The sequence below is a fragment of the Cucumis sativus genome, chromosome 2 (genome assembly GCF_000004075.3).
Source record: "Cucumis sativus cultivar 9930 chromosome 2, Cucumber_9930_V3, whole genome shotgun sequence".
In the NCBI taxonomy this organism is placed as follows: Eukaryota; Viridiplantae; Streptophyta; class Magnoliopsida; order Cucurbitales; family Cucurbitaceae; genus Cucumis; species Cucumis sativus.
In genome coordinates this window covers 12,378,168-12,495,994 of record NC_026656.2, presented here as the reverse complement: position 1 = coordinate 12,495,994, position 117,827 = coordinate 12,378,168, and the positions used below count along the sequence as shown (strand labels likewise).

Sequence of the window (117,827 nt, the reverse complement as noted above, 5' to 3'; positions counted from 1 at the left end):
TGGACCTTAGATTAGAAACCACCATGCCTAACTTTCTTTACCTCTCACCAATTGAAATCACTTCACTTCCATTGGCAGGTTAATATTTTACACGTTTTTATGAGCTTGTCGATGAATCGATATTTCATCATATTGTAAAAAAATTCACAAAACTCATGGTATAACTTAAACTGCCTACCTCATTTAAATGAGTTTTTGAATTCCATGCTCTTAATAATTTTTTCTAGATTCTTACAAGTACTCCCTCGACGTTGCCATTTTATCAATATTTTAAACTTTAAGAGAGTAAAACTCCAAAGTTGTTAATTTTAAAAAGTAAAAACATGGTGAAGTGAGGACATACTTTATTGGAAATTGGATCATAATGTTGTCATTCTAGAAACTTTTGGTCATAAAAAAATATTGGTTCAAATCTTACCTTTGGTTCTTGAAACTTATATTTATATTGTATAAAGAGTTTTGTTTACTATTTTAGTTTTTTTATTATTATAATAAAATTTCATTGATGAATGAATTGTAACGAGTGAATTACAAAATATATAAATGTAATAGATTCATAATTCTCATACATCGTTACATTAACAATATATCTGTAATAATTCTCGTAAAGGTAGTGAATCTCATGTAATTGAGTAACTAACTTTCATTTTTCAATTAGATTGCGTATTTCGATCACATAAGTTTATTACATACGAGTAAACAACAAAACAAAAGTTATCGATTAAGGCTCACTTTTTACTTTACCATTGCTATACTACGTTTTAGTTGTAGTAAGCATGATCTAAATTCACGAATTAATATGTATTTAATAACTACCAAGGTCTATTTTAAATCTAACACTAGGATGGATTGGCTAGAAAAGAAAATGTTTTTCAAAAGTGATTTCCATTCAAATAGTAAAATAAACATCAAAATTTCTTTAAAAGCAGCTAAGGGTGGTTTTATTTATTAGTTAATTACTTAAATATATGTTGATTTAATTTTAGTCCTTTAAAAGCTAATTATTTTTTTTGTTAAAATATGATAGTTTTCATCCAAGAAAAAAGCACTATGTGAATATGTTCAAAATCAACAACAAATTAGCAAGAAGGATTAAATTTAAAATTTATTGTTATAAATATTATCTTTTCAATTGGCCACACGTGAAATATTATGAAATAAGAGATATTGATATTGATAATTACCACATGAATTTTATTTGTGAATGAATATTATCCAAGTGGCTAAATTAATAATGCACATACTTTTGTAATTATCCAAAACTTTATTTTACAATCATTTTATCAAATAATTTATGTAATTAATAATATATAATGGATAGGAAAATTTTCTCAAAGACCATAAAGAGACAAGTTTTTTACTTAATTTTCCTATGGGGGAAATTAGATGTTTGAATAATTAAAGTGGACACCTATACATTGTTATCACTTATATCAATGGGTCCATTTTTGAACTACTTTCTTGAAAATTGACTCTCTTTCAATTCATTCACGAACAAAAATTGATTGTTTTTGTTTTATGATTTTGACAACACTTTTAACTATTTAGACACCTATCATTCTTTTTCAAATCCAAATCATATTTTATGTTGTTTTAGTAGTTCATCATCTTTTGTTTACAATTTAATTTTAAAACTATTGAGTACAATAATGAAGGTGTTGTGTGTTATAGTAAATTGAAATTTTAGAATTTTTCTAAAAGATTAAGTGTTATTTTAACTTTAATAAAAATTATAATTAGAAAAAAAAACTAGGCATAAATAAACACAAGTTTAAGAAACATATAAAATTAAATTAAAAAGTGAAATGAATATTAAACAAATCCAAAATAATAATGAGAAATCTAACATGGGTAGTGTTGCAACCATTCTTAGATTTGAGCATATTATTGTGATTAATCAAATAATTAAAGTTATATTATATTATAACTATTCCAATAATGTGATTTGAGCAAAAAAAGAAAAAAAAGAATTGTAATTTATTCTTGGAATTATAGAGTAATTGATTGCCAAGTTGATGAAGATATCATAAATTGGAAAGACAATAATAGATCTAGAAAATAGATTAAAACAAAAAATAGTGTCAACATCACACTTCTCTACTTTATTATATACACAATTTTTTAAGGAAACAATAAATTTCAAACTTTTAGATAACCATATGCTCATTGCATTATTACTACCTTTATGTGTTATTTAATTGATTCCAAATTCAAATTAATCCAAAGTTCTTAGAAATCAATTCCATTTTTACAAAGATATACAACATTTATTTTAACTATTCTAGTTATTTCTTTATTTCTTTATTTTATTTTCAACTTACTTACAAACTTTTTAAAAATTGTATCAATTTTGGTTACATGAACCTTTGTTTTAGACTTAATTAGTTCGAATAATATTATGTTTAAATATATAATTATTTTGATTAAACTTATAATGCTATAAGTGAATCAATTTAGATCAATTATTAAAATTATATTTTAAAATCATTCATTCACTCAATTCTTACTTTTATGTAGACCGGACTCTGATCAAATTAATAAGTAGATTAATAAAATTGATATAGGATAATTTTTTTAAAATAAGTCTCTTATCATGGAGTCTAAATTGATTTATTTATAAAAGTTTAGGAATTCAATTGATAAAATTGCGACTTCTCACACGATAATGTTTATTCAAACAAAATGTAATAAAAAGTATAAATCAAGCACGTATGAAAATTATGTTTAAGGTTTAAACCGTTACAACTCCAAAATATAAGGGTGTAAATTGATATTTTCTATATATTTTTTGAAAGGAATTAAAAATGATTGTAAATGAACAAAACTTTTGATAAAATGTTTGCAAATATATGAAGATTATGATATTTGAGTGATTCTTATATTTGAAAACATATTTTTTTTTGTAAGATTTTTGTGAGAAGAAAGAAGAACAAAGTGTTTACGGAAACTCCAAAAACAATATTATACATATAGATATATATGTATTTATAGGATTGAAAATTGACAACTATGGACCCAAAACAATGTGTTTGCTTTGTGGATTGAAATTTATATTATTCCAATACTTTTATCTTTAATTGTTTAGAACAAAACCAACAAACAAATCTTCTATTTAAATGATTCCCTTTTGTTTGCATCTCTCTTCTTTTTCAAACATACATTCATTCAAATATCATTTTTCTCAATTCTTTTTATCTTTTACATTGTTTGTTTTATTCTCTAAAATAACTAACATTATCTTAACCTCGGCTATAATTCTTATTATTATAAGTTAGAAGTTTGATTCATTCGCATCTAAGTATATTATTAACTAAGAAAGTAATCATATATGATATTTTTGTTAGAAATATTCTCTTGTTTAACAACTTAGTACTTTTGGTCATTGATGTTCATTTTATGTTATTGTTTTTAGGTTTTTAAGTTTTTTCGATCGAACAATTTTACACTGAGATTTGCATTGGTAGCACATTGTTGAATTTGTCCGTAATTTCATTAGTCCCTAACGAAAATTTGATGTGCCACTTTTATCTTTCTTTTTCTCCACCTCCTTTCATCAATGCCATTGTCACTCGTCGCTATCAATTGTCAACCACCCTCTTTTTCTTATGTAAAAGAGAGTAATGAGAAAGAGAAAAGAAAAATAAAAGAAGAGGAAAGAAGAAAAAGGAAAAACAATGGCCAATATGTTCCCAATTGATACTACTTGGCATTGCCTAGTGGTAACCACAGCTATGAGAAGGAGAAGGTTTAGTGTAAGTGACAGAAAGAGCAAGAATATATAATGCTACCAAATGTATTGCTTAGTGGAATTTAGTGGTTGAGATTTGGTGTACTAATTACATCCATTTTTGCATCTAATTAGTTTATTAAAACGTCTTTTTCAAATTACAAAAAACTTTTGACCAAATTTGTTCCTTTTTATAGTATAAGGTTTACCAATTTTTTCTCTCTTCCAACAATCTCAAAACCCTAATTAAATTCCTCCTCACATTCCATCTATCTCCTCCTTATTTCCTTCACTTAACTGCTCCTTCAATCAGATTCTAAGTTTGAATAATAGCGGGTCAACACTAGAATAGGTAATTTCATGTTTGCGTGAGGAGTTATGGAGGAATTTGAAAGGTAAGTTTAGAAATTAGGATAATTATGCATGTTAATCTCTAAAATTGTTTAGATGCTTTTAAAGTAAAATTCGATCTTTATTTTGGTTGCGAATGTCTCATATTAAATTATGTGGTCCTCATCAAATAATAATATTCAACTTGAAAATTAAGAGATTCAAATTCAACTTAAAACAAACTTTATCGATGAAAAGTATAATATTTTTCTAGTTTTTAATAAATTGGTATTTTGATTAGTACTATTGCTCCAATATCATATTTTAATCATTGATTGATGTTTGATCAAAGACTACAACTATTCTTTTCTTAACCAAAAAAAGAACCTTTTTTATCTTCTTTAGATTTTCTTACTTTAGTTTTAATTTTTCTTGGAATTCAAGTCAAAAAAGAAAAATTTAGACTAAAGTTCAAGTTGATAGGAACTGAAAGAAACAAACAAAAAATATAAAAATCTAAATTTGATCACATTTTCAACTCTGAAAGTTAGGTTTTTGAATGCATATATACCATCTTTTTTAATTATGAGTTAGAGTTATTTGTGCATGACTATGAAAAGAAATTAAAAATTAATATAACTATATATATATATATATTGCAAAAATCAACATTAATGGTTAATGCTAATTACTATAAAAAAAAAGGGAAAATTAAAATATAAAAACGAGAATTATTGTTGCCAAAACTGCAAAATATTTCCACACATATAAGAATTTTACTTTTGATCATGAAATTAATAAATATCTATCTTAACCTTCCATTTACAAAAATTTAAAAATAATTCATACATAAAATATAGTTTAATTAAAAGAAGAAAAGATAGAAAGAAAGGTAATGATAATTACTTACTTCCAATTTGACATCTATCACCCAAAATTAAATAAACAAAGAAAAAGAAGAATTTGGCCAACTTTTATTCTTTCATTTTCCCTTTCATTATTATGACTTTTTGTCTGCTTTTATGTTATCATTATTATATATTTAACATGACCCTATCATCTCCGGTCTATCTTTACAAGATCAAGATAATTAAAAAACATCACAAAAATCAAAATTACTTCTAAATATAATAATATCGACCAAAATATATAAAAAAAAATTATAATTTATTTACGATAAATTATAATAGATCAAAATAGAGTGTGATAGTTTATATTTTGATTTATCGTGATTCATTCTAGAAAGATTACGATATTTTACTTATAAAATTTTCGTTATTTTTAATTTTTTAATTTATTATATTTATTAATGGTATGTGTATTTATCAATTTGTTGGACAATATTGTCTTTCACATTCTTTGTTATTGTAATTATTATTTTGAAATGGAACTTTTTTTTTTTTTTAAAGTTGATTGCATTAATTATATATATGTATAATATTTGGTTCATTGAATGCATTCTTCAAGGTAGAATTAGATGAGAAAATTAGTTTTGAAATAAATTAAATTTTGTATTAATATTATAATCCAAAACACCCAAACACGCAAACATTTTCAATTTAAAATAATGTTTTATAAAGCGTAATCGTAATAAATGACCATTTGAGAAATAATAATTAAGGATATAGCAACATTTAAAAAAAATTGCAAATATTGCAAAATTATTGCTGATAGACTTGTATCACTGATAGACTCGTATAATTTATCGGTAATAGACCAATTTAATGCATTTCAACACTGGAAAATAAACTATGATATACGCAAAGTATATTTACATTTTCTAAAATATTACTGGTGTATATTCTATTTCTATCTAAAGGCACACATGACATCTCGATTAGATGAGATGATTGATTTTTAGCTAGAAATATAGAAGAAAGTAAATGAAATTTGAAATATTATACATTAAACAAATATAAACTAAAATTACTAAATAAATAAGAAAAAAAAAGAAACAAAGTCAAATTTGAGAAAACAATGATGTTAATAAAAAAGATTAATATTTAAAATATTTTTAAATAATGGTGAATATGTTATATTGGTCTAAAACTAAAGTGAAAAGATTCTTTTAAAAATTTCAAAATTTAGTATATTTACTAATAATACATTGTGGATCCATATTTAACGCTATAAATATACCTATATTTTCACTAATTTCTTTTTATAAAAATCAAACCCAACTAATCTAGTATGATATATTATATTTTTAAATCGACTTTATTGATTGAGTTTGTCATATATTTTTTTCCTTCTACTTAAAGAAAGAGAAGTGATATTTCAAAATTTCTAATTATATAATAAAGGTATCTTAGACCACATTTTCCCATCCCATTTGATTAAATGTTTTATTATAAATTTAAAGCGAGATATTTGAATTTCAACCTAATTAAATCAATATAAAATACTTTTAAGATATTGGAAAAATAACCCTAAACCTTATTTATTTGATAAAAGATTCTCTTGGTTTACAATTAATTAAAATAAAGAACAATAAAATGGAGACAATTTCTCAATCAGCCTTAAATCAAGAGGAATTTTGCAGCAGTCAAGCACATGTTGTTTGAATTTAATACTCATTATTACTACAATTATTGCATGTATATGTTATACATACTCTCTCCCAAATTTATATTTTAGAAAAGTTCATTAAAGAGAAAAAAAAAACAGCAACAACGTAACATGTTCGTTGAAGTACATCACATTACAAAACTGCTTTTATGATCAAAATCATTCTCCTTTGTTGTCTTATGAACCAAGCCATTACGATCTCATGGATGTGAATAAATGAGACCGCTTCGTAGTTTAAAGTGAAAGTCTAGACATCTTCAAGGAGAAAGTGTCACTTTAGTTAGATCTTAATCTAATGACGTTGAGATATATATATAACTTTTGTTTCCATTTGAGCTTGATGAACACAACTAAGATGATCATAGATATATCTCCCACCCCATACGTGATGGGAGAGGCAACCATGCATGTATATCATGATTTGACGAAATCCAATTGTGAAGTATGGATTGAAACTTGAAAATCCTCCGATTGATGTTATTTGAAATGCTTTCCAACACCATCGAATCCAATTGCACAAATAGATTTAACAACAGTATTGAAAAGTAAATTTGTTTTGAGTTTTCTAAATATTAAAATATATAATCATCTAATTTAATTATTTCTTAGAATGTCACTTTGAATATACCTCAATCAATTAAGAGATATATCATCGATTTATATAGTTCCTCCTAACGTATGATTTTAAAATTCTAGATAATTAAGTTTGTACCTACTTAGAACTCTTTATTATTTATATATAAAGTCTTTATTGATTCACCAAGTCAAATTGATGACATTCATAGTATTATAAACTTGTTCGACAACTTTTGTAACTATTGTATGATAATGTTAGTGAATGTGACACATTTTGGTAAATATAATATTTCTTTAACCCCTTTTTTTATACACATTAGAAAAATCAAAATAGCATAAGCAAAATGTGAATCAATAACCTTCAAACAAATTTAGATCAACAAATAATATAATTAATACAAATGTTGATCAAATTTTATCTTTTAAAGAAATATACAATGCACGTGTTCAAACAATATACATCACTTTTAATCAATTGGCTTTTCCACCATTAACTTTCCCAAAAGTTAATTGAAAAGATTAGACTAATTGATTATCTAATTTTTGTTTAAAAAAAAGATTATGTAACCTAATTAACTATAATACAACGTGTATATCTCTATCTAGATGAAAATTATTATTATTATCACTTAATCATGATTATGAAAGCTCAAATAGGCTCCACACAATTGTATATAATTATAGAATTAAAAACTTTAAATCATTAGAATTACGTAATTATAGTTTATATATTTATGAGAACCCTTAATGTCATAACACATTAAATTATGATTATTCTATTTGAGAAGATATATTCAATAATAGTTGGTTGATTTTTCTTTCTTTTTTTTTTTTTTAGAATTTCAATCTTGAAATATAGAGATTAAAGAATATTATATATAAATAAAAGTAAAGCCAAGGTTTTATTTATTCAATTGTAACAAAAAGAAAAGGGAAAAAAAACAGCTCATAGTTCCATTAACAAAACACATTTATTTTTTAAAAAGGAAAAAAGTTGAAGAAAAAGATAAAAACGTCACTGATAAGAACACTGCCCTATCTGATTTTTTTAGCCTTAAAAATCATATAACTTATGCTCACATTATTTTTTTTTTGAAAATACAATATAACTTGGACGATTCTGACCACATCTTTTTTTTTTTTTTAATTGTTAAAACATACTTTTCTTTTCATTTTCTTCAAAAAAAATTAAATTGATGATTCGTTTATAAGTTTGATTTCTCTTTTATTTTTATTCTTTGTAATTTTTTTTAAAAAATAATTTTAATCCTTTTTTATTCAACATTTTAACATAAAATTTAGAGATAAAATCAATTTATGAAACTAAACACGTTTGAATGAGATGAACTATAAAGACGTGAAAGTGTGGTTATGAAGGGCTCTCAATCATAAGAACTTCATAAGTTAAGTGTGTTTATTTTGAATCAATTTTACGTTGGATCGTATCTAATGAATTTTCCTAAAATGCATATAAGTAAAAACAAAGCAGGTTGGAAAAACTCATTATTTTAGAAACAATGATGACATATAGTCTAATCACATGAGATGCAGTAGAATATCAGGACCATTAGATTGAATCCTAATTTTAGAGCGTTACATCAAAATAATTAATTTAAAAACATTTTACATTTTAAAAAGTATAGAACCAAATTTAATTTTTACCATTCACATATGCATTGTGAATTTTGAAATGAAATGCTCCAATCCTTTGATGATATGAACATAATTTAGAACCATAATTCAATTATTATTGTCCCATAAATGGATAATTGATTATTTTCACCTTTTACTTTTTAAGAAATAATTTTAAAAAAGACACGTGTCAAAGAACTAAAGGATGTAAGGAAGGGCCACAATTTAAAGGGAAATTCGAATTTGTGGTTTGGTCTTTTAGTTTTGAAAATAATATAATTTTTTAGTTTCCAATTTTTCTAAAAGTACATGTAGTTAATCTCTCAATTTTTCATTTTAGTTGAGGTTTAAAAGGTTATTGAAGTAATTTTTTTAATTATTTTAAATAATTATACAATATTTTAAATTATAAAAATATTTTTAAAATACAATTTTAGAGATGAGTGATGATTTTAAAAATTATTTTTCTAATTTTAAATGTAAAGTAGTAATTTCTAAGGAGAGTTCATAAAAATAGCAAAAATAAAATTATGATAATAGAGTTTATGTCATCTACATTTTTTAAGTTTTAAAAGTAACAAATTTAAAACAAATTACTATTAGATTATTGTTTAATTATAGTCATATTTGTCAAATTTGCAATATACAAAAAAGAGGAGTTATGAACTATTTTTTCTTTTGTCAAATATAATAATAATAATTATTTGATAGACTTTTTTAATTTTTTTTTTAATTGGAGGGACTAAAAGTAAAGTTTTATAACAAAGGCACTTAATATATTTACTCTTACAAATTTTGGAACTAAAAATATACAATTTAAATACAAAATGCAAATATTCTTTCAAGGTTAGAAGTAAACTAACGATTGTTTTTTTTTCTAATATGGTCCATTTTAATATAAATGCATTCTTCCTATTTTTCATTACTTCAAATCTTCCAAGTGTAAAAATTATGTGTCTATCAACCTAAAATAGTAAATGAAAATATTGATATATAATGTATATTTTAAAATAACATTAAATGGCAAAAAAAAAAAACTAAACGAAAATAACAAATAAACTTTTTATGTTTTTTTTAAACAATTTAACATGTTTATTAATTATATTATATTTGTATCAACCACATTTTGTAGTTCTTTTTATAATTTTTTTACGATATAATAAAAATTTTGATATACCATCTATATCAAATCTACAAAAGTACAAAAGTATTGTTGAAAATCAACAACAATTTAATATCATAATACTTTTACTTTACATTTAAGTTTTACTTTTAAGTTGAATTGTCTATTCCTTCTAAAAGTTCTTTGTATTATATCTTTTCTAAAGAACTATATTTGTTTTATACTATTTACGCAATTGTTTCTAAACAAAATTTCATTCGAAGTTCTTTAGGTTAATTGAAAACCAAGGAGAAATATTTAAATATCTAAGGATTAGTACTTAAACTCTTTAATAAGTTTAAGTTATATTAAAATTAACAAACTTATATTTAATTTAACTATATAAAATGATTATAATATATATACACACATAAATCATCGGTAGGTTTGTTGTCTTTATCGTAGTTGAACCAATAGACTAGTAGATGTTACTTTTTAGGGTAAAGTTGTGAGTATCATAGATTAAAAATCTAACTTAATGGCAATACGTTAATTACTACTAAACTAAATTTCCGTTCATTTTAATACAAATCATAAGAATAAAAAAGATAATGTCAACCATTATTGAACTGATGATACCTTTAGCGGTAAGAATGTGACCATTTAAGATAAGAAAATTCTAAAAAATTTACAAGTCCAATTACTCTTAATGCATAAAATTTAACTAAAAGATTAAGACCCTAAATAACCCACATTTTATACCATTTCTTATTCATAGTGACAATCAAAACCCTAAACCAATTTCTTTTTCTCTCTGCTTGTATGGATTCCAAGAAAATTCATACCACTAGGAAAGAGAAAAAAAAAAAAGAAAAGAAAAGAGAAACACAAATTTCAATACTCTTGAAATACATCTGAAGAAGCTATAAGAGGCTGGCTCATATGAAAAGCCATTTGCAAAGGATTAAAAAACCCTCCACCGCCCCCAGGGCCATCGCCGCCGCCGTTGCAGCCGTAAGTATCATCATCAAAAACCCCATCAGAGGGGTTCAAGAAAGCGAGGATCTCATTCAAGGATTGCAAACGGTGAGAGAGTTCGGCGGCCTGAGCTTTGAGAATGGAATTCTCAGCCTCGACGGCGGCGTAGTGCTGTGTGGTGACGGCGAGATTAGCGACGATTTGTTGATTGTCCTTTTTGAGTTGAGTGACCATAGCCATTAAATCGTCTAAATGTTTTTGCTTCCTCATTCTGGATCTCCGGGCCGATTCCCGATTCGAAATCATTCTCTTTCTTTTTCTCTGTTCCATCAACGCCGCTAATTCCCCTTCTTCCATGGATGAAGAAGTTGAAGATGTTCCACTAGAGGAAGCCATCAAGAAGGAAATACCCAGCAAAAAGAAAAAAAGAAGAAAAGAAAAAAAAAACAGAGTAGTAATAAGATCGATTGATTAGTTGTTGAAATTAGTGAATTTGGGTATGTGGGTATTGTTTAAAATGAGGTAAAATCATGAAACATAGTATAAGAAGTAAAGGAAAACAACGGAGAAGGATTGAACGAGGTGATGACGACGGAATGTGGAGTTTATGATCATACAACCAGAAAGGAGGATGTGCTCACTGAGAATTTGATGCATGAATTTCAAACATCAAGAACAGAGTAATGAACATCAAGAAGACCAAAAACAAATTTCAGAATTAGAGAAAAAGAAGGAAAACCCAGATGGAAAAATGGGGAAGAAGAGAAGAAGAGAAAAAAAAACCTCAGAAGAACAAGAAAGATTGAAATGAGAAATGGAGGTTGGGGAAGAAGGGAAGGGGGAAGATTGTATGAAGGGAATGGGGGTTAATTTATAAGAAAATTGAGGGACTAAGGAACAAAATTCTATTATTATTTTATTCATTTATTATAATTATCATATACTTTTAACTTTGGTACATGAATCTTTTTAAATGTTAAATTGAACTCTTAACTTTGGTCTATTTTAGTTTTTATCCTTACAATATGGGGTAATTTGATTTCTTGCATGTCCAATTTTGATTCGGTTTATAAAAAAAAGAAAGAAGTGAGGTTTTTAAATTAAAAAAAAAAAAAGAAATGACCAAGATGATGGTGGAGAAATAATATTTTTCAAGGGAAAAGTTAATAAAAAAATAGAGGAAAGGAAGAGAAATGAATTAAGAAAGAAAGAAAAAAGAAATAGGAATCTAATGTGAGAAAAGTAGAAGGAAAAAGGTGATGGGACATGTGGGCCGTGCGGTTTGGGGAATGGTTAAAAAGCCCTCAGTTTCTTTATAGATACAGCTGTGAACCAATCAAGTATGTGTGTGTATATATATATGTATATGATCAACGACGGTGGGTCGATTGTGAACGGTAAAAATGTTCACTACAGTCAATCGTTAACTGTCATGACAGTTAGACTACTAAGGGTCACGATATTTGATCGTCAAACTTCGTTATGATTGATTTACAACGATCATCGATCGATTATCGACAGTCAAGACGATTAAACACTAATGATCAATAATAAAAATCGATCGATTGTCGTTGCGTGTGATTATCAGAAACTATTTCTCACCTCATGACATTCACTAGATAAAACATAACTTCCAACCCATGTGTTTAGTTTGGAACTTTATAGTAATTTAAATTATAAATTTATCTTTTTCCTTTTACTAAATAATCATTTTTTGTTGTGCTGTTAAACAATTTAGTTTTTTTTTATATATATTTTTTTGTTTCTCTAGATCCTTCTTTGACCGTTCTCAAACTAAAGTCTCCCTCTACTTTTATTATGTGGTTCAATTTCAAAATCAATTGGCTATGGGAAAATAGCTCTAAGATGCAAGTTTCTTGGCTTTTCGATATTATTAATGTTATTAGCCATTAGCATAAACCTTACATTATTTTTCACTCTTTTATATATATTAGATTTATTTAAAATTCATGAAGCAAAGAAACCGACGATCAGAAGATAAAAAATAAAATAGAAGAAAACAAAAGGAGAGAGAGACACTACGTAGTAAAAAGACACAATATTATACAATAATTCTTATTAAAATACAAGTTATCAAAAATAGCAAATTTGACAAAATATTTTTAACTTATAGCAAATTTTTCAATAATAGACATTGGTAGTCATTGTAATAAATGTTGGGGTGGGGATTTGAACCCGCGACTTCTTGTCCACATGAACACAGAGGTATCAGTTGAGCTAAGCTCATGTTGACTAAATATTTTAATTTATTTTGCTATTTTAAAAAATATTTATTTAACTTCAAACAACAAAAATAATAAATAAAGCTTTACAAAAAAAAAAAAATTAGGTAAACATGATTAGAAAATTACAACAATTACGTTTGCTATTGAGATCCATTATGATTGGTTCATTTAAGAGGATTCAAATATTCGACGTCAAATGTGTATTTTAATCAATTGTTTTTTAATTTAACAATAAAAGAGTTATTCAAACTTCTAATCACTTAGTCGAAGGTATAACATATTGTGTATCAGTTGAATTATACTCATATTGATATAATAAAGGACATTGAAGATGGTGCTTTGGTTATATATTGATTAAAAGCTTTCAACGTTTAGAGGTACTATTGTAACTGCATGTTCAATTAACGAGAGAGTACTTTAAACTGTTTTTTAAAATGGAAGCTAAGTGGGTTGAAACTTTTTAAACTTTTTTTTTTTTTTCCATTAACCATTTCTATATGTTTGGTGAAGTTAGCAATTATTTGACATACTTCCATACGAGATTCAATCTTCCATCCTTTGTAATTATTATTACTAAAAAACTTAACATTTCACTTTACACTTCGGAATATAGTTTTTATATCGTCAAATTTTTGGTTTTGAATAATTGAAAGTGTATTTTCTATTATTTAATTATACGTTTGTCAATTCAATTACGTAACCATGTTTAATTGAGAGTGATTCCAAACTATTATTTAATTAAGTTGGTGTAAAAGTTAATTTAAATATTTAAATTTTATAAGTGAGAGTGATGACAACAATGGGAAGAAAGTCTGAAATTCCCACTAAAATCATTTTAATTAACATCTCAATTGATAATGACATGCAAACAAAGATACTTTATTAATTCCTTAAAAATTTTGTGAGGTGACCATTCTCTTATGCTTTCCTAATCGATCAACTTTTAAACATCTAGTTGTAAATTCAATTGACAGATTAATCATTCAAGTTAGATGTTTAATTTCTCCACGTATTTTATTAATAATACGACTTTTTTTTAAAATTAAAGATAAGTATATTTTTTATTTTCTAATATATCACATATTGAACCAATTGCTACTCTTTTAAACTCAATTATTGAATGTCTAATTTGGTAATTACATTATTATTAAAAATTAAAATATATAAAGATTGTTTTCTTAATCTTTGAAAGTTCACATCAAAATTTTGAACGTTATATACACGCACCTTTCAATTGACATATTACTTACACTATTAAAATTGAATTCAAAGTTCAGGTATGAATATGTAAATTTCTTTTAAAAAATAACATTTAAAATATCAACGATATTAAGCAATAAAAAAACATAAATATACGTGGTTCATTATCAATGTGTTCACTATACGTAATACATTCAACACATTCCAATATAACTATTAGTGATAGAAATGTGGATGTGTTGATTTTATAAAAAAATGGATAGAATGTAAATGTTGTTAGATATTTAAAAAAATATATAGTAAGAGAAGTATGATAGGAATACAAATATGAAAATTTAATAGGAAGAGAAATTTAAAAAATAGAAGGGTAAAAGGGTAATTAAAAAAAGGGGACAAAGAACAAGTGGGGGAGGGGACAACCTATTTTTCACCACCAAAGGTACAATACATACTACTTAGGCAGCACTAAGAATCTGTCTATGATTTTCTTCTTTAAATATTAAAATTTTTAAATAATTTATAATAATAGAAACAAAATTATTAATTATAAATATTTGGTTTGCAATATTGCAGATGATATTCTGACAAATCTTTTACTACTTTTTTATTTTATTTTTCTCTTTTGAGAAAAAGAAAGGGAAAGAAAAAACAATAAAATTTGCAGATCTTGTTCTTGTGTTGTTAGGTACTGCCTCTTCATTATGCTCATCTCCCCACCTTTTTAAATTATTACTAACGTCAATTCCCCAAATTACCCTTCTTTTTCTCTTGATTTTTTGTGGGATTTCTATGGTTTACATGTCATTTTGTGTTTGGGGGGAGACTATGGACCATGTGGTTTTGGGTGTTGCTTCCAAGGCTATTTCATTTTGTACTTTTTCCTCTTTTTTTTTCCCTTTGAGATATTCAACAAGTATTGTAACTATCATGGTTATTTATGAAGGATTTTATGCAGCTTCAACACTAGTTGTTTGAGAGTGTTTGTCCAGCCAGAATAGCTGAGTGGACGAGATTGAACTAGAAACAACTAATCAAAAAAAAAAAGAAAAAAGAGAAACAAAACGTCAAATAAGTATTATGTGTTTGTTTCTTCGACTAGAAGCACAAACAATTTGAATGTAGGGTTATTTTAGTCATTTTCTGTAACTCTTGAGTTTAGAAGTGGGACATGAATGAACCGAGAGCTCTAAGAGCATGAAAGTATGATTAAGAAAAACTTTTAAAAAAATTGAAAGTCACTATCTACACCAACAAAATGTAGCTTTTTGTTTTGTGGCTCAATCAAAGAAATTGCAAAGTTAACCGTGCAAAGTATATTTTTTGTTAATTAATTTAAAATACTTAAGTTTGTCCACAATACATATTAATAATTAAAATTTCATAAAAATCAAAACTCAAACATATCTATTACAAACAACCCGAATTTTTTAAAATGTAACAATCCAGCCTCAATCCAATCCGAAAAAGTATAAAAAAAAATTCAACCAAACCCAACACAACCCTTGTAATTTGGGTTCGGTACTCCAAGTTATTTGGGTTGTCGAGTTATTTGAAGAAAAATTACATCAGATGACAAAAAAAATTAGAGAAAATAACTCATATAGCACATTTTTTTATTTTTGCATATTGCAACTATGAAAAATATGACAAGTAATTAATGATATCATACGGTTATCAACTATCAAATGACTATAAGAGAGTTATCCACTTTTAAATTTTTTACTTTTGCTAAATCTAGTGACATCGACCCTATTATTATAATTTTTTTGTTATTTTTGCAAACGTCCCTTATTTGAACCCCTAAATAAGTGTCCAAGAGAAGCAGAAATGACGTCGTTGAGGTTGTCATCAGTGGCTGAATCATGGGTCTATGGCTTTATATTTTTAGATGCTTTTTTATTAAAATAAAATGTGTTTGAGTAGAATCAAATCTCTATTTTAACCTAAGTAATGCCATGTTAAAAAAAAATTACAGAAGACTTTGGCTGGGTTACAAAGTTACAAGTAATGATCCATGTCTAGTATGTTATTAGTATATGTAATCACATATTTGTAATAATTTAGTATTAAAACTCTCAACATCTAATACTTTACTCCACTTACTTTTTAACTTTTTAACAATTTAATCATCATAAAAAAAATTCACTAAACGTAATTGTTAATTTTAATTTTATAACAATTTAAAATTTACAACTCATCAACATTTGACCTAATTTAATCAGTTTAACCATTTATTTGGTAAGAAATTTCATTAAATTTATTAATATCTTTCCTAATAAAAACTAAATTGCTATTCATCATAAAAGAACAAAATTTTGTATAAATCTAAGTACACGTTGAATAAAATAAGACCGCTCTTTGGTAACGGTTTGGTTTTTGAAAAGTAAACCTATAAACATTCTTTTCACCTCTAAATTTCTCTTTCGTTATCTATTATTTACCGGTGGTTAAAAAACAAGTAAAAAAAAAAAAGCTTTTAAAACTTTTTTTTAATTTTACAAATCGGTTAAAAATTCGGAAATATGTTAATCATGATTAAAAAAATGAGAAGAAGTAGATACAAAAAATGAAAAACGAACTAGTTATTCTACAAACCCTAAATGTTAATTTGTTGCTCTTAAAAAAATGAGTTAAAGAAAGAAACCAATATTTGTTTGAGGTTTTTTTTATTTTTGTTATGTGGAACCCAACTATATACATATTTTAATAACATGTATGGGTATATAATTGTGAATGATTAAGACTATATATTTTAAGGCATTGAGATTTGGACTTTTTGTTTGGGCTTCTTTTTTTTGTTAGGTTATGACATTTTTGGTGTTTCTTCTTGTGACAAATTGAAAAAGAAAAAATATTTTGATAATTTTGACAGTTTTTTTTAATGTGATTTTCAGTATTTTGTTGTTGAGATTTTGGATGATTAACTACTCATGTGTGTTTTGTAAAAATAATAATAATAAAGCATATGTTACGACATTTTCTAAATTTGCAAAAGTAGTAAATTTAAAAGTAATGATTATCTGATAGCCCTATGATTATCGTCTAATAGCCTTTTGATAACTTATAATTACCGTATGATAGTCGTCTATTTTTTCATATTCACAATATGCAAAAAATTGGTATTATGAGCTGTTTTTTTTTTCCTAAATATTTTGATCATTTGATACAATTTTTCTTAATTATAAGAGAGGCTTAATAATCTTCCTTTTAGTAATGTGAATTGGTGTGTTTATTGTTTTTAATAAAAAAAGATCATTTTATAATTTTTTTAATAAAAATTCCTCTTTATTTAAAAATGAGATATAATTCATCATTACAAGTGAAGAGAGACTCACAATTGTAAGTATACATTAATAATAATTATTATTATAAATTAGGAATAATTGTGAGTAGGGTCGTGGTGGTTTCAAAAGATACTTTAGACCATACTCAAATGTTGAAGACACAAACTTTATACAATTTAAATCTACATTAAATAAATAACAATTCAAATTATATAACATTTAGCATGAGGTATGTTCTTGAATAATTTAAATTATCATTACGTATTGTAAAGCTCCAAAATTATTTATATTACTACGACAATTGACATGATATTATTCAATTTTAGTCTAAGTTTTCATACATCGTTGTCGTTTTTTTTTTTTTTTTTTTTATGAAATCGACTTCACTTGAAAGTACTCTTCATCTCAAAGATGTTATCGTCATTCTATAAAACAATATATATATATTATCATTTTATGTAAAACGTAGCACACACTTGCACGTGTCTATTAATTAGATAATATAAAATAGAAAATAAAGTTAAAAGGAATCATGATCTCCCATCACCCATGGTGTTTGGGATGGTTGTGGAAATTGGGTCAATTGGCTTTTAGACAAAGAGGTTTTGCATGTGAATGCACAATTCTGAGTGATCTTATTAGGGTTTCTTTATGTAAAAACTAAAAAGAACTTATTATTATTATTATTATTATTGTATATCTTATCTTATCTTTTTTCCTAAAGCCAAACCATAAAAATAAATAAATAAATAAATAAAAGCAAGAATGAAAAGAAAATAGTTAATGTATTTTTTGAAAGAAGAAAAGAAAAAAAAAGAAGTCTACTAGGTAGGAACCAAAGTGGGTATTGTAAGTTCCATCAATGTCAAATCAATAAGCTCTTAAATACAAATTTTCTTTTGGAATCCAATTCATATGCTAAAGTTTTGGGATCTATCATACCCTTGCCTTGCCTTTTCTATTCTATTTTTCTCCACTTTTCCTGGGTGAAAGTGTTGAAGTTTTTTAGTAAAAAATGTCAATTTTAGTCTGCTCAATTTTATTGTAAAGAAGTATTTGATATATAATTTTAATTATTTTTTTCTAATAATAAATTGCCCTATTCTTCTATACATCACCAAAATTAACGATTTGTTAACGAATCACATAAATATTTATAACGATTTCATCATGTTTATATATATAAAAGGGAAGATCGCAAACATTTGGTTGAGATAAATTTTTTATGAATATTTGTTTCATTATTTCATGTGATTTGATGGAGAATTTTGATATTGGAGTTTTCATTTCAGAACTTATGAAAGAACCTTTTGTTTTTGTTTTTAAATTAAATTTGACATAAAAATTATTTTAGTATTATCTTGTTAATTTTTCATTAACTCTTTCACTAAACTATTTGAATATGTAATTAGAAACTTGACATCTGCACACTATAAATCGGATTTTTTTAAGGGTATTTTTTAGGGTAATTGTAATGGTTAGCTATTTAAAAATAATAATTAAGGATATAGCAACATTTAAAAAAAAATTACAAATATAGCAAAACTATCGTTGATAGACTTGTATCGTTGATAGACTCGTTATGGTCTATCAGTGATAGACCAATATTTACAACATGGTCTATCGATGATAGACTTATATCATTGATAGAATTTGACAAATTTTGTTATATTTGCAATATTTTTTAAAATGCTATTATATAGTTAATTATTTTGAATGTAATTGCTAAATTTGCAACTATCTCTTTTTTTTAAAAAAAAAGTTGTACTATAATGTAAATTTTAACGAGTTATTAATGTAAATCTCTCTAACAATTTTTAGAGAAGTTATCCAAATTTATACTTGATCATATAATGTAAATTTTAACGAGTTATTAATGTAATTTTTTGGTAATTACATGAGATATACTTTTTTCTATAATCTTAAATTGAGACATTTATACAATAGAAAGAAAAATATATTTACCAAAACTGAACAAAAACTTTAAAATTAGAATTGATTTTTCCCTCATATGTTTGGTTCAGAACTTTGACTTTGTAGTTTATATTAAAAGTACTTATGAAAGGTTGTATTTTTGTTCTTATATTTGATAATGTTTTTAAAAGTATATCTTTATGTGTTAGTTGTTCATTGACAAATATATTTAAAACTTGAATACATATGCAACTTACTTTAATTTATGCATACAAAAGTCAAATTATCTTTGTAAATATTCATTTGTTAATAATAAACAAATATCTCTATAGTAGTACGGTGTATTGTCTACTTTTAGACAAACATATTCAAAATTTTACTTTTGATTTCACCGAAAAGTCTGTACCATTAAAAATAGTTGTTCTCTTTTATTTAATTTAGATAAAACTTTAATCATATTCCAACGTAAATTAATTAATAAAGATTCGTTTATATATTTGTAATTTGTAAAGTATTATATATCGTCAACTAAAAACAAATAGAATTTGAATCTTCATATCCAAAATATTTCTACTCAAAATATGTTTAATTTGTAAAGGATTTATTGGCCAATAGTTGAAGTCAAAATACCAAATATTCTTTGTTATCCACACAAATACAAATATAAAGTTTTAGGCATAAGGGTATAAAGTCCTTTCTCAAGTGTAAACTTAGAAATATATTAATTACTATATACTTTTGAAAGAAACCACTTTATTAAAATGTGGAATATTTTTTTCCTGAAAAAATATAATTTTCAAACAACCTTTAGTTTTAGTCATTATGATATTCATTAGATTTCATTGGGAATATTTGCTAGCCCTTGTATAATTATGATAGCTAGAGTGCATATCATATCTAATACTAAATAGTTCTAATCAATATCGGTAAAAAGAATATAAGATATGTTGAAGAGAATATAAGATATACGATATGAAGTATGAACCATTCAAGTATTAAATTATTATTTAAATTTTATATAACAATTTTGACATGATTTTAGTTTTTCTTTTTCTTTTTGTTAATGTTATATTCCTTTTGTGACATTTTAAATAGGGAAGGTTACGTTTTTTCATGACGTTGCATAAGGTTTTATTGAAAATTTAATTAAAGTCGTGTATTTTAATTGTTTAAGAAGTTTTAAAGTGTGTTTAAGACTAAGAGCGGAGTAGTGTGGACTATAATAGTTCACTTCTTATTTGGACAACGGTTGATTTTTGTTAAGAATTAGCATTATGAATTATTGAAGACGTAAAAGTAAACAAGGTTAACATGTGGTTTAATTTGGTCCTACACTCGATTATTTTTTCTAGTAAAGAAGACATTTGTTCTTTTCACTATCTTTTTTCTAAAAGAACAAATGAATATAGTTGAGATTAGAAATTTTGAATGGCTGCTCTTAGAGATTGAAATATTATTGCACGTTGCCTTCATAATTAAGAAAATAGAGAAATATCAAATTGTATACATGTAATGCTGTTGACTTTATACAAATATTAATTGGGTGGCTCAACATTAATGTTGGAAGGATAACAAAAAAAAGTAGTTTTCAAAATAAAGGAGGAAACAAAAAGGGTTATGTGAACAAGTTTGTACCTATGCTTTCAACAAAAGTTTAGAATCAACCATTCAAATATCCTATATCGTCTATTTGTAAATTTGAAGGTTTGACAATATCAATATTAATGATCGACTGATATTTCTAAACAAAATATATTATCTTATTTCACACCCTAGCCAGTCAAATATAGGAGTCACCTAGTCATTTTCTTAGATATATAGTTAACAGAATCTTAACAACTTTGATTAAAATACTATTTTTAAAAGTTCAAGAAGTCAAACATTTTCAAGAGTTCAAAGACCAAAATAGAATAAGACAAAAAAGTTTATGAAACAATATAAGATTTAAACCAATTTTAATTTGCAAAATTAGAAAGGTTGAGTGTTAACCTTTTCCATTCTATAGAAACTAAATTTTATCGAACACATTACATAATGTGTTCTTTTGTGTTTGTCTTGTCGATCATATTTCTAAATGTAAACTCATTCCACTTTCTTTTGTTGGTGGACTCACTCACATCATCAAAACTCTGGTTTTTCTTTCGTGAATATTTATACATGTAAAAATTAGTTTATAAAGATGATCATCTTTGATAACACAATAATATTTAGCTTGTCGAGAATTGTACGCACTTTTTTATGCATACTGTGCATTGGCATGGCGAAATATCACACAATCACAAACATAATCACAAAGATAGTATTCTCCAATATTCTCGAGAAAATTTCTTAATCCCAAAGTTAAGATTTTCAAGCATCAAATATGGGTTGTTTCACTTTTGTGGGCTTGTTTGGCAAAGATAGGCCTGAGATATGCATGGGCCCAATTACCCTCCCGATATCGTCAAGGCCCATGATTTTGAATTCAAAGTTTTCCAAGTCAAATTATAAACACTAAACTTTTTTTTTTCTTTACAAATAGTGGTAGTGACGATTTCATCCTAAAATACTCTCAATTAAAATTGAACACTTTATATAAATTAATTGAGATTCAATTTTTACAATTGAGAGTTTAAAAATATAATTACGATTATTCAAACATTTTCTATATATATATATATATATAGACACACACATGTTAGCTATTATCCACTATCTATTATTTGTAGAAAAGAAATATAAGAGGTAACAAAGATGATAGAGATACATAGACCTAGCAAATTTAATCTAAGATTTTCCAAATATAATATATATTCATAATAAATGATTCCATTTTGTGAAAGTCAATTTGATTTGAGATATTTAATTATTATTAATTAAAATCTTCTCAATTTATATCTATTCTTCTAAAAGAAAATTTCAGTACACCTAATTATTAGGTCTTTTGTCCTTTCAATTGGACTATTACTATTATTTATTTATTTATGCTTTTGTATGGTTGGAAGTTTTTTATTAAAATAATAACAACAACAATAATCAAATGTTGACATTCTTAGCCACCTTCAGGTTGTTCACTCCAATGGAAGGTTTGACCTAACCTTTTTCATTTACAACCAAACAAATATATATATATATATATATATATATATATATATATATATATATATATATATATATATACACTATAATTATTATATTAATTTGACTTCAAGTGTTAAATGAATAGGATAGGAAGTAAAAGTTAAAATAGCTATTCTAGCGTTAGTCTCAACTTTCGAACTCTAACTTTTTAGATCGTGGTTATAAGAGAATAAGAATTTATTTTAGATTGTCGTTGTTTTTAAAATAATTATTGGTAGTCGTACTTTTTTTAAGAAAAAGAAGTTGGGGTTCGATAAATTTAAATTTTAAATTAGAAAATGTATTGTTATATTATTTTGGATAAGTTAATGTTTAAATTTGTTATATGAACTAAAGTACGATATTATGTAAATACTTTGGTTTATTTTACTATACTTTAGTGTAATGTAGGAACTTTTTGATACAAACAATTAGGGTAAAATTAATCAATAATGTTAGAATTAAGATTGTGAGGGAGCTGGATTTCGTTTATTGAAGCAGAAAGATGAAAATGAGGACATTTCATGACACTTTCTTCTTTCTTGTCCAATAATGTTAGAATTTCAAAATGTGTTTTTGGTAAAGCAATGGGACGGCTAATCACATGCTCTATGCCTCATGTCTCTACCAACACATACCATTATTACATTATTACAAACACCAAAATCATTGCACACATCTTCCCTAGTTTTGATAATGTCTATTCTTATCCCTATTTTTGGGAAAGTTTTAGCCTAAACTGTGTGTTTTGTATTTATAGTTTAAATACTTCGACCCAATCCAACGATGAGATGATATCAAACCGACCCTAAAAACTGTGTTAATTAAGATTAGTTTGCATAAATATATCAACTAAAATATAGGTTCATTTCATGTTAGTCATAGTATTTTTAATATTAAAAAAAAAAACACTTTGTGCTTTTCAACTGCTGTGTAGAAAACGTTTTATTTATAAAACATCACTCAGAAATCAAATGTTTGAATTTTCACAATACATGTAAACTAAAAAGAAAAGAAAAAAAATAGAAGAAGCTAATTACAAATACAACCTACAAACGTTATTAAATCTTAATCTAATAAGGCAATAACCTACTAATCAAACATACCTATCCCATTCAATTCAACTACCTCTCACCTGAGCATGATTAAATAAATTTTATTATACAATGTAAAATGAAGAATCTAACCTTTAATCTCAAGGTCATTACTTTAATAATTTTTTTTACAACACGGGTAGAGAGAATTGATCAACCTCTAGTATTAAATCTAATAGTACGCCTTTTATATCGCATAAACTAGAACTATGTTATTTTCGTAATTCTACGATAATAAACTATCGTATATATTCTTAAATGAGTTCAAAATTTGTTTGTTCGATAGATTAATTTTAAAAATAAAAAATGAATTTTGAACCGAGAATGATTATTTCCCTTTTCATTGCATTTTTTTTCTTTATTAAAAAAGAAAAAGAAAAGAAGAGTGGAATAGGATGCATGTCTCTTTATATGGATGGCTTGCAAAATGCAACCTTTCATGTGCCTAAACTCTTAAGCTTCCCCTTTCTATAACCTTTCTTTTCTCCACACATAATTAATAAATAACTTATTCCAATGCCATATATATATATATATGATTTATTTATTACAAAAGAAAACCCACTACTTTTCTTTTTAATTATATATGAATGATATAGATATCATTTTCATTTTTATACTTAAATTTATTTAATTTTAATGTTTATACTTGTAATAAAATATATTTATTTTTATTAAAACTATACGTTAAAGTTGTTCAAAAAAAGCTCAATAAATGATAAAATTATCAAGAAAATTAAAGATGAAAGGAAGTTTAATTCAAGAATTTTTTTTGGATAAGTGAGGGTTTAGGGTTATAGGAAGGAATGGATCGAAGCTCAATCCACAAGTTGAACCCGAATGAGATAGGTTAGTTCAAGAACTATTTTTCTTGAGCCGATTGTCCTCTAAATAGACACAAAATCATGATCCTAAAAGAATTAGGTCACATTGACCTATAACTAAGGCATGAAAGCACTTTGAAGAGGTAAGTGAATCGTGAGCTTTGTAATTTCGTAGTTATAATCTTAATTTTGGATTGAATCGAAGTGGACACATAGCATACACCAAATTGAATAGTGGGGATTATCATTTCTCTCTATAAAAAAATTGTTTTTGGTTCAAGACAATTTTTGCACCAACAAAAGATATGATACTATTTAATTTTTTAACAAATATTATCTAACTAATTTATGTAAATATTAATTTTAAGAGACTAATTGAAGATTGATTGAAAATACAATAAATAAAAGATTAGACAATTGAAAAGGTAAGAACTAAAATTAAACAAATTTCAAACTATCTCAACCAAAACTATATTTTAACCTAAATCTATTTATATGATCAAAATTTGATTGAGCGAATGTTGCGTGAATCTGAGTTTGCTACTAAATAATCACAAACCAAGAGCTAATCTTAATGGTAAGTCTAGATAGAATATCGTTGTTTATTATACAAAATTTAACTCTTTGAAATATTTCAAGATATTATTATTTAAGAAACTTTCAAACTAGTATGACGTGGATTTTCTTTTTTGGAAAAATGTGAGGTTTTTATATCTAGAAGATGAACAATAATTAATTAATAAATTAATATAAAGTATTCATTATATTTAATTTTAATCAATTATTAAATATAAATATATAATTTAAAACTAATATCTTTATTATTAATAATTTATATTATCTTAACTATTTAATATAAATTATTATGGTCAATTATCAATATTCTAATTAATTTATATTAATTTAGTTATCTATACTTTATTAAAAATGAGGAAAGTGGAAGAATTTTTACATTTCCTCTGTGTTACCTTTTCTTCTTCTTCTTTATTCTTTTCTTTTTTGTAAATGACTACTCTCCTATTTCATTTTTAAGGTGCAACTTTTCAATTGATATCTATAAAGAAAAGTTAGAACATTAAGGTGCAACCTTAGCATGGGACATAATTCATTAGGTACAAGTGGTTACTAATTAATTCCTTCATTATTTGAAACATCACTTTTTGAGTTTAAGTTTTTAATTAAATAATTATTTTATATACAAATTATTTGAATTGAAATTAATTATTTTGCACATCTAAATTTATATCAAACATTTAAAATCTAGACTTTCACATTCGGATATTTAATTCCTATACCTATAAAATAACATATGCAATCCAAATATATTTAACCTAAAATCCATGAAAGACACGAGGAAAAATAGAAAAATAGAAATTCTATTTATTTTCCTAGAAATCCCCTTTTTACCAAATCTACCTATTGTGAAAATGTCACATGGTTATTCTTTTAACTATAAAGTATCACTTTCATAAAAATGAAAAAAAAGAAAAAAGTAAAAGGTTAGAATAGAACTCATTTAATAATTTGGATAATAAGATTCATTTTACTATAATTTCTTGTAATATTTATATGTGCACTAAAATGAACCAAAATATATCATAATATTACAATTTATCTAATATATGTATTTACGATAGATTGTGATAGATCAATATCGACTATTATATTATATGTACTTATCTAACAAATCTATATAAATAGTCGTTTGTGATGGTGTATGGCAGATAGATTGTGATATATATTTTCAAATTTTGTATCATTTGAAATAATTTGTTAGTTTCTTATTAATTACTTTTGATATTTTATTTAAAATATAACTCATTTTCAAACTTTTAATTTGTTTTTACTTTTAAGTCTCACAATTTAAAAGAATTATAACTAACAAATTGAAAAGAAAAATTAACTTGTCATATAATTTCTTTTTCGAATTAAAATCAACATAATTCAACTCACACAACGTTTATACTATCCATATTATGTTGTATGAACTATATTAAAACATTTTATCACAAATTTGGATAATAACAAAATGATATGAATTCAAATTGTATTATTATTATTATTATAATTATTATAATTATTATTTAGGTAATAAATTAGGTGAAGTGGGTGTAGCTAATTATGTATCATTTTCAATTGTGAAAAAAAGAAACAAAAATAGAGAGATGAATATGAAATAAATGCAATTTATAATTTCCTCTTGTCTTTTTTCATTACTTTATTATTATTGAGAAATTGTTTTCTTTTTAATTAAAAATTTGGGAAACAGCTAACTTAGCTTTGAATAAGTCCTTTTTGGTAACGTGATTTCTAATCAATCTTTAACCATCATACGTTTTTATCCACACAAATCAAATTATATATATCTAATTCCATCTCTATATAATGTCCAATCTAGCTAGGGTTTCAACCTTTAATCATAATAAATTGGTATCTTTACTCCATAACAATAATAACTATGGATCAATAAGAGTTAATTTAGTTCAATTCGTATCCATAACCTCACTAGGGTTTGTGGTTTTAATCTACTACTCCCAATTATTCTATTAAATAATAATAATAACAAAGGAGTTCAAGTGAGGTTAGGTCAATGGTAAAATTTACAAAATCTTTCATTATAAAGGTGGAAAGTTTAATTTATCCACGACACAATTGTTGTACAAAAAAATGGTAATAATTGTGGTGGCATTTAAGCCCTTGGTTGGTTATAATAGTTTGTATGTTATTATAATTTATGTTTTGGGTGCATACTCGTGTTTAAGCTTAGGTAGGAAGTAACGAAAAAGGAAAAAGATGACTACGAAAAACACTAATGATGAGTTATTAATGTAACCTTAATAATACATTTTATATATTTGTTTTATTTAGTCCATCAACTTTTGTGATTTAGAGCGTATCTCTCGAGTGATTAAATCATAATTTTTCTTTAATGATGAGTTAGGATATAGGTTTGATTGTCCATTTTTATTTATAATGCAATGTTATTGTGATAATGTGAAAAAAAAAAAAAGATCGACAACCCTAAGTAACACTTATCTTTGTAGAAGATGTATGAATGAGATAAGACATATCAAAGAAGACATACTAATTTTGAAGAGATAGATACTTCTTGATATACAGTGTCCATCAAGAGCTACAATAGTTAAAAGGCCAAGAACAAATGTCATATGACGACTAAAACAAATGTCTCTTCATTCCGAATGAACACCACGTTTTCTAGAACATTATTATTTTGCAACAAAACTAGCCTTATACCATTCAAAAAGATCTTTGATGATGTTTTCTAGTCTTACAAAATCCACTTACAACCAAGAAGATCGTTCCAAAAAAATATATAAATATAATCCAATGTATGAATGTTTTGTAAAACTTGTAACTCCACCTTCATTGTTTGCTGCCAAAGAAATAAAAAGCTAACCTCGTGATAACGTGTATATTGTGTTATTGAATGATTCAATTGATCTCTAAATACATAGGTTAAATAGTAACAAATGTCTTGCTTTGAGTAGCTACACACTCCCACCAACAATTCTTTTTTTGCTTTGAAATTTGATGTTGAAATGCTAAAAAAAAAGGAATATAATATAAGAAAAGTGTGAAGAAAAAAAAAAGAATTGTAAAGTATAATTATGATTAATTAGAAGAAATAAGAAGAAAAAAAAAAAGAAGTCAAAATGTGTCCAAAAGAATTGTGGATTTGTATTATAAAAAAATAGAAATAAAGAAAAGAGAGAGAAAAGGAAAAAAGAGAAAGCAAAAGGAGGGAGGGGAGGGGGCCGGTGTTGCCTCGGCCTGCGCGGCGGTGCGACCAAATCAATGAATTCAAAGGATTCCCTCCTTCATCAACGCCGCCACGTGCTCTTTCTGGGCCCTCTCCCCCATTTCCCTTCCGCAAAACCAAACATTACCATATAATATCAACCATCTCACCTTTCAATCTCATACCCATACAAACAAGAACAACTGCTAACTTCTAAACCATACTTTATATTTATACTCTATTACTAATATATTTCATGAATATTTATACAGACACATTACAAAAATAAGGAAGTTGTGTTTTAAGATATCTTGAATTAAATATACGAAAACTTAGATATCGACGAATATTCTTTTAATTAAATCCAACTCTACATTCTTGAATATCATGTATTTTATTATTTGTATTTGTATTTGTCATCAATTGTGAATTGTTTTATATTTTATGAATGTTTACAAGAGAATGAGTATATCCATTAAAGTTATTAGAACTCTCTCTCTCTCAATAGAAGTTAAAAAATTACGTTTTAAAATTTAAAATCTAAATGTAAATCAAAATAAATATAACATAATTAGTAAATAGAAAACTTAAAGTATAGAGACTACGAATTCGTGAAATTCTCTCTCTTGTTATTGTCGCCGTTCTTTTCTTTTTTTCCTAATCGGCGCTTTTTTCAAACGTATAAAATGTCAATTAATTAAAATATTAAATATAAAAAAATAGGGTGGGTTTTTATTTGTCTTATTATTTAATTACTGATTCATTACTGGAGCTGGATCCTTCGTCATCTTCTTCCTCTTCTTCTTCCTCTTCCTCTTCCTCTTCTGCCGACGCCATTCTTGCCCATTTCAATTCCCTTTTTCTAACTTCTCCACCACCCTCATCCCAACACCAAACCCTACCCTCTCACATTCTTTTTTCCTTCCTTTATTTTCTCTTTCAAAGGACCCGCTCTTCGGATCTCTTTTTTTTAGGGTTTTCTTTCTTCACCTTAATGCAACAAGTGATTTTGATCCTTTTCGAACCTTCCGTGTTTTCCTTCTGAGCTTTGACATAGATCCATTGGACGGAGATTCTGTTTGCGTTCTTTTTTTTCTTTTTTAATTTTTTTGTTTCTCTCTGCTAGCCGAGAATGTCTGGGCCATTGGATCGATTCGCTAGACCATGTGAGTTTCTTTATAATTGGTTTTATTTTTTCTTCTTTTCATCTCCTGGGTTTTCTTCTCTTTGCAATTTTGGGGGGTTTCTGTTCACGCATTTTGAAACTAAGGATGGGGGTTTTGGTTTTGCTGTTGGGCTGTTTGTGTTTGCTCTTAAATTGAGACTTTTACGCTGAAGAGTGGGTCGAAAGAAAATAGAAGGGTGTTAATTGAGGAAAAAAGATCTTTCTTTGGGGGATGGTTGGGACTGTTTTCTCTTGTATAATTTTTACTTTGGGGTTTTGTTCTTGAACTGAGATAGCTATAGGGATCATCATATCACCTCCTTTCTAAGATCGTCATTATTTCGTTTGAAATCTTTTGTTTTGATTTTGGATCAAAGGTGATTTTATTAGAAAGATGAAATTTTCATGATCGGGTTTGGTTCATTTGGAATTTGACTTTTAAAGTCGCGAACATTTTCTTTATCTAGCTACCTCCATTGTGATTTTGACAAATTTCAGATAGATTACATGACATTCTTTCTTGGCTGTTTAGTTTAGAGGGCTCAATTTGATGTTATTATTTCATTTTCTTTGCGGTTAACTTCAGAGTGTGTATAGTTTCGAGGTGATTTTACCATGCATTTCCCAAATTCTGGAAAGGATCTGGTCATCATCTGCTTGTACCATGCATTTTGATTATCTTGCAAAGATTATGCTGCTTTCCGCCTCTCCCACTATTGTGCTTGTGTAAAAATACATATTAAGGGGGAAGAGAGAGGATACTGATGTTTGTTTTGGTTGTTTGCTTTTTTGTCAATGTTTTAGACAAATGCTTGGTCTTCTATTACTATTATCGAGTCAATCGTTTGTTGGAAAAATTGCTTTCAGGTGTTAGGTTATATAGGAAGGCCATAGTTGGCATTTGAATAGTTAATTGTTCGGAGGTCTTCTTGCTTTCTTGTTTAGTCTTATCGAAGTTTTGGTGTTTCCACACGCTTATACATGCATTCTTGTAAATGGTAGGCTTTGAAGGGTTTTCTGGTAGTGATGAAAGAAAAGAAAGGAAATCTGACTTTGAAAATTCGGAGGATGAAAGGAGGACAAGAATTGGGTCTATAAAGAAGAAAGCTCTAAATGCATCTTCCAAATTTAAACATTCCCTCAAGAAGAAGAGCAGCAGGAGAAAAAGTGATGGTCGGGTCAGTTCTGTTTCTATTGAGGATGTTAGGGATGTTGAAGAGCTGCAGGCTGTCGATGCATTTCGTCAAGCACTAATAATGGATGAATTACTGCCAGAAAAACATGATGATTATCACATGATGTTGAGGTGTGTAACCTTTCTCTTGTCCTAGCTCCTTTCTATTTCTTCTTTCATTTTATCTCTAATTTTTGGTTAATGAAAAAAAAGTTTGTTACCACTTTGAATTGCTTGGGGTTTGATTTTATTGATATTGGATTGTGTATAATAGTTCAATAACAGAAGTAGAAATCATTTGTCTTCCTGAAAGAAAGATTGATATAGTTCAATTTGACGATCTAGCCTGATTGAATCTGCTTTCTTCTAGCATAAGACAGCTTCAATCATGCTAGATTATTGGCATCTTTCATATGCAGCTGAGGCTTTCTACACATCTTTCATCATCGTGTTGTGCCACAATTTCTATCAGTTGGCCATTTTCCACACCTGCTGTAAAAGGTTTCATGGGCGCCTATATAATGCCTGATTCGAGCACGGGTCTTACATCTCCTGCTCTGCAGTGAAGTCTGTAGTTTCTTTAATCATATGATTACTTCTGTTTTTTTTTCCAGACAGAAAAGTATCATCCTCTCTGTTTCTCTCTTCAATCATTTGTTTGTTTTTTGGCCTGTGGTTATAGTAAAAATCAGATTAAATATCTATTTTTGGAAGCAACTTTACGCCAAAATTTGTGTAGTTTGTATGATTAATTTTTTTGGAAAGGAAGGAATAGTAGGTTCTTCGAAGATAAATACCCAAATTACATCAAATTCTTGTGTAATTACTTTTAATGATTATTACTAATTGGAAGACTCTCCTATATTAGCTCTTTGGGGAGGCATCTTCCCAACTCTTGCCCTTAGGTTTTTCCTTTTGCTTCTTTTGAATATAGACAACCGTTTCTTATAAAAAAAATCATTGTTGAGGAGAGTTATTTTAATTATATTTGTGCCCTGTCTCACTTAGGCTTGTAAGAGCCTACAAGCCTTGTAGTTAATATCATCCATGAAGCTTTTGTGCCTTCACAAAGCATTGTTCCAACTTCACTATACCCTGACTTCATGAAGTTCAATTCCTCTAACAAGATACGGAATTCTAGCATATTGTTTCTAGATGATATGATTGTAACCTCCCAATTACCTGTTCAGGTTTTTAAAAGCTCGGAAATTTGACATTGAAAAAGCTAAGCATATGTGGGCTGATATGCTTCAGTGGAGGAAGGAGTTTGGCGTTGACACAATAGGTGAAGTAAGTACAGGTTAAACCTTTTCTCAAGGAATAATTAAATCTATGTGAAAAATATTTATCCTTAATATGCTAGCAATTTCCCCCAGGAATTTGAATTCAAAGAGAAAAATGAAGTTCTGAGGTACTATCCTCATGGCTATCATGGGGTGGATAAAGAAGGTAGACCTGTTTACATTGAAAGGTTGGGGAAAGTGGATCCAAACAAACTTATGCAAGTGACGACTATGGATCGATATATAAAGTACCACGTACAGGAGTTTGAGAAAAGTTTTGCTATCAAGTTTCCTGCTTGTTCAATTGCTGCAAAGAGGCACATAGATTCAAGTACCACAATCTTAGATGTCCAAGGCGTGGTATGTTGGTTATAGATGTTTTTTCTATTATTCGATTAGTTCATGATCGAGCCATTCAAATTATTTTTAGCTTGCAACTTTTTGTTTCTTATTTAGGGTCTCAAGAACTTCACGAAGTCTGCTAGGGAACTCGTCATGCGGCTACAGAAAGTTGATGGTGACAATTACCCAGAAGTAAGCAACATCACATTTTTGTAATTACAACATAAGAAACTTATGTATAATATTTTCAATCTCAATACATACTTTTTTGAGGTATGATAGATGGAGCTTTAAATTTAGTAGCATGTGTTTCTTTCTCTACGATCTGTTGAATATTCCAGCATTGCTGCATTACTCTTGGAAAGCACATTGAACTAATAGATAAGAGAGATAATAAATTTTGAATTAATATCATCTTTCTTCAATGTCTTTATGCATATATATGCTAATATATTTTGACCTTTAACTTCCTTTTTTTTCGTAAGAGACTTCTCTTATTCATATCTTTACCTAAATATTGCCTCATGTAACTCAAAGAGCTCAAAGTAACTAGACATGTTGAACTTTTGAAGGGGTAAAAAATACAAAATGGTCATGTTGTCAACATTAGACAACATATCTTTACGTACCCCTCTTTACTCAATCCAAAGAAGTTGTATACTTTTTTGTTTGCTCTTTCTTGGGTTTATAATCCCAGTTCTTTCCTTTTTGCACATTCTTATTCTGATCTTTATCATGTAATCAGATATTATCTTTGATGATATCAGGTTGTTATACTTTTTCTATGTTTTTTTGTTTGTATGTTGAGTTCAATATAATTAATGTAGGTTCACATATGATATTTATTTACTATTGTACAGACTCTCAGCCAAATGTACATTATCAATGCTGGTCCTGGATTTCGGATGCTATGGAACACAGTGAAGTCTTTCCTTGACCCTCGAACAACATCTAAAATCCATGTATGTAGTAAATTTCCTTCTTCTATTCTATTGTTGTTATTCTAGAATTCATTTATGTTGTTAGATTCTGACATCTGTTTTTCACTATTTAAATTCATGATAGGTTCTCGGGAACAAGTACCAAAACAAATTACTTGAAATAATTGATTCCAGGTACTAGGGGATGATTGATTTTCCAGATACCATCTATATTATGTCATTATCTTTTTTCCCTTTTGTAAATGAAACACTTCGTTCACTTACTAAGTGCATGCATTTTGCAGTGAGTTGCCGGAATTTCTAGGGGGAAGTTGTACATGTGCAGATATGGGGGGATGCCTTCGTTCAGACAAGGGGCCATGGAGAAACCCAGAAATTTTGAAGGTTGATTGTGCCATTCTAACCTTTGATCTTTTATCATGAGTTTCAATTTAGGCTATGGTTGTTGAATGTGTGTTTTTGGCAGATGATTCTTAATGGTGAAGCACGACGTGCCAGACAGGTTGTTAAAGTTCTAAATAGTGAAGGAAAGGTTGTTGCGTATGCTAAGCCACATTACCCAATGGTAACCTTCTATTTTTAGAAACCAATCTGTTATGGGGCTATCCCTATTCCTCATTCCTAATTTCCACAACAAAGCATTAAAAATTGCTCTTTGTTTTAATGTTTTATAAAAGGTGAAAGGCAGTGATACATCAACGGCTGAGTCCGGATCTGAAGCTGAAGACATCGCTTCTCCTAAAGCAATGAAGAGCTATTCTCATCTTCGGCTGACTCCTGTTCGAGAAGAAGTAAGTTTTCACTTATTAATAAATGTATGTGGTTGCTATGGATTACATGTTGTTTGAGTTGTTTGGAAGCTTGCTGTACCTTCTCATAGAAAAAAGAGTTTCACTTCTAGTTTATGTGACAATATCTTGAATTATAAGATGGGCTATCAGACTTGAGGTTTTATTGTAAAAAATTTTGTGGTCGAAGAATTTCTTAACGTTATTCTTTGGCCATTGCAGGCAAGAGTTGGTGGGAAAGGAGGTTTTGCCGCTAACTTTTCTGGGTATGATGAATATGTTCCCATGGTCGACAAAGCTGTTGATTCTGGATGGAAAAAGCAAGTTTCACTCCAACGACCTAGTTCCTCCAAAGGTTAGCAACTCCAACCCAATCAGTCACAACTTCTGTGAACATATCAGCCGATAATTTGGGACATATCTTAAGATATCGATCAAATCATGTCGACGTGGTCAGTTCGTTAAAAGCAATGCTGATTGTTGAATGTTTATAGTTCCCAATGAATTTAAAGTTTATTTATTGTAGGGGCTCCACTGCCAAACACTGAAAAAGCACCCGAAGCACTTCATTCTCGAATGTTGGTAGTATTTATGGGATTCTTCATAGCCATTTTTGCTCTTCTCCGTTCACTGGCATTCCAGATAAGTGGGAAGAAATTGTCTATTGGTAGTCAAAACACTGCAGAATTATCATCCGCCGATAAAACAGCCACTGAGGAGAATCGCCCCCCTACGCCAATTGCTAAATTTACAGAAGCAGAACTCCTCTCTAATTTGATGAAGAGGCTGGGTGAGCTGGAGGAGAAGGTCGACACGCTCCAATCAAAACCATCTGAAATGCCATATGAGAAAGAGGAACTGTTGAATGCTGCTGTCTGCCGTGTTGATGCCTTGGAAGCAGAGCTGATTGCTACCAAGAAGGTATAACTGCTCTACTCTTCATCTTTTCAAAATTTGAAAGCCTTGACTTTCAAAATGTGAATGTTTGACTTATCCTTGTTTTAGTCACTTCTTCATAAATTATTGCTCCATACGACTGTTGTATCATATCGACGTGTAGCTTAAGTCTCACTATTTTACCGAGCAGGCTTTGCATGAAGCATTGATGAGGCAAGAAGAACTACTAGCTTACATCGATAGCCAAGAGGAAGCAAAGTTGCGGGTAAGCTAATATATTTGATATTTTTGCTCACTCTCCCTCCATGGTTTAACATTGAATCCTAGTTTTCTGATTGATGTATGTTCCTTTCCTTTATTAGAAAAAGAAATTTTGCTGGTAATATGCGCCCTGGTCTCGGTCTCGGTCTCGGACTTGGGAGAAAGAGAGAGAGGAGGATTCGCTAAGCACAGCTGGCTCTCGTGTAACGGCCATGACTCGGAGTTGAGAGAAGTCTGGTGGTGGCCGTCGATGTGACTGACTTTTATATTTGAATGATGTGATTATGTCTCCGATGAGGAGGAAAAACGCATGGGAATAGTTTGTGTGAAGAAATTACAATGTGAAGCTTTTGAATATATAAATGTTTATGGAGTAAGATTTTTATGTGTTTTTCTCACCTTCATCCAAATGAATTGGAATGGAATGCCACACCCATTTCTCAAACTTCAAGATATTATAAAATTCTATACATAAGCCCATAATATTTATAAATATAGCTAAATATCATACTTCAACTAAATCAATTTTTTAAAAACAATAAATAAAATAACAATGAAGTATATTGAACTTTGACTAGTATAATTTTAAAAATAACAAAATAAATTTAAATATTTATAAGATAGCAAAATTTTAAATTAAAGAGAAATTATAAATACACCAAAAGAAAAAATACACCTCAATGTATCATAAAATACGTCTAGCATATGGATTGAGACAATGTGACTATCAAAATCTTGAAATCAAAAATAGTGATTTCTTTGAAAAATCTTGAAATCAAAAATAGTGATTTCTTCAGTTCTTTTATAAAATATCAATTTACCTTGAGTTCTTTATAAAATATCAATTTACCATTTAGTTTTTAATTAAAAATTAAAACCTAAATTATTAATAGTTGATTAATAATTCAAATATAGAAGTCACACACCATTTCATTTTATTAGAGAGTTGACGGAATCTTAATGGTAGAGACCAAAATCTACCATTTTTTAAAGTTCAAAGACGAAAACAGATCTTTTAAAAGTTAGATCAAAATAGAACAATACACATAGTTTAGAGTCCAAAATAGAATTTACACCCAAAATTTAAGTAGATAACTTTAGATTATTACCTATAGTATATAAAGATATATTAAAGTTAACTTAGCATTTGCTACCCGTACATCTTTAAAAAAGATGCATATATAAGTTATTGCATAAGAAAATTTAAATGTAACTTCAATCTTATTTTTATGTACTAGTGACCTCTTTTAGCATTCAAATTTAGGAATGGAAAAATACAATTTTTTTAAAAAAATCAATCTATCTATATATATATGTTAATGATTTAAATATATAACTACACCTCATAACCATTACATAATGTTTCTCTCCCTTGGCCCTTTGATATAGTGTATAGATATATAGATATAGATAAAATATTATTATTTTAATTTTTTTAAAGTAAAGACATAAAAAAGAGTAAAAATGTGATTTCTTTTTATGAAATCAAGATATGTATTGTTAAAGAAGAAAATTTTGAATGAATAAAAGTAGGGGAGATAGGTGTATGATTTTTGTTTCAAAAATATTTTAGATTTAGATAGTATATATTTTTTTTTCTTGAAAAATCAATTTAGAATTACATGGTATGTATTTTTTTAAAAAGACTTTTTTGACAAAATAAACAAATATGAGCTGAAAAATAGTAGCAAGAAGTAGATAAAAAGTAAGGTAGGAAAAAAAAAAGAGAAATAAATGTACCTTAAAAACAATTGAAAGTAATTTGTAAGCCTTAAAATGTTATTATCTTACTTTAATATATGAATCAACATCTATTTACAACAAAATTGAAAAACAAAACAAAAAAGAATTGTCATCGATGGGTGAAATTACATTATTATTTTTATTACACAATGCTTGAAGTTTGTTTTAGAAAGGAGAGGTTTTGAAAATTCAAAATTAATTGATGGAAGATGAAGTCTCTAACATTTTAGAAAACTAAATACTTAATTTAGTGTTTTTTTCAAAAATAGAAAATTTGGAAGTATTGAGTGTTTTTAGTTTATTTGATAATTTTGAAACTAGGGGTAATTGTTTTTTATGAAATAAAATAAATATAAATGAAAGAGGTAGAGAAACCCTAATATATATATATACACATAATCACACCCTTTCATCTTCTCACTTTTATTCCAACCTTCTCCTTCTTCAATCTTCATGGCCTTCTCTCCATTATTCTTCCTCTTCATGGATAAATTATATATATATATATATATATATATTTTGAGCTAACCTCGAGATAGTTTTGGTTGTGAAAATTTGAAAATGCAACCGTGTATCTCATTTTCACCATTTTTCAAAACAAAATCTAAAAAAAGAAGATTACTTCCAGTGTTGTTGCATATCAAACATTTAAAACTTTTTTTTTGAAAACTTAAAAATGAAAATGAATCACAAACCAAACGAGACGAAAGTTTTGTATATGTCATTTAATTCTATTATGATCATTCTCATCCATACTTTTTATATTTGTATGTAATATATAGATATATTAGATATATTTGAAATTTTGAAAACAAAATTCATCCTGGGTACGAGGAAGTGGGGGATAGAGATATAGATATAGATAGATATATCATTTTCATGAGTTCAACAGATGTAAGGAATAGTAGATAGAGATTATGAAAGATGATAAGTGACTGAGCAACTAAGCTATACGCTGATATTAACATCATCATATATGTAACTTCTTATAAGTCCGAAAGCAACAAAAAGATTAAAAACTTAATATACAAAAACACATTGATTAATGTGTGATAATACCAAGTAATCAATGTCTCAAATACATTCCAAAGATACAGCCAACTGGGGGGAGAGAGAGAGAGAAATAGAGATGGAGAGAGAGAGAGAGAGAGAAAGAGGAGGGAGAAACCCTTTCTCTCTCTCTCTCTCTCTCTTTATATTATATCTTCCTTTCCTTTTTTTTTTTTTATTATCTTTTTTTTTTGGAGTTATTTCTCCAAGCTCCTATTATGTATTTAACACCAATAATAATAATAATAATCACATTCACCAGCGGAATGGGTTCTGCAAAATAAATAGAAACACACACACAAATTAGAAACATTTTTTTTAAAAAATCATGAAGTTTTTGAAAAGAGATAGATTATATTAGATAGGATTTGATTATTACCACCATCTTCTTCTTCTTCTTCTTCTTTTCGATGTAGTCGGTCAGCTCTGCCTCTCGAGAAAGAGATTCTTCGAGTGCCTGTACAACAATTTCAAAAAAGGGTCTTAATGTATATCAACTTAAGTTTTGGATTTACTAATATTTCAGCATGATATCGTCGTCATTGAATAAAAGATTACGTGTTTATGATAACATATATATATATATATATATATATATATATATATCTAGTTAGTTTTTAGTTTATCGAAAATTTAACTTAAGTTTATCGTAAAACATGATATCTTGTATTCAAAGTAACATCAATTTGTCTATGTTCTTTAAAACGTTTTTGAATTTAGCGGTAATTTAACAAAAGGAAATGAAAGAGGGAGGAGGGTTGGTTAATTTTCACCTTCTTGGTTGCTTCTAATTCTTGTTCCAAAGTTTCGACTTTGCCCAAAGCAATGTTGAGCATTTCTTCCTTATCGGCTGGCATGGCGGCGGGCTTCATGTTCAGGACATTAACTCTCTCTTCGAGTTCAGCCATGCGTTTCATCATCGTCATGTAGTCGCTCAAAGGCACAGCGGCGGGGGGCGGTAGTGCCGGATGTTTTGCCATCGAACCGTCGTAGTAGACGGTGCTGCTATAGATGGCTGCCTCAGTGAGCTTCTTTGGCATGGTTCTAGTCAGCCGGACCATAGTCACTATTCCCATTACCAAAGCCATTATTCCTCCAACTATTTGGTTGCTGAACCCTTCTGGGACTTTGTAGTTTTCATGCACTGCGAATGGGTCTGTTTAACACCAAACAACATCACAAAAACTCACACGAAATATTCGTTTACATTCACGATCATGTTCGTGTTTCAATAGTCGTTCCAGCTATATTTAAACCATCAGCTCATATAGTTATGCTAGCAAATTATTCTTATTGTGATTTCTAATAAAGTCACATGAACAAATTAGACCATTTTCGTATTCTTCTTTTAATACGATTATATCACATTGTTCCTAATTGTTTCATGAATGATTTATGTAATTTGACAGATACATTCAACTACATTTATATGCTCGATGTCAAGCTTTTCTTAATGTAATGGTGCTCACTACAGGAGAATAATGTAATCGGTTTTTGAAAAAATCATTGTGCTACAAATTGTGTTTTATATTTAGACTCCATTACGACCATGATTCTTGTTTCTTGTATTTATATTGACCGTTTGTATGTAGCGTGTCCACTGAAGAAAACGAGAAACGAGAAAAGAGATACGAGTAGGGTTATATTATATACCTTTGGAGAAAGTGTATTTCTCTGTTGAAAGTGCCCAATTTGAATCAACAGCTTTATCCACTACAGGAATGAACTTCTCATATTGATACTCACAACCACCAAGCTTTTGAGACATACGTATCTGAAATATACAATCAACATAAAGAAGTTTTCATTTTTTTATGAAATGAGAGTTTTTTCAAATTCTTCTAAGAACTTACTTCTTCCAAAACAGGGGTCAGTTTTGCTTGCTTTGGTGACATGCAAGATTCTGTTGCTGCTGCTGCTGCCGCCGTGGCATCGGGAGCTGCTTCTGAGTTGAATGAACCACTTCTCTGCAAAAAAAAAAAAAAAAAAGAAAAAATTGATTGAAAACATAAAGAAAATGAAAAGATTGAAACAAAATTAAAGGATTCAAAGAAGAAGAAGAGGAAGAAGTTGTATTTGCCTTGGTGCTTGTTGTGTTGTCATCTTCAGAAATGGTTCTCTCTTCAACATTGGACAATGACCTTCTTCTGCATCTTCCTTCGCCATTTTGAACCATCTGTGTAATTATTTCATCATTTAGTCCTTGCCTCTAATTAAAAAGTTTCGGCAAATTGTAAAACCACCGTTGAAGTATATGTTGATAGTCATAATTACTCCCTCAAACTTTACATACAATTGTTCGGTTTTTATGATGAAAAGTTTGAAGGTTTAGTTACATCTATAACATCATACTGTAAGGGCTGTTTTTGCAGTTTTCCTAAAGAAACTTTAACGAATATATTTAGTTAATTTCTTTTATAAGTTATCTTAAACGTGGCTGACAATTTGTGGTGTTGAATTTACGAGAGAAACTGTAGAAGTACTTTGAATGATTACCTTGACGATTTCTGGGTCTTTCCAGGGTCCCTTGTCAGATCTCATGCAACCACCCTGGTCGGCACAAGTGCAAGAACCTCCAAGGAACTCTGGAAGTTCACTAATGACAAACAAAAACAAAACAAAACAAAACTCTTAGTTCTGTCAGTCCATTAACGAGTAAATAAATGTTTTCTTTATTTAATTTGACCAAAAAAGAAAAGAAAAGAAAAGAAAACCCACCTGGCATCGATGATCTCAAGCAACTTGCTCTGATACTTATTGCCAAGAACATTAATTTTGGCTGTGGTTTTTGGGTCAAGGAATGATTTCACAGTGTTCCATAGAAGTCTGAATCCAGATCCAGCATTGATGATGAACATTCGTTTCAAAGTCTTTAATTATATCAAAAACAAAATTTCTAATTAGTAAATCAGCCTTGTCAAAAGGGTATATAAGCAAATTTAGTCCAACTAAGTTGTAAAAGTTCAAAACTTTTTCAAAAGGGTACCTCTGGGTAGTTGTCACCATCAATCTTCTGTAGCCTCTGGATGAGTTCCCTAGCAGATTTGTTGAAGTGTTTGAGTCCCTACAAAGAAAAAATTCCACAGTCAATCGTTAAAGCTTTTCTAGAAAAAACAAGAAACAGAAAGGTTGTCGAACATTTGACCACATACCACTCCTTGGACATCCAAGATGGTTGTGCTTTGATCGATGTGCTTCTTTGCAGCTATGGAGCAAGCAGGGAACTTCAAAGCAAAAGTCCTCTCAAACTCTCTGACATGATAATTGACATATCTATCCATGGTTGTGACTTCCAAGAGCTTGGTGGAATCAACTTGTCCAAGTCTTTCGATGTACACCGGTCGTCCATCTTTGTCAACTCCGTGGTGCCCTTGTGGATAGTACTTCAACACTTCGTCTACCTCCTTGAATTCAAACTCCTGTAATCATTACAAAAAGATAAATATAATGTTTACCCCAATCCATCTACTTAGAAACTTCAAATTGGAGATAAAATTGAGTATGAATTGTTAACTAACCTCCATTACTGTGTCAGATCCAAAGTCTTTCCTCCATTGAAGCATGTCAGACCACATCTGCTTAGACTTATCAACGTCGAACTTTCTAGCTCTCAAGAACCTGAGCATCATGTGATGGTCATCGTGTTTTGAAGGCAGGAGTTCTTCCAATATCAGAGCTTGGCGAAAGGCATCTACTGCCTGTAATTCCTCAGCATCGATGTCGTCTTCAATAGAAATCGACATCACTCTGCTGCTGTTTCTCCTACCTCTCTTCTTCATCGAATGCCTGAACTTGTTCGAGGCATTGATTGCTCTCTGCTTAAGAGACGCAAGCCTTGTCTTCCTCTCTTCCTCGGACATCTCAGCTTCATTGGCACCTACGACGAAGAAAAAAAAGAACAAACGCACGCCTTAGAAACTCATAGTAAAACTACAATACATATAACAAAACTACATTACTTTGTTTCTCTTATTTCTTTTTTGCTTTGGCCTTGATATGGTCCATATCAAACATACCTTTGTTCGGTCGGTCAAGAGAGCCGGACGACATGGTGTCACTCATGGTTTTCTATCCTAAACGAGGTAGCTCTCGGTCGAGACAAGGATCAAAAGGGTGGGAGAATCCAGCACGTTTGTATGGCTATATAACTCCAAAAAATAGAGCCCTCTCTCTTTGTGTGCCTACACCTTTCATGTCAAACACATTAATCCCACATTATAAATCTCAAACACAAACACACAAATAAATACACATATAGTTTACAATGACAAGAAAGAAGATGGTGCAAACAAAAGATCAGGAAGCAAAAGAAGAAGGGATCAGGAGCAGAGAAAATACCTTTTTGACAAAATTGCATAAGGGAGAGAGAGGAAGATAAAAAGAAGAAATGTTTACTCAAAATAGGCCTTCAAAAAGAGACAGCTAAGATTGGGAGAATCAAGAGAGATTTTTGGTTCATCAACCATTGACAAAGTCTATAGCAGCAAAAATAAACAAAAACTTCCCATTTTTACATCCTCTGTCTGTTGAACCCAATGACTAAACCTAAGCCAATCCACTCATTATTAACTAACTTACCCAACAGCTTTCCAAAAAGAAAAGAGAAAACGTTATATGTTTATGTTTTTCTTAGTTTTAACTTAAGAAAGTCAATTGGTTTCAATGTCATCATGGTGCTCCATAAATTCAGCCATGAGCTGTGAATCCATCAAGAGAGAGAGAAAAAGATGGAAGATTTGTATTAAACAATTGAAATAAAGAAAACCCTTCATTGTTTAAATGTATGATTGTTTTTAAAAAAAGTTTCTTTTGATATGATTGTGGAAGGCAACAACAACACAACACATGATTGATGATTAGTTCAAACAGCCCCAATTTTTTTAGAGACATTTGTTTATGACAACCATCCCATGATTATTTTTGTGTCCAAGTATGATTGTGCATGTGTTCTGTTTGCTTTTTTTTTTTTTTTTTTTGGGTTTAGGGTTAGATTTTTAGGTAGGTATAACAATTATTGGTTTAATTACAAAAATATATCTCACTAGATTTGTAAAAATCAGAAGACATCAATGATATTCCTCACAACTTCATTCATAGAATGAGATCTTGTGAACTCTATGAATCAACTACCCTCTCAGTTAACAATAAAGAATAACAAATATGTCTCTCTTCTTACACTTATCAATTTTCATCTTATTCTAACGAAATAAAACTTGCTAAGCTCATGTCAAAATCTGACCAAGGAGAGGTATCTCATTTGTTACTTTTACGTGTTTCAACTTAAATTTATCATTTGTAGAAGAGTTTGACTACGGTTTCTAATGCCAAAGATGAAGAACTATAGAATGAAAGATGACTTAAATCTTAGATGCTTCCTTTTTTACACAAGTTAGAATTATATCATTTTTAAGTACCTATAATAAACAAAAAAGTTGAGTAAACTATTTTTTTTGATAATTTTAGACCATCTGAAGGTAAACATTTGAATATATAATATTTAAAAAATATATATAATATATCAATAAGTTAAATTATACTCATATTTACACTAAATAATTTAAATACACATGATAAAAACAAAATTTGATGATCATAAAAATAGAAATTATACAAAAATTTTCTTTTTAATCTTTGAATTTTTGGGTTGAGACGTCGACGAGAGTACTTGCCTCCAATAGGATAAGGAATCTTTGCTTTGTTTAGATGCTAAATGAGAGACGAGGATAAAGAGTATTCTCTATCTCTGTTTTCACTTGTCATTCATCGACTTAAATTTTTTTGGGTGAGTTTAGACATATATAATTTTAAGAAAAATTAATGTCAACTAGGAAGGATAACACAAGACCTCTCGAACTACTAAATCTTAATTAAAGTTGATGGGTTAAGACAAATTTTAGTTTTATGTCATTCAACACATTTATAGACTAATTTCGTTGTGTTTACCTCATAAACGTACTATGGTGGTGGTTGTAATTATATTATATTATGTTTTATTTTAGACTTAATTTAGGTGAATTTATTTAATTTTAATAAATCTAATTGAGATCGAGTTAGTTGTGAGGATGAAAATTAATTTTCTAGCTCATAACACCTAGATCTTAAATATGTTATTTAGTACATGAAAAAGAATCTTTATATTATTGCAGTATACAAAGCGTTATTACAACCACTACTTTAAATCATGCTTAAATCATGATTCATGAGGCAACCAATAATGTTCTAATATGCAGATAATAAAACATATAATGACGAAATCATTACTATTCAACAACTTTTTTCGAAAGACGTCTTAGAAGGTTTATTGAAGAAGGTGTACCTACTAAAGTATTGAGAATTAACAAAGAACATTTGAATGTGACGACTTTAGTCGATAAAAAGTTTGTTGAGTTTGTTGCATATACAAGTTAGTGATATATATAAAGTTATCAAACGATGTTTTCATGAGAGGAGTAAACATATGTTTCACTATTTTTTCTTTGACTATGAGTTTATCTCACATGGTTGTATGTATGTGTGTGCGTGTGCACACATGTCATAGATTAATTACATACCTCAAGTATCTTTTAATTTGTGTTGCCTTTGTACTTTTCATATCTTATATATAAAAATCTATAAAGAGTGGTAATTAGAGCGCTTGAGATATGCAATCGAACACATAGTATACATTCCTTCTCTACTTTGTCTTCTCCCTACTTTGTTCTTTTCTTGTTTTTGTAACAATTGGATGATTTTTATTTTTAGATTTATAATACTTTTGATGGTACGAAATTATTGTTTTACCTTTTTAAAAATTAACATCCTTAATTGGATATGTAATTTTTGTACGAACTATCCATTTTTAAAGTTCTAAATGATCGATTTTGGCCATTTTTTCCTCTTTGTGAGGCGAATTACAAAACAACCAAAATTTATGTTCGAGGAGAAAAGATCCCATTTCCGCTTCTTGATTATTGTTCTTCCATCTCTCTCCCACTTTCCCTCTCGATTTGCTTATTCTACGGTTAGAAATCTTTCCAATCTTCAATTCTTCCTCTTGCTCTCGCTTTCGGTTCTTGTAGGCTTTCTTTACTTCTAAAAAAAACAATGATGAGCTTGTTGGTTGTACTAACTTGCTCCATTCTCTTTCAATCAGTTCAAAAGTTTCAATGAAGAATAAGCAAAGTTGGGGAAGAAGAAGAGACTATATGATGCAGTTTTTCGTTCTCTCGAAGCCTCACAATCAGCTCTAATATATGGCGGCCACCAAGAATCGATAAGAACAAGAACAAGAACAAGAAGAAAAAAATATAAGCGTAGAAGAAGGAAAAAAAAAAAAGGCCACCTTGAAGAAAGAATTCCCATAGGGTGTTTGCAAAAGCCATGTTCAACCGAAGTCGTAAATTAGATTAAAAAAATTTGTAAATCTAGAAGAGAAGACCATCGCACATGCATTTTAGTCGATTGAGTAATTTCACTCGGGGATGAAACAAAAAAAAGGTAAAAAAACACACATTTTGAAAAGGTAAGTCCGATTTCATTTTGATTTTCCATTTTATTTCCTTCCACGCCATGAGATTTTTATGGACAAGATTGTTATAGAATGCCAACTAAGAGTTTTCGATGATGGCGAGTTGTGGCGTCTAGTATACCTAACACGCACAACTACTTTCTCCAAACACATCCAGTTTAGTATCAAGTTTTAATTTATGGTTTTTCACTTGAAAAAAGTATAAAGCCTTCAATTATATTTTTGTGGGTTATTTGTGTTTTAAAGATTTAAGAAATCACTAATTACTTTCTTGTAATTTTCAATTAAAAGATTAATTGTTTCCAACTTCTTCTTCTATGGAAATTGGTAGAATGATTTTTAAGAATAATAAAAAACAAACAAACTATTTATACATTTTTTGAAAAAAAATACTATGGACAAAAACTTACGATACTTGATTTTATCGAAAACGGTAAATATTTTGTTTACCTTGTCATTTTTTACAACTTTTTTTTTTAAATTTTAACGTCCAATAGAATTAAGGGGATCGGAGATGTTATCATAATAGTTGGTGGCCGAATAAATTAAATTACATTATTTAGGTTTTTCTCAATTTCTCAATTTCATCTTTTAACAAAAATTACTTTTCATTTGTGAATAAATTGAAGACTCGACAAAGATGCTTCACACATATTAATTAATTAAAGATAGTAGAATAAATATTCTATCTATCTATTCTACTTTAACTTTTAAGATTCTTGTATTAGAGAAACATTTGTATAGACACTCTCAAAAAATTTAGAGTGAGTTACTAGCCAACACTATATAATTTTTCAGATGAAGTTATATTTGTTTTCTCGAGCAATGAATAATTGCATAGGTAGAAGCCTCATTTACATATATCTCGTGCCTTCAAAACTCATACTATTTTACAAATTCTACTATGTAAGAAAGGGAAAAGCTGTGCATGAAAAAAAACTCCAATTTTTAGTATATTGTACAAAGAGGAATTTTTTTTTTTTAACCTAACTCTACTCAATCAACTATGAAAAAGTATAGAAGACTAGAAAATCAATAACAATAAAAAAAAGCGAACCATGAGAACTTACCATTAGAGAGAAACTTGAAGATACCAACAATTTTAGAGAATGACATAATGAACTTGAAGTGATTGTGAAAGAAAAAGACACAAAGTGAAATAGAAGACATGAATCCGAGCTCAAGAAAACTAACCGTTAGGTTTTTAAAGGGTAAAAACAAACACCTCATTTATCCAATTGTCCTAAAACCTCCTTAAATTGAAAATTAATCTCAAAGCTCCACTCGGAAGTGTTGAAGCATTTCAACCATTAGGAAGTTAGATATTAATTGAGTCAAGCTCTGGTTTATATCTCAAACATTTCTTTATGCAACAAGACATGTCGTTTTAGTAGGCTCACACCTCTCAAACCCTTTAATTTTATTCTATTTTTGAAAAGACAAGTCATCCAAAATAATAATATTTAAGAAAATTATTTTAAATAACGAATGTTTTGTCATATTTGTAATATTAATTTTTATAATTAAGTTTTAAAAAATCCCAACTTTGATTGGAGAAGATTTCTACCTTTTAAGAGTGGGTGTTGATGTTGATGTTGACCATTGTGTGTTGTTTTAGAGTCATTCAAGCGTGCGAAATTCAAGTCATCCTTCCACTAACCTAAATTTTAATGCTTACAAAATCACTCTCAACAGTGATCCACTGAGAAAAATTCTTAGCAATGGCCGCCACAAACCTCTACTCTCCTTCTCCTTCACCTTCCCTTTCCAGCACCCTCAAACACTCTCTCAACTCTAACCCTTTTCACCGTATTGCATTTCTTCCTCACAAACCCTTTCTCAAAGCTCCCCTTTCCCTAAAAGCTGTTCTTTCTCAAAACCCTTCTAAAACCCAGACCCAATTTCAGCATTGTTTCTCCAAATCCTCAGATGGGTTTCTTTATTGCGAGGGAATTAAGGTGCAGGACATCATGGAATCTGTTGATAAACGCCCTTTCTATCTTTACAGCAAACCCCAGATAACTAGAAATGTTGAAGCTTATAAAGAAGCTTTGGAAGGGCTGAATTCGATCATTGGTTATGCGATTAAGGCTAATAATAATTTGAAAGTGCTGGAGCATTTGAGGAAGTTGGGTTGTGGAGCTGTGCTTGTTAGTGGAAATGAGCTTCGTTTGGCTCTTCATGCTGGTTTTGACCCCACCAGGTGAAAAACTTCCCTTGTCTTGAATTTTTTTTTTATTCATATTCAATTTGAGCTTATGGCCCATGCTTTTCAATTTTCTTGAACTGATTTTATTTTGATGATTGGTTAACAGATGTATTTTTAATGGGAATGGTAAACTTTTGGAGGATTTGGTTCTAGCTGCGGAACAAGGTGTTTTTGTCAATGTGGATAGTGAGTTTGACTTGGATAATATTGTAGCTGCTGCAAGAATTGCTAGAAAGAAAGTTAATGTTTTACTTCGTATTAATCCGGATGTGGATCCTCAGGTATGAGTTAATAACTATTTATTTTAGACGTGTGTTGCTGCTTTACCCTTCAACTTGTCATATCATCTGAAAAGTTCATGAAGTGGGTTATCTTGCAATGCACAAATCTAATGGAAGGAGAAAGTTGATTTCAATAAATCTAAGCAAGCATTCTACAATAAAAAAAAAGAAAAAAACATGCTGAGATTTCTCGTGAAGAGTGTAACTCTCACTTCGTTTTGGATTAGGTATCCAAGCAGATATAGGCTAAACCTACTGAGAGAAGGGGGTTAATATCTCATACCCTTCATCAATGAAAGTGCTACCTCAGCTCCCATACTCAACAAATTTTCCCCTGCTATGTTTAAACAATTGTATTAGAAAATTGGTCCTGCTACTTGTCTCTTAACTCCTTGCTTTTCCTGTATGTGTACGTACAGCAGAGAGGCCCAGTGTTGTCATTTATCAAGTTTAGTCTTCTAACTCAACTTTACTATTTGGATCAACAAAAGCGTATTTCGTTGGTTGATTCACTCTAGGTGCAAGTGCAAGCAAGTTGGTCCAAACATCATACTTGTTGGATTGAAAAAAGATTTAATATGGTGTAGTAGGTATATGCACAAAATGAGCCAAAAAACCTATTGCTGAAGTTAACCTTAAACCTAAAAACTTATATCATATCAGCAATTCCAGTCAACGCTTCCTCAAACAACTATCTGTCCTTTCACTCTGACCATTCTCTTTATGAGATTAAAAAATAGGATGTTGGTTCCATGTTAAGTTTTTATGGTTTTTCTTTGGTCTTATATTACCAAAGACATTTTAGTACTGCATCTTTTTAGTGAAAATTATGCCATGCGGTTAGAAAGGCCACCTTATCTTGTCTTTTCCTCACTCTCAGTACCCAATGGTTTTCTAATTGATGATTTTCTTAATCTCTATTGTTTAAAAGGTTGGCTATTCACTTTTCACATTATACAACGGTAGTTTCATTTAGTTTTGTTATCTAACCTTGAAAAATAAAACTAATAGGAAGATACCTTTTCTGCTATTTGTGTTTATAATTTGTAGTAAGTTAATTTTTAATTTTTATCATTCCATAATTTGATGGTTAGGTATTATGTTTACTTAGGTACATCCTTACGTTGCCACGGGTAATAAAAATTCCAAATTTGGTATTAGAAATGAAAAGTTGCAATGGTTTCTGGATGCTGTTAAGGCACATCCTGATGAACTTAAGCTTGTTGGGGCCCATTGCCATCTTGGTTCCACCATCACCAAGGTACGCTATCAACTATTATGTTCCAACTTCCCAAGTTAGTATAGCCCAAAATTCTTACATTATGAAATAAAATTGTATTGAACTTGTATATGATGTGACTGGAGATTTTTCAACAATTACTGATCTGGTTCCTATTGTTTGGAGAAATAACTTAGTCTCTATTATTTGATAAAATCCTCATGAATAATCCCGAATAAAGACTATTTATGAGGTTTGTCAACCGATAAGGATGAAGTTCTGACTCTTAAAACTATGGAGAATAAATTGTAACTTTCTCCAAATCATAGGGATCAAATTTGTAATTTAACCAACTTTTTAATGTCTATACTGTTCCATAATTGTGTTAGTTTATGAGATGTTTTAATTGTTTGTGGTTGTCATTTTATGAAGTTAATTATGTTATCATCTCTTGTCATGTACTTTTATCCTAGATTATGCTTTCGCTTGTTCGCTTTTGTTTGTAACTTTGTTCTTTTCTTGTACCATTTGTCTTTCTTTATTTATTGTTCATTTTCTATGAATGACCAGATTTTTATTGAGGAAACTGATATCATTTGTCTTTATGATAGGTGGACATATTCAGAGATGCTGCAGTATTAATGGTCAACTACATTGACGAGATCAGAGATCAAGGTTTTGAAGTTGATTACCTAAACATTGGAGGTGGACTTGGGATAGATTACTATCATGCTGGAGCCATTCTTCCTACTCCCAGAGATCTCATTAATACGGTATATCTCTTTTTCCTTATAATTCATTGCTCTTGGGTTGAGAATAAATAAATTTTCTTGGGGCCATAACTTGCCTGTTGAGGATGGTTATGTTATATGAATGGATTTATTTGCTTTTTCAAATAAAGGTTTTTGAAAATGATTAATTGTGGCTGCCAATGCAGGTACGAGAGCTGGTGCTTTCACGAAATCTTAATCTAATCATTGAGCCTGGGAGATCAGTAATTGCCAATACTTGCTGTTTGGTGAATCGAGTGACGGGAGTCAAAACTAATGGGACTAAAAATTTTATTGTAATCGATGGAAGCATGGCTGAACTCATCCGCCCTAGTCTTTATGATGCTTATCAAGTAAGTGTTCCAGTAGATGATCGTATGTTGTTGTAGATATATTCTTCAGGCTTGGAGATGAACGAAGTCTTTTGTACGATCATGTATATTAACCTTTCCAATAGGCTCTTCACTTTCTGATCAGTATAACTCCTTTCTAAGGGTGTGCTCCAATAGAGTCTGGCCTGCAATGTTGGACATTCTGGCTGTTAAATACATCATTAAGTACTTGTTTGTGGAGGTAATTAGATCAATTTGGTGTTTGATGCAGCACATAGAGTTGGTTGCTCCTACGCCACCTGATTCTGAGATCTCAACTTTTGACGTGGTTGGCCCTGTCTGTGAGTCTGCAGATTTCTTAGGGAAGCAAAGGGAACTCCCAACTCCGCCCAAGGTAGTTTCTTATCCTGTTAGGGATTTTTGATGACCATGGTGTACTTCAGTGATATCACAAGAAAATTTAAGAACGTGATTAAATTTTGATGTAGCCTATTGTAACCTGAGGGAGTAATCATCCAAGAATCAAGATCTTGAATCTATTATTAAAATGATAATAATTGTTTGATACAAAAGGGAAGACTCCCGTTTATAGAGTTTTGTTTATAGAGTTTTATTACAATTAGGAGTAAAAAAGGAATTAAGTTAGAATATTATCCAACTGCCCAATTAACCAATTAACCCATTCTTCTTCTGTCAAATTTACTTTGCAGGGGGCTGGCTTGGTTGTCCACGATGCTGGTGCTTACTGCATGAGTATGGCATCTACTTACAATCTCAAGATGCGTCCTCCAGAGTACTGGGTAATTCACTCCTTCCTCGTTCCATCTGTCACCCTAGCAAATCTTAGCTATCTCTTCTTTTGTCACATTGGAAGAAAATGCAAGTTCATTTTGATTGCTCTCTGCAAGTCACTGATCTGTTGAGGTTATCTGATCATGTATGAAACTGATTCTTTGAATTTAGGTTGAAGAAGATGGATCGGTGTCCAAAATCAGGCATGGTGAGACATTTGATGATCACCTTCGGTTCTTCGAGAATCTTTGATCGGAAATTTGACACCATTCCTATTGTCAGGGAATATATCTGGTACGGTCATTTTCCCCATGTATGTGTGAGTGTTCCAACTGATTAATGTTGAGTAGAGTTAGACAGTTTCTTGAACTTGTGTAAACTCAGAAAGCAAATAAATATGATCACCCTTATCTATTGTTGTGTGTTAAAATGAAAAAGAGACATAAGAACTTAATATCTAATTTATGGTGGCATAGCTGTCTCATTAAGGCAAAGGGTAACATAAAGCAGATATGAAGTGGAAAATTGGAGTTTTACTCAAAAGTGGAGGGGAATGTGTTTCTCTAATGGCAAATAAAGAAACACAAATGAAAAGTTGCCTTCAGGTTTGTAGCCTTTAAGTTATTTCATTCGTGGATGAAATGTTTATTATTCAAAATAAAGTTTGTCACCTTAATTGGACCTTTAAGCTTATTTAATGTACATTATTATTATTAATATTTGTTTTGGATTAGGATTAAAAGGGATAAAACAAAAATATATCTTAATTAGAAGGCTGCTTCTATTGGCTTTTAATAAGGTCAATCCACCTTTTGAAAGGCAATATATATTTGGTTTAGATTTAAAATCAAATCAAATTTAATATGCTTATTGGTTATCTTTCAATATTATATTTCTAATACTCTTTCTTAACTTTAACCAAAATTTGAATAAAGTTAAAAGCTAGAAGGCAATACACTCAAACTTACTTGCTTTATTTTTAAGGCATCAATGATAGAGACTTTCATGTAAACTTGGGCACTCAATCAATGCTTATAAAGATATTCTTCTTCTTTTTTTCAACTTTTTTTTATTTTATCAATTTAGATAAAAGTTGTCAATATCGCTAAAGATTAATTGAAGTGCATATAACAAAATGTTTCGAGCTTGTAAGTTGTTTCGAAAAGTTGTGGATATAAAAGAATAAAGGTACCACTAATGTTTAGAGTTTATTTTCGAGAGAAGAATTCAAAGGAGACATATTTCTATGGTTTTCAATGGTATATCATTTAATTGATTTGAAGGTTACCACGTGTGTTTGTTGAAGTTTAGATGATTAAACTAAAAATTTATCGATCAATATGTTTATGGAAAATTAGATGTTCATAATGTAAATTTTAAATATCAATTTGTTTGTGTTTAAATAAAATCACAAACTCCATATGTTTGGAACTTTTTTTTTAGTGTTCGGACCAATTCATACATTTTTATTTTTGAAACTCTTGGATTTAACATTTATGGTTCAAATTAATTTGGAGTCTATTGGGGAGTTGCATGTAAAAATTAAAATTAGGTTCATCACATTTGAATATAATTTTGAATCGTGTTTTTATTGATATAAAAATAATTTTAATGGCATGAAAATGACATTCCTAATTTTAATAATCACTAAATTGTTTTTGAACAATCAAAAATAGATTTTGAATATGACAAATGTCATATTAACAATGTTGAAATCACAATTTAGTTCGACTTTAAATTCTACATCAAGTATAAAAAAATATTATTTTTAACGTTATATTTTACATATGAATTTTTAGTACAACAAAGCTAAAAGTGGGGCGTTCAATTTTTTGAATTATTGTATCAATTATTTATGAACTAAACTCACTTTTTAGAATTACATTTTAAATATGTTAATGATATTTTTTAGACTAAATAATAGTGAGATTAAGTTAGTCTGTCAATTTGCTTAACCCCACGAGTAAAACTATGAACTAAGACTAAATTAAGCTTAGTCAAACATTAATTAAAAGTTTGAACTAGGATTTAAATTGACAAAGTATCTTAAGTTTGAATTTTACCATTTTGTTAACTTCTATCTAGCTCGAATTTAGTCACTTGATGGAGAGGAGAACATGTAATTATTAGCTCTATAGTTAAATACAATAAAATGTTGTAACTTTTATGTTCAATTCAATTTTCATATATTTAACTATTAGTTTGGAAGAAAGTGTATGGATATATGATTGTACAAACATCTACAAATTGACGATTAGACTAAGAATCATTGCTTTAGAAATTGTTTAGAATTTCAAATAAAAAGTGAGAACTTCTCGTTCTCACTCAAGTTATTCAAATCAACAAAAGAAGAACTTTTCTTCTTATTCGTTACTCGTGGTTGCAAGTATCTGATCACGATCAAGTTTATAAAGAAGTTGGGTTACAATTTTGATAAGTTTGAAGATAGTTGTAAAAGATTTACGAGAATTTAGAGATAATAATGCAAAGTTAGAAGGTAGAAACATTTATTAAAACAAATGGAAAGGTTTTGATATGTGAGAATATCTTTTGCAAGAAAAGATTATTCAAATGATACAATCCATAAGAAAAAGAAAAAGAAAAAGAAGAAGAAAAAAAGTGGATTCCTTTTGAGGTTTCTGTTGAAAATAGATGAAGAAGAGAAATGGTTAGGTAAAGAATAGAAAGAAAGTAGAACACAGAAGTTCACTCAGTTCTCGAATATTTCAATTTGGATCATAGACGGCGATAATCCGCAGCAAGAAACGCGTCTTTGGATTTTCCTCTGTTTTCTTCTTCAAAATCTTCTTTCCCACATTTACCCTCTTCCATTACAGACCAAAAAAAAGATAAAAAGCCACCAAAAGATCGAAACCAGATAAACAAAAGAAGCGGTTTTTCCATCTAAAAAACTCCCTACCAGCTGGATTTCCCACTCCTCTTCCCTTTTCAGAAATGCCCATTTCCTAAAATCCCTTCACAATCCATTAACATTCACCCCCATTTCCTCTCCTAAACCTAACCCTCTTCCAGTCGAAGGTCAGCCTAAGTTTATCTTAGGCTTTTTCGAGTTGAATATTTTCATCCCCCGTTTAACTTCGGTGGGTTGTGTTTCATTTTCTTTCTCCCCCTTCTTTTTCTTTCTGATTTTGTTGCCTCATTTTGAAATTTCATTGTTTGGGAATGGGGACCGAGCTTTTTTTTGGTTTCTGTTCTTGTTTTTGTTATCTGGGTTTGAGGTTAAATCTTCTTTCTTTAATTGGGTGATCGTCCATTGTTCTTATTCTTCGTGCATTTTGTTGATTGGATTTGCATTTCAACTGTGAGTAGTTTATTGCATGTCCCCTTTTCAATAGTTTGTTTGTTTGTTTTATTGTGTCTGTATTTTTCAGCCTCTTGTTCGTCTCTTTATGACATTATCCATTATCTTTAATGGCAAGGGAATATGAGTTGTAAGGATTGTGTTTCTTAATTGATTTTTCTCTGCAGTTTGTTAGGTAGGGAAGAATCTGGAGGTAAAGTGAAGGAAAAAAGAAGAATGCATTACAATGCAACAATTGTTTTAACACTTTTTCTTCTGTTCTTTACTTTCTAATTTTTTTAATGAATTCTATTCATGTAAAACTATGGATATGGAAGTGGGTTTCATTTTTTAAGTGTTTTTCATTTGTTTGGTAGAATAATTAAGATGAATATATTAGGCAATATGTTCAGTTCTTTTGAATAAAAAGATAGATCAATTGGAAAAGTAAGCCCTAGACGGAATGACAACTTTACCTAAATCCTCCTCCTTTGAATGGTGAACTCCATTTTTTTTCTTTCTAATTTAACATCCTTTTGCCTAAAATTAGATTAAACATTATAGAAGTAATTTGTTTTGATCTCTTTTAATTAAATAAACATTCAGAACATGCGTCAACGTTTTGTTTGGGAAAAGATGAATTAGGAAATTGATTTATTTTCTTCTTTGGTTGTTTTGGTTTTAATTCTTCACCTCCAATAATGTGAAGCAACAATTTCATTTTGTTTCAGAATTTTCTGGATTTGATTTGCAAGTTTTATTCTTTGTCCTCTGGCATCTGTGTATGGAGAGTTATAAATCTTCATCCACATTAATTTGAGCCAAGAAGTTTTTAAAGTTTATTACAAGTTTAAGATATTTTTACGAAATTGAAGTGTTTGTGATTTCAAAGAAAGAGTATTGAATGTTTAATCATTGGATCATGTTTCAAATAATTTATTTCCGTAGTTTTTCGGTTTTATTGAATTTCAGGTTCTACCACACTTCCGTGGAAGTTGGGTGTGTGGGGGAAAATCATTGAAGTCACCACTATCTAGGTTTGGTCAAGTTTTTAGTTCTAATATGGCCGCTGATCCTTTGACAAGTTCTAACGGCATTGCTAATGTCAATTCACCACCTGATCCACGAAGGACTTATCAAGTTGTTGTAGCTGCTACTGAAAATTTGGGTATCGGTAAGGGTGGGAAATTACCATGGAGGCTGCCTTCTGATATCAAGTTTTTTAAAAACATAACCATAACAACATCAGATCCTGGGAAAAGGAATGCAGTTCTAATGGGTCGTAAAACATGGGAGAGTCTTCCTGCTGAGCATCGACCACTACCTGGTCGCCTGAATGTTGTTCTGACTCGTTCTGGAAGTTTTGACATTGCGACTGTTGAAAATGTTATAATATGCGGTAGTATAACGTCTGCTTTGGAATTATTAGCAGCTTCTCCTTACTGTTTGTCAATAGAGAAAGTGTTTGTTATAGGTGGTGGTGAAATATTAAGGTTTGCACTTGTTTTCCTGACCTCTCTTAGTGTACTATTAGTTGTTTCTTTCAACTGATTGTGTTCTTGATGCAGGGAAGCTATGAATGCCCCTGAATGTGATGCTGTCCACATTACTGAAATTGAGACAAATGTTGAATGTGACACCTTCATACCAGCTGTTGATAAGTCGATATTTCAACCATGGTACTCATCTTTTCCTGTGGTTGAAAAAAACTTGCGATATTCGTTTAATAGTTATGTTCGTGTGAGGAGCTCAGCTGAACCCCCCATTGATCAGAACAATGGTTTGGTCTCCCATAACAAGCCTGATTTTTCTAACTTTGAAGCTAAGTTCTCTTTCCTACCTAAGGAGATTTTTGAGAGGCATGAGGAGTATTTGTACCTAAAACTTGTTCAAGAAATCATCTCAGATGGTATTCCTAAGGATGATAGAACTGGAACAGGTACTTTGTCAAAATTTGGTTGCCAGGTAACGTTATCTTATTATTTAGAATATCTATTTAACTATTTTTTATGCCAGCTGCTCTATTTTAAATGCTAATGTGTGTACAAGTTTCTGTGTTGTTCCTGGTATCTGTACAGATGCGGTACAACTTGCGCAAAACTTTTCCACTGCTTACAACTAAGGCATGTGCTGGTTCCCTGTTTTGATTTATTTTGTAGCTGTATTATGATATCAACACTCCCTTTTCTTGTTTTATTTCCCTTATTCAGTTTCTAATAATCTGGCGCATCATTTATGGGCATGGTTCTGTTGTTGACATATATCCTCTTACCGTTTGATCCTTCAGAAAGTATTTTGGCGAGGGGTGGTTGAAGAACTTCTTTGGTTCATTAGTGGTTCAACCAATGCGAAGGTAAGAATTAAGATGCTATGCTATCTCTATCACTAGCACTTTTAAGCTTTACTTTACTAGTTGGTGGCATTGTATTCCACCCCCCCTCCTCCATGTTGTTTCAACTATCATCTTTTTGAGTCAGAATTTCCAAGGCTTCAAAGATAAGGAAGGTTTAGGAAATGGGAACTAAGTGATCAGGGTGTTTTCCTTGTTTGGCTTAGTGACGCTGGTATTTTCGTACATATCTTCTGGCCTGTTATGATTTTAGCTGGTACAAGAATCACTCTATTGAGTACCAGGATACCATTTTCTTTAGGGGACTTATTTTCCTAAAATTTTCATATTAGGAGAACTTTATTTGTTAACAAATGTAGATATGCCCTTGTCTCCTTGTTTCTCTCTTGCATGGTCTTCCGCTTCAAGCATACATGGACCCTCAAGTTTTTGGTGTGCTTTGTTTTAAAGTCTTTTTTCGCTTACTTGTTGAATCTACCTTCTTCATCGTCCTTTTCTTTGCCAAGTTCTGGAAGGTCAAAATCTTGAAGAAGTTTTGGCACTTACCTTTTTGTTGGTTGATTGCACATGGAACTTCAACACCAGATTGCTATGTTCTTTATAATCAAGCTAGAATACATTCAAATTTTATGGAGATAGCACCTGATGACAAAGATATAGGATAGGTTTTAGAAAATTTGTAATCTTAGTGTGGCTCTTAGGAAGAGATGCTACTTTATGACGGTGAAGGCACTCATTTTACTTTATGATGGGGAAGTCACTCTTTCACTACTTCATTCACTGAGGTTGAAGAAAAGTTATTAGGCAGATTGCTTTTTGATAATCGCTTTTGGAGAAGCAGATTCAAGTTCCCTATTTTAAGTACACCCTTGTAGATTCTATAGCCTAGTTTTTTTTTTTTTTTTTGTGGTTTATTCTGGCATTCTTTATTTGCAACCATTAAAGCTTTTTTTTCTTTTTTTCCCTTTGAATTTATGACTTCTTTTTGGGGGTCCGTTTTTGGTTGCCTAAACATATTTTCGTTCATTTAATGGTACGTGGCTTTCCATTAAAAAAAGGAAATAAAGATAGATATTTCCTGTTACTGAGAGAACACGAACACATTCCTATCCTATCATTTCTGAATTGTTCTATATTTTCTTTATTTAAAACGATTTCATTGATGGTATTTTTTGGGGTGTGATTTAACGCTCTGCAAGGACAAATGATTGTAGCCCTTGTACTGTAATGGTCACTTATTGCAATTACTTTTTAGTGGCTTTTGCTTCTTGTTTTGGCTTATGTGTTTGGCCTTATTTCCTATAACCTGCAAGCGGTACTTTTGGACGAAAGAAAAACACTCTTGCATCCTAGGAATAACATTTGCAAGTATACATCATTATTAAGAATAAATAAAGAGTATGAAGGAGTTTAAATGGATGCCTCATTAAGTGGCTGCATGGGAACTTTTTTTCCTGGACAAGTTGATCTGCATTATATCCTAAAGTTTGGCATTATCAACAGGTTCTTCAGGAGAAAGGCATTCATATATGGGATGGCAACGCATCCAGAGATTACCTCGATAGGCAATTGCTTATACATTTAAAATTTTGACCTTTTAAATAAGAAACTAGTGAAACTTGAGTTTTCTGATATATAGTTTAAGCTATAATTTTGTTTTCTTTTCCCTTCCTTTTTCTTTTTTGGAAATTGTAGTATTGGTCTAAGAGAAAGGGAGGAAGGCGACTTGGGACCTGTATATGGGTTCCAGTGGCGACACTTCGGTGCTAGGTTCGTGGATTTTTCTGATGATTGATCCCTTTGAAATTCGTTTTTTTATTTTTTTTGCAGGATTTAAGCTTTAATGCTTTCCACATTTCTTCTACAGGTATACGGACATGCATGCTGACTATACTGGTCAAGGATTTGATCAGTTGCTAGATGTTATTAACAAGATAAAAAATAATCCTGATGACCGGAGGATCATTCTTTCTGCATGGAATCCATCTGATCTCCAACTGATGGCACTTCCTCCTTGCCACATGTTCTCTCAGGTTGGACTCAAATGCATGGTGTCCTATGTTCCCACAACTCATTTCCTTAATATTGTTTATTGATCGCTTTTTGCAGTTTTACGTTGCAAATGGGGAGTTATCATGTCAAATGTATCAGCGTTCTGCTGACATGGGCCTTGGTGTTCCATTTAATATTGCATCATACGCTCTTCTGACTTGCATGATTGCTCATGTTTGTGGTATGCTACTCCATATTAACTAGTAGTTTGATTTCTACTATAGGGATGGCCAAGCATTTAAATTATAATTACCTCGTTGCATTGCTGTCGAACTTTTTCCCTTTTAAATTATGGTACAAAGAAGACAGTTTGGATGGCCAGTATGCGAGGTTTCTTTTTAATGTTATGGGCTGAGTGCAATAAACGTCTGTTTAGATACGCTCTTTAAATCTGCGATAGCTTCCTGGACTTGGTTTTGTCTACAGCTTTATATTCGTACAAAACTAGCACTCTTTTACGAATTTTAATTTTTCTTATTTATTTTCCTGTTGAAAATCTCTTTTGCAATCTTTTAGGTCTTCCCTTTATGTTTCCTAAACATACAAAAAAAAAGGAAACTATTTTTCTAAATTATTTCGGAGTTGACCAGGAATTTTAAAGATGCAATTATTTGTATACCTGTTTGTGGCAATCTAGTAAAGTTGTGAACTGAGATTTTTTCTCCTCAATATAAGGTTCCTTAAACATTATGAACCATAGTAATTTGGTTTTTGCTCCCCTACAGCTATACTTTTACTTGCTTTAAAAAATCAATCTTTTCTATGTGCAGGTCTTGCTCGAGGCGACTTCATTCATGTGATTGGAGATGCTCATGTTTACCGTACTCATGTGAGGCCATTGCAGGAACAACTTCAGAAACTTCCCAAACCGTTCCCCGTAAGTAGGAGAGCTATAATTACATGGTTCTTCCATGCTATCGCTTGCTAACCTCCCATTTTTGATATTACATCTTACCTTATTGTAGATTTTGAAGATAAATCCCGAGAAGAAGGATATTGATTCTTTTGTGGCAGATGATTTTGAACTAACTGGTTATGACCCTCATGTGAAGATAGCAATGAAAATGGCAGTATAGAACTTGATCTAACTGTCCAGCAAACAAAGGAGACTCAGTTCGTTTTATCACAATCTCCAAATTTTGAGGTAAGTACATTAAGATTTCCATGAAAAGTGTTCTTTGAATTGATCATATCAGGTAGAGTAGTAGGTGAAGAACACGGATTCCGTGATACTAAAGTGGTTTAGCGATATTTCAGGTACAAGCATCAGAGCCTAATTTGGTTGATAGGGTCTGCAAATAAAAAGTGCTAATTGGATATACTTTATACTTTATCATGTGTAGTGAGAATCCTTTAGTCCTTATGGTTGGGTCTAAAGTGATTTAGTTCGGTTTTGTATTTGCTATAGCTTTCTCTCATTGGAAAATGGAATGGTTTCACACACTTAAATGCACGGTCATGACTATTACAATACCGTGCTACATACAAATATAATGTAATCTCGACCGATCATTCTCGAACTTCATCTGGTTTTGAAAGGATGGTGAATTTGATAGACCTGTATGCTTTCTCATTTCTAGTTCTCGCTACTTTAAAAAATTTAGTTGACCTGCCTTTGCTTGATTAAACATCTTGGATGTCTCATGTTAGAGAAACAATGGAGTTGGGAGACCTTTCCCATGTTATGTTTACTGTTATCCTATGGGATCAGAGCCTAGTGTCTCGGAGTTCATACGGCAATGCAGTCGTGAAGGTGATTAGGAAAGGAGAATCTGCTAGAGTGGAGTTGGATATTTTTCTTTCCCTTTCCAAGCGAATATGAACTAAATTGTAGTGGCATCTGAGTCCATTAATTGGGGTTCTTGTTTGGAGGAGACAGGAATTTGGAATTGGATGCCTCTATTCCAAGGACTGGTTGGTTGCCTTGATTTGAATAATGAAAGATGAGATAGCACAAGATTTTGAGTGAGTGTTGTGTTTGATGGAATTATTATTGTTAGTATTATTCTTCAATTTCTTTTTCCCTTTATCCAATTAACAGCTCATTTGAATCAATTCCCTTTCCATTAATACCATTATCTTTCACATTCAATGAAAACTTGAGACCCCTCTTCTAAGCTCTTATCCAATTATCTCATTCCTTTGGTTTTAATTCTCCTCAAAATACCATTTAGGTCATAAATATGGTTTCTGTTTCTTGGAGATAAATCTTGTTTAGAGTCACAAGTTGGAGAGGGGATTCGAATCTCTGTCTCCCACGAAGCAACCTACAAAATTAATTTTTAGGTAGGTGGCTACTATAGATTGAACTCATGATTTCTTAGTTAGATATTGTTTCTTAGTTAGATATTGAAACTATGTATCAATGGTAGCTTTGATTTAGATTTGATTTAGATTGGTTTTTGGTTATATATGATATAAATTGTTCAATTTTGGATCCGAATTAAAACTAATGCTTTAGTCATATGATATAAATTGTTCAATTTTGGATCCGAATTAAAACTAATGCTTTAGTAAAAATTAAAATTTTAACTGGTTTCCTCTTGTTTTGTTATTTTGGTGTGGTTATATTGTCCATCTATTGTTAGTGATCTCGGCTCAGTGAGTCCTTTCTTGCACCAATTGAGGTATATTTATGTTAGTTTATATTATAGCTGTTGGAAACCATTTTGTCAAGCTTTTATATATTTGATTACAGACGACCTTTCCTTTTTAGCTCTCTCAAGAGTTTTGAAGAGTATGTGAGTTTAATACTTAAATTTTTTAGGATAGATTCATCTAGTTCTTCTCAAAATGTAGTTTTTTAGCCTCTATACCAACTTCTTATTATTTTAAATTAGGAAAATAATTACTCAGAACCTATTTTTGAAATTCACTTTTTCATATAATTGAAAAAAAAAAAAAATCTAAGCCCTTTAAAGCTGGAATTGAACCTCCTGTGGTAAAAAGGATATATTTCAAACACATCTATTTTCTAAAATTCGAAAATAGAAAATACAATTTGATTGTATACTCAATTGATTTAGACATATATTTAGTAATGTTAAATGTTTGGCAAAATTTCCAAATTTGTCTCCTAAACTATGGATTTGAGTAGTAGAACATGAAAGAAAAATAGGATGTGTGGTCTAATGAAAAGTGTACCAAATATATTCTCTTTTTCATTATAAATTTTGATTTGAGAATCCTCAAATCTCATTAGAATTTGATTCAAACCCTTGTTTAGTGGATGATGATACATGTTATATATGTCATACAATGCTTTTATTTCTTTTCTGATATTTTAATCTCCTAAGTATAAAGAGATGCTCTACCCTATCTAATCCATAAACCACATTCTCTTGTTGATATTTGTAACAACTAGTAATCATACTATTATATATATTTTTTTCATAAATATCGATCGACAATTTAGTGATATTTCCATCAACTTAAAACCTTGACATTTTGTTGTCACCAACATCTTAAACTACTTTTGTAACAGCCATAAATAATTTGGAATATTTCATAGAGAATTTTTTCTTTATCAACATGGTTAAACCGACATAAAACATGTATCATCAACCAAGAAGTTTGAAGTTCAAATTCTTCATCCTACGTATTATTGTTGGACTCAAAATATTAATAGTAATAATAATAACGAATAATAAAGCATTTCCCTTTTAGTTGTCAAAATATAGTGGAAGAATGACTTTAGTTAGTCCATAATAACTTCTCCTTTTTTCTTTTAATGATATACCTGAATATTGAAGAAAATATCGGGGTCTTCATTTTATTGAATTTGTTGATGGATGTGTTCTTGAAAAAAAATTAGAAACAAAGAATTAGAAAATATAAATATTTATGGTAGACCCTAAATGAACATATGACTAATCTCTGATGTAAATATCAAACTCATATAAGGATAGACAATTTATACCGTATATATGCAAGTGTTAAACATACAAATTTTAAGTACGTTAGAAGATCAAGATATCAGAATTGATTGATTTTATTGCTATAAACTTGATTCTGGTTACGATCATTTTGGATTTTAGTTTCTATTTATAAAATTTATGTTTTTCACAAATATTTCTAATTTCCAACTTTGTTGAAACAAAAGTTTGAAGATCTTACCCAAATTGTATTAGAAAAAAACTTTTAAAATAGGAATATGAGACAATTTAAATAATGATAATGAGAAGAATAATAAAAAGTTAAAACAAAATTTGAAAGTTGAGTTGAGATGAGAGTATATAATAGTATAAATGTAAATGTTGGGATGTGCCACAAAGCCTTATAAGACTATGGAATAATAAACCTATATATCTTAAACCATTGGTCTATATTGTCACAATGCACTATCATTTTTAGGGAATAATTGTGACAAAAAGCTATTAAGATCTACATATTTCATTTATCATATAGTAGTGAAACATAATTATAAATAAAACTTTGTTTTAAAAGATATGATAAAATGAATTTGAGAACCTTGTTAAAATTACATAAATCTATGCTTCATTGAAATTTACCATTGTTTTTTAAAAGGGGTGGGAAGATTTAAAACTTCCATATTCAAGAATGCCAACAAATATAATTTTATTATTATATCAACTAATATATCAAATTAGAAATTTTGTTAATTAATTAAAATTAAGTTATGTAAAGTAATATTTGAAAACTAGAAAATACAAAGACATATATAATAATATATATATAGAATTAGATTATTAAAATTGACTAAGGAATTGTATTCTTGCCAAAAACAATAATAGTCTACAATAATATCTATTCAATTCCAATAAATTGTTCCATTCAAGTTTTCCTTCATTCATTGATCAAATATATATTAAAAAAAAAATCTAACATTCCTTTTAACTATTTTGGAATATTTTAAAATTACCTACGAATTAGAAATTCAATAAAATTTTCTATTGAAAATAATTACTATTCAAAATAGATGTGTCAAGATTTGGAACGATGTAATGTCGCTAAGTTCCAATTTTTTATTCAACATCGCTTTCATTCATAGTTGCTCTATGAAACATTTTTCAACTTCTATGAAACATATAAACAATTTAAAGCCATAAGGTGAGTCCAACCCAAGAGAAACGGAGAGACAACGTAGAAAAGCACATATCCCAAAAGAGAAAAGTCAAAATTTTACGTTTCGATCTGACCAGTTGAGCTAGTAAATATATGCAATAGAAAAATATAAGATGATGCTCGGTTTAATACCCTACAATATCAAATGCTACAACTACCCTAACATCATTAGAGTCATCACATAACCAAAGTAGCTTGTCACATCAAAGTCGATATAGTCGATAGTTACATTCAACGATTTAAAAAGGAAAGAATACGTAATCTCATAAGTAGAGTTCAGTTAAACACATAGATTAACTTAAAGAAGAAGATGAGAGAAATTTGTTGAGGCGGACCATAATATTAAAAAAGTTGATAGGGTTAATTGAATTGAAGTCTAACTAAAAAATAAAAAGTGGTTTGAATGTGTTTTTATATAACTTTCATCCAAATATATGTTTTTGAAAATAAAACTGTATACATTACATACATTAAAAGTTGTTACAACTTTTTTCATCTTCTTCAACCCGTAGCCCTAATTTTCTTGGCGGATTTACCACAACTTAGAGCTTTTTGATTTACATAGTTTTCCTAAAATTCACTCAACTCTTCCTCCCTTTGCAACCTCTGCTGCCGCGCTATGAACGCCTCCACCGTCTGCCGGAACTCTTCGTTGCTCATTCCATCTTCCAGATACGACCTATTTCTTCTTCCTTCCTTCAATTCCACCATTTTCTTGCATTTCTCCGTCTCCGATCGCTGCATTTCACGATCCACCTTCTCCCGCGGTACAACCTCCATTCTCTCCGATTTACTCCTCTCATATCGCCTTGTTTCCTTAGGATTATTCACGATCTTCTCGACAGATATCGAAGCTTTTCTGCGGCTTTCGTCGATATGCTTGATTTCAGTGCGTGGAGATTTCTGATTATTCTTCTCGCTGTTTTTTATGAACTCCTCGTAAAGATCCGCAACTAAACTCTTCTTGCTCGGATCCTTGGCAGAGAACTGTCCAGACTTAGCGAAAAGAGTGATGACTATAGCGTTTCCGATCAAAAACACGAAACGAGGACTGATTAATGTCACGGACAAGCATCGGAAATACTCGGTAGAATTTTTCAAAGCAGTCGGCAAATGACTGGAAAATCTCGAGATCACGATGAGAATCAAACACAATTCGATGAATCGAAACAGATTAGCGATTTTCCTAAACTGTCGATACTTAAGAATCGCGTTCGCTTTCTCTGTTCTTATATCGTAGAAATTGACGGACTCCATTTCGAAGAAAGAAAAAAAGAAAGAAAAAAACCACAAAATTGATATCGTAAAATTCAAATCAAAGTTACTGATAAACAAACTCCTCCTCCGAATTTTTCGACTCAACCGTGAAGATCATCTCCGGTGGAAGAAAACACGAGGGTGCTGCAAAGAAATTCTTAATCGGAATCATGGAAACAGAGAGAAAAATCAACAAGAAAAAACAAAGTAATCTTAATTTTCACTTTTTTTTTCCTTTAATTTTCTTTCCAATTGAGAATGTTAGTTATATTGTTTTGAATACTTTTAGTTTGATTGGTATTTATAGTTACACTAAATTGAAACCTTTTCTTTTTAATTCAAATATTCCATTTACTTTTTTTTAAAAAAAAAGAAAATCTTTAAAAAATTTGCAATTTGAAGCTCTTTTTTTTTTTTTCTCTTTTGTCTAGAAGACTATATTACAATTATTTGTTGAAAATTATTAATAAGATAGAATATGTCCCATAGCCTTAAAAGTAGGTAACATAGTCCTTAGAAATATATATTGTAAAAAGAAAAAATGTTTTTACAATGTACAACAACATAATATTAGGATATAATAAAATAGAATATTATTCGTTGTACTATTTGATTTTGTAGTTGTACTACTAACTATATCATTGTGATTCACAAAATGTCTATAGTTATTACATGACCTAAAGTTCATCTCTCGTATTAAAGTGCACAAGGTTAATCTCGACTTAGTTCAAGGTTTTTAGTAGTACTCATCATACCATTGGATACATATCGTTTTACTAATATGTTTGGTATGCTAACTCTATAAGTTATAACAGTTGTAAACTATTCTAGTTTGTGTTTAAACACCATAACAAAGAGGGAAAGAGAAGAGAAACAAAAAATAGCAAATACTATATCAAATAGTGAACATAATAATAAAGATTTGAAATAGTAATATCATAGTTAATTTTTTTTACATCGACTATTATAATTGGAACTTCAAACATAGCCTAAGTTGTAGTAGCTCACTCAACCCACTTGTGTTGGGCTCAAAAACTCCTTAGATGATGCAATATAAATAGTGACAATTGCAAACATAACAATTAGATTCAAAGTAAGAAAAAATTTCATAAATATAACAAAACACTAAAATATTTAACAAATGTGTAACAAAGTCAAAAGTCAAATATGTTTAATAGTATGGAAATTCATCTCAAAACCAATTAAAAATGAGAGTAGGTCATCTACGTTATATGGACTGAGTTTCATTGGATTTTCCAATGTGAGATTCTTAACATCTCCAGCAAAATATAAAATATCTTGAAAAAATTGTTGGGATCTCAATATCAAAAAATCTTGAAATTTTTTATTTTTGAATCTATTTGATAGCCTAATCAAAAAAATCATTTAGATTTGGGATTTAGACTTGGTATTTAGATTTGGGTAGGGAAATCTAACCGTGTATTTAGATTTGGGCAGGAAAATCTAATAGTGTAGCCAAATCTAAATAATCTAAATATAAACGATCGAATAGCCAAATCTGAACGGTCTTACTACAAGATATGCCCCTGAGTGCTAATCACATATTGACAAAGACATTTTTGGTACTTTTTATCGTGGGTCTGTGACATTTTTCTGTTTTCGAAATTGTTTTTTACTGTATAAATATTTTGCCACTTTGTTATATTTTAAAAAAAAAACATTTCAAAGTATTACCATATGTAGTAACATTTAAAAAAATTACAAATATAACAAAATCTGTGAAAGTCTATCATTGATGGACTATATTACAAAATATTTGTATATCATTGATAGATTATAGAAGTTTATTTTTTATAAAACTTTGTTGTACACTCGATTATTGTTCTTAAAATTGCTACTCATTATACTTACCTTTATAAACAACCACTCAAGCGGTTAATGTAACATGTGAGAATTGTCCATCTCAACTTTCTCTTTTTCTTTTTTTCTTTTTTGCTTTTTTTGATAAAAATGAAAATGATAAGGTTAGTTGAATTATACCAAATAACTAAAATGAGTATAACTGACATTAATCTCAATCTACTTATTGTGGAAAGAAAATGTATTAATAATTTTGTGAAATATAATTCAAAAGTAATTTATGAAATTGGTGATTAGACAGACAGATATTAGTGGGGAAATGCCAAGTGGACAACCGGTGAAGCACTTGAAAAAAAATGGAATTCGAATGGAAATGCCACATCGACTTTCTTACTCTTTAAGAAAATACTACGTGGCACTTTCTATTTCAATCAAATTTTTTCGAAATTTGTTTTAAGGGCCATTAAACTCAACTTACTTTTTATGTCCCATCAGTCCCACCACTAATATGGTGACAGCTTTCTCTCCATCAGTCGTGGTTGCCACGTGTCAATTTCTCACCACTCCACTATTTTCGATAACATACAAAATTGATCTCTTCTTTAACTAAACCATACTCCACACAACATAACTCATTACTCTTTTTAGATTTTTAGATAAGATATTATCTTACGTTTCTATATCCCATTTCCTGTATTAAAAAAAATAATGTTTCGGTTCACGTTCAAGTTAAAAGGAGTCTATATTTTAGATTTGAAGGTGAGTAGCCAATAAGACTACACATTAAATGTATGTTATTGCAGTAGTTTTACTATACTCACTTTTATACTTCAAATAAAAAATGTTGCTGGAATAATTTTAGGATTTTTGACTTATAATATACTTAAATCTAAAAAAAATAACTTAGGGTTCGTTATTTCTTGAATCCAAGCTGACCATGAAATTCTTTAGTTAAGGGTATGAGTTTTGCAAGTTGCAACTACAATTAGGTTGCCCTCAACCTCAACACTTGGTCGAGGTTGAAGCTAATTTGTTAAAATATATAGCAACGGCAATAACTAGTCTAGAAGAGTCCCAAAGTATCCATAATATATGTCATTTGTGTGTAAATTAGATTTCTCTAAAATTATGTTAGAAAGATGTAAATAAATATTAATGTATATATATATATATAAAAATATCCTAAAATTTATTTAGGTCAAGGAATTCTAAAGAATTTCTTTAGGTAAGGATGAAACTAAAAATATCTACGATAGTTAGAATTTAAGAGAAATCATTAACTTAGGCTTCAAGGATCTCACATATATAAATAGTGATTAAATAGTGATTGTGTCTTTCATTTCTGACAAGAAAATCAAGTAAAGCAAAGAGAAAGGAAGAGATCGGAAAGAGAGTTAGTAAGAAACTTTGAGGGAAAGTGACTGAGTGTTCTCTCCAAAATTATCTTTCATTTGTAAATTGTGTGAAAAAACTTTCTCTCTCTTCCTCTTGTGTCAATTTCTTCGACATAATTTGATTTTGGCCTATAGCACAAATATTTCTTTCACGCAAGTGCTATTGGTCGGGTTGTACAATGTTGTGGCGTTGGACTTGAGTTTTGTATGTTCTCTTGCAATTTTAGTCTACTTGTCTATAGACTTAACAAACCTCAATTTTATCTTTCATTGTCTTTTGTTTAATTATGATGTAATATGAACAAAGATAATAAGAAAAAAATTTGTGACTAACATACTATTAGAGCTATTTTCCAAACTATCCTCAAATAATTGAGATGTTTTTAAATTTAATATGTATTATTGGTATAAGTTGAGACAAAGATTCAACTATGTATAATAGAATTATTTTTAACTAATTGAATCGCTGTAGCCAAATTTAAATTATTAAAAATAGAATATAAATTTGAATCCACAATTTACATAAACTTTATTGATTTTGATTACTTGAACTTTTTAATTTGAGTAAATTATACTCCTAATTAATTTTATGAAACTATTAATAAAAAATTTACCATAATAGATCTATTCATTTAAATTTGCAAATAATATGCAAACCACTTAAAATTCTAAAAGTTAAACTATAGATACCATTTTTAACACTAACCCAACTTAATTTAAGTAGTTAAAATGTTTGAATAAAAAGAATAATAAAAAAGAAAAAAAAGAAAGTAGTAATTGCAAAATTAAACTCATTGAGTATGATTATTTGTAATTATTAAAATTAGCTCAATTAACATGAAGTTGTAAATTAAATACTTTCAAGAATGTGTATATAGTTAGACAAATATAATAAGACAACTCTAAATTAACTTTTCTCAACCCTTTTAAAGCTCAAATTTTAAAAATATATATAAATAAAAGGGTTTTTTTTATGGTAACCTTCACACTTCAAAACTCTTTAAAACCATTCTATTCAAACACACAATACATACTTTATATCTTTTCTCTTTTTCTTTATATATTCTTTTAATTTGATATGACATAATTGGATTTTTTCAGTTTGGAGTAATTTTATATTTTAGATTATATATATATATATATGTAAAAGGATATCAATATAACATAGTATAGTAAAATTAGTTAATTATTGTACCAATATATATATATATATATATATATATATATATATATATATATATATATATATATATATATATATAAAATGGGAGAATATTTAACGAGGGGACATTAAAAAAAATTAAAATATCTACAAACTATAACAAAATTTAAGATTCTATGATAGAAACCGATAGATTTTTATCCTTGTCTGTCAATACCACTAATATAAGTATACTAATCTATATCGATATTTATTATTAATAGAATCTGAATGTGCTATTTTTTACAATTTTCCTTTAAAGACAAGTTGAAATAATTAATAACACGAGTAAATTAGCTTATGTTCGTAATTGTTGTAGCTTTTAAAACAAATGTTGTCATATTTATCTTAAATTGAAATACATGTATTAAAACTTTGATTTGATTATTTTGGATGCATTAATTTGTGAAATTTTTCTTTTTTTAGAATTGTTACTGTAACTTTATTTGAAGTCGGTAATAAATATCATAGATATTTTGTATTTTATATTTTAATTGAATAAGATTTTAGTTATTAATAATTTAATCTGTTGTAGATAAATTTACATATATAAAATTAGAAAAAATAAATAAATAATAACCTAACCCTGAATTTCAAGAGTTGAGTTGGAGGTTTTAGTTGAATCTTTTGGATTGTCAATCCAACTAACTCGAATTTTTTGGGTTCACCTCCAACGAAGCTGATCAATTCAATTCAATCCATGTACACCCTACTCAATTATCTTCACGAAATTGTGAGACATTTGAAATTCTTATTTTTTTTCTACAAAAATAAATATTTAAGGATAAAAAATCCATAATTAAAGTAGAATATATTTTAATTTTTTTATTAAAATTATAAAAAAGTAAATGAAGACAAAAACATGTATCTTGTTAAATGATTGGATAATTTATAATATATGCTTTTCTTTTCTTTTCTTTTCTTTTCTTTTTTTTGTTTACCCTCCATGGCAAGGTTCCCTAGGGCTCCACTAAACAATAGTTAATATTATCTTTTTTTTTATAATATTTTTTTAAAAAAATTGTTATAAATTAAAAAAAAATTAAAACTGTTTATAAAACAAAGCAATCAAATAAATGACAGTAAATAAATGATTTTTGTATAGTGTGGAAATAGTTTGAAGTTATTTAATATATTTAAAAATAGCTTGACAATAAAACTTAGGAAAAATGGAATATATTTGATAATTGATCCAATTGAGGGTGGGGTTATGCCTTTTTTTGGTTGCTTGCAAAGGCTTTACACATCAAAGTAAAGTAAATGAGATATATGTCTTCTCTTTTGATCTCTCCTCTCATATGATCTAATCAGATATACTAATTCATTCTTTTTAATATATATATGCACAATTACCTAATAATTTTTTTAAAAAATAAGTAAAATTTTAAATTCTATCCATCTCTTATATTTTATAAATATTTTGATATGTTATGCTATTTTGAAAAAATGCTGTGTTAATTAATTTAATTTAAAAGAGTTATAATCAATTAAGTTTTTTATTATCTTTCAATGGTTATTGAAATTAAGTTATAAATTTCAATTCATAATTAAATTGATTACTAGACATCAACTAAAAGTTGAAAGCCGCCCTTTAGTGAAAAGTTGAACATAAAAGTCTCAATTTTGAAACTTAGGCATCAAACAAAACTTTAAATCAATCAAGTTTACAATTTTTATTATTCAAATTAACTTATAAATTTTCAATTCACAATTATTTAAAATTGACTAATAAATAATCCTGTAAAAATTAAAATCCATTAATTAGTGATTTTAAAATGAATTGAAACAGAATCTAAAATTTCAAATGCAAAACTCTTAATTATTTATAATATAGAAACCAAATTTAAAAAAAAAAAAAAAAAAAAAAAAAAACTTTAAATTTTTGTTAAATATTTTTACCATTTTTAAAATTTTGCTTAACTTTTTTTTAATAATCTCGAACACACCAAAAAAAAAAAAGCATATAGTATTTTGATAAATCAATTTGAGGCACCCAGATGACCATTATAATTTGATATAGATTAAAATTCTATAACTTCAAAAACTATATGGTTAAATCTAAACTTATTTCTTTATAGTTTGTTCACTTTGCTGTATAGCAAATATTGAACTATTTTTAATAAAATTTTCAAGCTGATTTAATTTAGTTTATTATATAACTTTTTTTTTTCTTTTTCAAATTTTACTCATTTTCTTGTTGATCTTTCTAATTCTCTTCATCATTTTGAAATAAACACTTAAATTTTTAATCAAATTTCAAATAAAAAATGATTACTACTTGGTTTTTAAAACTTAACTTTGTTTTGAAAACACTCCAAACCATGTCGAACAATTATTAATTAATGAAGAGGACATCTAAAAAGTCACTTTGTTACATTTCATGTCGAACAATTATCGAGTAGATGATTGAGTATGGATGCTTTTTGTACATCTGTTTTGAATTTCCTTCTCCTTGCTATTGTTTTCGCCCTATATTTCTTCAACAAGTAAGGATAAGTAAGTGCTTGTATTTTAACGTTTTTAATCCTTTTATATATAAAAGGACATGTGCATTTTGTGCGATATTTTATTTTCAAGCACTGATACATTAAACTATAAGCTTATACAACAAATCATAAATTAGAAAGTTTTTTCAATCCTAAACGATCGAAACATACATTGAAATTTGCTCTGATACTCTTCAAAGATGTGCAAATGTGTAAACACCGATAGCATACGACTTTAATGTTAATCATTAATCGTCTTTTGTGAATGTTACCTTCAAAAAAACATTTGTCCATACATGTTAGAAAAAAGAAGAAGAAAATCATTACTGGCAACTTCTCTTATGTTTTTATTATAATTTATGTTATATTTTTGTCCTTCGTCCTTGTGTTAATTCCGTTGAGAGTAGTTTTGAAACTTCTATTCTCATAGCTATCATCATTAATGAATGTAGCCAAAAACTAGCATGCATGATGTTATGTTCGTACTTTTTCTTTTTAACAATTTTTGGTTAATGATGATGTAAAGTCTATCCCATATGATTCACAAATATGCAAGTAATGACAATATGATTTTTATTGACATAAAATCTTGTGTATAGTTTAAAATATAAAGACAAAAAAAATACTGATGTTTAGGATTCTGTAAAGATTGTTTAGCCTTTTTCATAAACATTGCAAGACATTCAACCATAGCTACCTCCATTTGATTGAAAACTGGGAGCAAAAATGGAAAGTATATGAATACTTGAAAAAGAGAACGTTCAAAAGTATGAAAACTAGTTTCATATTCATAATCACCTTCCAAAAAGTCAACAAACATAATTAGCCTTTTGAGGTAGAAGGGTTAAATTGAACTATTCTTTCTGTAAGTATAAATTGAGGGAGGAGAGACAAGAATCATATATCTCTCAGTCCTCTGATGAGTCAAGCTCTTATCGACGTTAAATTGAGCTAGCATGGATGAATTTTGATGTTATGAGTCTATCAATACACAAATTACTATGCATGATGAGATAGAACAACAAACTTATTTCCCTAACATCCAAATGCAATTAAACTATACGATGAACGAAAACTAAAAAAGATTGAAGTCTCGTACCTTTTGATTCAAGTTGAAGCGATAAGAAAAGTAAAGATCTCTAACCCAAAGTGGAAGCCAAGAAAGAATAGACAACAAACCACTCAAATGCCCAGAAACAATTTGCTTTGGTGGTTTCTTCCTCAACACTTTGTTCACAACATCTCTTGCAAAGATCCCTGCATCAGTTGAGTTCCCACTCTGTGATGCATTTGCCCTTTCTTCTATACTTTTTTTATATTTCTTGTAAAGTTTCCATTCTTGACTTTTCACATTCTCAACTGTAGCACTCCCAAAATTCGACCTTATTGCCCCAGGCATCACCAACACTACGTCAATCCCAAACGGCCTCAGCTCGAGCCGCAGCACGTGCGACATAGCATGGACAGTTGCTTTACTAGCACAATACGACCCTGCCCACGGTGTTGGTACATTTCCTACAACGCTACCAACATTTACAATGACTCCGCTGCCGCGAGATGCCATATGGGGTACAACTTGCTGCACCATTCTCAGCTGGCCAAGCGTGTTGACTTCCCAAGTCTTCCTTACAGCCTCCAACGGAAGCTCGGCAAGCGGACCACTGCTACCAATCCCTGCATTGTTTACCAAGATATCAATACGCCCGTGCTTTGAAATTATGGTCTGTACGGCTTTTTCTACACTTTCATCAGATGTAACATCGAGTTCAAGTGTTTGGATTGTGGAGAAACTTTCGTTGAAGAGTTGGTGGGCACGGTGAGGGACGTCAGTGGCGAAGACAATGCAGCCATGTTCGGCAAATGCCTTGCAATATTCGTAGCCAATGCCGCCTTTGGCGCATCCAGTGACTAGAACTACGATTGTATTGTCCATAAATTTGAGAGTTTGTGATGATGAAGGTCGCTGTTTGATGCTGTGTTTTTGTAAAAGTGGATGCTAAGGATATGCCTTGCTTGTAGTATATGCTTTGACACAAACAAGATTGGACGGCAAATCCAAGAACTACATTCCAACATTTAAAGATAAGGTGAAGTCCTTAAACCCATCCCAATCACACCAAGAAGAAGTACTTTTTTTTTCTAATGCAATAATTGTGATGATATGATACTTGCATTGATTACTAAATATTTATTGTGTACATCCATGCATTATTATAATATATATTTGTATAAAGGTAGTAATAATCCCTACTACAAAAAATGTCTTTCTTGACGTCTGTTGTTTTTCTTTTCTAAAAACGTCAAAAAAAAATTATGAAAAAATGGGATAGGTCAACTTTCAGATTTCTTGACGTTTATTAAACGTCAAGTAATATGTATTTTTTTTTTACGTTTTAAAAACGTCAAAAAAAATTTATTAAATTCTTGACATTTTTTAAACATAAAAAATACATATTTTTACTTGACATTTTAAAAACGTCAAAAAGTATCTTAAGAATTTTTATAAAAAGCCGGAGAAGAGTTATTTTTCGAATTTCTTGATGTTTTTTAGACGTCAAGTAAGATCACTTGAAGTATAATTAATTTAATTGGAGAGAAATTTTAATTTTAACATTCATATCTCACTTGTTATTATTAATTAATGAATGATAATAAAATGTTCTCAAGTGTAAAAATTAAAGCGTGATAAAATTTATAATTAATTAGAGGGAAGTTAATGTAAAGTTAACCTCATAAATAATTCATTTATTAATAACCATAGGTTGGTTATGTGTAAATTTTCACAATTTTTACATTAACGTAATTTTAATTTTTCTACTATGTATGAAAACTATATATAATCAGAACCAATATTGAATTTCATTACTTTTTGAATCTGAAAATAGAACCAATATTAAGGTAAGCTTTCCAACTATATATGCTAATTTCCATGAAAATAGAAGCAATATTTGTGGAATGAAGGATGCACAATAGACTTTATATAGAGTGAAATTAAGAAAAGCAAGTAATTAGTCTGTAGGGCTATTTTGGTTTATCTTAAATTTTATGTTGAAGTGTTATTTAATTTGAAATTAATGGAGTGTATGTATGTGTTATTGCAAATTTAATTAAGAAGGTGGTTTTTGGTGAGAAAAGAGAAAAATAATTAATGAGGAGAGAAAATGGGTTAAATATGTGTATTTATTTGTTTGGAAAGAAGGAAAAGGGAAAAGTTAAGTTGGAAAAGTTAAGGGTTAATTAAATTGAATACTTTTATGTAAGGAAAAGTTAAGGTTATTAGTTTAATTTTGATTGTGTTTATGATACGTAAATTGTGGTTAATTTGGCATCAACGATTTTGCAAAGGCATTTTAATTCTTGTTTAGGTAAGGAACTTCTATGGATGAACCTTCGAATTAAGATTTAATTGTGTTAAATGGATTGACGGAATTATGCATTGATAGGCTTATATGAGAGTTAAATTGTGTTGATTTAACTATGTGATTGAATATGAAGTATGAAGATGTTGGATAATGTTTTCTTGAATTATGTATATTATTGGATAAAGTTTGACTGTTATATGCTATTTGGACGGATGGTAGTTGTTAGCTTTGGCTATTAGGTTAGTATACTCTACATGTACGATGTCTCTCGGTATCATCACTTTTCAACTGTTATTGATAATTGATTAACTACTAAGTATATTTTTAGGTTCACTTTATAACTAATGTATGTTCTTGCGGGATCACAAGCCTTATATGACTTAAGGTACCTCCTTTCTCTATGTTTGACTTAGAGCAAGTTGGCAAGCTACGAGAAAAACCCATGACATTTCATATGGGGACTCTACGTTCTTGCTTCCCCTATTTCCATGTTCTCCATGATTTGACTACTATATGTTTCTTTTTTCTTTTTGTTAAAGATAGTTGATGAACCACACTTACATTATACTTTCTTTAATACTAAATAGGAATTTTTGCAAGTTGGAAAATGTTGTTTGTTTTAAGCAATGACAAATTTAGATCGTTACACAAAATTTGCCATATTTTTAATTATTTAAAGTTTTTGCCTATATTTGTAGGAGCCCAAACTAAAATGGTATAATTGCCCTCTTCATGTGTATGGCCGTGGCCCATCAATTATTCTAAAAAGTCCATTGTTGAAGGCCAGCCCTAAATGTAGGCCCATTCCAAAATGGGCCCAAACAATCAAATTTATTTCAACCTTTGGCATGTTTACTCGTTTTTTAGTCATTTTATTTTAAAGCTAATGTACTTTCAAATTTTAGATTTACCCCAACCAAAGTAAAAATAGACTAAAAAATAAAAAAACATGGATGAAATCTAAAATTTTGCTATATTTTCTATATATTTTCAACAGTTTTATCATTTACAATAATGATTCAATCATAAAAGAAGTTTCATCATTGTTTATTTAAAATATTAATCATTACGGTTGATTTTAGGTTGAGCTTTAAATAGAGTAAATACTTTTAAGCATTTAGTGAGTGGAGTGAGCCATTATAAGTCACATTCGTTTTACGCTTCAATTACTATAACTTGTGCTTCAAACTATTATGACCTACATTTAATTATGATATCACTACTTCAAATTTTTTTTTTTTTTTCGATGTTCTTATTTGTTACCGTGTTTGACTACGTCATACTCATCATCCATTTCTCTCTTTGTTACCGTGTTTACTTAGACTAAAATAGTCCTCCACCCTAATTAAAAACAAATTTGGTAAATGATTATAACTTCACAAACTATAATAACCAACTCAGTGTCTCAAACATCCCCATAAATAATCCAAATTATTTTCTGTTTGGACTTACTAGAGCGTTTTTTTTTATCAAAAAATCAATTTCATTTTATCTCTTTTCATAAAAATTAATGTTTAAAATAAACTTCAAAAGTTTTCTAAAAAAACTATTTTGAGTAGTCACTAAACAATCCAATTTTCTCAAAATTAAACACTTAAACTTCAAAACTAACCAATCTTTTCATGTTCAGTTTTCTTTTTCATTTTGCCGGGTCAAATAGAAATTAACTTTACAGGAAGAATAGGAACTATATATACACATATACACAATAAAAATGGTCAAAAATAGAAAATTTGAATGTAATAAATTTTAAGAAAAATTATAATAAAAAAGAAAATTACATTTAACGAAATAGGAAAGTTGTAAAAAATATTTACGTTTTCATAAAAAAATGAATTGTAATGAATTTTCTCTTTTTATTAAGGTAAATATTTTTTGAAAAACCCTCCACACAACCTATTTTCATCATTTAATAGAAAATATAATGTCTAAAATATATAGAATAAAACTCAACCTATAATCAACAAAAGAATATTGCAATGTATTAACATATCAACAAAGGTTTGTTTAGAGCATACCACATAATTTAATCAAAAGCGTATTGACATAATATTGAAACTATAGTGTGTATTATGTTTTTCATGGACATGACATTTTTCTAATGCCTATGAGTCCAACATCAACACAAAATATAATTTAAAGTTTTCAAGTTATACATGGTTGAATTGTTTAAAACGTTCCTAGAAATATTGATAATAGACATTTTAGCATACATATATATATATATATGTTGGTATTGTCACGTAGCAATAGGTTTTAAAGGATGTGTTGGACCATGCAACACAAAAACTCATAATTTTGGAAAAAATTGAATAAAATAGATGTGGTAAATAAAGTATGATATTTTTGGTTATATTATTATTTAAAAAAATGAGATTTAAAATAGAAATAATATATCCTTTCCCATATTATTAAATATTTTAAAATGGTTAGTTGGGTGGAAAAGAGTTTTGATGACACACAATCAAAGCAATCACGTGAATTATTGTCCGTAGTGTCATGTTTGAGACTTTATTTGTAAACATATTATTAAATCATATTCCTCTTCAAATCTTCCTATCGCCAAAAACGGAAACTGTTATATTTTTTTTACACATAAATGTTAACCGTCTCTTTTCTTACACGTGGACGGCCCCTATTTCAAGATAACACTGGGAACCACTTTCCAATCATTGCCTAAACAAAAACCCACCAAAACGCTGCGTTTCTACCACACTTTCCTCAACTTCATTTCATTTCTTCTTTATCATTTTTCTCATTGCTTAATGTAACGTTTCTACAATCGTTTGCCAATCCTTTTCACATTTTTCTTCCTCACTCACCTTATTATATTACATTTTCTTTCTTTTCATGCTCTCTTTACAACTACAACAATTATTCAAACTAAACCAATTCTTAATTAAGATGCCTAATTTTCAACATGTTATATTCAATCAAAATATGATTGTATATTCTTTGTTTTTTAAATATAAAATATATGAGACTAAAAACTCCCACCAAATAAGAAGAAAAATAAACAAGACAAAGAAAAGCAAATTTTCTAAGCATTTCTCATTTCTTATTATTACTTTTTTAGATGCATAATTAACCTTTGTAGTATATATAAAATCATAAAATCCAACCAACTTTTTCATTCTAATTTTCTCTTTTCAATTAGTTTTCTTCACATTCCAATAATTTGTATCTTAACTTTGTTTTTTAATTTAAAATTAATTATTGTTTATTATCTCATTTCTCTTGCTATTCACACTCTTTCTCATATTAACTCTTGTGTATATGTTTGAATTCTTGCATAGGTATAAATATTTCATTCTTATTCACAACAAAATGATAATTAGGATGAAAAAGAAATCAAATCATGTTTTTCAATTCTCTTCTAATTTTTCTTTTTTTGTGGTCTATTTTTTATATACGGTTTAGGGTTTATACTAATTCGAAATTAATTATTGTAATTATTCATTTTCTTTTATTTATAATCATCTACAATTTATAATAAATATTTGGATATAAAACATTTAGACGTGAATATGAAAAGAATATATATATAAATTTTGTTGAAAGGAATGTTTCAATTTATTTATAAAGTTAGGTTAAAACTATAATTTTTTTTTTTTTGAGTTTTTACGTGTGGGTATATATAATAAATGCATTAGTGTGTGTATATATAATATTCATCTTTTAAAATTTACTGCCAACAAGTCTCCATGCAAAATTTTAAAACAATAACAAAATTACTTATATATTATCCTTTGAATTTTTTTCAAATTAGGTCTGCAATGTTATGTCTCACTTCTAAGTTGTATCATTCACTTTAAATCGCATTATATCAATCATTATATTTCTTTGTAAATGTCACGTTGTAAATTAGAGATATTTTTTAGTTTTAACATAAGCACTATTACAAAGCACGGTCTCTTCAACGTTTTTTAACAGTAAAAAATTATTATTTTTGATGATTTTAATACCGTCATTGAAACTAGCATCAAGAAAGTCGAAAGAAAAAGAGAGATAGAGATAGATGGTATTGGACATGTCATCTCAACCTTTTCAATTAAAACCAAAATTGATTTCAATATAGTGTTTGATTAGGTTTGTTATTTTACATTTGCTACACCAAAAGTATGTAATAGCCTAATCTTTTTATATAGTTCACTTTTAATATAATCTCTATATGTTTAATTATTTGCTTGAAAGTGTGACAAATGCTTTCATCTCACATTAAGTTGATATGTCAAAGGGAAAAAAACAACTAAATTAAATGTTGTTTTCATCTAAGTTTACATAGAATTACTACTACTTCCACACAATTTATGGATACATGTGTCTTTTACAGTTTGGAAATAAGTAATGATAAGTTCAATATTTTAAATTAAAGGAAGTGTATCTATAGGATGAAGAAGGGTAGACAAAAGAAATAATAATAAGAGTTAAAAGAAGCTTTACATTAATATATCGTACATAACTTTACATATTAAAGTTCTATTTTAAAATTTTCTTTTATCTTTTCTTTCTTGTTTTTTAGAAAACAAACTTCATCTTTTCTTCTACACGTGGAAATATATAGAATATTAATTCTTTGAAGGTAACATAGGTGATATGGCCATCAAGAATTAACTTATCAAGCACTCTTACATACGTGAAGAGGAGATTTCCATTTTAAATTTTTCTCTTCAATTTGTACTTAAAAAAAGAAAGGATGGAATTGAATTTCATAAAATAAATTAAGATATGAAAATATAGTTATTGTATAATATGGAATAAAATATTATATATAGCTAATTTTGTTCCTAATAGACACGAATTTAGTAAATTTCATTCTTAGAAAATGAATTACAAAAGAAATAATTAATTATTGCTTTACTATTGAAGATTGAAGTATTAAATCTCCTAATTTAATTTGAAAATTCATAGAAAAAGAAAAAGAATAAAGCCCATTTTCAACTTAAATTTAGCAAAAATGGTCTAAAATTTAAAAAAAAAAAATGTCAATAGAGAATGAACCAATAATAAATAAAAATCAATCAGTAGTTTGTATGAGATTAGTTTGAATCCTTTATTTTACAAAATGGATTGATTTAGTCTGGTAGTTAATTGAGTCCAAAGGTATGAAAACCAAACTTACTATACCCCTACCATACCTTACCCTTTCTAAATTTTATGTATTAATTAAGAGTTTTACTCTATCCATCAATTTCCATATTCTATTTTATCTCTGAAATAATTTTGAATTTGTACACAAATACATGGGTCCAAGTAGAATGCGGCGTACAAATAGCGGATGATCTGTTGCAAATTGAGTTTTGTACCAAAATAATCTTCTTCTTTTTTCTTTTAATAATTATGAAGAAGGTGATGAAGAACAAAGAACAAGCATTTGCTGACATGAATGAATGAAGCTTTCCCACTTTCTTGTTTTTTCCTATAAAAATCAATCCTCGTGAATGAAAACGCCTTACATTCACATGCCCATAACCCACCGCCTTGTTCGTCATCACTCACATTTTTCACTCTTTTTTCCCCTTTCTCTCTGCTTTTGATCCGTCTCCTCTTTCTGAGTTTTCCATTTATTCTCCTTTCCCTTTCTCAATTTTCTTATTTTCATCATTTTATTATCTGGGTCTCTCTCATTTTACTGTCTTTCAGAATTTTCAGGTGATTTCTTCCATTTTTTAGCTACCTTTTTACTTTTTTTCTTTCCTTTGTGTGATCTGTACTCTATTTGGTTGCTTGGATTGTGGCTTTTGCTTTTTCTATTGGGATTTGAGCTGGGGGGAATGCTATTTGATTGTAATTTGTGACATTTTCTAATGCATTGTTTATTCGAGAGAGTTAACTGATTTTTTGGATTTGGTATTGCTAGTGAGATATGGCTGCGATGGATTCCTGCTTTGTGTCTTTGAAATCCGATACCCAATTGATGAAGGGTAATTGGGGAGGTTTTGATCGTTGTGAGAATAGATTTTTTGGTGAGAAAGTTAGAGGAGGTTTTAGTGAAAATGTTTGGATTAGGAGTTTGAAATCTGAGAAGAAAGCTTTGAAGCTTACCCCAAATGTTACTTATGCTGTGGCTACGCCTAATGTTTCAAAGCAGCCTATGGTGAGTTCACTGCATTTGTGGATGGCCAAATGGCCATGTTTGATTTATATCTTTGGAAGTTTTGATGAAAACCCCATCATGATTTTTCTTCATTTTTCATTTCTTTGAATTGGATTTGATTTTGCAGACCATTCAAGTTCCAACAGTTCCTAAAGTAAAAGCGAATCCCAAAAATGTTGCTTCAATCATATTGGGAGGGGGTGCTGGGACTCACCTGTTTCCCCTTACTAAAAGATCAGCAACACCCGCTGTAAGGAATTTGTCTGTGTGTATATATATATTTGATTGTGGAACTTTACAAGGGTCAGCGGCTTAGTTTAGATCGTTTTCCAATCAGTTCTCTGTTTTTTACACCAAAGAAAATGTAATTTTGTTCTCACTGATGTTAATGTATTTCTTAGAATATATGAATCTGTTTTTTTTTTCTTTCCAAATCATGTATTGAAGGAAGGTTTTCCTAATATCTTTGTCATTTTTTTTTTATGGTGTGTCATATAGTCCAGATTATTTGCCATCGGGTCTTGTATGTTTTGCCAGATTTACCTATCAAATATTTGCTTGCATTGCATGGGTAGGTTCCAGTTGGAGGATGCTATAGGCTTATAGATATTCCAATGAGCAACTGCATCAACAGTGGGATCAACAAAATATTTGTGCTTACACAGTTCAACTCTGCTTCTTTGAATCGTCATATCGCACGGACATACTTTGGAAATGGTGTCACTTTTGGAGAAGGATTTGTGGAGGTATGGTATGGCAATGTGTAGGAAGCTATTGAAAAATGCTTGAATCGATAATTGAAGAACTTAATGATAAAAAGCATGGAATAAAAAAGACAACTTAGAGATAGAGTCAATTTTTTTTTCCTAACTTGACTGTTTTATTTTGGAAAATGAGAGTGTATAATTGTGATTATTTTCAGTAGTTAGTTATTCCAGATCTCTAGATTATAATATGACCTTGAGCTTACTCTCGATAAACAGGTTCTTGCAGCTACACAAACATCTGGGGAATCTGGTATGTACTGGTTCCAAGGAACTGCAGATGCTGTGAGACAATTTATTTGGGTATTTGAGGTATAAAACAACTTTATTTTCTTTTTGTTCTGTTTGAAACTTCACCATGTTGATATTATGAAGTTGATTTTCGTATTATTTCTTGTAGGATGCCAAGCACAGAAATGTTGAGAACATTCTAATTTTGGCAGGGGATCACATGTACAGAATGGACTATATGGACTTTGTTCAGGTAATGAATTTCTTTTTGAAGCCCCATTCTGATAAAGATAATAGTTCATATTCTATATTTCAAAATCTAATTGTATGCTATCATTGGACACAGAATCACATTGATCGCAAAGCTGATATTTCAATCTCGTGTGCAGCTGTGGATGACAGGTTTTATCAATGTTCCTTTTACCTTATAATTCTTCGTTTAAAATTGTTTTGGTTGTAGGTAAATAGTAAATGATTTGATAAGCGCAATTGTTTGTCTAAGTTAACTTCAAAACCTTATTTTGTATGCTTAAAGAACAACGAAATTGAAATGCTTCTAGATCATAGGAATTTATTTATTTGTTCTTTAGGATTTTAGAGTCAAAGTCTCATATCCTTTTAATCCACTTTGCAGCCGCGCATCAGACTACGGATTGGTGAAATTAGATAGTAGAGGTCGAATTATCCAGTTTTCTGAAAAGCCAGAGGGTGCCAATTTGAATGCAATGGTAAAAACTGCAGAAAACATAGAATGGTTACTTTTTCCACTTTGTGAATGAACTATATTGGCTTAAGTCGTGAAAGCCATTAAAGCCATCATTCTTGGCTGAAATTGGTTCATGTTTACTGAACCTTCTCTTCAATCATTGTTTCTCAAATTACATTCCTAATTTAAGCATCAAAATTTTATCTTGTAATTTGAGTCTTGTTCAAGTGATATAATCATCCCAATTGTTTGGTATTCTGCAGCGAGTGGATACAACTCCATTTGGTCTGTCTCGGGAGGAGTCATTGAAGTCTCCTTACATTGCATCAATGGGAGTTTATGTTTTCAAAACAGAGGTTTTACTAAACCTTTTGAAGTGGAGATATCCTACATCTAATGACTTCGGCTCTGAAATCATTCCTGCAGCTATAAAGGAATACAATGTCCAAGTAAGATGATTTTCTATCAACTCCTTAATGCTTTATTAATTAAATTTGTCAAGGTAATAATTGTGTCGACCTACTCTGTTCTTGAATCTTTAACTGGTAAAATTTTATATTTGTGTGATTACGTAATGGTTCTTGATACAAAATGCTGCATAAATTATGTTCGCCTACAATCAATTTTGTGTGCTAGAGGCCTTTGTTTTTCGCTGTAACTAGTAAAAGATAACTCCTATTTTGACTTCCATTTCTCTTCTATCATAGCCTATCTCAATCCCTCATATTTTCAACTTCATTTGAGACATTGTTTTCACATTGATGTATAATGTGTGCGTTTAACTTTTGTTTCTTTCTTCTTCCTTGTTTTCTTATTCTGAAGGCATTTATGTTTAGAGATTATTGGGAGGACATTGGAACAATAAAGACTTTCTATGATGCAAACATGGCCCTCACGGAAGAGGTACGTTACATTTCTTGGACTCAAATTTTTTTCGTTCTGATTTTCCTTTATAGTTGTATAATCTGTCCATATAGTTTATTACTTGACTTTGCAATCGTTATCTTAAGAATCTGAACTGTGGAATTAACTGAAGGTCAAAGTCCTCTGCTTCAAGCAATGCATTCTCTGCTGAAAGGATTCATTTTCTAGAACTTACCTGGCATTGCCAATTGCTTCATTTCAGTTGGTATTGATTATCAATTTTTCATTTTCTTGCAGTTTCCTAAGTTTGAATTTTATGACCCCAAGACACCGTTCTACACGTCTCCCCGGTTCTTACCGCCGACCAAGATCGACAGATGTCAGGTATATGAATAAAACCAATCTGATTCTAAGCTTGTTTTTAGGAATCTGCTCTTAAGCTTCGTTTGAGTTCTGCAGATTGTCGATGCAATAATCTCACATGGATGCTTTTTGAGAGATTGTAGTGTCCAACATTCAATAGTCGGTGAACGGTCAAGATTAGACTACGGTGTTGAACTTAAGGTGAAAGCGAAGAACTCATAGTTTAAGACAGGTTGTTGGACAAACACTTGGATTTGTAACCGTCGTTGCTATCTTCTTTTACACAGGATACAATAATGATGGGTGCAGACAATTACCAAACCGAACTTGAAATTACAGGTCTGCTAGCAGAGGGAAAAGTCCCTGTAGGGATTGGACGAAACTCGAAAATCAAGTAAGTAGACTCGAACCTTGAGAGAAACTTGTTAAACATAGAACTGCGTGAGAATTTTCCAATCCAACAATATTGAGTTATCATTATGGGTGTGGTTTGTTGCAGGAAATGTATAATTGATAAGAATGCAAAAATCGGAAAGGATGTTATCATTATGAACAAAGATGTAAGTATATCTCAGCCCATCCTTAACAATAGACATTCAGTCTTGAAAACCTCATTAGTCTCTTTCCATTAATCTGTTTCTCTATCAATTTCCAGGGCGTCCAAGAAGCAGCTAGGCCTGAACAGGGATTCTACATTCGGTCGGGAATCACCATTATAATGGAAAAGGCAACAGTCGGAGATGGCACCGTTATATGAACAGAACTCAGAATCCTAAATCTTGGTTTTGAAGACATGGTAGAGGAGGGAGGAAAATGGTGTGAAGTTGGTTTTCATGAGACTGCCTAAACTGTGGCAGCTGAAGAATCAGCAATTGTAGCTGAGAAAAAGGAGAAAGGATTTGAGTATGGAGATTGAGTTTAAAGCTTCTTTTCAGAATCTTTAGAGATAGCTTTTAAGAGGTTTGATGAAGTGGAAGTTCCACATGGGGAAGAGATTCTAAATCTTTAGTGTAATTCTGTTCAATAAGAATTGGCTACACACAGCCAGATTAGTAAGGTTATGTTATGTACATAGGAATTGTTATGTTGCTGTATTATCCATAATCATTTACTTCTATAAGTTGATTGGTATTTGGTGCACTTCCAAGTTTCAAGAGTTGGGAGAGTGTTCAAATTGTAATCAACATCAAGATCTTTGATTAATGGCATCTGAATTCATATATTTCACATTTTGTTATTATAATGGGATTCACTTTTTTTACCTGATACTTTTGTCAACATGTGCAAAGATATAATTTAGTGCAAATACAAATATGAAAATTTCGATGAAACAATATTGAAGAATGATCGCCGAACACATTAGTTAGTAAACTTCTAAGTGTTTTAAATAATCTATTTTGTTCTCCAACTTTCAAATGTTTAGCTTTAGGTCCTTGTTTTATATTACCATAATTTGTCATCAATTTTAACTAAGAAAATCAACTTGTGTAAAATGAACTTGATTTATATTGATTTTACTAATCTCCAATGTTTGATTATTTGATTATTTGATTCTTATTTCTTTTTGTCTTTTTAGGATAGGTGAAACATCCATAATCAAAATTGGTCCAATCATGATGAATTTTCATTTGTATGCCAATCGTAATAGATTTCATTCACAAAATGAATTAAATTATTTTAAGTGTGTTTTGAGTAGCTAGCTTACAATTGCAATTTGATATTCATCGACCTCTTTTACCCTAACACTTGTAATGAGTTAAAACATATGTGATTATTCAGACGCCTACTATATTTAGATTGATATAATTGGTATCCATAATGTTTGCATTAGTATCATCTCACCAATAAACAGTATATGGTCATTTATATATACACCCATACCAATTTTCAAACACAACAAAAGGAAAAACAAAAAAAAAAACAAAAAACAAAAAAGTATGAGCAATAACTGATGATGTGCACTCTCTTCTGCAATCAATTTACAATTTTTTTTTTTTGAGGTCAACATCCATTCATCTCAATTTTTGTATTACCATTAACACGTGGCCTTGGTTCTAAATTTCATATATAATATATAATACACTTTTGTCAGCAATGTCATGTTCGTAAAAAGAGAATCTATAATACGTGGCAATTATAGATGCACTTTTAGATGGACACGTGGACAAAAGATGCGGCGGCTCCACGCTTTCCCTCTTAGTTTTAACTCATATAAAACCAACAAATGGGAGAAGAAGAAGATCACAGAAATGGCTGAATCAAATCAAACGCAATGCATCGCTATGGATTCCGCCACCGCATTACAACAATATCTTGATCACATCCCCGTCAGTTCCATCTCCGGCATCAAGTCCTCCGTCGGTAACCCTCCATTTCTTCTTTTCCTTCTCCTTATGCACACTGCCTGTTTGTTTTTTATGTTTCATCGACCATATTTTTCCTCACAGTTTTGGAAGTCAAGACTGGGGACTTCGTTAAGGATGCAATACGAATAATGTTTCAGAAGAATGTGGCTTCTGCGCTCATCGCCGATGTCTCCACCGACGGTTTCCCTGATCGGTTTATTGGCTTTGTTCATCTCTCAAGCTTGCTTCTATGGTGTATTCAGGTACTTCCAATAACTTTTGTCTTCATATATCTTCCATGGCTGAATTCTGATGATTCAGGAGATTCGAAAATTGGAGAATGAAATTGAGTGTATTGAGTCCGAGGACACTAAAGAGACTGTTTGTGGGATTTTGGGGTTTCTTGAACAGAATCCACACATTGGCCAAACCAAGGTTTTTCTTCTTCCTCATTGTGCGTGTCCTGTGAACGTTCACTATAGATGTTAAGAAGGTTGATTACTTTTGATGGGTTTTCGTTGTACTTAGGTGGGTGAGTTGGGAAAGACATTCTTGTGGGATCCTTATTTTCCTGTTGGGATGAGGGATACACTTTTCCATGTTCTTCTTATGCTTTCAAAGCATCGGTTACAAGCTGTTCCTGTGGTTGAGCTTTCCAATTCTCACGTTATTGGTTTCATTACACAGGTACTTACTACTGGTTTTAAAAACTCCTTTGATTACTTTTTGACTGATCTTATGGGGCAACACCGGTAACATTTAGGTCCTAAGGAAACTTGTAGGATTGCATGTTTAGACTACTTGCCATTGAGGTGTACGTGTCATGTAGGATTAGGATTACATGAGGTTCAGGCAACTGAGCTTCTCTATTTCAAACGGTTCATAAGATGTAGAAAATCATGCTGATACCAAACTGGAACTTGCAGTACAGTTTGAAAGAGTAAAGTCGTTTCCGGTTAATGGAGTATTTGTAATCGTTTGCTCTTCTATTATAGAGTGCAGTAATTCATTTGCTTCTGGAATCAAGTGGATTGGAGTGGTTCGATGGCATCGCGGACAAAGTTATATCAGACTTTCGGTAGGGGACATACTATGAACGGCAGAGAATTGTCTATAAGCAGTTGAATAACATAGTCGTTTCCTTTCTTGGATATTGTCAATTCAGGTTTGATAATGAAGAGCATGTTCTCCATGTCTATGGTGACCAAAACATTATAGAAGCTTTTCATATACTATGGAATAAACAAATTGGTGCAGTTGCTGTAACGGATAGAGGAAGTAAGACGCTTATTGGTTGTTTGAGGAAAAGTGACGCATATCTTCTCTTGGAGAAGGAAGATTTATTTCAGAACAGAAAGTAAAAGTTCCTTTCAAGCCCATACCAGATGCTTGATCTGAATTACTCTGAATGATACCGATCAGTTTAACTTCATTTTTCAACAATAATATATAGCAAGTACTTAAATTTACAAATGCAATTGCTGATTTTAAATGATGACCTCCCCTGCAGAAGGATAACAGTGAAGGAGTTCATTCATATGGAACCAAATAAAGGACGAGTGGACGCTAAAATAACAGTCGAAGGGAGCCAAGGGGCACTTACCTTGTCCGGTGCGCGTTCTCTAATTAATGGCAAACTTCCAAATATGCACACCCCAGTGACGAACAAGAGAGATGACACACTGAAGCAAGTAATGAAAACTATGGTAGAGACAAATAGCAGTTTCAGCTTTCTTGTCAATAATTTGCAGCAAGCAACGGGGATACTTACTTTGCGAGATATGATAACTCAGTTTGCTCCTCCCTGTATGAATTCAACCATTCAAGGAGGTAGTTTTTTTGAATCTGCTCTGGAACAAACTGGGTGTCAGGTTAGAAATGGTACCATAATTTGTAACAAAACATTTTAGTATATGGTGTTGAGTTTAATTATATGAGAAACATAGATGTATCACAGAACTAATTATAGGGAAAAAACAAATTGATAAGTTGAGGTGAGTTGGTTCATCTTCATAGTCGGTTTTACCAAGTTTGTTCAAACTCCACCAATTTCCATTCTATATGAAGATTCACAGCTTCGAACTACTGAATGGTTCCTCCAGTCACTTTTGTTTTGTTTTTTTTTTTCTTTTCTATAGGAGGTTCCTCCAGTCACTTCAACCATATATTTTAGTTGTTTATATCTTCCCTGAAAAAGTAGGCACGTTGATAAAACCATATGCAAAAAGTGGCACCATATATTGAGTATCTGCACTTTCAATGGTTCCACGCAGAATACAAATCACTTAAAACTATAGAATTGTATACAACGAGCCTGCTTGTTTCTTTACTGCAAATAGGTGGATACCTTGGGTTCCCTTTTAGTCCCAGGACGAGCAATCCTCTGAGTGCAAAATCACATAAAAAGAGCCAACAACAACATTCCTCTGGCTCCATTCAGGTAGTGGTATGAAGTGTAACGAGCTTATCCATAAGCTTAATTTAGCCCTTAGGTTCAACGCGGACAACTGGAGGTTGATGATAATTTAGCATGACACTAAAGCAGCATTTGTGGTCTCTCTAGCAGTTCAAACTTGAGTTGATAATGGCCAGGCAATTTCATAGAAGTAATCTGATTCCAAAATATCAACAGTGTCAGAAACCTGAGAGACTTGGGGATGTCAAATTCCCTCGTTATTCCAAACTAAAGAAGATCCTCTTCTGATGAACTCACATGGCGGAAGCCCAGTCACCGTCTTGCCCATCAATGCCATAGCAGCTATGCTGGGAAACGCCTGATCTAATGTTGGTTTTGAATCCTGTGATTTGCGAACCACTGTGGTTTCAAGATTTCTTGCACAAGGCGCAGGTCTATCATGACATAATCGACGAATCCAAGGACTGGAGAGTATCATTTCTCGATTAGTGGATCTGCTATCCTTGACTATAGTTGTTGCCTGAGCGATTGTCAATTGTTCTTGTCCCAATTGTTCTTGTCCACGGAGAGGACCCCTAGAGCGGTCAGAGCTGGTTGAGCTGCATTTCATTTTACTGAAGAGTCGATTGGCTTTATCACATGAAGAGTCTTCTTCCTTTTTTGTACTCTTTGTATCATGAACAGACTCTGAGGCACATGGCCTAAGACGTTTAACCCACTCGTTGTCTTTCTCTCGTTTAGAACAGTCCTCTGGAGGGGCATTGGAGTTTGAAAATCTTGGCTGCTCAGCATTTGGAAGGAGGTGTTCTACATCCAAAGTTTGGGTTTTGGAGGTACTTGACTCCTCATTGTCCATCAAGCTCGCAGAAGTTGAACGATTGGGTGGCCTTTCATTTATATCAAGTAATCTTTTCTTTGGAAGCCGATCTTCAATTTGTTTTCTATCTGAACTAGCTGCACTCACAGAGAGCAATGGTGATTTTGAACTCCTCAATCCCTGCAAATCACAAATCTCTATTAGTTCATTATAAAAGCTTGTGATGCTTGAAGTTCAATGTCTATGCCTGGTATTTACAATATACATGACAAGGCCAGATGAGCTAACCATCCAACCGACATTTGTATTTACATCAGTATTCAAGCAAAAATATTTTCTATGGGATTAATCCAGTTGGATGTTTGGGATGCATGAAAGATAATAAACTAACTTGTATATATCATGGGAAGAAAAAGATGCAAGAAAAGAGGAGGAAATAAAAGGAAAAGTAAAAACGTAAAATCAAATAACAAAATTGAATAAGCTAAAAGGAAAGCATTCTACCTTATTTGCTTGTGATGTATCCAAACCTGCAATAGAAGGTGCAAATCCATAAGTTAGAAGAAAACGGAGATCAACAACAAATAGTATTCGTGTGAAACGATACTTTTTCCTTCTCTTTGTTATTTTTAACTTTCAACAAAAGTGGAACGATCAAAGGACGGAAGTTAGAAAAATACCCCTCAAATGGTTCCCTTGGTATTCATCCATGTCCATAATATCAGTTTCAGATGATGATTGATTACTCAAAGAAGTCGCGCTTCTCATGTTACCGAAATTTTCATTTTCTCCATAGAGGGTGCTAGAAGGTTGTAACAATTCATTATTATTCTGATCGTGTCTGCCAGAATTAGTGGATGAACTAAGGTGTGCACATGTTTTTTCTTTGAGATTGGTAGATGCCACTACCTCTCTAAACTCCTGACCTTCAAATAAGTCAACATCAGTCTTTTTAGTGATCATAAAACGGTGAGTTGTCTGACAAAACTTTGGAGGACCCTTGAGCGCCTGTCCAACAGAGTCCACGGTGGAACATATTCTCATAGTTTCCACGTCATGGACAGAAAATGGGAGTCTCTGCATTGAGTAACCTCCATGGTATAAGTATTCTGGTAAGGTCGTGCCTGCACGGTTGCTCTGGCTTTGGAAAGGTAAGGTGTCAGAACTACTTTTCCTAGTATCACACTGTATGGGGAATGGATTTGGTTGGTCAAGATTGCTTGACGATGGATTATGCAGTAAAAACGTTCTCATGTGCTGCCTTGACAGTGCATTTGTAGCTTCTGTTGAATCCAGAAGTTGGTTGATTTTTGTCTCTTGTACAAAAAGAGTAGAGTAAGTGTGGAAATTACTATTTCCAACCTGTGTTTTGGATGACAAATACGAACTTGGTTCCTTGTTGATGCTTTGTTCACATGTAGTGAATGGAAATCTATTATTCATACCATATGGTATAAAACTGGAAGCTGATCCCATAGCCCCATCTTCAATAAGTGGTGAAACGTTTAAAGCATTGTTGGTAAGAAGTTCATTGGAATTCTCATGTTGCTGTCGAGGCGCTTTAATGTCTTTGGACTTCATCTTTTCCTTATTAGGATTACCTCTTTCAGGAACTACTGCGAGCAGTGATAGTGATCGACTCTTTCCATCCAGAGATGAAGTATCGTGCCCAGAGCCAGAACAAGTGTGAAATTTCAAATCTCCACCTTGACTAGCCGTAGCCTGTTCAATATTCATAGCCAGTTTACCCCCTCTATGCTGAGAAACATTGAGCATAGGCAAGGACTCGGAATCTAACCTTTCTTTCCTCCTTTTCTTAGATCTCCCGGTTAAACTCTCATGGCTGAGATTATCTGCACTTACTCCTGCTACTTTTCCAGACCCAATGTCAAGCTTTCCGGTTATAGTAACTGGCACTGAACCATCTAGCAAAGGGCGCTTCTTAGCTTGAGAACTTTCTTCACAAGACTCGTCACTGGTTGATAAATTATTGCAAACTCCATTTGCTGATTTGCAGCCTGAACGTGACCAGTGAGCCAACCAAACTGAATGGTAGGGTCGAGTCGACGCTCCATTCCCTTCTTGGTATGACTTTGTGATATGATCAGACATGGTAACTAGATAGTCCTTCACTGTTGGCACCTGAAGAGTGTCCAAGGCGGAACTTATAAGAAAAAATAATCAGAATAACTGCTGATGCATCCTTCAGCCAACAAATTAAGTGACAAACCAGATAAAATCCCCCCCATACCCAAGCAATTATTGTCAAATTCCACAGCGCAGTTTACGGTAAAGGAAAATCAAAACAAATTCATAGTTGTAAGTAATTCTCCCAAAAGCAACATCGTAGCAAACGGACGACTTGGCTAGAAAGAAGGAGACAAAATTTGAGCTACAGATCAAAGGAAGAGATTTCAGAGACGAAACAGAAACAAAGTGCATTAGAGATATAATGACCCATCTATCTAAAACCTCCAACGGGATCACTACTACTACTACATACATGATTAACTAAATCCAAAATCAACTAAAAAAACGGTTTTAGTACTAAAATATAGTAAGTAAAAGAAAAGAAACAAAAAAGAATGGGGAAAAACATTTTTATATTCGAACCAAAACAAATTTTCTACTCGGGATCCCTGAAGAGAAATGTCAAAATGGGTTCCAAACTTTAAACAAAAACAGTAGAAGAGTTCTATAGACATAGGCTAATTTAAAAATGACACCATTAGTACGCACCATCAACATACCAAATCATCATGCACAGTTTTTTTCTTTACCTGGAAGATGTTAGGGAGAAAATATGGCTATTTAAAAGTACTTAGCAAGTAATTCCACCACAATCACATGGAAACACGGGTTAAAAACTTCCATAAATGGGAATGTATCTGTTCTCCTAAATGTACGTCATTTTCATAAACATCACTTCAAAGTACATAATTTGCATATGCACTGTGTTATGTATCAGATTTAGTAACAAGATTTGTTATTGTTTCTGTTGAGCTTCTTTTAGCATTATGGCAAATACAATATTATATCTAACACTCCCTCTCTATCATCTTAGATCGTTAATTCAATCCAAAAGCTTAAACTAATGGGTGAAGGAACATTTAATATAATATCTGACAGCTTCTAATATGGGTTATTGTGTACAATACCATATCTTGTAATACTAAGTTAAGAAAAAAATAAGATTTACTTTCACTATTTTGTGAAAGATTACACATTCACATGCATTAATTTCATACAGGGGAATGTATGTATTACATGCACGAAGCCTAAGCACAATTTCATGTAACTTAGACCTGTTGGACTAGAATCAATCTGAAGTCGTCAAAATTGTTAGAAGGACATGAGAACATATATTTCAAAATTTGTATCCTCACGCAACAAGTAGTGTATGAGGCCTTACATGAATTCACATAATCTCTAATCAAACAAAACATGATTATCATCCATAAATTTGATAATAAATTACATAAAGGACCATTCTCAATCAACAGCGATCTCCGTCAACAATTTACTTGGCAAAGCCGAAACATAATCAAACAAATTTCACAATCCATTCTACCAATAGTGTCAATGGAGTACCAAAAATTTCCAAGAAGTAACTTGGTATAATTTAGAAGTCCCCACGATCTGGAATCCAATTACACACGAGAACTTTAACCAAAGTTATTCTAAAACTCAAACATCAAACACTGTTAGCTTACCTCAGTTGATTTCCAACAACAAAACAAATCCTCCTTTAACTTTCAACCATCTCAAATCAATCCTAAATCATAAACTTAAACTGATACCCACATCTAAGACCCAATAACATTTTGTAGATTACACAAAAGAATGCTCAAATAGTTTACCGGAGCTATCTTTTACTCTGAAACTCTCCCCAAACCTCATCCAAACAATAAAAACATAAACACAACAAAATTGTAAAGACTAGACCCAAAACCACAGCATGGAAAGGGATCGAGGTCTCGATACTCACCGCAAATTTACTAATTGAACCTTAACTCGAACTGGACAGCATACTAACACAATTCAAAACTTCAGAACTCGAATCTTAAGCCGAAGTAGCATGTGTAAATAAAAGGAGTCAAACGAACTGCAGGTAACAAGAAAATAGCGCGAAGAAGGCTGTAACGCCACAACACGAGCTGGACATGGAAGATCTGATGCTGCCTTGGTTGTTCCGGCGACGGGAACAACAAAGCGGCGACCAGCGCGAGGAAAGAGAGAGATCGAACCCGAAGGACGGAGGAGGAGGAGGAGAATTGGGCGGTGGTCTGATGTGTGGTGACGGCGTTTGGTGTGAGAAGAAATGGAGAAAGAAGCTGTAAGAGAGAGAAAGAGAGGGGGGGAGGAGAGCTGGAAGATAAGGAAGAGAGACGGTACGGAGAAGGCGGGCGGCAGATGATTTCATAAAAAAAAAAATAATAATAATAAAATATTGTTTTTCTTTCTAACCTTTTAAGTAGTAAAAATGATTGGATTTTCATTTATTAAATGTCTTCATTAACCCTTCAAAACCAACAAGTTTGGAACTCTCTTAAATAATGATAAAAAAAAAAATCCTTTTGAACTCTTTTGGTAAAGTAAATTGTGGATTAAAATTAGAAAAAACTAAAAATACAAAAGAAGTAGGGGTGGGGGTGGGGGTGGGGGTTAAAAGTAAATTCAACCTTTTTATGTTGTGAGAAGAATCTAAAGCCCCTAATATTTATTTTGTTTTGGTTATGCATTTATGTTTAAAAAGTTAAGTTTATTAGGGAGGGAAAGCCACATGGCTTAAGCCGCGCCGTAGAAAGTGGGCCCCACCTATCCCGCACTTTTCCAATTGTTCACTCTCTTTCCCTTTTCTTTTTTTTTCCATTTTTTGTATTTCTTTTCTTCCTATTTTCTTTTTCGTTTGTTGTTTTCCACGTTTCATTTTCATACCTATAAATATTTATACAAAAACGAGCAAAAAGAAAAATATTCACTACCTTATAGTAAAATTTCTTATCCATTTATATTCTTTCTTTTTTAAATATCATTTTAGTCCATATATATTTTTAATTTTATTTAATTTAGTATATGTATTTTTAAACTAAATTTTAGATGCAGTGTAAGGATAATAATTTAAATTAAATATTTAAAATTACAAGGACTAAAACTAAACTCTTTTTAAAATACAAACGATGGAATGGGTGTATAAGACAATAGGGTAATATTTGTTTGAAAATTAGAAAATCATTTTGATTCATTTTCCCTCTACTTCAATGTCGGATTTCAACAAATAAATAAATATGTACGTAATATCATATTATATTATAGAAATTAAAAAGTATAAAATAAAAATTGTGGTTAAATATTAACCGCGAGATAATGACTCAATGAATCATTTTATGGAAAGCTTATTTATTTTGTTAAGTATGATGACCAACTCAAAGGACATAGACTCAACCATACTAAGGTTAACCATGGAGCTCAATGAAGTCGTCCCTTCTAAACAAGTTATAACTAAATGTATATTACGAAACTTTCTCTTTACATAAATAAAAGCTCGAAAAATTGAAGGTGCGTTGAATATATACTTTGAATTCTCTATTACTAAGGTACAACTGTTGGTGTATTGATGATCAAACATCATATTAAAACGTTATTATAAGACGATTGTTTGATTTCTCGAGATATTGTAAATTTATAATCGACACCAGATTTTGGTATCGACAAAATCAATTTATATGCCAACTCTATTGAATTTTTAAAAAAAAATTAAAATAAACTATGAAGGTCAACAAAAAAAAGATACAAAAATCTTTGGTTGCATTTCTAAATTATATACTTTTTTCTTTTGAAAAAAAAAAAGTTAGAACCTAATATTCTATATATTAAAAAAAAACAATAGATTTATTAATAAAATAACTTAATGATTAAATTACAAAAGGACAACAACAAACTTTTTAGATTCAAATACCAAATGCCATACTACTTTTTCATGGAACAAATGTTCTCCATAACTCTTTTTCAAATGATTCTATTTAAAATCAATTCAAATTTATTTAAAATAACAAAATTTTCAAATATATTATCATAATAACAAAAGGGAAAGATATTTTAATAAATTGATATTTTCATAATTTTCGTAAAAGTCGATGTATAAATAAACAATAAAATGATAGATTTTGAGTTATTCGCTTATGAGATTTTAAAATTTTAATTAATACAGTTATAGGTCTCTACTAATGTGAACTAATGTTCTTAAACTATAATAAAATAGATGGCATGGAAATTGATACATTTGTTAAAGTTCTCTCGACGTTTAGAAGCTAAGTTCACCGTAGGAAAATCCATTTGCTTGGAGCTCCAAAGATCTCACGCATGTAAATAGGAGATGTTGTTGCATTTGTAAAGCAAGTGAGTGCATGCATCAAAAGAAAAAAGTTCATTTTCTCTAGGAAGAATCCATCTTTATTCTTAATAAAAAATTGTTTATTCGAAGATATTATTTCTCTTTCTTTTTTGTCAATTTTATCAACGGTACCTACTTACTTGTGATGTTATATTCGACTTTATTATCTGTGTTAGATTCACCTATTTTTCAAGGAACCAATGACTTAAATGATTTTGCATCATGATCGTGTTAAATTTGCAATAAATAACAATACAAATATGAATTAAGAAAATCGTAATACTACTATTGTACCTATTACACAATTTTGATATATCATTAAATAATTTATGACATAATTTATATATATAAATATATGGAGAGGCAAAATCAAAATATCTAGGAGGATGAGGAGAAAATATCTTTTGGAAGACCAACTTAGGAGTTATGAAGGCAAGATTCATGATTCGGTGCATTGGCGGTGGGCAGTTTTTTTTTTTTTTAATTTGTCATTCCAAAGCTTTGAACAAAAACACCTTTCCATCGATTCTCTTTAAAATATGTTCCTTTTCTTTTATATATAATAATAATTGTAATCCATTGCTCATCCTAAAATTGGAGAAATTCTATATGTAAATTTTAAATTTTTAAGACTTCTGTATTAATTAATTGTAAGGGTAAAAAAAATTGTTTAACAAAATGGTGTATAATGATGTGTGATTTGTTATATTTGGGTTAGAGAAATTTGAGAGTGATTTTGATAGTATAAATAAGTTTATTAGTATTGGTTTCTTTTTTCCTTTCAAATATCTAATCTCTTCAATATGTAACGTTACGTCATTAGAAATTTAGATTTTATTGATATTTGAAATCAAGAAAAAAAAATTAGGTCAAGGGTGTACCGCACACACTTAATTATTCATTAAACCAAATTGGCCACAACCATTTGTTTCATACATAGCTAAGGTCGAGGTTGACCTTCAAGACCTTAACAAGTGACTTGTCTAGTGCAAGGTTTATTTGAACATTTTGATTAGATATTTTAGTTTTAGATTTGGTCTATTTTACCTTCGAGTTAAGACGGTAGTGAATTTTGTATGAATTTTAAGTCTAACTCTACGTGTAATATTAAGTCTCATCTCAAGTTAGGGTTTGTTCGTATCGATTGACCTGAGTTACGTTGAAAGAAAAAAATCTTAATAATAGAATATAGTTGAAAGTATTTTTTTGTTTAATTAAATCTTTTAAAAATGTTTTTTTTATTTATGAATATAATTTTCAAAAACCACTTTCCATACTCTAAAACCATTTAAGAAGTTATATTCAACCCCTTTTAATCATTCACGGTGAACTAGAGATAAGATTTGTTTAAAGTAATTGGAATGAATAATACCTCTGTTAATAATTAACTATGTATAGTAAAAAATAGAAAGAATGGTAAATATAAAAAAACTTAATTTGATTTAAATTTTGTTATATCTACAAATTTAACACCATAGAAGCCTAATTGAAGTATAGATAGAAGAAGAAATAAAATTTCATTAGTCTTTTGTAGGAAGGGGGTGGAGATGAAATTGGTGTTGATAGCCATTTCTTAGTTATATTTGGAAGGGGACAGAAATCAAACTATTTTTCAATTCATCAAGTACTATTTTGATTAAATGAGATTAATTATAAGTGGTATTGAAGATTTTCATTGTTCTAATTTATTTTTCTTTCAAGTCTTTGTTATTTATTTTCTACCTAGAGTCAAATTTTTGTTATTTGTTTCCTACATATGTAAATGCCTTAAGAAACCTAATAAACTTGTAATTAATATGTGAAATAAAGTAACTTAGCTCAATTAATTAATAACTTAGTATAAGCCTATATGGTCTTCCTTTGTCTTACATTTTATATTCAATGTTATTTTAAATACAATTAACCAATTAATACCAATTTATTGTTATTTTTTTATAAAAAAAAAAGAACATTGTTGTTAATTATTAGCATTTTTACTGAAATTTTGAAAAAATATTCATATATTATACTTCATATATGAAAAATATCATTAATATAACAAAATTTCAATGGACAATTGTAAGCTTAGATAGGCGTCTATTACTCATTAGTAGATATCTATCTACGTTCTACAAACGATACAAAGAAACATTTTGCCAAAATTCACATTAAAAACTAAATTTAATATTTATTAGAAATACAAAATACATAAATGGTATTCTTAATCAAACATTAATTATGACAAAATATTTATTTCTTATTTGTCTTGTCGTACTGGACTCGAAGAGACATTTATCACATAGATATCATAGTTTATCACTAATAAAAGTAAAATTTGTTATATTTGTAAATTATTTCCATAGTTTATAATATATTTTCAATACATACATTCGAACACACATAAATAATTTAAGAAAAATTACTTTTTTGCTTTCCAAGTTTTGAAATATACAAGTGTTTTCTCTCTAAATTTTAAAAAGCCACATTTTTACTCTTTAAATTTATAAGTATAAATTCAATTGGTTCCAAAATTTTAAAATATATTTTTTTAATCCTAAAATTTTAAAAATAAGTTTAAAAGTCTCTTAAACAACTTTATATTTTTATTTTAAATTAGCAAAATAAAGCTATTTTTTCTAAGTTTAAATATCATAAAATTATTTTTTAAAAGTCACAAAAAAATACTTATAAAATCTTTTAAATATATCTTTAAAATTTAAAAAATATATATATTTTTAATAAGTGAATAACCAGATGAGTTCATCTTATAAATCTATGAATTAAATTAAAAGTTTACATTTATAAAATTTACTAAAAGAAAGAGAAAAAAAGAAGGGTAAATGTACAATATTCTATTCAAAGGTAAGTGGGTGATAAATAAAGTCCAAGATTGGAGGGGTGGGCCAGGAAGAACGAGCCATGGTTGCAGGAGTGTCGGTCCACAGCGGGGCTCAGAACATGATTATTTATGCTTTGATGCGACGTTTGTACTAAAAGCCTACACTGGACCCAGCCTCAGCTACCTTTGCTTAGCCACGCCAGCCGTCCCAGCCAACAATCAAAAGCCATTTCTATGTGAGGTCCAAAACACAACAACGCTCTTCCTATTTTGTTTTATTCCAAAATTAAAACTCTACTCTCACTAGTTCTTCTCTAACACCTTTTCTTTTTTTTTTCATCTTTTTTTTTTTTAATTACCACTAATTAATTACTATTACTTCCCATGTTTGTTGATTATAGTTTCTCCTCGTGACATTAATTTGAATACAATAACTTCAACCCAAGATCTTTCTCAACCATATGTTATAATATCATTTTCAATCGTCAACTCAATCTAAAAGCTCAAAATGATAGATACAGTTACATGAAGATAAATCTGATATAATATTTTACTTTTATTTACTTGAATTTAATCAATAGACATCATTGCAACATAAAGTGAATATAGTACAAAATGAGGTTAAAAAAAGAGTAAATCTTGAAACATAAGGGACATTTGGATACCAATTATTATAGTAAATGATTATTATAGTGTGTGAATTGATAATACCATCTATTCATACTATTTTAGTATAAAAAGAAAATAGAAAGCATTATAACAAATAAGGATAATTTCAAATAACATTACTCTAGTTAATTGTATGTTTTAAATAGGTGGAAACATCAAAATCCTTAAACATGGAGCAATTATAATATGTAGACTATTGCACCATCAAGTTTGGTTTAAAAAATCCAAGTTGAGAACCAAATTAAAATAAAACTCAATTCTTATTTTTAAGTTGTAGTATTTTGAAACTTATGAACTAAAATGAAATCAAAACTATAACTTAAACACAAAAGGTGTAACATTTTGAAACATAGAAATTGTTCACATAAGATTTTGATGAAGAAAAATTAATTCGTGGAAATAAATTTGATCTTATTAATTTGTGGTAGTGTTGTAATATCACGATATGCTTTTTTTTTTAATGTTGACTTTGACCTAAGCATTGGCAATTGAATTTGTTGTTAGATTAAGAGATATTAGTTTTCATTTTGCAGATGAAAAAGAAATTAGACAATCATTTTGTTGAAGAAGAGTGAGATAGGACTATCAATTAGTTGGAGAATAGATACTCAATTTGTTAAAGAAGCAATAAACACAATTTAGCCACAGAAACTAAAGGTTGAAATTCTCATATTTCAAGGTTGAAATTCTCGTATTTCTAGATGATTAGCTTTCTTTATTTATGTAGTTTAAGAAGGTGGTATGTGAGCTTGGGTTTGGTTGACATTAGATTCCAACTTTTTTTTTTGCCTAAACTTAATTTAATATGTTTTTAATCGACCTTTATTTAAATTTGACCTAATTTATTTTAGTAAATTCAAGCTGACATAACTTTAGGTTCAATTTTCACGTAGCATAATTTGATTGAAAGGACCGACGTTACATATGAATCAATACTGAGACAACACTTTGATTCGTCAACTTTTTATATCTTTTAATTTAATTTATAGACACATACAAATTTGTAAATAGACTCACATTTATTAATTACTAGTTTAGATGAATGATGTAAGACCCAAATTTATTAGTCAAACATATACCAAATAAAAACCATACCCAACATTTAGGGGCTAGAAAAGTATCTTTCCAATTGATTTTTAGTATTATTTACCCTTATTTTTCTGTTAGAAAAGAATTTAATTACTTTATTTCACTGCACGATGATTACATTTAGATGATGAAATTAAGTATATTTCTTCTGTCAAACAATGATTACTTACGAACATACATTTCCATATTGTAATGTCTTAGTTTTTCTTTAATTATAAAGGTGAACTATTTTCTAAAAAAGGGATTTGCTATGCAATAATTTCGTGATTTGATATTTATAGGTACATATTGATCAAATGCACCCAATTTTTTCTTTCAAGTGGGGGTGTGTATCTATTTAATATGAGGCTAAGATAACAATTAATTATTTATGTGTGTGAAAAAAATATCTTCTAAAATAGTCTAATTGAAATTTTTAAATAAATATGGAGATAAATTTGAAAGTTGTTATGGGTTATTTTGGGGACAAAAACAATGAAAAAGATGGCAAAAAAGACCAAGACAAGATCAAAAATGACCATGGATAATGGGAGTTGGGACCAAAGTTTCTCTCGTCATAGAAATCGAGGAGCCTAACTTTTCTAAACCCTCGATCCAAGAATTTTAAATTATTGGATTTCAAAAGGGAACATGTGAAAGATTTAGGTCAACCTCTTCTATAAATACATTTCATATGAGGTAATTTAAATTCTACTTCCGAACTTCCTAGTCATTAGGTTGGAAGCCAAAAAACTCGATTGGACCTTCGACCTAGCTTTGAAGACCAAAACAAGATCATAACGACCCAAGGGAAGAAGAGTTGGACCCTTCACCCTCAACTTTGTAGTGTTAGAAGCCCAATTGACCCACCGGCACATGAGTTGGGCCTTCTACCTGACTCCTCGCCCTCGACTTCAGGTAAGAGGAGCCTAACTTTCACATGCCTCTCAATCCAAGAATTATAGATAGGATATGGTCAAGTTATTAGATAACTAAATTTGGTAAGAGAACAAAATATATTTATAAGATTAACCTCTTCTAAAACTAAGCTTCATATGATATAACTTATACCATGCTCTTAAATTCCTTAGTCTCTAACTTTCATACATCATTTCATTCTCTGAACTTAAGCATCACAACATTTATGAGAAACATCACACCTAATGTGTACGTTCTATTTTGTATATCACAACATTATCTTGTTTAAATATGTCACGTAACAGTTAACACCGTTTTTCTAGTTTGAATTTTAGTAACATATTTTAGAAGATTGAGTAGATAAGCACCCGAGATTCATTTTAAAAAAAAAGGGTTCAGTCATCAAACTAACTATTGGATGATAATGATCATTGATTTAAGTTGAAGGAAATTAAATGTATGATAGGCATGTGGTCAACGAATGTGGATATGTTTAAGTTAAATAGATACTTCATTTAATGCATAAAGTATTAGAAGACAATAATAAGAGATATAAGGAGGCAAATTAGACTGCCACGTGTCAAAAGATGGTGAGACCACGCAGCTTGATCATAGACCAAAGGGATGGAGTTTTGGCTCATATTCATCCACGTCATACATTTATAAGCCTCTTTTTTTGTATGTCTTTTTCAAACAGTATAGATTATTGGTTTAATAAGAATATATTCTATTATCAAACACATGTAGTTTGATAACGATTTTTACTTTTATTTTTCTGGTTTTCAATTCTTTTATACTTTCTAATGAAAACAAAATAAGATTATATATCAAATTGTCTAATTATATATAGTCCAAATAGGTAAACAAGTTCGAGAGAAAAAATAATACGAATGGATGTAAAGGTGGGACATACGTCGTTTACGATTGTGGGAGTGATTTTAAATCGAATAGTAGAAATGACATAAAATAGAAAGAGAATTAAGCAACGTGAACAATAAATAAATAATGTTTGAGATAGAAATAAATGACATTCGATTTAGGGGAAATTGGTAACTCATGTCAAGACCCTAATTGAATTAAAGTACTTAATTGAAACCTAGCAAAATAGTTAATACATGGATGTCTCATATATGCCTCGACCTAAAACATCATCTTGGGACCAAAATGAACATAGGATAAGATGCTTGACCGTGACTAGAGTTGATGTTGACATAGTCAAATGTAAAACATAACACGTCTCTCAACCTTATAAGTTGAAGGATCAGTCTAAAGCGACTCTTGAGCTTTATCGCAAGAAAAAACCCTAGGTCAAATACTTCTGCAAATACATGATATTATAACTTTTGAAGAGGTAACATGAATTCTATTATGGCTATCGCTTCCATACTCCTACTCTCTAACCTAAATATAGAATGTGTATGACAAACACCATATAATTGTACAATTTTTTTTACTATGGAAGTCACATTTTTCCTAGTTAAGTCGGTTGAAAATCAAACTCCTTTTTCATAGGTAAATAGCATCAATAACTACTTTTCCCTCCACTTCTCTTTTTTTTTTCTTTTCTCAAAAAGGTTTATTGAATGGAAAATATGTCACTTGAATTAAGGCATTATACAAAATGCTACATTTGACAATGTAAATATAATTTCCCCAACTACAAATATTCAAATAAAAGGTCCTATATCTAAGGTAGTTGAGAATATTATTCTATAAGTGGAGTTGAATTGAGGCATTATACAAAAATACCACATTTGACAATTGAGTGGGGAGAGAGTGGACATACCTTAAATGATTGCAATATACTCAATAATGTTTTCCTTTATGCTATAAAGAGATACATTTTCATTAAAAAAAATGTTAACAAAAATGAAACTTTCTCGAATCACAAAATCTTTAGAAGATAAACGAAAAAAGTTTCAGAATTTTTCAACGCATAAACGCGCGTCGGAATCGAAGTCAGGTAAAATGAGTCTGAAGTGCATTTCCAGACGCACAAGATTAAGTGTCGAAAGATTCTATATTTTTTTAAAAAAATACCTTCCATCATTAAAAAGAAGGTATAATGCATCCAATGAAGAACCTTAAAAAAAAAAATCAGTATTTCAGAATGAGTGTTATTTTCAAATTTATTCAAAGTTGAAAATGCAAAAACTGAACACCATTCATACAAATATTTTCTTAAAGTATACCATGTAAGCTAAAATATAACCGACTAAGTCAAAGATGAACATTTAACATCGTGACTAGCAGGAACCAAAATGCAGATTAATTGTAAAATAAAAATATATAAATTAATTAAATTTTTACCCCTAAACTTGCTGCCTACATTATTGTTTCCTACCAACCTAAACTTTTAGTTACGTCTTCAATTACTACCTCAATTCACAAATCTATTAAGCCCAACCAATCAATACAACCACTTTCCTCATAAAAGTAGAGGAGATCAACTTAGAGTTATGATCTATAAAAATTAGGGGTAGTTGCAAATTTAGCAATTAGATTCAAAATAATTAAGTATATAACAACATTTTAAAAAATTTGCAAATATAGCAAAATTTGTCAAATTCTATCATTGATATAAGTCTATCAACGATAGACCATGTTGCAAATATTGGTCTATCAATGATAGACCATACGAAGTGTATCAGCGATACAAGTCTATCAGTGATAGTTTTACTATATTTGCAATTTTTTTTAAAATTTTGCTATATCCTTAATTATTATTGCTGAAATGGTTATCCATTCCAATTTTCCTAAAAATTAAAATACACCTCCAAACCATCCATGAAAGGTGAAGACGCACAAAAATCCAAAAAAGAATATGACACCAAAGAAACAACCACAATTTATTAGACTTCATCCACGAAATTTAAGAAAAGTAAAATAATATATTAACATAACCAAATTCTTTTATAAAAAAATTGATCATAATGTATGTTTTTTTTTTTATTTGTTTAGCTCTAACTATTTTGTCATGAGGCAAAACATAGTTAAATTGGCATATGATATACATGTTAATAAACAATCAAACGATACGTGATCTGAATATGATAGGCCCCATCTTTATACTTTTTTTTTTATAAGAACAAAAAATATAACATTACTAGGACTTCTATTATTGATATGTGGGACTAGAATCCTTGAATTCCAAACAAATGATCCAATCGATGTTCATACATATTTGTACGTTTTTGTTATATGAAGTTAAATTGGATCCTCTTTTCATATCAAATTATTTGAGAAGCAACATTTTTCCTCGTAATATCTTACTTGAAAATGTAGTAATTAAATTGTGTCCACATAATATCTTGCTACGAGGGATTATTTTTTTTCCCCTTATATGTGTTTAATTTGAAACATAAATTTTCCTTGGGTTGAATAAAGTTGAAGGATCATAGTTGTTATTAATTTGCACATGTACATGCCCATGTGGGGTTCTACCTTTTTGCCAATCATTTCTTTTTAAGAAAGCATATGACTTCATATTTTATTTTATAAATTTAATCATTATTTCTTTTTAAGGTTTTTTTTTAAGAAAAAAAAGCAAGGATGTAAAATTTTAAAAAAATGTTAGATCATTCCATTGAAGGAGCAAAGACAAAAAGATCGTTAAAATCTCGAAAAGTTGATCTAAAACTTTGTTAATTGAGATATATTCGTGTTGATAACAATTGATCATTGTTTGTATTAAGAACAAATTTAAAAACTATGGGAAAAATGTTTTTTTTTTAATTGGTTTTTAGTTTTGGGTTTAATTTTCATTTGATTCATAGATATTAAAATGTATGAGTTTTGTTTGGATTGAATCTTAGGTTTAAAGATTTACACTTTTTAAAATATCGAGTTCTCACTTATTAATAATTGTTTTTCGATCCTTGACGTTGAACTTTATTAATTAATTTTTTTAAAAATTACAAAATTATAATTAACTAGTTTCACTTAATTTTCTTTGCTATTAAAATTACTTTTAAAGTTTCACATTATTGTAAACTAATTAAGACCAAAATCAGTATAGAGTAGAAGGGTAAAATACTGACAAAAACTAAATTCAAGATTGAAAAGTATAAATATAAAACTTTGAAATTGGGTCACTGGAATGAAATTAAATTTATAAATGAAGCAAAATTTGTAACATTCTAAAACTTAGAACAAACTAAAAAATTTAAATAAAAAGAACTTCTAAATGATAACAAAATATTATAATCTATTTAGTTAAATCAATTTTGAATATTTTGTAAATATTATTATAAGTATTTTGTAAATAATTTTTGTTTTTTTTTTATTTAAAAATAACACAAAAAAAAAATAAATTAAAAGGAAGTTTTGACAAGTGTAGGTCATGGACTTAAATATATGCGAAAAGAATAGTAACAAAAAGTCCTTGAGTAAAGTTGTTTGCATAGATACCCTTATTTAGGATTCCTTTTTCTATGTCGTCCTCATCTACCTACTTTTTAATATTTTGCTCCTAATAAATGACATTCTAAAATTAAATAAAAATAAATAATTAATAGACAATAAATTTTACAATATTTATGAAAAATGTAAAACATGCCAATTTAAAATTTAACATTTAAAAATTGAAAGTTAAAACTAACTATGTTGAACGTAAAACTCTTATAATAGTGTGAAGCAAATGAGATAGCTTCCAAAAATACTGTGAAGCAAATTAAGATTTAGTGACTTAATATGAGAAATGCCATTTTATATTTATATGTGTTTGTGATGTTTTGAATTTTAAAATTGTATGAAAACAAATAATTTTGATCAAGTAGACACAAGATCTCTCCATTCTCACAAATTTTAATAGCTTTGAAGAAATCACCCCTCCATACAACTTTGCAACTTTCACACTTCAGCTGGTTCTTCGTTCATGATTGATATATAAAACCCGTCACTAAAAGCACCACCAACAACAAAATTATCTAACTTTGGAAGATCAATCATATGCTAAAACTTTCTTCTTTAATATCTACTCAAAACATTATAGTTTTCTCGTCTTCGTGTTGGTAAATCCAATAGAGTACTTTGTTAAAATAATACGTCTCCATTCATTACTTTTTCCTAAAGTTAAATTTTCAAGGCCACAAATTTTTTTCTCTAAGAAAATTCTTGCTAACTTAATACTCATTTGATTTAGAATTGAACCCTAATCCAAATCAGAATTACAAACATTCTTCATATTCGAAATGTATAACATACTCGCTTGTCATCAGATTTATTATAGTAGTAACATACAATATACTATAATACTTTTTCCCCTGGATAATACATAACAACCCATTGCATGAATTTGTGATTCAAATATGGAAACAATTAGAAAAAAAATAAATGTAAATGAAGACAAAAGATTCATGCCTTGAGAGAATTTACGATGAAAGTTGGCACAATCCATATGAAGTTGACGAGACCGCCACGTGATGAACAAAGTAGAAGAAGAAATTCTATAATTTAATATTAAACGATTCCAAGCTTTACAAACTAGTCTTTTAATAAATTGATTAAAACACAAAATTATAGATTTCTTTCCGATATATTAGATTTCAAAATTTTAAATATTTCTTAAAAGTTTAGATTATTTAATTTTTTTTTAATTTTTTAATCAGCAAATAACATAAAAAAAGTTATATTCTTAGCATGCTTTTTTTTAATCAACAAATAATACCCTTTAATTTTGGATTTTTTGAAGGATCTTTTACTAACAAACTAAATTAATTCTAAAAATTTTACATTATTATTATAATTATTTTACCTATCAAACTCGAACTACTTGATTCAAATTTTTAAAAAAAATTAAAGTAAGAATTTGTGATGAGAGATTTCACACAGCGGAATCAAGAATGTCATTCTCTATACCCATTTCCACTCTCCATTTCATTTCTCATGTCCATTCCCACAAATTTTGCTCGAGGAGTTCATTTCATTACCCATTAGAGGAATCGAATTTCAAAATTTTAAAATAATATTGTATAGTGTATTAATCAAAACACTTTACAATATTATTTAAAATATATACGGGTATTATTTAAAACATACATATGCACTCACTAAAAATGGATGTAATATAATTATATCACGTGTATATTGTTCCATTTATAAACCGAAATCAGTTTATGACATGGTAAGAATTTATCAAATTAACTTTCAATATATGAAAAGCAAGACAAAATGGATGTAATGCAATGATTATAAATCAGAATTTAGTAAAGTAGGTGGTATATACGACAAACAATGCAAACAGAAAAAAAGTACGTGACATATATATTTCATTCACCGTCTTAATCGAAAAACTTCAGTGAAAAAACATTGATTGCGAATACGAAACAAATCAAAATAGTATATTAAAAGTAAAATTGTTGGAGAAAATTTTGATTCCAATCTTACCATAATTGAATTAATTATATATCATATTTACATATGATATCTAATAAATGATCATTTATATTTTGTGTATTTTCTTTTCTCTAATATTAATATTAAATATTTATGTAAATATGTAATCTATTAGAACTTTTGTGAAAATTAGGGAGATCTCAGCTATTCTAGTCAATAAACAGGCCCAAAATCTATCTATTAAAGAAGCCCAGTAACGTTTAAATGGGCCTGAGCCCGCTATGGCCGCAAGAGGGTTAGTATATGATATGGTATATTCTTCCAAGTTGATATCGTTACATGCAGTTGAAGAATTTTAAAATCACGGACCAATTATCTTCCGCTCGTTAATGGGTGACCCAATCTTTCAATGGTGTTCTTCTTCATCTTCAATTCCGTCACTGTTAACGTGTTAAGCCAATTTGTTTATTGCCTTCTCCATCGTTCTCTTAATTGGGTGTGGAACAAATCAACAAAGAATATTATTGTTAATTTAGAACAAATTAATATTGCAAAAATCAGAGTCCCACAAAACTCGTAGATCTGCTCGTTTTTCGCTTCCTTACCTTTCGAATCTCCATTTTTTCGTATTCGTTGAGCTTTCAAAGCTTCCTCCAAGGTAAGAGACTCGTTCCCTTTTTTTTGCTTTTTCCTCATGATTCGTTTCTTTCCCCTTTTCCAATGTTGATTTTTTTTATGTTGGGTTTAATTAGATTTGTAAATCCTGCCTTTATCTGAGGATGAATTTCACTTTCTTAGCTTTTCTGGATGTTTTTCCGTTTCTTCTCTTGTTTGTATTGTTTTTCAATTAAGGGATGCTATTTTGTTTCCTGTGATTGTTGATTTGTGGGTTGTGTTAGTTTTTGGATCTAATTACTAAAAAAACGTTTTTGTGTAGAACCCTAACGATAGTTTGATTAATAGGGGAGAATGGTGTTTGTTGCTATGTTTTGATTAAATGAACTAGGCCTTGGAAAGTGTTCATCGCATGCAATTTGGTGGAAACCCCTTGCCCTTGAAGGTTTTTGCTTCCAGGATCCCGAACATTCAATGTATTGGGGATCTTTTTATAACATAATTTTTTTAGGGATAATCAATATGCATATTTTTTGTGAATGTTATGCAAAATGTGCAAGAAGTTGAATAACTTGTATGGATTGGGTTATATGCAGATAGTGAAGCTTTTAATTCTCAATGGACGGGATAGGAGGTGAAGCTGCCTCAGCGGCAGGACCTTTGAGCCAGTGGCAGCATGATGTTTCAAGGCTTTATCAATATTATCTGGATAAGATTACTCCACATGCTGTCTACAGATGGATTGGAACCCTTTTTATAGTGGCAATTTATGCTTTGAGGGTCTTCTATGTGCAAGGGTTCTACATTGTTTCTTATGGTCTGGGTATTTATATACTCAATTTATTGATTGGATTCTTATCCCCCTTGGTTGACCCAGAGATGGAAGTTTCAGATGGGCCTTTGCTGCCTACTAAAGGTTCAGATGAATTCAGGCCATTCATTCGCCGACTTCCAGAATTTAAGTTCTGGTAACTATGGAATTTCATTCGTGAGCTTTTACATCGTTTGCCTTTTTATATTTGGTTGGTAAACTTTGAAGTTTGCATTTTCTGTTGTTTCTCAATTACAAATCTGATTCAGTACCCTGTTTGTCTATTATGTCTAATTCTGGTACTGAAAACTTGTCTAAGCTTGGTTGGCTTTGGAGGGGAAAATGGTAGGCAGCGGTGAGAGAGGGAACTTATATTGAGGTGTGCATAATTGGGTTATGTTATTTTGTGCAAAATCCTTTGTGCATCAAGTAACTTGTTTCTTTTTGTCTTGTTCATTGTGATCGCTACTCTTTCCTGTAAAAAAAAGACGTGACCGCTACTCTTTGGTGCTTCATGATGGGCTTTGCTCGTTATGCATATAGCAACATTGAGATCCTGAATCCACATGGTCAGCCTTTTTTCCATATGCGACCAGTGAATTTACATAGTTGTTGATATCTCAATAATTAGGATAATATGTAATGGAACAGGAAGAGGCAGTTTCCTGCGGCTCAGTTATTTAAGCAAGACAGGGAAAGATACAAGTGTTGTTTGGAAGAAGAATGTATATTATTGGTTTTCATTGAAATTTTGGATGGTTATAGAGGAACCTGGTCTCATTTAGTCTTACTATGTAGTGTAGGTTAATACTTTCTTTTTTCCTTTTATCCTTTTTCCCTTTTAGCTTCATTTCCTATCTTCTTTCTATGTTTATTTCTTGCTGTACAATGGTTCTAAATATTAACCTCTTTGTTAGGTAATCATCTCAAATGTGTGTGTGTGTGTGTAAAATAACCACCTATAGAATACCACCTAAGAATTGTTTTGAAAAGCCTTCAAAATCGAAGCCACAAAGAAACATGATATTTAAGAAGGGATAAAATCTTGCTAGGGACCCTCTCCACACCTCTAAATTCTATTCTTCCGCTCACTCCACACTGCCTACAAGATAGCAGACACACTCGGAAGCCATAGAAAGTGGCATTTCTCCCCATGGGGCAAGTTAAGAAGGGAATTCTTGAGCAACGCTCCAACATCTGTGTGCCTTGCAACCATAATGCAAAAAGTTTGAAACAAAGAATCACAAACCAAGCTGACTAACTCACAACGACAAAGAATGTGCTCTGCTCTTCCTCAGCCTTGACAAAGAATGCAATAGAAAGGACCCATGAAGGAAGGCAACTTCCTCTTAAGTCGATCCATCATGTTAGCCTAGCCAAGAACTCCTCAAAAGGATCAGGTTCCAGATCCTCACATCTCTTCTCCCAAGTCTAGAAGGGTGACCCTAAAGTAAAGAAAGAAGAGCAGCCACCACCACCATTTCTCACGACAGAACCTGAAAGGAAAGGAAAAGGAAAAGGAAAAGGATCTCGCAGTCTCCCTAGAAAATCATCAACAAAATTGTTTTTTGGTAGCTAACAAGAGATACGGCTGAGGGAACAAAGAACAAAGAGGCCTCTCCTCCACTCAATGGTCTTCCCAAAAATAGGTATCTTTCCCTCTCCCCCACCACACAACGAACAAAATGAATAAATGAAGGGGGCTCTTTCAAAATAATCTTCCACAAGTTTCGATGATATCCATTTAACCCCCTTAGGCAGCCAATCAAAATAGTGGGGGTCGTGTTTACTAACCCTAATTCTTAAATTCCCAACTCTCCCTCCCCAACTGGTCTCTCAATGACCTCCCATCCTCCCATCTAATCAAATGCAACCCCTTCTGTTTTCCTTCTTTTCTATTGAAAATCACACATCAACTTCTCCAAGCTTTGACAAACCTTGCACGAGCTCTAAAAAGGGAGCAAAAAATAGATAGGGGCACTCAACACCGATCTAATTAAAGTAAGGTGTACACACTGCTTTGGAAAAGAAGTCCTGTTTCCTAGAGGCTAACTGACTTTGCACATTATCCACCATCGGATCCCAAATGCCATCGAACTTGGTTTACAACCAAGGGGCAAACCAAGGTAGGAAGAAGGTAGATTACCAACCTCACCCCCACCATCTTCGCCCACAATAATCTTCTCCTCTGTCACTATTGAGGCTCATAATGCTGAACTTGTCCACCTGTTAATCCTCAACCCAAACATCTTTTCAAAGAAGCCAAATATGGTTCAAGATCAAAAACAATTCCTCCTTGCCAGAGTAGGAAAAAGCATATCATCAGTGAATTGAATATGAGAGAGGGCTACCTTATCATCCCTTACTTCAAAGGGCTCAGGGTTCTTGCCAACCACACTTTTTTGCCAAGAATTTTACAGAGAACGTCACCACTAAAAAGAACAAAAAGGGGGATAAAGGGTTTCCCTGCCTGAGACCTCTTGACCACCACTTTACTTTTAGGACTCCCATTACCGAGAAAAAAGTAACTCATATTTCTTAGACAACCGCACATCGATGTCCTCCACTTTTACCCAAAACTCTTCTTCTCCAAATCATTATCAATAAATCCCAATCCACTTAATTGTAAGCTTTTTTCATAGTCAATCTTAAAAAGCACACTTTTGTTTCTAGCTCTATAATTTTCAATCAATTCATTAGCAATAAGGACTTGATCCAGATGTCTTGCCCAGAGGCATAATGGCGTTAACGCGTTTACAAGATAATATCTATTCCTTTTTGCACCTTAAGGGAGAGGCCTTCCTCTAAGTTTCTTCTAGTTTATACCGACGAACAGAAAGATTTCCTTGATTCTCTAAACTTTCTCCCTTTCTTGCATTAATTTTTTCTTTTGGAAGACCTCTGCCATCCCCTTCAGATCATGGAAGGGTGTGGAACATGTGTTACTGCTTTTTAAAATAATTTCTTATTGTGGAATTTTGTAAACTTCAGAAATATTTATTATTTGCCTCGTGGTTGATTAATGGATACTGTTAAGACACAGTTTTACTTGTGTGTTTATGGTAGTTCTCTTCTGTTATTAGATTTTTTGAATCTTCAATTGATTACTACTTTTGCACTCTTCGGAATCGACCTTCTTGCCTGACCCCATAACACATTTCCTTTTTGGAAGTTATTAAGTGTTTGTTTATTTCTCATAGAAAATGAAAATTTGTATTTGTAGGTACTCTTTTACAAAGGCCTTTTGCATTGCCTTTGTTATGACCTTCTTCTCCATATTTGATGTTCCCGTCTTCTGGCCTATTTTACTTTGTTACTGGATTGTCCTTTTTGTCCTGACAATGAGGCGTCAGATTTCTCATATGATCAAGTACAAATACCTACCGTTTAGTTTTGGGAAGCAGGTGACCTATCAAGTACTTCTTATCCATTACACTGTTGTTAAGAGTTTGTTATTCTTGCTTTTGATAAATCTTTCGTGTTGTGGAAACATTGTTTTAAGTTTTAATATTTTGCAGAAGCATGGTGGCAAGAAACCTTCTGCAAGTAGCGTTGTCACCAGCGATGATTGATCTGTGGCTTATTATTTACAGCAATTAGTACAAGTACTGAATTGAGGGAGAAATTTAGAGACTCGAATGTTCACAGTAGCAGAAAATTTTTTCCATTAAAATTACTTGTAGTTAAGATTGCATATGGATTTAATCATTGAATTGATGATGCACAGGACATGGTTATGCCAATTCCTTTATGATTAACTGAAGGACTGCTGTTGTAGAAACTCAGTTTAATACACGTTGTAATCCTGTCCGATCGCAGAGCGTCATTTGAATTTTTTGTTTGCTTCTGATTCTCATCTTCCCACCCTTTCTTTTTCTGGCCCCTGCAGTTTTCTTGTAGAATATCCCAATCACATGTGGGTTGGAACTCTGTGTCTATTGATGATGATATTGAGAGTATTCCGTCTCCTAAGCCATTATACAAAGAGAATGCATCATAAAGAAAAGATATAACAATTTTTTGGTGAGAATTATTGGAGGTTTGGATTCTGTTAAAGAATGGGTTAACATGCATTTCTAAAACTAATGCTAACATATTTTCTGATTAGAAAGCTAAACCCGTCAAAGTCTTAGAGACTAAAGTCATTGTCGATAGTTTATAACATATCCTAGCTACTTGGGATGATGGTTTGAATCTTGGAAGGAGTTAGAATTAAATTCAATTGAACAATCTTTGAGTCATATAATTTCTAACTTATTTGAAGTTTTATTTTCTTATAAATGTTATATGTTACTCATTTTTCTAAAGTGATTTTTTCATCTAGCTCTTATTCCTTTTGAAGAGAGTTGTTTCATTCCTCGTTATCTCTTGTCCTAAGAGGGATCGATGAAAAAAAAATCAAATTAAAAACCAAACTAGAAAAAAGAAAACTTGTGCATGCGATTTAACATAAATTTGGACATCTGGATGAGTCATGTGTGTCAATTAGCATATGAGTGACATGGGTTGGACCACGTTACTAATACGTTCTTGAAAAATTAGAGTAAAGATTGTGTTGGTTTATTTAACTTTTGAAAATATTTATGCAACGTTAAAATATGAAATTTTTGATAGAAATATCAATAAAATGTCAATTTCGACTTGCATTTTTTTAATAAAATTAAGAATAGTTGCAAATTTAGCAATTAAATTCAAATTAATTAAGTATATAACACAATTTTAAAAAATTTGTAAATATAGCAAAATTTGTTAAATTCTATCAATGATATATCATGTTGCAAATATTGGTCTATCAGCGATACAAGTCTAACAGTGATAATTTTGCTATATTTGTAATTTTTTTAAAATATTGCTATATCCTTAATTATTATTGCTAAAATAGTCAACCATTCCAGTTTCTCAAAAAATTATAGAAAACTAAAAGAAAAGTTTATAAATGAACTTTGATCACGAAAACCATCTTTTGTGCATTTGTATTTGGTAGATTCTCTAGGTAGGAAATATCCATTCATTACTTATGTTTAAATTTGGAAATATTAATATGTCGACAAAGATTTAGAAATACGAGTGTATTATGATATGATGTATGAGTGACCTACATAAAAAGTTGATGTACTTTATTTCTATAGCATATTTTTTCATCCAATTCAAACAATAGTTTTATATTCACTAAACTAATCGTAATGACTCGACATTTTAGATCTAAGCTAAAGTCATTATTTAAAATAAATAACATTTTCAAACTTTAAAATCAAAGGAAAATATTAAATATTACGTAAAAACAAACAATCTAAAAATAAGAGTTTGCCAAACCAAGTAAAAAAACTACTTCCAAAAATAAACCTTACATATTAAGTCAAATAAATAAATTAACACAATTTCAGTCAAACTCTCACTTAAGCCTATCGATGGATTTTAATTATGACAATGCAAGTCATAATTCATATAGTATAATTTAATCTTTATTCCAAGATCGGATAGTACAAATCTACTACCTTAGCTTAGCGAACAATTATTTGTTGCAAAATAAAATCTCAAATGAACCAACCTAAACTTAAATAAAATTAAATTAATGATTTTGTCAATCCAAGTCAATCCAAGAAATTTTAATATTCAATAACAATCGGTTTGATTACATTTTGCATTAACATGAATTGTCTAATTAGAAATATTATAAATCATTCATGAAATATAATAAGTCAAGTCATGTAATCAAATGAAGTTTATGAAGGTTTTAGTTAAACAATATTAAAATTGGTCTAATATGTTTCAAAATAAACATAGCCAAAAGGGTCATACAAAATCGAAATACATTTAGCCATAGTTATGGTTGTTTTTCTATAATATGCATAGAATGTATTTTAATATGTCTTTATCAAAAGAGTTTAAATAAAATTGAGTTTTTTTTTAAGCACTTTTTTTCTTAAGTCAATCCAAATAAGTTCCAAGTCTTCTAGTTAAATTGACCAATAAAAAAATAAAAAATAATATTAAACTAAAAATTAAATTGTATGTGTGATATATATTTACAATTTCTACTATATTACCAATATATTAATTACTTGATTGATAATTGACATCATTATAGATAAGTTATCAATTTTCACCATAAAAATATAACAAAATAAATAAAATATCATAAAATGAAGGATAGACTAATTTTAAACAAAAAAAACAAAGGGAAAAGAGAATTAAAAAAATGACATAATAATTATTAGTATTAAAAAAATGATTTTTTTAAAAAATAGGTGATTTGAGGTGAAGTCATATACTCCGTACACGACTTCCATGTAGTGGACCCCACATATTCTATTTTTTCTTTATTTTTATATTTATACTACACTGGCCCCATATTTTTTTTATTTTCTCATTATTTATATACGTGGGTCCCACACACTTCACTTTTTCTCATTATTTATATATACATACTCACATAATAATATATATATTAAACATTCAAATTCTAAAAATATCTTTCTTTATTAAATTAATTAATTTTTTATTTTTTCTTTATATATATTTAAATATCACAATCTTCCATCTTCAATTTTTCTTATTAAATTCATTTTTCTACTTTAATTTAAATTTTTCTTAATCAAAATTACACATATCTTCTTTTCCAATTTTTAATTTTTTTAAACAAACTCATATATTAACAAATATGTTATTAAAAATATATTAAACAAATAAAAATAGAAGTAATAATAATCATATATATATATATATATATATTTAATATCTCAATCTCCAATTTTTCTTATTAATTCATCTTTTATAATTTAATTTAATTATTTCTTAACCAAAATTATATATATCTTTTTCTAATTTTCTGTTTAAAAAAACACATATATTAACCAAATATGTTATTAAAAAATATATTAAACAAATAAAATAATAATAGTAATAGAAATAAGTTGAAATGTACTCTAAAAATAATAATAACAATAAATTTGCAATTGAAAATTATCGGTTAAGTTTTTAAATTTAATTTGTACTCGAACAAATTCTTGTTTTTTTCCTTTTGCCATAAACATAAATTTCTTTTTATTCAATTATCAATTGAGTGACTTCAAGTGTTATTATTATTATTATTATTAGTAATTTTAATTTATCTCAATTATTATTATTACTCTTTTAATTTGTTTAATATATTTTTAATAACATGTTTCGTTAATATATGAGATTTTTTAAAAAAATTGAAAATTGGAAAAAAAAAATATGTATAATTTTGATTAAGAAAGAATTAAATTAAATTAGAAAAATGAACTTAATAAGAAAATTTGAAGATTGTGATATTTAAATATATATAAAGAAAAAATAAAAAATAAAATAATTTAATAAATAAAGATATTTTTAGAATTTGAATGTATAATATATATATATTATTATGTGAGTATGTATATATAAATAATGAGAAAAAGTGAAGTGTGTGGGACCCACGTATATAAATAATGAGAAAATAAAAAAATATGGGGCCCAGTGTAATATAAATATAAACATAAGGAAAAAATAGAATATGTGGGATCCACTACATGAAAGTCGTGTACATCATTTTTAAAAATAGTTTTGCATCCACCCTATTTTTTATATATGTTTCAAATTTTACATTATTTTTAGAAAAAATCCTTAAAAAAACTCTAAAATAAAGTAGAAGAATGAAAAAAAATGCATATTTAAAAAGAATATTATTGTAATTAAATTAAACACTTATTTAGGATGACTAAGAAGAAAAGTTTTCAAAAATTCATTTTTATTAGTTTTCAAGGTTTGCGGCAATGGTTGCTAGAGTTAGTGGTAGGAAGTTTGTCGACGGAGTTGTCAGAAATGACACCTAATGGTCGGCCGACAGTGGTCACCAGAGGTGATGTTTGGAGTTTTGACAATTTTTTTATTCAAACTCGTGAGAAAGAGTGTATAAAGTCTTGGTGAAGACCGTCGTTGATCAATAGTGAAAACTGTCAACGGTTGTCAATTTTTAAGACGATTGGTTGGTCGTCGATCATATCGTGACAACCGGTCGCCAAGGATCATGGCTATTGGTCATTGACCATCACTATGACCATATGTTAATAGGCACGACTTCGATAATTAATGACAACGATTGGTCGTTGTCGATCAGGATGTTCACCCGACGACAGTAACGTCCAAAGTTGTAGATCACCAACGATCAAGATGATTGGTCATTAGCGATCAATAAT

General features: G+C 29.8%; 11 protein-coding genes and 2 long non-coding RNA genes across 21 annotated transcripts; 8 read left to right on the top strand and 5 right to left on the bottom strand.

Annotated features, from left to right (window-relative positions):
- Window positions 1–10,559: 10,559 nt before the first annotated feature.
- On the bottom strand, window positions 10,560–11,773 carry LOC105434407 (bZIP transcription factor 11). The gene has a single exon (XM_011650939.2). The coding sequence runs from the start codon at window positions 11,307–11,309 to the stop codon at window positions 10,830–10,832; it is 480 nt and encodes a 159-aa protein (XP_011649241.1). The 5' UTR covers window positions 11,310–11,773; the 3' UTR covers window positions 10,560–10,829.
- Window positions 11,774–29,077: 17,304 nt separating this feature from the next.
- Window positions 29,078–35,583, top strand: LOC101208172 (phosphatidylinositol/phosphatidylcholine transfer protein SFH8). The gene is made up of 14 exons (XM_004148783.2): window positions 29,078–29,500; window positions 30,502–30,805; window positions 31,864–31,963; window positions 32,050–32,316; window positions 32,413–32,490; window positions 33,159–33,260; window positions 33,364–33,413; window positions 33,524–33,623; window positions 33,706–33,804; window positions 33,917–34,030; window positions 34,250–34,382; window positions 34,554–34,948; window positions 35,115–35,189; window positions 35,287–35,583. The coding sequence occupies exons 1-14, from the start codon at window positions 29,467–29,469 to the stop codon at window positions 35,305–35,307; spliced, it is 1,872 nt and encodes a 623-aa protein (XP_004148831.1). The 5' UTR covers window positions 29,078–29,466; the 3' UTR covers window positions 35,308–35,583.
- A 2,277-nt stretch (window positions 35,584–37,860) lies between these two features.
- Window positions 37,861–42,689, bottom strand: LOC101214906 (phosphatidylinositol/phosphatidylcholine transfer protein SFH3). The gene is made up of 13 exons (XM_011650937.2): window positions 42,317–42,689; window positions 41,995–42,165; window positions 41,497–41,855; window positions 41,131–41,397; window positions 40,965–41,042; window positions 40,697–40,848; window positions 40,475–40,574; window positions 40,059–40,154; window positions 39,832–39,945; window positions 39,632–39,752; window positions 38,752–39,134; window positions 38,358–38,435; window positions 37,861–38,251 (listed from the first exon to the last, which is right to left on the bottom strand). The coding sequence occupies exons 2-13, from the start codon at window positions 42,038–42,040 to the stop codon at window positions 38,234–38,236; spliced, it is 1,812 nt and encodes a 603-aa protein (XP_011649239.1). The 5' UTR covers window positions 42,041–42,165; window positions 42,317–42,689; the 3' UTR covers window positions 37,861–38,233.
- Window positions 42,690–44,477: 1,788 nt separating this feature from the next.
- On the top strand, window positions 44,478–45,505 carry LOC116402200. Its single transcript, XR_004214652.1, has 2 exons — window positions 44,478–44,978; window positions 45,111–45,505. It is a non-coding gene; the product is annotated as an uncharacterized LOC116402200 (long non-coding RNA).
- Window positions 45,506–47,112: 1,607 nt separating this feature from the next.
- LOC101208417 (diaminopimelate decarboxylase 2, chloroplastic) lies at window positions 47,113–51,561 on the top strand. Its single transcript, XM_004148784.3, has 8 exons — window positions 47,113–47,688; window positions 47,801–47,975; window positions 49,087–49,236; window positions 49,806–49,967; window positions 50,132–50,317; window positions 50,568–50,690; window positions 51,007–51,096; window positions 51,260–51,561. Exons 1-8 carry the CDS (start codon window positions 47,207–47,209, stop codon window positions 51,338–51,340), a joined length of 1,449 nt encoding a protein of 482 aa, XP_004148832.1. The 5' UTR covers window positions 47,113–47,206; the 3' UTR covers window positions 51,341–51,561.
- A 2,139-nt stretch (window positions 51,562–53,700) lies between these two features.
- LOC101208660 (bifunctional dihydrofolate reductase-thymidylate synthase) lies at window positions 53,701–60,748 on the top strand. 2 transcript variants are annotated; one of them, XM_004148785.3, is made up of 12 exons: window positions 53,701–54,189; window positions 55,362–55,882; window positions 55,958–56,354; window positions 56,468–56,512; window positions 56,677–56,742; window positions 58,243–58,304; window positions 58,435–58,509; window positions 58,607–58,772; window positions 58,849–58,972; window positions 59,562–59,668; window positions 59,757–59,935; window positions 60,049–60,748. In XM_004148785.3, exons 2-11 carry the CDS (start codon window positions 55,452–55,454, stop codon window positions 59,865–59,867), a joined length of 1,584 nt encoding a protein of 527 aa, XP_004148833.1. In that variant the 5' UTR covers window positions 53,701–54,189; window positions 55,362–55,451; the 3' UTR covers window positions 59,868–59,935; window positions 60,049–60,748. The 2 variants fall into 2 exon arrangements, with proteins under 2 accessions (XP_004148833.1, XP_011649237.1); XM_011650935.2 differs by lacking the exon at window positions 53,701–54,189 and adding an exon at window positions 54,388–54,410.
- Window positions 60,749–64,257: 3,509 nt separating this feature from the next.
- On the bottom strand, window positions 64,258–65,414 carry LOC105434603. Its single transcript, XM_011650934.2, has one exon. The coding sequence runs from the start codon at window positions 65,131–65,133 to the stop codon at window positions 64,447–64,449; it is 687 nt and encodes a 228-aa protein (XP_011649236.1). The 5' UTR covers window positions 65,134–65,414; the 3' UTR covers window positions 64,258–64,446.
- Window positions 65,415–71,871: 6,457 nt separating this feature from the next.
- LOC101215143 (short-chain dehydrogenase ptmH) lies at window positions 71,872–74,156 on the bottom strand. 3 transcript variants are annotated; one of them, XR_004214379.1, is made up of 3 exons: window positions 73,135–74,153; window positions 72,207–72,307; window positions 71,961–72,026 (listed from the first exon to the last, which is right to left on the bottom strand). XR_004214379.1 is itself a non-coding variant. In XM_031880698.1 (2 exons), the coding sequence occupies exons 1-2, from the start codon at window positions 73,966–73,968 to the stop codon at window positions 71,928–71,930; spliced, it is 933 nt and encodes a 310-aa protein (XP_031736558.1). In that variant the 5' UTR covers window positions 73,969–74,156; the 3' UTR covers window positions 71,872–71,927. The 3 variants fall into 3 exon arrangements, 2 of the variants coding, with proteins under 2 accessions (XP_031736558.1, XP_004148859.2); XM_031880698.1 differs by lacking the exon at window positions 72,207–72,307 and having other exon boundaries at window positions 71,872–72,026; window positions 73,135–74,156; XM_004148811.3 differs by having other exon boundaries at window positions 71,926–72,307.
- A 6,524-nt stretch (window positions 74,157–80,680) lies between these two features.
- On the top strand, window positions 80,681–85,662 carry LOC101208904 (glucose-1-phosphate adenylyltransferase large subunit 1). Of its 2 annotated transcripts, XM_011650933.2 has the most exons (15): window positions 80,681–81,049; window positions 81,258–81,494; window positions 81,622–81,744; window positions 82,070–82,240; window positions 82,478–82,570; window positions 82,659–82,742; window positions 82,836–82,891; window positions 83,124–83,217; window positions 83,459–83,644; window positions 84,018–84,098; window positions 84,357–84,443; window positions 84,519–84,623; window positions 84,710–84,816; window positions 84,922–84,982; window positions 85,078–85,662. In XM_011650933.2, the coding sequence occupies exons 2-15, from the start codon at window positions 81,264–81,266 to the stop codon at window positions 85,177–85,179; spliced, it is 1,581 nt and encodes a 526-aa protein (XP_011649235.1). In that variant the 5' UTR covers window positions 80,681–81,049; window positions 81,258–81,263; the 3' UTR covers window positions 85,180–85,662. The 2 variants fall into 2 exon arrangements, with proteins under 2 accessions (XP_011649235.1, XP_031737223.1); XM_031881363.1 differs by lacking the exon at window positions 80,681–81,049 and having other exon boundaries at window positions 81,056–81,494.
- A 576-nt stretch (window positions 85,663–86,238) lies between these two features.
- On the top strand, window positions 86,239–88,852 carry LOC101215388 (SNF1-related protein kinase regulatory subunit gamma-1). The gene is made up of 7 exons (XM_031881522.1): window positions 86,239–86,783; window positions 86,870–87,030; window positions 87,089–87,202; window positions 87,296–87,454; window positions 87,763–87,845; window positions 87,933–88,124; window positions 88,278–88,852. The coding sequence occupies exons 1-7, from the start codon at window positions 86,522–86,524 to the stop codon at window positions 88,675–88,677; spliced, it is 1,371 nt and encodes a 456-aa protein (XP_031737382.1). The 5' UTR covers window positions 86,239–86,521; the 3' UTR covers window positions 88,678–88,852.
- Window positions 88,167–94,402, bottom strand: LOC101215624. Of its 2 annotated transcripts, none has more exons than XM_031881521.1 (6): window positions 93,989–94,402; window positions 90,681–92,164; window positions 90,505–90,530; window positions 88,539–90,180; window positions 88,371–88,449; window positions 88,167–88,271 (listed from the first exon to the last, which is right to left on the bottom strand). In XM_031881521.1, the coding sequence occupies exons 2-4, from the start codon at window positions 92,110–92,112 to the stop codon at window positions 89,428–89,430; spliced, it is 2,211 nt and encodes a 736-aa protein (XP_031737381.1). In that variant the 5' UTR covers window positions 92,113–92,164; window positions 93,989–94,402; the 3' UTR covers window positions 88,167–88,271; window positions 88,371–88,449; window positions 88,539–89,427. The 2 variants fall into 2 exon arrangements, with proteins under 2 accessions (XP_031737381.1, XP_011649234.1); XM_011650932.2 differs by having other exon boundaries at window positions 90,681–92,142; window positions 93,989–94,401.
- Window positions 94,403–108,556: 14,154 nt separating this feature from the next.
- Window positions 108,557–113,588, top strand: LOC101209147 (protein RER1A). Of its 4 annotated transcripts, none has more exons than XM_031881343.1 (4): window positions 108,557–108,861; window positions 109,415–109,786; window positions 112,853–113,033; window positions 113,151–113,588. In XM_031881343.1, exons 2-4 carry the CDS (start codon window positions 109,437–109,439, stop codon window positions 113,199–113,201), a joined length of 582 nt encoding a protein of 193 aa, XP_031737203.1. In that variant the 5' UTR covers window positions 108,557–108,861; window positions 109,415–109,436; the 3' UTR covers window positions 113,202–113,588. The 4 variants fall into 4 exon arrangements, with proteins under 4 accessions (XP_031737203.1, XP_004148836.1, XP_031737202.1 ...); XM_004148788.3 differs by having other exon boundaries at window positions 113,148–113,588; XM_031881342.1 differs by having other exon boundaries at window positions 112,853–113,045.
- Window positions 109,793–111,131, top strand: LOC116402168. The gene is made up of 2 exons (XR_004214610.1): window positions 109,793–110,198; window positions 110,281–111,131. It is a non-coding gene; the product is annotated as an uncharacterized LOC116402168 (long non-coding RNA).
- Window positions 113,589–117,827: the final 4,239 nt, after the last annotated feature.

Bases quoted from the DNA above. Each gene is read 5' to 3' on its own strand.
- LOC101214906 (XM_011650937.2), bottom strand. From the start codon at position 42,040: ATGAGTGACACCATGTCGTCCGGCTCTCTTGACCGACCGAACAAAG. The intron at 39,135-39,631 runs GTATATAATATA...GGTGTTAAACAG, and splicing joins GAAATACACTTTCTCCAAAG to ACCCATTCGCAGTGCATGAA. The intron at 38,436-38,751 runs GTGAAAATTAAC...ATTGTTGTACAG, and splicing joins AATTAGAAGCAACCAAGAAG to GCACTCGAAGAATCTCTTTC.
- LOC105434603 (XM_011650934.2), bottom strand. From the start codon at position 65,133: ATGGAGTCCGTCAATTTCTACGATATAAGAACAGAGAAAGCGAACGCG.
- LOC101209147 (XM_031881341.1), top strand. From the start codon at position 109,437: ATGGACGGGATAGGAGGTGAAGCTGCCTCAGCGGCAGGACCTTTGAGC. The intron at 109,787-112,852 runs GTAACTATGGAA...TTGTATTTGTAG, and splicing joins CTTCCAGAATTTAAGTTCTG to GTACTCTTTTACAAAGGCCT. The intron at 113,046-113,147 runs GTACTTCTTATC...AATATTTTGCAG, and splicing joins GGAAGCAGGTGACCTATCAA to AAGCATGGTGGCAAGAAACC.
- LOC101208172 (XM_004148783.2), top strand. From the start codon at position 29,467: ATGTCTGGGCCATTGGATCGATTCGCTAGACCAT. The intron at 33,261-33,363 runs GTATGTAGTAAA...AATTCATGATAG, and splicing joins GAACAACATCTAAAATCCAT to GTTCTCGGGAACAAGTACCA. The intron at 34,383-34,553 runs GTTAGCAACTCC...TATTTATTGTAG, and splicing joins ACGACCTAGTTCCTCCAAAG to GGGCTCCACTGCCAAACACT.
- LOC105434407 (XM_011650939.2), bottom strand. From the start codon at position 11,309: ATGGCTTCCTCTAGTGGAACATCTTCAACTTCTTCATCCATGGAAGAA.
- LOC101208660 (XM_004148785.3), top strand. From the start codon at position 55,452: ATGGCCGCTGATCCTTTGACAAGTTCTAACGGCATTGCTAATGTCAAT. The intron at 58,510-58,606 runs GTTCGTGGATTT...TTTCTTCTACAG, and splicing joins TGGCGACACTTCGGTGCTAG to GTATACGGACATGCATGCTG. The intron at 58,773-58,848 runs GTTGGACTCAAA...CGCTTTTTGCAG, and splicing joins CTTGCCACATGTTCTCTCAG to TTTTACGTTGCAAATGGGGA.
- LOC101215624 (XM_031881521.1), bottom strand. From the start codon at position 92,112: ATGTCTGATCATATCACAAAGTCATACCAAGAAGGGAATGGAGCGTCG. The intron at 90,531-90,680 runs GTATTTTTCTAA...CTTCTATTGCAG, and splicing joins CCAAGGGAACCATTTGAGGG to GTTTGGATACATCACAAGCA. The intron at 90,181-90,504 runs GTAGAATGCTTT...TGTGATTTGCAG, and splicing joins ATACATCACAAGCAAATAAG to GGATTGAGGAGTTCAAAATC.
- LOC101215388 (XM_031881522.1), top strand. From the start codon at position 86,522: ATGTTCGTAAAAAGAGAATCTATAATACGTGGCAATTATAGATGCACT. The intron at 87,031-87,088 runs GTACTTCCAATA...CTGATGATTCAG, and splicing joins TGCTTCTATGGTGTATTCAG to GAGATTCGAAAATTGGAGAA. The intron at 87,203-87,295 runs GTTTTTCTTCTT...CGTTGTACTTAG, and splicing joins CACACATTGGCCAAACCAAG to GTGGGTGAGTTGGGAAAGAC.
- LOC101208904 (XM_011650933.2), top strand. From the start codon at position 81,264: ATGGCTGCGATGGATTCCTGCTTTGTGTCTTTGAAATCCGATACCCAA. The intron at 82,571-82,658 runs GTATAAAACAAC...TATTTCTTGTAG, and splicing joins AATTTATTTGGGTATTTGAG to GATGCCAAGCACAGAAATGT. The intron at 82,743-82,835 runs GTAATGAATTTC...CATTGGACACAG, and splicing joins ACTATATGGACTTTGTTCAG to AATCACATTGATCGCAAAGC.
- LOC101215143 (XM_031880698.1), bottom strand. From the start codon at position 73,968: ATGGACAATACAATCGTAGTTCTAGTCACTGGATGCGCCAAAGGCGGC. The intron at 72,027-73,134 runs GTACGAGACTTC...TACTTGTTGAAG, and splicing joins GCTTCAACTTGAATCAAAAG to AAATATAGGGCGAAAACAAT.
- LOC101208417 (XM_004148784.3), top strand. From the start codon at position 47,207: ATGGCCGCCACAAACCTCTACTCTCCTTCTCCTTCACCTTCCCTTTCC. The intron at 47,689-47,800 runs GTGAAAAACTTC...ATTGGTTAACAG, and splicing joins GCTGGTTTTGACCCCACCAG to ATGTATTTTTAATGGGAATG. The intron at 50,691-51,006 runs GTAGTTTCTTAT...TTTACTTTGCAG, and splicing joins AACTCCCAACTCCGCCCAAG to GGGGCTGGCTTGGTTGTCCA.